Source organism: Sturnus vulgaris, chromosome 3 (genome assembly GCF_052056855.1).
Source record: "Sturnus vulgaris isolate bStuVul1 chromosome 3, bStuVul1.hap1, whole genome shotgun sequence".
Lineage (NCBI taxonomy): Eukaryota > Metazoa > Chordata > Aves > Passeriformes > Sturnidae > Sturnus > Sturnus vulgaris.
Genome location: NC_142245.1, coordinates 84,441,621 through 84,585,799, shown reverse-complemented (window position 1 = coordinate 84,585,799; position 144,179 = coordinate 84,441,621). Strand labels below are relative to the sequence as shown.

Genomic DNA, 144,179 nt, shown 5'->3' with positions numbered 1-144,179 from the left:
TCCACGTTACATTGCAGGACCTCAGTACATATGTCAAGGCACTGCGCTATGATTTGGGGGTACATACCTCTGATGAAGCAGTCTTTGAGTTCAGTAGAGCAAGAGAACATTTTCATATGGATCTCCTCATGGCTGTGAATACTGAGTGGCACCGGAGAAACCCTCATTCCCTCTGCCCTCCTCCCCAGTCAGGTGTGATGGCACAGTGTTGTTTTTACTGCTAGCTGGTACAGGAACAGTGTCTGGGATCAGCTGCTGAAATATTAGGATAAACTTCTGTTCCATAATCCTGAATGTAGCTGGTACTCAGGTCCGAAAAACCCCCATCTGCAGAAGTTTGAAGTAAAAGTTCTACTGGTAGCACTTGAAACACAGAGACCACAGCATGTCGGGAGGCAGACAAAAGCAATGTAGAAGAAGGAGAGGAGAACAATTTTGTACTAGAGAAAAGCTGTTTAGCTGTAGGACCTGTCAAGTCAGACCTAGTTGCTCAAAGTAAAGGAGGATCATGATTCATAAGAAAATGCATGAACTGAACAGGAAAGGTATTTTATAACACAAACAGTGCTGGTTTGGGACCTAAGAATACCTTACAGTGATGAATAAGACTCAGAGAGATTTATGTCTTATCTAGATCAGTTACTGAAGGACAACCAGACTTTCCTTGCTCTCCTGCAATTTTGACCTATAGAATTTGCATAGTCTACTTGTTATGTCTCTCAGAAGAAACCAGTGAGATGAGGCTTCCATCTGGCTGGGACTCAGGATGTGTGTGTGCCTGAGCTACAAAAAGTATGTCAGGACTGTAGGAGTTTCATCATCCATCAAAGAAGCCTAGGAAAGTTTGACACATGGCAGATGTCCCTAGGAGAACTTAGCCTAGGTCAAAGCCTAGTTAATGGGTTTTAGAGATTATCTTGGTGCCAGACTGCCAAGCAGTGAGTAGAGCTGCAGTATCTGGGACTATCTTTCCTATTTACTCCCTGGCCACTTTTCATACAGTGAGCAATGGACACTTCTCTGGGCTGAAATCACCTGTACCCCACTGGGTCCATATTGCCCAGAGCAAGGACTGTGACTCAGGCTCTTGGCAACCTGGAAACCAGCCATCAGTTGCTCTTTCCGTATCTGAAAAGTAATCTAAGAGTTCAAATGGAAAAGCAGTGACCAGGGACTACCACTTGGAGTCAACTGTTGGGAAATAACAGAATTTTTGCTGAGGATTGGTCTCTGGTAAATTTTGAAATCTAAATAAATTCACATGCTGTGCTAAATTTTCATTAATAAGGATGTTTACTGCAATCTTCCCATAACGTTTTAGAGTGAACCAAAATATACTGCAGCAGGGGTTCATTTGTTGAAATGATTTATTTTGAATTTAGTTCAAGTGAAACACCCACATTTTAGAGCCAACTTTTCATGTGCCTGCAGTAAAGGTTGTGCTTGTCTGTAATGGATTTAATAAAATAATAGGATTTTTTCATTAGTCTTGAAAAACATTTTGTTAGTCTTAAAATTCTGCCGAGCTTTCTAGTTCCCAGCTTAAATAAACGTGTCTGATGTACTTCATGCCAGCCCATAAAGTGCTCCTGAGTCCAGGCCCACAATAAATGCCAATAAAAGGAGATGCTAACCCTCTACAAAGGCCCCATGCACACATCTCATTCACAGAGTTACTCCTAGCTCCCTGAATTAAGATAGCTGTACAGGAGTATATGCACTTTTATAGAAATTTCATGCATGAAATCAGTCTCTGTTTTTTTCCCAGAATTTCAAAGTTATCCAGAGAGTGAACCAGTTTGAGATGTTAACATTTCTGCTTTCATTCCTGTTGCTGCAGAATGCTTTTACAAGTGATAAGAAATTGAATCACATTCTAGAAATATCTTACAAGTTATTTAATCCTAAATAATAACTTATTCGTTTTGATCAGAGTCCCAAGTAGAAATGTCTCATCCTGAAACATCTTAGGGCTGCATCTCAGTCTTCATCTGGAGACCAAGGGACACACACTGATCTAGCTGCTCATACATAGGTCAGTTCTCAGGCTTTATTTAAAGTCAATTTTCTCCAAGTTAAACACACCAAACCCCTCAGCCTCTCCTCATTCCTTGTATGTAGCAGCTCCCCAGACGTCTTGGTAGCTCTGCACTGGGTATTCCTTGCTGGGTACCATCCCTTGCTAATCAGTCTCTGGGGATGTAATACTGGGGAGGTGAAAGCTGGACACTGCACATATGGACTCATTAGGGCTGAGTGGAGAGGACTAATTATGGTTCTGGACCAAATAGCTACTATAGTCAAGGACGTGATGAGCCATTTTCTCTACAGCAGCATCCTCTGGACTCCTGTTCAGCTTCCTGTGTACCAGGACCACCAGACCTTCTACAGATTTTCTCCCTACCAGCCACTTCCCAGCCTGAGTTCATTCCCTCCAAGATGCCTCCAAGACCTTTGCATTTCTCTTTGCTAAATTTCGTGGGATACTTGTCAGCCTGCATATGAAGGTCCCTGAAGGCAGTCCTACCCTTTTGTGAGTCAACAACTCCAGATTAGAATTCACTGATATTATTGTATGAAATCTACCTTAATAATTACCACTCATTCCTAAAAATAACTCACAGAATTATTTTTATTCTGTAAAATAAGTTCAGTATTCTGTGATTTGTATGTCTCCAGGATTAAAGATATTCCTAATTATTTTTGTTCCCCTATTGTTCAAATAAATTAATAAAAATCGAGAACTTTCTTCTGCTCTGGTCTGTTAGCTGGGAATGACAGTAGGCTCAAGTGAAGTCTGCCCACTTGTTACGTTTCCATTGTCAGATATTTCCCAAGAGTTCAGCCACAGTTTCTTGGCTTGTGTTTATAGGACTGGAAACTCCCAGGTAGTCTCTCTATCCAATTACCCACCAGGCTGGTATTAGCTTCTGTGACCAGTTGGAGTCTGGCACAGCCAAAGGCAAAATGTGCTAATTTGAAGTATTCTATTTCAACAGTTTGTTAAGCAATATGTGTTTCCCAACTTCCTTTTATGGACTGCCAAATAAATTTTAGAATAGGAAATTTATTAAAACTTCAGTTTAGCTTGGTGAAAATCCTCAGAGTTTTATCTCCATCAGACACTTTATTGGTGATCTTCATAGAAACATTCTACTTATACTTTCAAAAAAAGTCCATAAAACAGCAGAAAAAGAGTAAAAATTAGGATCAATTTCCACCATGATGCTACTTCCATAGTTAAAATTCTCTGTATAAATCTCTCCTCATGTGCATATGAGCCACAAGAGAGACAAGAGATGTTGTCACCATGCCTGCTAATACTTACCATCTGCACAATGGTAGGACCCAAATCAGAAAATTGGGAAGCTCTGACCTAGACAAAAACAACACCAGACACCATGTTTAAGCCACAGTGTGGTCATAATAATTGACATAAAGGCTGATCAGAGAGCAGGAACTGAAGTAAATAAAGTACACAACATTACCATTAAATGAGATCCACTCTTCAGACCAGAACCTCTTACTTCTCAGGAAACCTTAGCAAATTGAATAATAAACCCTAAACCAGGGCTATTTTATACTAAGCAAATTCAAAGACATAGTGTTCTTTCACAAAAGACTGTGACAAACTGCTTGCATTGTGTAGATTTTTCCCAGTTTTCTAAGAAATTAGCATTATTATAATTCCTAATTTTAATTAATTTTGCCAGCAGAATTTCAGGAACCTGTAGGGATCTGTAATAAGGAGACTCCACGCTGAAATCATGCTGAAGCACTTACAGCTTCAGCAATTAAATCTGTTAGGATGAACTCTTCCAAAGCTGCTGTTGGGTCACAACAACAAATCACTGCATGTCCAAGATTCTTCTGTGTGCTGGTGTTACAAACCCTGTGAGCAAGGAATTGGGACAGCGACCTGCTTTCTATTAATTATTTTTCTTAAGAAAAATTCAACAAGGGATTATTACTTCTACTTATCACTCTCATAGAGGAAGATTAGCTTCATCTTGTTTCCTAGATTTGGCTGCTAGATGACACAAAAAGATCACAGTCTATTAATTTTAATCACATTTGAACTGAGATTTTTTTTTAAAGGCTAAGGCATGAAGACTTAACAGAAATCTAGGAGACGGGGCTTTATAATAAGCAGGAACCTGGTATATTTAATCATGTGACAATAAGAAGGATAAAGTTCTGCTGCAGAAATAGATTTGTTTCTTTTTCAGCTTCAAAATAATCTTCAAATTAATGTAAAACACTTCCCAAAATCTCTAGTGACCATACTCTGTCTATCTAAAAATCAACTTCTCACTGGTTGAGAGAACATTATCAACTTGCAAAACAGAACAAAAGAGAACTTTCATTACTGCACTAGTACTGCTTACCCCATAAAGTGACCAAGAGTTTACCTTCTGGGCACCACCAATTAGAAGGTTGTGCAGATCTTGGGCTAAAAATTGCAACCAGAGCCTCAGTGTATTTATCACACTTCCTTAAATGACATAGAGGTCAGACTATGCTCTGCACCATTTGTCTTTATTAGAATTTCTGCAGAAGTCAGGTCATAAGACATTTCTGGATTGTTTTCTGCATACCTTGGATGTTGTAGACAGCCAATTATATCTATCCAGGTAGTTATGCTATAAAAGAACCATTATGGCTCTGTTCCCAGTTTGAACTCTCTCAGCATCTTCTGCCTTTCTTAGCCTTTAGGTAAGGGAATTCTTTTCCAAGAGACTTATAAGAGCCTGTATTTGACTTCACCCCAATCCTTGAAACAGGACTACTTTCTGAACTTGATTTCCTTGAAAAACATCTGATGACAGGGCTCTAACATAATACAGGGGAAAGAAAGCAAATACACTGCTGAGGCCTTGATCTCCCACTTACATGTATAATTAATTTCACATGCAAAATATTTCCATTGATTTAGAACTCTTTATAAGCAGAGTATGCAGTTCATATATATTTGTAGAACCGGGGGTCATACACTGTGCACAACTGAACATTTGGTATTGTTATTGGGGAAATATTGAAGTAAGGGCCTGGAGATTTGAGTATTAAAAGAAAAAGTTTTATGCTTTATAGTGTGGAAGACTTTTCTAGGCTCAAGAAGAATCACAATGCAATGATTTTCTGGCTATTGACACACAGGCTTTATGCTTTGCCAGGTCACCTCTTCAACAATATTGGCTAATCCAAAACATTTTGAAATTTCCCATTCTCTAAATTACTCCAATCTAAACAGATCAGTGATTAACTTTATATATGCATTCCAAATGGCATAGTCCTCCAACTCTTTAGTTAAGCCTACTCTTTGCAAAGGAATTCTTATTTGCTTTTATCACAATGTTACATTATTTTTGGTCTAGATGTGAATGCTGTTTAAGCATTTAAAATTAACCTGCTGTTTGGAACAAGAGGAATAAAAGTTTTGGAAACCCTCAGTCCCTTTGTCTGACTCCAATAAACATAATAGACCATAATATTTAAAAAAATTCCAACTACTTGATCAGCTTGAAACAGCTATTGGTATGCTAATGGCAAAAAACTTCACTTAAACATGTGCACTTAATAAAACCTTCATAATGAGAACAATTAAAATTCTGTTATGCCAGAGTTCTGAGAAGGCAGCCATGCCTTATTTTTACCTCTGTAGGAAAAGCACAATTCATAACTTCAATGCCCACTTCTCACTGCAGAGAGAGCATTACTGTGTAATGCTGCCAACAGCACCAGGTTCCCCTCCGGCATCTGCATTATTGGCCAACACATATAAACAAAGCAGCTCAGGTCATGCTTCCTGCTCATTCAAAATAAGGAATACCAGGCACGAGTTTTTTTTGTCCTACTTGTACTGAGCTTCATAACCTAAAACAAAAAATAATCCCTTTTTTTCCAAACATTTATTGCAATTTTTATGCTAGGAGAATGCTTTCATATATAAATGTGACACATCAAGTAATATTTGAGGTGAAAAAGGATGAATGTACTAAACATAGGCTGACATTATAAAAACTAAGATGTAGGCTTCTTTCTTTAGTGAAACTTCCATCTGTACTAGCAGCTGTATGAGGAATAAAGTAATGATTTTTTTTTTCATTTTTTGAAATGTCTGCATTCTTTCACAAAGAGTTTTGTCTAAATCATCAGTGAGGTTCATTGGGAAATACAGTCACCACATCAATAGCCCTTACTACGAACTTCTTACTATTCACCAGAATTTCCAAGCAAATCGTCTTTCATTTTAGAACACTAATCTCTGTGAAAGAAGTAAAGAAATATTAACAAAAGGCTTCTCAGCCTTCTTTGAGAAGAATAGTCACTAATCCTCTATCATTTCTAGCTACTGTAAGGTAAATGCTTTAGTTTCTAGCTAAAGAGAACTACAAAGATTAAACAAGAAGCTCAAAATCCACATGTGAATTGTTACAGAAACGTTCAAATTTTAAAAGAAGAATTCCATTTTTCTTGTCACTTATGAGTGGAAGGCTGATGAACTGTGCCACCTTGAGTGTTGAAAAGTATCTGTGATTTTTGGTGAGCAGCACAGTCTATTCATAAGAGGTTTTCCTGTCTAACAGCATGTCCTGGGTTACAATGTAAAGATGTGCCCAAAAGTATGTATTCTATAACAATTTGTTGAAATTAAGAAGGACAGTGATCCTTATCTCTGTGGGAAATATCCTTTGTTAATGAGCCATCTGTTAAAAACTAAGTGAGGCAGTGTTCTTTATCTTTTCCACAACCCATCCTTCCTCCAGGAAAATATCTTCTGTTAATGAGCCATTGAACCCCACTGCATGACTGATAAAATTACATCATCCCACTGGGAGATGCTCCAGCCAGGAGCCAAGCCTTTCCTACCTAAATAAAAACTGAAATTTGGAACATCAAAGCAGCCTTTTTCCACTAGATCCCAGAGGAAAATTGGACCTTTCCACATCATCACTGGAACTTTGGAGGAAAACTGCACACTTCTACAAGAGCACTGCTTCAACTGAACCACATCTGTCACTGCAGGAGGACTGCAGCCACCATTTAATGGGGCTGCTACCAACACCCTGACTGATGGGGTGTCAGGTTGTATTCTGACTCTGTCAGTAGTTTTCTTTTGTACTATTGCACGTATTTTATTTTTTCTCTTTTTTCCTATTAAATTGTATTTCTGACTTAGAATCTCTCACTAGTTTTGCTTTCAAACCAGTACACAGCATCAGATGATAGAAAGAGAAATGTTTCTGAAACAAACCTCTGCAAGTCTCAAAATACCACTCAGAAAGAAGCAATTGCCAGTATTAGATTAGGCCTGGCATAGCTTTGTCTAGCCTAGGCTTGAAAACACCCAAGAATGGAAACTCCTCTGTCTGATCTAGGCCTATTTCTCCAACCTCTCAAACTAAACTCTCTGCTGTTGTCCCATATCATCTGCCACTACTGTGAAGACATAAGATTCACACCTTTACAACTTCCATTCAAGTATTTGTAGGCTGCTGCCAGACTATCTCAGCTCCCCTTTTCCACGCTGAATAAGCCAGCTATCCTAACCCCTTTGCAAAGGCCCTCTGTTCAAAATCACTGGCCACTGAAGAAGGCTTCCTTCAGACCCTTGCCATTCCTCAACATCCACTTGAAAGCAGTAATTAAAACAGGTCACTGCATTCCAGACGTTGTCTCACTAGAGCCATGCAGAGGGTTATAATAAATTCCTCCAAATGTTTGACCACACCTTTCTAATGTGTGCCATAGCCCATTATACACTTCTCCTTGTTCATAATGGCTATGCACTTTTGTCTCCTATTCCAGTAGTTTTTCAGAAAATCCTCTGCTGTCCCTGGGGAAAAGAAACTGATAATGAGTCAGTAGTGTGCACATGCAATGAAGAAAGCCAGCCAGCTTTTGGGCTGTATTTAAAGAGTTTAGCCAACAGTCAAGGGAAGTGACTATTCCCTTTTCCAGCTCTGTGAGGCCACATGTTCTGTATCCTGTTTTGGGTTCACTCCAGTACAAGAAAGATATGCGGCTTTGGGATCTCTCCAACAGGAGAGTCACCAAGGTAGTTGGTAGGCTGAAGCACAGGATATTCAAAGAGAAACTGAGGGAATTGGGTTTGGTCAGCATGGAGAAAGAGGCTGTGAGAGATATTGTTTCTACCTACAATATACTGGGAGAGTAGAGAAAATAGGTAAGCTCTTCTCTGAGGTGCAGGAAAGACGACACAGAAAATTCCAACTCAATATAAGGGACAATTCCTAACATGAGGGTATATAAACACTCTATCAAGTTGAGGTGTGGACATATTCAAAATACAGTAAGACAAGGCCCTAAGTAACCTGATCTTAAAATGGCAGAAGATTCAACAAGTCAGCCTCCAGCGACTTTTCCAACCTACATGAGTCAGTAACTATTTGTCCTTCACTGTATTCCCAAGGTCTCCTGTAGCAAGGCTGCTACTCTCAGCCATCCTGTCCCCAGTTTTCCACGTGCAGATGTTCTTGTTGAAATTCATGCTGGCTCAATCCTCGAGTTTCTCAAGGTCAGTCTTACTATAAACTGTGTCCTTTGCTGTACCAGCAGCTCTTTCTTATCTTAACGATGCCTGCAAATTTGCTCAACAGTGCTTTCTGCTTTATTATACAGGTTGAGGACAAAAATACTGAGGAACACCAGCTCCATTATCAACCTTGGGATACTTTGCTTTTTACTGACTACTACCTGAGTGCAGAGCCATTTCAACTCATCCAATGGTCTGATCATCCAGCCCATCCTTTCTCAGCTTCCAGATGAGAGGTCTGGGGTCAGAAACCTTATTAAAGGCACATCCATCCCTTTCCCCTCATTCTGATAACGAGTCTTTTCACTACAGAAAGCAACCAGGATGTCTGCTTCTGATTACCTCTTTGTCCTGTTTGAGTTTAGAAATGGGTTCCAAGAGAGGATCGTGCACCACAATCTTTGCAGGGACCGAGGTAAGCCAGCAGCTGATAGCGTTCCAGATGCTATTTTTTCCCATTCTTGAACATGACTGTATTGTTTGCTTTTTCCATTCATTGTGATTTTTCAGACAATACACAGCAGCCTTGGAATCACAGCAGCCAGGAAGGCAACTACAGCAGCCAACTTTTCCAGCACTTTCAGGTCAGTCCCAGGAATATGAATATGTCCAGATGAAGCAGTTTCTAGTTTGTTCACACAGCACTGGCTCCTTCCCAAACTGTTCTGATACTTACAGAGATCAGGGAGAAGGTTCTGCCTGTGATAAGAAAGGTGGAAAAAGGCCCTGAGTACTTCAGCTTTTCCCATGTAACCCACATTATGTTGTCTTTTATACACCAGTAGCCCCAAATCTCTCTTCTACAATTTGTCCTTCATGCTCAATATAATGAAGCTATTCTTAGCTTTAGGGTGTCAACTTTCCTGATTTTTTCCCTAAATACCTTAGTGATCCTTTTAGTCTTCCTTTGTTGCCTGTTTTTGTTTCTGTTTCAAACACCTTCACTGTTTGTATTTCAGTTCATCAAGAAGCACCCTTTCAGGTAAGCTGGTCTTGCTCTGAAACTTGTTTTTTCCCCACATCAAAGGATGTCTTGTTCATGATCCATCAGTGAGTTCATTTGAAGGAGTCATCCAGCTCTGTTGGATACCCTGCTGCTGCATGGCTGCTTCACAGAGGATTCTGTTTAGCAATTCCATGAATAGCCAGGTCTGTTCTCTGCAAGTCTAGAGCCCTAGCTCTGCAATTTTATTTCCAGACTTCTTCCCACTCCTGAGCCTTCATTGCCTTGTGCTCCCTGATGCCATCAGTGGCTGTTTATAGCCCTTCTCAGACTGTGGACAGTAAGCCCTACAGAGCAGCACCCTGGACAGCCTCTCTGACATTTGCATTGGAAATGTGTCACCCACACAGTCCAACCCTGGGCTGTCTGCATGGAGCCACAGTGACCTCATAGCAGTTGTCTGGGCAGCTGAGACCATCCATAAATACAGGTGTCTGTAGGTGGGAGGTTTCCACTGGTGGTTTGGAGAAGGCCTCTTCCTGTTTCCTATCAATTGGGTCTGTGGCAGACTTCCAAGGTGTCCTCAGTTTTACTTTCCGCTCTGAAGCTGATGCAGAAGCTCTTAATTTATCATGTCTCTACTTTTGCCCTATAGAGCCCTGTGAATATCAAAGATAATCTGCTCCTTATTTTCCTTGGATATCACTCCTCAATGACCTGTTTGCTCCATGGATTACCTTCCTAGCTTATTCCCTGTCTGATGTGAACAGACCCTGATTGAGACTGGCCCCACTTTTGTCTCTGCAAATCTTTATCTGCTTCATCAAGAGAGGTCACTAAAGGCACCAAGGGCAATAAAACATTCTAGATATTTGAATAAAGGCATATAAAAGTAGTTATCAGTGAATAGCTTATGCACAATTATTCTCAGGAGCAAATGGGTTTTTTAAATTGTACTAAAACACCTAATATTTTTATATAGCTGCATATTGACATAAATTGCAGCAGTAAATTAAAGGCATTCTGCTTGGAATCTTAAGCTCAAATTTGTGCTCTTCATCCTTGGATCTAGAATCTGATTCCAGTGTTCTTTGTACTGTTTTTAGATTAATGTAAGAAACAGCTGAAGTGTCATACCAAGATCTTAAACCTTTTTTCTACTAAATTCTACTAGCTTAGACTGGAGAAAGATCAACTTTATTTATCTTTACTTTATTTTAGCTGTTGTGGCTCTTTTAGCTGCCAGATTCTCTGCATTTCCATTGAACATTATTCACAATAATACTAAGCATTTGTTTGAGCACTCAAGTATGAATTATCTTACAATAAGTGAGTAGCTTTATTTGCAGCAACTAACATAATTTGACTTTCAGGGTTTTTTTAAATAGTTCTCTTTTCCTCTGGCAATTATATTGTGCACTACAACAAACTCTATAGTAAAAAATTGTAAGTCATATTAAAATGCTCTGGCTTCCTAAATGCAATGTAAAACATTTGGACTTCATTTTGTTCCAGACACATTAAGTTTTTATGACTTCTTTTAGAAAGATTGTGCTGTGCTCCATTATTCATATTTGTTTCTGCTCTGGCACATTGTCCATTTACCAATCAATTTATTATAAGATGGCTTTTGGAATTCTTGCATTTTGGGTTTTTTTAAAATTCTTTTCTGGGTTCATCTAGAAATTCGAATTAATACCTCAGACATATATAAGCAATTATCTGGAAGTCAATCCAAAGATAAATGCTCAAGTGTAAACAGAGTGCAGTATTTCACTCTTCTGTGGTGTTCAAAGAGAGTATATAATAGCCCAGTTGCATTGAAATGTCAATTTTTCTATTATTTCATTCCATGTTTGAAAAATAAAATTATTACTTCAATAAAAAATTTAATATTTTCTTCAGATATTCTTTTTAGTAATAAAAATTAGGCACCATCTAATCCTATAGAAAATATTTTTAGATTTACATTGTCACTATTTTAGGCACAAAAATACTTGTGGAAAACTAAATTATGGTTTCCATCACATGAAAAAAACCTACCTTTAAGTTTCTCATAAAGTCTAAGGTTTTTAAGAGGTGGCTGAAGGCAGCTTCTATTAGAAGCATTGGCACTTACCATCACTATGAACCTCATCACACATCTGTAGCACTCAGTTTGCTTTGAAACTCTTGACCACATGTGGTTTACAGTCAGCCTCCAGCTTCTGGAGTTAAGGTTGTTGTTAGAACAAATAGTGTTAGAAAGCTTTGTTCTTAAAGGCCAAAAATGGGTTTTGTGTGATCTGTTTCTAAACAGAATTCTGCATCTGCCATCAGTACTCCTTGCAATTGCATTTTGTGGAAAATAAATCTATTTTTCTGCCTGCTAGCAGTGCATCCTCTTTATGATAGCAATCATAATTTCTATGGTGTAAGAAAGCACCTGGTGCATAAAACAGAGCTCACTGATCCCCAGTCAGGCAGGAATTTTACAGAATAAATGCAACTCTTCTTTTTTTCAGACCCATGTTCAATACAAGGCCCAAATTGTAAAACTTCAGAAAATTGTATCAATGGATAAATTTAAGCCATATCAAATTAGATATTTTCCAGCTCCTGACCCTGAACCTTTTGTTAAAACTTGAACTCTGCAAACCAAATTATTTTTAGCTTCAAAACTCTTTGCTAATTTATTTTCATTTTGCATGTCTTTGTGCTTCCAGTTTCTGGCAACTTCTAGAAGTAAGAATGCCAAAGACTTCCATTCGAATTATATCTGCAGCCAAGTGAAAAGGGGAAAACACTCAAAATCATGCAAGACAGTCTTTTCTCATGAGTTTTCTGTTCTCATGAACTTTGTAGGCCAGTCTTGGATATACAAAAGTTCAGAATGTAAGAGACATCAGATAAGAAACCAAACTTCTGGGATTCACCCATTTGTTACTAATTCCTCTTCCTTCTGGAAAAAAAAAAAAAAAAAAAAAAGACTGCTGAAGGGAAGTAAAAATATAATGAAGAGAGAAAAGTCCATAAATTAAAAAAATAAAAGAAGATGATCTGTAACAGTTGGTAAAGAAAGTCCTGAAGAAATAAAATGGACAATAGGATGGGCAGAGCTGTATTCAGGAGGTGAACTCTGGAGAGGAAGAATGGGATAAGATGGGCATCAAACTGGATATAGATATGAGGGTTTTTTTTAGAAGTTAAAACAACTACCTTAACCTGAACACCTCAGTTCAGACAGCCAAAGCTAAGGTGAATATTACCTAAATACTTACTTTTTTATCACCTTCATTATTCTTTTGTGTACATCGGTAGCTCTTTTGTTCTACAATATTGGTAGTATTTTAGGATCCTCATTTTTATACACAGGTGTCCTGGTTTTGGATTGGATAACTTTCTCCACTTTTCTTCTGGCATGGGGCTCTGTGTTGGATTTGTGCTGAACACAGAGTTGATAATATAGAGTTTTTTGTTATTGCTGAGCAGGGCTTACACAGAGCCAAGGCCTTTTCTGCTTCTTTGTATGGCCCCGTTGGTGAGGAGGCTGGGAGGAGCTGGGACAGGTGATCCCAGCTGACCAAAGGGATATTCCAGACCATGTGACATCACACTCAGCATATGAAATGGGGCAAAAAAGGAAGAAGGAGAGACATTTATACTGATGGCATTTGTCTTCCCAAGTCACCATTACACACAGTGGTGCCCTGCTCTCCTGGGGATGGCTGAACATTTGCCTGCCCATGTGAAGCACTGATTTAATTCCTTGTTTTGCTTTGCTTGTGTGCATAGTTTTTGCTTTTCCCATTAAACTGTGTCTTCACCTTAAGCCATGAGTTTTCTCACTTTTATCCTTCCAATTTTCTCCCTGATCCCACTGCTGGGATAGAGCTGCTATGTGGGGATTGGCTGCTGACTGGGGTGAAACCAGGACAATCGGTAACTGATGGACTATTTATAACAGGCCTTTATAATTGGGATAGATGCATCAAAACTCTTGATCATAATAGAAGCCTCTATCTCAGCTTTGTGGATAAAACCTGTATATTTGAGTACTGTACTATAATATATGAGAACATAATGCAGGGACAAAAAAGCAATGTGTGGGGAAAAGGACAAAAATCTATTCACATTGTCTTACTTCACTTACATTTTGCATACCTATAGATCCATCTACCCAAGCCCTGCAGTGTTCTTTGAACTCAGACCATGCCAACTGCACTCCTCTAGCTATTTACAGTCTCTTGACATAAAGAGCTTTAAAAAAATGCCATTATCTAGGAACTTGGAATTATAGACATTTTACTTGTATGGTTCTTATATCATTCTGATCAAATGTTCCTAATCTGAATTTTTACAGCATTGCATGACCTTTAACCTCATGATTTTCATCACATTTGTCAGGAGGCTAAAACCTCTCATAACTTTGAAAATGTACATGTTTAAAAGGCTATTATTATTAGTATCCATGGATGTCTGCTGGGATCCCCTGCAGTGCTTTCATGGGCTTCAGCCTGATTTTGACTGTTGTGAATTATGTCCTTATTCACTAGACACAAACATTTCTTTGCTGAAGTCACAGGTCCACAAAATCTGTATTTTTTTCATTAAAAATAGCCCACTTTTTGTGACTAAAAGAACCCTCTTAATAGCAATCCAATGTATACACTAAATATGCAACTGTCAACGAGAAATATACAGATATTGAATATGTAGAGACATACTTGTAAATGCTGTATATGGAAATAAGTAAGTAAGCAGAGGTTAAAAAAAAAAGTTGCTTTTTTTTCTTGAAAAATTCTTTCTTCCAAAAGATAAGACAAGCTTCAGCCTGCTATTGCACAGTGGCCACCCTGTAGCTCTTAACATTACTTAGCAAGTTCTCCTATTAGTTAAAGCAAGTATTTTTCCAAGAGACTCTGTTATGGGGTTCTCTGATATCAGTCTATTTTCTTTCCTTTAGGCAGTATATGGGAAACTCAGCTTCCCAAAAGGGCTAGGAGGAACCCAGGAGTTCTGCCCTCACAGACCTCCATATTCAGCTCTTTTCTCATTTTCCTCAGCAAGAGCTTTCAAACAAAGGAAGAGGAGACACTACAGTTAGTTAATATCTGAAATGTTTCTCCTCAGTTGTAAACAGCCTTGAGCCTGCTGTAAAAGAGAACACTGCATTGTTCTCTGGCATTAATAGAAATGTCCTTTATTAGAGATACTTGATATATATTGCAGAAATACAGAATGGTGGATGAGAGCTGCTGTCCTGGGTCCAATATTCCTAACAGTGGGTTTATCTTGTTGCACCAATGTAATGCAATTTAGAATAAGAAAAACCTTGTCACCAACCACCTTCTTTTTCAGTCTGACACAACCTTGTATAGTTTCAGGAAGGCATTTTAATTTCTGCCCTCTTGGATATAAATTCCTGGTATCTGAGTGGGTGAATCTAAGGCTCACAAGGAGCTGGGGTGATCACCAGGTCTGCCCTTTGCTGGTCTTTCAGCCAGCCTCTCATGTGCCTGGTAATGCATTCCTAGGGGTGAAGTTTCCACTGAAATGTACATTTCCTCACTGAAATGCAGTTAGGATAGGTTACTCCTTCCCATAATTTTCCAGCTTTATGCCAAATGCTCAGTGGGATGTATCCAGGCCTTGCTGACTCTGAAAGGCTTAAGACACAGCCACAACTTTGAGGTGCATCTGTCTGCACTTACAGGAAGGGTGCCAAAAATAGCAAAGGTTTAGATCTCTGCAGCCAAGGTTTCTGAAAACACAGCCCAAAAAGCAGTAGTTTTGACATCAAAATGAGTCAAATCCATCAGATGAAAGATTACAGTATAAAGTCAGAAAACAAAGCTGCCCTTTAGCATGCAGATCATTTTCACCAGACTTTCCTCAGGCCAACAGCTTTCTCCTGATGCTCTAAGTTGCAACAAACACTGGGCAGCCTGCATGGGCTCTGCTGGGAAGGTCTTCTTCCCACCACCTTTGAGATGAGTGTTTGTTCCCTAAACCTCTTGGGAAACTTCCAACATCTAAACACTACAGGCTCCTGACAGCTGCCTGCCTCATGCTCCATACTGACCATTCCATCTTCTGCTCCAGATGCACATGCCTAGATAGTCCAAGAGAAATCTCCCAGGAGCCACAGCTGTCCCAGGGAGGAGCACCCAGGACAAATCAACCAGGGGCCTTCTCCTGCTGCCCAGACACTCTGTCTATCAGACAACACTATGCAGTTTATCAACAGGTAGTAGGCACATCAAATGAATGTGCCTGTGTCTCCTCCATCAGTTTCTCTTATTTTATCTTCAGAGATTACAACTCTATGGACTAAAAAAAACCAACCAAACCAACCAAACACCCCAACCAAACAAAAACCCAAAAAAATCCCCAAACTTTCTTCTCTCCAGACTTTAACTGGTGAATGTTTTCTCTTTACTTGCCCTTGTGGTGTATGTTCACAGACACTCCTCTGATTCTTCAAAACTTAGTTGAGAAGCTCCAAGTAGTTTTTAACAGTCATACATTCCTTCTATGACTTTTCACTTATATGTAAGAGTTTTGTTTCATGATATCCTGACATACATACATCCTGACATACATCAAAGTTTTAATCTTTGCTGTTTCTGATAACTGTGAACACACACATTTAGACAGCTAGGGAGCTATAGCTTGGAAATTCTTTTCAGGCCTGGATTTCTCCTGACTCTCAGGTCCATTCCCAGGCTGACAAGCTGACTACAGCTTCAGTTAGGGAGGAAATCTCCCAGGGTGATAACATGGTGAAAAACAGAGTAGAATTCATAATAAAGATTAACACCTGGTGTCTTTCCCGTGGGATACATCCTGAGGTGCTGTCCCAAGGACGTTTTTCCCAATTGTCCAATGAACTACTGTCCTGTCCTAGCTGCACGTAACACACTTTAAATACGGGTTGTCCATACAATAAAATTGGCCTTTTTTCCCCCAAAGAGGTCCGTGTGTGTTGCTGTCCTTTCTCTCTCTTTGTAGCACAGTAACCAAAGATAACCAACTCTTTTCCTTACAATTATCTCTTTCAATTTACTCTACATTCCCAATGCTGTCTCTGGTCATAAATCTAAACTCAGTGTGTGCTTATAAAATTGATCTGTTCATGTCTGGGGATTCAGAAGATTATTTCTTTAAAATTTCACAACCGGTTCAAAATGCTCCTAATAAATATGCATACAGAACTGGCCAGCCTTCACTTACAATGGTGCTCCCCTGCTGTCTATTTGCCACTAACTGCTTAGAAGGGTATTCTGGCAGATAGCACATAATCAAGTACACTTCCAGTGTCTCTGATGTACCTATCTCAGGTGGCATCTTTCCTCTTCTGTGTCTCAGCTCTAGGCACAGGAGCTGTGTAGGCCATGGTACTGTGCAGTAACAAGCTCCTGAGAGTTGTTTTATAATTCACTTTAAAGTCTGTGCTGGAGAACTGCTCATTACAACAAAGATGTATTTGGACTTGACTATTACACAGTCTGGTCTGAACCCCTTTAAGTCCCCAGGAATGATGATCATCCCTGCTATTAAAAGTTTTATGGCTAGTATGTCAGTGGAAGTTAAGGACCCTTCAATTCATACTGTGATAGTCTCATTCACCCTTAATGTCTCAGAGGGCATTTAGCTTTTGCATAGATGCTCATGTTACATCTCCATGAGACCTCAAGCACGTCCCTTGCTTTTTTGGCAAGGGATTTGCAAACTTAGGACCTGATTCATGTAAAATGTGTCTATAATTAAATGCACAGTCCACATTGCCCAGTCTGGCATCTCCTAAATCTAGAAACATCTAAAGTACTTCTGATGCCCTCCTAGTTGTCCTGAATGTTCTGTAAGCAGATAAAGTACATATTTGAGAAATGCTGGATTCAGCAGCAGCTCTTATGGAAGGAGCTGGAATTTTTGGTGGTTCCTAAACTGAAAGGATCATCTATGCTCCATTGTTGAAGAAAACAGAAAAATCCCATTCTGATGGAGAAATGGGGATCTGCAAAGTACATGAAGAAAAAAATATTTTTCATATGGTTCAGATGACAAGAATTTAGCTGAAGTATTTTGTCCAGGGTGCTGCAGTTTGATAAAACTGTGGATCAATTAGGAAGAGTCCAAATGAGAACAAAGAGGAAGGCTAGAAAAGGAAACCTGGGGGGGAATGAAAGATACTGGAAAAATTATTAAAGTGCAAAACAGAAATAAGGCCCTTTCCTCAGGATGATTTCTGTTCATCTGCTCTGTCTTCCCAATAATATCTTAAGGTCACCCGGTGCAGACAGCATATTTTAAAGTGTTTCCACAATTGACTGAGCTTCTAAATATTTTAGAACAAATTATAGAATGTAGGAATTTATCTACCTTCCTTACTTTATGCTATCCTTAGTAATGGATCTAGTAATCCCACTAACAGCTGACCTCAAAAAGGATACTACTTTTCAGATTCTGCTCTGGATTCAAGGAGGAAGAGCTCAACAATTAATCTTCAACTGCTGTTCTTTTCTTTGTAAATAAAATTCCAACAGCTGCTACATTTGCACTCCTTCAAAAGTGAAGATGTCACTCTTCAAATATTTTAGTGGTTATTGCTTGTTTTTTTTATGGCTTTGTCACTAGCCTGTTATTATGCGAGGTTTTTTCCAGATATGGTGTTTGCATCAAGCCAGTAAGAAGTAGCCATGGTGCCAGATGTTGAGCTTATGTAAATAGAAATAATGTAATTTTAACCCATGGACTCTTATTTATGGGGTGTTCTGGACTCTTCTCCAAGGTCAGTAGATCTGGGTCAATGAACATCACTGATATCCAGAGGGTAAAAAGAGTCATTTTTAAACATGCTGTTTTCCAAAAATGCTTTTGAGCTAGTAGATCATCCAAGACTTCCAGACTCTTACAAACAGGGAAGTTTTTAGTTTAGACTTTAAATACATTCCATCACCTTGACCCCACACAACATATGGGTAATAAATAGGGATATTTCAAATCAGGGGAACTAATGAAGTACATTACAACCTCTAATGTATTCTGCTCCAAAATTGTGCCTCTGTTGGCCCATCTCATGTTTATTCTCCCATTCCCTAAGTTTCAGTGCTACCTGTATAAGAGCATGAGCTGTGGATATGATCTGTATAAAGGGTTTCTGTTAGGGTCTGAATAGTTATGAAGAAAAATCTTTCCCTGAGATCACTGATTACTCAGAACATACAGCAAATTTTAGTATGAGCCTAAAAATCTGTTAAGGTCAATTATTCAGCTGAAATGTCAATGACCTTTTGGGGCCTATGAAAAGAAGGAAAAGTTTGATGCTATAAAATATCACAATCTGACCACAATTAAAAAGAAGAAAAATTACAATATATCTTTCTCCTAGCATATTTCATTTCTAATCTAAGCCAGTGACAATGTGTCTAAGGACAATATCAAAAACCAAACTTAATTCCTAGAATAAGTACAGTATCTCACATGTCCATAAGTCAAAAACTTCAGAGTAGCGTTTACCCTAACCAGTGTTAATGTAACTCTGTCTTTGTGGAAATTTTGTTTATCTGTAGGAAGTAATACTGCAGTGAATAGTAGTAATGCTGGCAGTGTAAATGGCCGTTAGGGAAATGATAAAAATTATTCCAAAAGCTAAACATATTTTAGAAGTGCTTCAGTTGCCCTGCTATTTTCATTACTTTCTTTCCTCCTGATGTTTTTATTCAGCTTTTTTAGTCTTTGGCAATCACACAGCAGTCTTTCTTGTTTTACACACAGACAAGGATACCCTAAAAATTTCATGCTAAGACCATGAAAAACACTTAAAAATACTTATCCTCTGCCCTTGTGTTCAGGCCCAGATGTACATGTAATGGGGCCGTGTCAAGAAAATACAGATGTATATTATCACTTTGATTAGCACTGAGTAGGCTGCTAGTGTCAGGAGCTTGATTCATCTTTCCACACAAACATCTGATGCCATTTCAGGAGTACTCTACACATCCTCCAGCTGCAGGTTTCAAAGGTCATGGTTCATAACAGTATCATATCTCCTGGCCCACTGATGATGTCTCAGATTCATAAACATAAATATCTAGGATAATTTTAGGCAGCCAAAAGCAGCTGAACTACTGCCAACAGAATGTTTACATTAGGGTGAAGTTGTTCTCTGGGCTCGAAGCAATGACAAGAGACTCAGTTAGCTTGGCATATCTGAGACATCCAAAAAAAGTCAAGAGAAAAATAAACAGCATAAGCAATAAAGAAAAGAGCTAAGCTGGTATATTGAGCAACAGGCTAAAAGCAAGGCCTGGAAGTATTTCTACTCCATTGATGGATATCCAGAAATTAGGACAGAAGAAGCACTGGGCAAAAAATGAGTCGTCAGCCTGATAGAGCACATCAGAGGCCTCTTGAAAGGACAACCCGAGCAATGCACTGTTTGTAGGTTACCAGCTTTAGAGGGGCAGGATGAATAGGGGAGGGAGTAGTGCTGCACCTGAAATGCTACAGTTCCAGTATCAAGAAAAAATAAACACCCTGAAGTTTCTAAGGGGAGAAATCCCTCATTCTAAAAAGAAAAGCATAGTACTAGAGCTGTTCTACTGAGCTCATTTTGGAATTAGAATAATGGTCAGGAAAAGTTGAACGAGAATAGAGAAGCTGCAAATATTGAAGATATAGTTATAACAAGAGATTTCAGCTTCACAGTAAAAAGTTGCTTCCTCAACAATCTAGTTGAGGGACCTATAAGATTTGACACTATTCCAGATTTGGCCTTGAGTCTTCCCAGGGCTTAGTTCAAAACATATCAATAGGAAGACTCTTCTGCAGTAATATTCACAATGCAATTGGTTACAATGCTGTAGTAATAGCAAGTGAAGTAAATCAATGCATCACAAGGAATTTCATGAAAGAGGACTCTCTTAAGTCAGAAAATTAGGGGACAAGGGGAAAAATAAACACCAACAAAATTAACAAATAAGCCACAAAGGACCAACATAAAGAAATCACACACCAAATTCACAAAAAAATGCAATCACAAAAGCAAATCCCTACAGGCAGACTAAAGACGCTTCAAAAAAACCAGCATACTAAGATAACCTCAGTGCTAAATTCTGCAATTCAGAAGGAGATTTTAAAGTACTGAAAAATAGACAGGGCTAGCTGCCACTCACTCAAGAGCTCTGAAGTAACTCTAACACAAAACTGCAGAGCTGCTGGCTGAGGTGTGCACCCTGTCATGTAAGTAGCCATGATGCCAGAGGACTAATGGTACAACAGAGGGACTCTGCAGGAAAACCTGGGCATCATAGATTAAAAAGACAGATTTTCAGCCCTGGTGAGATGATAGGGTCTATAATTATGATCTAGAGCACGTAGGTAAACCAAGTCCATCATAAGAGAATCTGTGTGACTTCTGCAAAGGGAAAATCCTGCCTCAACAACCTGGTGCCCACAAGTGTAATATATTCCAATTTATGAAAAAGCTTTATAAAGCTCCAAACTGAATTTATTATTGTCAGAAAGCAGCAGGAGAAGGGCAGTTCCATAAAAGAGCGAGCCAAGAGCTAAGTGTAAGCCCAGCCCAAGCAGTGCCCTCACTTTTGGTCTCTGAACCACGACACTCCAAGGCCAGGTGGGTGAATACAAGGGGTGACATTCATCACTCGGTGAGGACATGGCAGAGCAGTGCCAGGTGCTGAATCAGACCCAGGACATCCTGCCAGGAGGAACAGGAGACAAAGCAGATGACAGCTATTATAGGTCCAACCATGAGACAGGTCTAGAGACAAGCTAAACCAGCAGTACAATAAAATCTCACCCAGAAAACCAAGTCAGGAAGACAAAATATTAAGAAAAATATTTACCTGCAGCATGGCTCAGACTCAGAGCTAGATAGAACTGGATTGAAACCCCTGGGCCCCCAGTTATAGGTTTGGATGTGGCCCCAGGTGAAGATGGTCAGGGCAATTAAGGCTTACTGCTGCCCTCAGACCCTGACAATAACATAAATTAAGTCACCACAGAGCTGTATAAAATGTCTTATTGTGAATTAGAATTGGGTAGACAAGAGGAAGCAGTGTTTCAGTAGTCACATCCCTTGGGATGTGCTCTTTGGACTGGTTTAATTCACATCTTTATCAGTGATCTGATGAAAGGAACATGGTTATACAACACCACAATGAAATGTGCAAGTCTGGCAATGGTACTAAAACCTTTCACCTACTAAAGTGCCCTGGGTGGGCAAAACGGGGTGAGTGAGTTTTAGTAACAAAATTGATACATTTAAGTACAGGGTTAGAAATATGATTTGGAGACTGTATCACCTCAATTAAGAGGAAAGGCTGGGGGAGCTGGGCCTGTTTAGCCTAGAGAAGAAAAAATTGAAGGGGGTGTCAAGAGGATGGAGCCAGGTTCTGCTTGAGCAATAGGACAAGCGGCAACAGCAAAAAATGGAACACGGGAAGTTCCACCTGAATATGAGGAAGAACTTATTTACTATGCAGGTCAATGAGAACTGGAACAGCTTGCCCAGAGATGCTGTGGAGTCTCCTTCTCTGGAGACATTCAAAAGCCATTTGGATATAATTCTGTGCAAAATACTCCAGGGCACCCTACTTGAGAAGGGCTATTGGAAGTAGGTGGCTTCCAGCAGTCTTTCCCATTTGCAACTCTGTAATTCTTTGAAGTAGAAATTATGTGTGTCACATGTACAGATGCAGTTCTCAGGTCTAAATTCAGCAACTCAATGTGCAACTCAAACATTTGGAGTCAGTTCTCTGAAATTGGCTTAGTGTGCAGGAGCAGCTTAAAAAGAAGCACTGCAGTGCACTGTGTCACTAGAAAGGGCATGGAGAAATTCACGGGCATAATTTTGCCAATGCTGAAAACTTTGTCACACCTGCTTTTGATATAAGGTGTGTAGTCCTGGTCTTCACCTCTACAGGGAACAGGAGATGAATAAAGTGCAGAAGAAGGCTCTTAAAATGATGAAGTAGCTACCATGCAGTAGGAAACTAAAAACCCTGGGACATTTAAATTTGTAAAGTAGGAGATTGAGTGATATATTCATGAGATTTACAGAATGGTTAAAAAAGAACACAAAACTTTTTTTCAGCATAATCCACAAGACCATAACAGCAAGCACTGGCTGAATTAGCAGGAGGTTAGTATGAAACAGCTCTAAAATGAAGTACATTTTTTATATAAAGGGTAGTAAACTTCTGGAAATTTTTGTCACAAGAGTTTGTGAAAGCAGGAAATATCAGCAGGCTTAAAAGGGTATTAAACTTAAGGGCAGCAGATCTACAAACAGATACTTTGGGACTACAAATTGTTCTGAGTAGGAAGTGGTTCTTCCTTTACTGTTCAGCATGGCATTCTGATTGTTTATCCTTGAGGCATTGTTGTTGGACAGGCTTTTATAACTGGCAGTGTAGCAGTTATCTGCAGTTTATTTGCATTTACTCAAACTACTCTCTTCATTAATGCCAGCATGAGTAGGGAGCAGAAATCCCAACCAGCTTTACAAAGCAGTGGAGGGTAGAGGGTTTGGAAGCCAAGCAGGCAATCTAGAACAGCACAGAGAAGACCACCAAGCAGATTATTTAGGCTCCCACCTCTAACAATCTCTGAACTGCTGGATAATGTATGTACCTCACTCTGTTGCCCAACTTACTTCATAAAATACTTCAAATTAGTATGGTACAGTATGATATTTGTCTCAGGAAATTCCCTGAGCTGAAATAGCTGGAGATCAGAAAAGTATTTGGGAGAAATAGCTCCCATGGTTGCCCTCTAGAATTCTCCTTGCTCTTGTAAAGTGATATTGGTCTGAGTCAGCATGGCTGTTCCTACTCTGACCTGTGCTCATGCCATAAATTGACTACATGAACAGAACGTGCTAATATTAAATTTGAAATTAAATCTACTTATCCATTGAAGCCAGACAATATATGATTTAATTCCTTTGCACCAGTCAGCTCAACTAGTTGGAGGTCTTAAGAATCTAACATTTGAAAACAACATGTGGAAGAAAACGCTCGTGTACAAACCTCATTGATTGTCTGTCACCAAAAAAATTTGGTCACTTTTTGGAAGTGCTATGAGGTAGGTTAAAATTTCAATGGTTATTCTGTTCATTGCTATGACTTGCTTATGGATTGTTAATTTTAGTATATTTTAAATTGGCCCATTTGTCATCTGAATGTCATTGTACTTAGATAACATGCTGGGTATAGCATTTTGTATATTTTCCTATAAATCACGCAGTTAAATAACATGAAGACTATATAATTAACATACACTATAATTACATGAGTTCACTTTAGTCTTGCATAAAGCCCCACTGTTTCAGAAACCAGGTCTTGACAAAGTTTAAGAAAGTGCTAATTCAACAAACTGATGGAAAGCCAGAGCCTGGAGATACTACGTGACTTCCCTGGAGTTACTCAAGGAGCAGCAGAGGGGCTAAATTAGTGCTAGATCTCTTGGGTTCTGAATCACAACCACAACACTGACCTCCCTCTTCTCACTACTTCTACTCAAGCCTCAGCTTCCTATACTGATCTTCTGGACTGTGTTCCTGGGGAAACCCATGGGAATCTATCTTTTTGGACCTTCCTTGTGTCTGTAAGTGTGCTGGCAGATGGGAGGCCAAGTCACAGATGCCAAACATCTGACTGGGTGAGGCTAAGCAGTAGCCAGCAAGCAAGGCTGCCAAGCTGCTCCCTGCAGACAGGGATCAGAGCCTGCACGTAGCCAGCAAATGTCCAAATGAGGATGTTAACACAGAAACATCTCTCACGAGAGTCCTGTGTGCTGGCTCCTCCTCTGCCTTACTCCACCACGATGACCCATCATGGTAAACCAAACTTGGAACAAGACAAAAACTCTGAGTACATATGAAAATGAAGTTTATCCAAAAGAGCATTTTCCAGGCTTCCCCTGGGGTCAATGCAATGCTTGCTTACTCTGAGCAATATTGCTCCCAGCAATACAGACACTGTTTGAAAAATACAGACCTAGATTGAACAATTGCTCTTAACAATGCAAGCCCTTAAACTCATCAGCCAGAGAGGCTAGCAGAGTTAATGAAACTGGAAAACTCTGCCATCTTGGACCATTTGCTTAGAAGTGAAAGTACCAAGAGAAGCATTCCCAAGAGCTAAATTTCATCCAGTACCCCAGAACTGTTCTGTTCTGGAGAGAAGGGCCTGAAAGCAGTAGCCTGAAATACAACTTATAGGTTGCTGGAGAAGAGCTTTTCCTTTCTTTGCTTGTAAAGATGGCCATTTGGGAAAAGCAGCTTCCCATGTCTAACTCAGCTTTTGGACATGATCCCAGGATTTCTGGCTTTTGTGAAAGAATTGCACAAACTTCACAGGGACTCCTGAGACCTTGTGAGCCATCTCTGTCTGACACAGGGACTTGAACTTTTTTCCCACTCACCTGGTTCTCTCAAGTCCATTATCCTTCCATGTCAGGGCATATCCTGTGGGATACATTAGATATTAACTAACTAATATTAAAGTGTTCTTCTTTGAGTCCAATCTTTAGATCACAGGTGATTTCAAATCCAGATAATGTGTCATAAGGAACAAAACCAATACTCATAGCAAATGTTCTGCCAAGAAGCCTGGAAAATCTGAGCCAGGATAGAGAAAACCATTTAACCCTTCTTCTCTTGTGACTGTCTCCCTATTCTGCTTATGGATCTTCATTGGGTTATTCCCACAACCAGATCATATGTTTCCATGTGTGTACAGCTTTTACTTAAAGATTTAAATTGTGAGAAATTACATTTCCTTAGTTACAACATTTTGATAATTACCTTCACACTGTCACCTGGTTTACTTGGGTTTGATTTTCAACTGCTGGACCTTTGGTTTTCTATTTTAAGCTGCTTTATTTTTTAAGCAAATTAAATTAATATCCCCACGGAGAAGCATGGGAAACTATTTTAATAAATTATGGAACCTGAATATAATGTTAGTTACTGGGTAATGTGCTTTAACTTGTAGTAGATGACCAACAATAATACTGTGAGCTGCCTTCTAGGTTTTTACCTACATAATTATTCAAAACAGTAGTGCTACACAGTGATGACATGGTAGCTTGTGCAGTTTTGCATTGCTTTTGAGATGAACATTAGATCAGAAAATGAGGAAGACGAAATTTCTTTTTAAAAGTACAATGTGAAGTACCATGAAAATGGTGAACCATAACTCAGAATAATTAAACCTTATCCCTGACTGCTTTTTGAAAACCACATCCTACGATAAGTTTGTGTTTGAATTACATACAATATTTTTACAAACATTCATTAGCTCAGCAAATCAATTTTTTTGTTAATTGTCTGTTGTGAGTCATAAAATAGAAGGACATTTTAGTGAGTATGTATATGCTCATATAGATTTACATAAAAAATACAGTGTGTGTCTGTGTCACTTCCATCTCACATTTTCCAAAGAACTTGTGCTCTATCTGACACAGCCTAATTAAATACATGTTAATAACAGATGTTAGATTCCTCTCCCTTTCCTGCACACATGATTATTTTTCATTTTTCTGCTGAGCAGAGCCCAGGATGGGACCTCACAACCTGACACCTGGAGGAATGTCTTATGACTATTATTACTGCTAATTTTTACTGATTATTTGCTTCAGTGATACCTCTGCGTGTCAGCCACACTCAGAACCCTTGTGAACTACACAGAAAATTTGTATAAAGGAAGAGACAATAATTAGATCTACTTAGATGGGTAGTACTTAACCTGATAAGCAACTCTCTCAGCATGTCACCTATAGAAAAGGCAGTTGCTAAAACATCTCTGTGGATACTGTATTTATGAATACATATGAAGAGGTTTCTCTCTCATCAGAAGAGCAACTTGGGAAAATGCATGAATATGCTTCTCATAAATATGTGATAGGAGGATGGTACTGTATTGCTGGCACTGGCAATAAATAGATGATAAAACAGCTTCTCAGAGAGAAGTTGGAGAGGACACGGAAAGTAACACTTGCAGAAGCATTCCTAATTAGGAGCCAAAATATTTGGCATGCCATTTTTAGTTCAGGTGCTAAAATACTGTGCTAATATGAGGCCAAACTAAAATCACAAAAAAGGAAATCTAACATTTTTATTTATTCCATTAGATATCCTGAATAATGGTTCTCTATGTCTTAAATTTATGTTAAGAAAAAGGTTTAGTCAATAGAAATTTTATTGCAACTTACATGATTTCCCAGCTACATCTGCCCCTCCAGGAGCTGACACACTATTCTGGTGGACAGACTAGAGACAAGGGGTGTCTGTTGTGCCTTTCTACTCCAAAGGACATCTTTGCATTGCTCAGTTGTACCTGAGGCAGCAGTTTCTCAAAAATGTTTACTCCAGCTGGAGAGCTGAAGGACTTCTGCAGCAGACTGGACTGCCAAAGAATGCAGTGGAGGAAACAGAGAAGTGAGTGGAACTCAGGGTGAGGGCTGAGTCCTGGCTCATCTCCCGACAGAGACATAGCCTTGTTGCAAGCTAAGGAAGAACATCTGATGGAGTTCTACAAACCAGTGCAAGAAGATTCAAAGCAGCCTCATAGAAGTCTTGTCCTGCAGCTGTCAGCAGACTTAACCATCACTTGATAAAAACTAAGCAGAGCAGAATTTTGAATATACACAAAACTAAGATTCAGGGTCCTTGCCTATTTGTTGTGATTTATATCAAAAATTAGGAGTAAAAAACCCAGAACCCTTCACAATGCTTTGAGTCGTACAAGCTAAAAGTAGCCGTAGGTTTGTGTTGGGTATGACTCAGATTTACCAAGAATAGAAATCCTATTTAATTCTTTGGCTTTAGGTAGCAAAAAAATAAGGTGAGAGGAGCTATCATATAGTAAGCACCTGCTCTGCATGCATTAGTGTTCACATGTTCAAAAAAACTCCAAAACCTTGATGCAAGAACAGAGACATCCTAACCCTAGACTAGATGGGTTTGGTACACACATCCTAAGGCTCTTTATGACTGTGTGGTCCTGCTCATTCTTCTAGTTGCTGGCAGGAGGAAGGGGAGTGGAAATCCTTAAATTGCCTACAGGACAGATTAAACAGTCTGCTCTCACAGTAGCACTAAGGAACTTGCTTGCAGACAAGGCTGAGCAGGAAAGCAGGACTTTGCTTGCAGGAAAGCAGGACTTTGCTTGCATCATATCATCATTAATATCTACAGTGGTATAGACAAAAGCCAGACATCCAAAGGATTGCCTACATTTCCTTCAGGCAATCCACTCCAGATGCTGTCCAGTGACTTCTAGCTGTGGCCTGCTTGAAAAGAGGGATTATCTGGATGATCCCTACCAGGGCACTAACTCATTCCAACATAAAAGACATCAGAAGGACAATATATAATAATTATTTCTATCTTAAACTAAACAGTTTCAGAAATTGAAAAATATAGTTGGGAAAACCCCAGCAGTGATGATGTGATTTGATCAGAACACTAATATTTTATACATCAGGAAGGAATTATTGAAAATACTATCATACATACTGAGCTTTGCTCCTGCTGACTAACAACCTCTTTCTTGTTGGTATATCTTCAGAGAACTTCCAAAAATAAATTCCACTGGTTTTTAAACTGTACATTTTGGATTTTATTTCTGTAACTAAGAGATCGTGGAAGTGATATGCCTAGAATAGGAAATTCAAAATCTGACCATTAAAAATGAGAGATTTTGCAAGGAACTTGCAAGGAACAATAGTCCCGGTTGAGTTATATGTAGATTTAGAAGCTGAGTAACAAAACAAGAGTCTTTGTGATTTTGGCAGTTTGAATTGCAAAAAGATGTAAAATCGCATGCCAGGTCACAGTAAAAGAAAAACCTTCCCAAGGTTAGGGCATAGTCAAAGATAGCGCTCCAGATCTCCTTGCCTTCCTTCTGTACTGATTTTCCACAATTAGTGCCTCAAGGTCATGAATGTATCAAATAGAGGATAATGCTGCATATAAGAGGATTTTTTTTCCCCTGGAATGGACATCTATTTGTCTGCTGCCCCTGTTCATGAAGAAGTGGAAGTGCAGGTTATATATCAGGTAAATGTTGTTTTCAAATTTTAGTGAACCCAAAGAGAAGGAGATAACTACTGGAAGAGTTTAATCAGTGTATGTCGTTTTTCTGTCCCATAGCCAGTGTCCCATATTTTAGCTGCACTGTTCTGTTCTATTATGTCACCACATTCAATTCTGGCTACATCAAACTCTTCCTTCACAACAGCTAGACAATGGGAGGGATCAGATAAAGTAGAAATTTCCACATGTCCCTAAAGCCACAGACAAATTCAGATTGGATCTACAGAGAAAAAAAAGATATTTGCAGGGGGTTGGGCAGGCAGGAGAGGAGAAATAGCCCCAAGAATATCTGTGGTGAGGAACAGAATCAAGTCTATAGGCATAACCTGACCGTGTGTGACAGCATTTGTTCTGCAGTTGTTCTGCTTCCAACCTTCCAGGACTTACATTGTCCTAAACAGACTCTGAAAAGGGCACGAGCTCCTGTTTCCTGCTCTTTTTGCAAACTAGGAAGGACTCTAGAGTGCAGTCTAGTGCAGGTGGGCTTAGTTTGGACTATGGCTTTATGGCTCCTTTAAGGTTAATGTGCCTAGGGTTTATATGTGGGAAAAAAGCTTTTCCTCACCCCCACATTCACTCTCTGCTCACATGTGCTCCAAATCATCCATAAAAGGTCTGCAACACAATCATTAAACTGGTCAAATATGAAAGGCAGTCTTTCAAAATTTTACTTACTCACACTGCCTGTGTGAGTCACCTTTCATTTTAAGCAGTAAGTAAAGCATTTTTTGGCTCTTGTTGTCACCACTGATGAAAATAAGGATGAATAGATTTTCTGTAACTGTAAGGCAAATTCTTCTTCTGTACTACTTTTCTCATGGCATTTCTGCAAGTCTAAAGCCATAGTCTTTAATTCTGATCAATTTTTATAGTGTTTTCCCAAAATCTGTGTGCTTCCTAGACATGAAGATCACCCAGTACATATACAAAACCTCATACTTTAATTTATCTGCAATTTTACTTGTCAGGATCTAATCAAATTATCATGATAGCCAGCTAACTTATGGAGAATTTTCCAAGACTTCCCAGAACAGTGAATAATTGTCTACCTAGATATTGCCCTCTACCATGTGCTCTGCTGTTGATGTCTAGCACTTCTCTCAATGGACTGGTAATAATCTAGTTTTAAACATCTTCTGTCATATAAAAAGTTCCACAAAGCTAAAGAATTTTTCTGTATTCCTGAAACTGACTGATCGACCAAGTCATATTATAGGACTCCTTCTGAGGAAAGTAATTGTTAATCATTTTTGAAGCACTTGTAAGCAAGGAGCAGCAGCTTTCCAATCTTCTCACTCCTGTTCTTTATATACACTAGACCTCTTGGGAATATCTGAAGCATTGCCAGAAATAACTGTTATTTTCTTAGCTAACATGAGTAAAAGGTTACAGATGCTGAATGCAGTTTATGTTCTACTTAACTATGTCACTGATTATGCTCACCTGGAGATGCAAATGGGTCCTTCTCAGGAATACTTACTGGGAACTAGCTGCCAGTATAGCAAACAGCTGTTCTTTAGACCACCATTTCTCAAGAAAAGATGAACCAATTCTTAATTATTTTGGTTATTGTTTATGCAATTATTCTTACAGTGTTTTCCATCTATGTACGTAAGTTCCCTGAAAATGACTTACTAATATTTTAATTTATTCCAGTGAACAGAATTCTTCAGGTCATCGTTTTATGGCATTTTTTTTTTTAATGTGATGATGGGAAATTCAAGTTCAAAGGACTCACAATCTCCTCAATGTTGTACTTAAAATCAACATGAGAAAAAGCTTTTAAATTGACACCCATGACTATTCTCCAGTACAGTATGACTTTATTTACATCTGAAGAGATTATTTTAGTACCTTGATACAGTGTACACAGAAATTTCTCATGTGTTTCTGCAGCTCCCTTGGTACCTGCATGCCTTGCACTCTTCAGTGCATTTATCATAGCATAAATATATTGGGCCTAGTCCCCACAATGTCAGACATTCTACCATGTAATCCCTTCCTAAGACACTCTCTGTCAACTTTGCCAGAATCAGATTGTTCCCATAAGATTCCCCTCCTTAGACTTACCAATCCTCATTTCAAAACTCAGTGCATTTGTAGGTTTAGCTTATATCAGAGTTCTGGTTTCAAAAATCAGTGTGCTCCTACTTTCCAGGCCATTTTCAGAATTATGCTCAGACGTTCCTGAGATTTATTAGTTCCTGCCCAATATGCATCTAGCTAGGAAAGTTTTTGTTATTTTTTTAATAGCTGAGGACATGAGTCACAAGAAAACTCAGCACCCTGGAGGACTGGAACAGGTTGGATAAAGGCATCTTTCTTTTTCTAAATGTGACTTGGATTTGAAAATGCTGAATCTTTGAACTCTGGCCCACTGCCTGCATTTCCTGGTAACTATAACAGACATGGACCATTTGTGAACAGCTCAGATATTTGGACGCCACTTACATACACAAGACTTGATCCAAAACCCACTACAGTCAATGGAAAGACTTTTGGTTGACTTCCATTCTCTCTGGACCAGGAATACTTCATAGGGCTAGAACATACATGCTGTCTTTTGCTGCTTTTTCTCCACGTAGTAGCACATCCATATTGCCTTTTCAAATATTTTCCAAATAAGGGTCCAAAACAAAGACCCAAGTGCCTCAGCACAAAGTTCCCTTCTTCACAGAAAAATTCCAAAGGGCATAAACAGCAACTGTGAGTCACCACACCCAAAACAACAAAGCAGTAAGTAGCAAATGCTCAGTAAAGATAATACATCAGTGGAAGTCATTGATTGTTTTCATTGACAAAAATTCTTGTTGGATTGCCAAAATTGAAAAGTAATCATGAGATGTTTCATTAAATGTGACAATTGAACTGAACTCCTGAAAGAATGGGAAAACTTGGCACACTGAAAACTTTGGGCTCTTTGCACAGTCTGTGAGCAAAAGATTTTCTCTGCAAACTGTTATGAAAGGATCTTAATGTGTCTGAGAGAGCACAGGACCTTCTGTGCCTGGAGCTGCTGGACTTGGATTTTTTGGAGAGTGGAAGTCCAGGAGCTTCTGGGACAGTGATGGGCTAATTGCACGAGCACAGCTGGTGCTGTGAAAAGCAGCAGTGGTCCTGCTGAGTCTCCATCCCATGGAATCACAGCAGTCGTGCTGAGGTGGCACGAATGTCTCAGTGTGTACATCCAGAGCCACTGCAGCAGCACAAGGAAAATTTAGGGGTTTAATAGTAATAGAACAGCTTGCCCAGATTCAGTCTCCAAGGAGCACCTCAGGGCACCAGGATCAGAGCAAGTGAACATGAGCACTTGGAGCCAGGGATCCAGGCACTGGACATGCAGCCACCTGTCCCACCTTGCCCCATTGCTGCTCCCCACTGAGGAAGACCCAGGAAGCTCTAACTGCCACGAGACTCTCCGAATGGTCTAAGTCCTTCTTGAGCCCAAGGAACTGCCATGAAAACAGTCTATTTATTTTGTCCTTGCTCTTGTGAGGCTGCTGGTGGGTTTGAAGGTCGAGCAAAGTGTTTCAATTCATGAATTTCCAAATGTTCTGGAGTAGTGTTATGGTTTTAAATCACCCAAATTTGATTGTAAAGTTGAAGTAATTTAAATGTTCATCATAAATCTGAACACATCCAAACCAAAATTTCTCTTTGGGGGTGCAAAAATAACAGGATTGGAAAATATAGAAATCCACCTGGTTTTCCAGTTTCAGCTAAACACCAAGCAATCTAGGCCACTGACCAATCCAATCAATACTGGATTAGTACCATGAAGGACTAGGATAAGACATCAAAATAGTTAAGATGACAAATAAAAGATCAAAAGAGATGTATATAGATGCAAAAGATAGTGTTTGTTTTTCTTTCCAAAACGTGTCTTGAGAGCCCAGCATTCTGCAAGAACAGACTGTACTGCCATGAACAGACAAAAAGCAGTGGGAAAAACCAGTAAATCCCCCTTTCAACCACATAAACAAACTTGTCTCTAGGCATGACACCACAATCCATGAAAGCCTCCAGTGCTAGTGTTTCATTCTGCTTCAAGTGTCATAAGTATTAATTTTAGACTTGAGTTGTTGAATAATCCCAGAGGGGAAATGAAAACAAGCAGTCAAGACTTTCCTCTATTCATCAAGTTCTGAATGCAGTTTCCCACCAGCTGGCACAATGTATTTCAGCCTTTTTCTTGAAGAGCAGCATAGCTAGAAAGAGCTATGGGGCATGGATTGTCCTCCTAACAGGGAGGTGAAGTGCTGGTTTATGCTCTGAAAGATCAGATGCTTTTGTTTGCTCACAATGTATTGACTGTAACAGAACCAAGAGGGTCCACTTCGACATATATAAACATATAATTCATCCCTTCCTGAAAATGTTTGTGCTTGTGATAATGCCTGGCAATGAAACAAGCTTCCACTAAAAGGCCTGAATCTACTTCTCCAGAAAGAAAAATTTAGTGATAATGTCAAAATAATATATTATATCCAAACAACAATGTGCCACAAAATGAAAAATCACTGAGAGACAGATGTCAGTGATCTGAAAAATCAACAAACAACTCTTTCAATGGATAAAAAGGTTCCTCCTTGGGTAAGTCACTGGTGTTCCAGTTTCTGCCAGGGTCCATGCTCCAAAGTTTTCTCTGAGTGGCAGCTAATGGCTAATTTGAAAGCAGAGCCTTTGAGTAAAAAGATTGGTCTTTTTCTCTTTCATTGCTTGCAGACCCTTATGAGGAAAGAGAACCAAATCAGACAAAAAGAGCTGAATCTGTTATTACTTAACTTTTTTAGTCTAAAAATAAAAAAGGGTCTTGTAAAAATCTCACTTCCCATGCTGTCTACAATTATTTATTTTTCAAGGTGCTGGGGAAAGGTGAAAAGCAGGAATTTGATGAATGCAGTCAGAAATCAGCTATTTTATGACCTACAAACTCTATCACCCTTCATCAGCCCTAAGATGGCTCTTTCCCTAAAAGCTTTTCCATGGAATAAATCACCTCAATTTTGAATTCTACACAAAGCAGTTCAGAACTGCATTTTTTCAAACTGTAGTAGAAACTGGTGATTGAGACAAAGCACACAGTTCCTCTGTGTGTGGGATTAGAGCTATGACATGCTGGATAACCTGGGGTGGGAAATTATGCAGTCCCTGGAACGCTGCTAGGTTGTGGAGGACACAGCAGAAATGCTTAAAGCCACCTCTGCACACATCCTCTACCAAAACTACAGCCAGTATTTAGTATTTTGTCATCTGTTTACATAAAAATTTTGTCCTCTCTAAGAGTTCACTTCTGAAAATAAGCCTCTGTTTTAAATGCTTTGACAGTGACTGCATAAATTTACATGACGCATTTCACAATCCTTGGAAAATTGCTTTGCTTATGATGGATACTCAACATTTCTTTGAGATAAGTTTGCAGTGGGAGCTGCGGGGGAAGGCTACACTGGCAAGACATCAAAATCTGAGGAAATCATAGAACACTGCTAATAACATCTTTGTGCTTTGCCTCAACAATTATTTTTACAGCATGAGGAATTGTGCCAGAAATTCTAATTACATTCATTTTATTACATTTGCCCAGGTGTTTTGCATGCAGATATAATCCACTTTGCATCACAAGAATTGAGTAGGAGCCTATTCCTGAATCATAGAATTAGAGAACTGTTGAGCCTGGAAGGAGCCTCTGGAGGTCCAATCTACCTGGAGCCAGTGGCCCAAGATTATGTCCAGAGAGTTTTTGAATGCCTGTCCAAAGATGGAGACTCCACATTGTCTCTAGACAACCTGTGGCACTGCTTAGCCACTCAGTCAGTGAAAAAGGTTTTCCTGACTCTCAGATGGAGCCTCCTGTGTTTCATATTGTGCACATTGCCCCTGGTCCTGTCACTGGATACCACTGGAAAGAGCCTGGCTCTGTTCTTCTCTCTCTGTTTATACAATTGATGATCTCCACCCTGAGCCTTCTCTTCCCCAGAATGAACGGTCCAGCCAGGTTCCTCTGCTATTATGTTTTCTTGAGTGTAAATGGCCAGCTGCAAATCTGACCTGTTGCTTCTTTACCCTCTGCCCAGTGTCCTCTGAAATGTGTTTAGGTGATTACAACATGGGGCTTTACCACATCAACTTTTTCCCCAGTTAGGAATAGCAGCACTAAAATTGACCTCTTTTTTCAATACACATGAAGTCACAATTGGATACAATGCAGCCCCTGAAAATATTGTCAATGTTAAAGTGCAAGAGAAGGCAGAGAGATAAGTTGTTGGTTTTGGTGTTTTTTTAATTGCTCTTGTTCAACTACCTACATTTCACTTAAATGTATATGATGACAGAGAGACTTATAAGAAGTATAAAACTGATTTCATTTTTATTCATATTTTGCCAAAATAATTTGGATTTTATATGAGCTAGTTCATATGCTTCTGTTCAGTGGGAGATACTTTGAGCAGATGTGCTGTTTGTGTCTTGCCTCGTAGGAAAGATGGATGGATATTCTTAATATGAAAGACACAATTCTTTTATCTATTTTATTTCTCCTTTGAGCATTTTCTGGTTTCTACACTAATAATTGCCCACAGGAAAATTATTCTACATTTTACTTTTTTACAATGTACATAACATATTCAGCTAAGAGATCCAAATTCACTCACTAAATGATTTTATTTTCCCTTGGGCTTGATGTAGTTCAACAAGAACTGAGGTTTTGTATCCTAAAATATAAAGTAGGCATGGGATCCTCACCACAGAGCACTTGCTATGCAGTTGCCATCTAAATGGCCTGGTTGGCTAATCAGGGAAGAAAAGATTTTAGCAAAAGACTTCGTATTTCACTCTTGTCTCTCCACCTTTCTGCAAGAAGGCACCTAGTCCTTCCTCAAAGCACGGTCTCATGATCTAAAGGGAATGAGTTTACTGTAGCTATGGATGGCAAAGTAAACTAACAAGTCCTCTATATGCATGCTCATGGAAGCCTCACCATGAGTCCTTACGTGGAAGGAATTCCTGGAAACATGACCATTTCATTTAAATTAAGGCTGCACAGATGCCCATGTTAACCCGAGGTGCATCTGAAGATGGGGAGTTACAAGTCACCTCCCATTCTAAGTATTCAGAATACTGAGATGTATTAATGTGGTAGACCTCAGCAAAAACTGCTGTCTTACTCTGCTATCATAGGGCTCAGCACCATCACAGCACAGCCAGACAGGCTTCTTTAAAAATCTGGTTCATGTCTGAAACCAGAGTATAGCCAGTCCCAGTGCCAAACAGAAGCTGAACTTTCCGGGAAAAAAAAACAACAATAACTTAACTCAGGGTACTGCAACCTATTGAAAATCTGGCCATAATTAATGAAATTCCATGCTGATCCATTTCCAGAGAGCTTATTAAAGGCAAAACTCGATTGGTTTGGAAGGAATTTGTTCTTTCTCCAGTGGAATTTCCACCACACTGAGATGTGGCTTTTCCCACAGTACAATGCACAATGCTACTAATGTTACAGGATAACCATAGTCCAATGTGAGGTGCCAAAAGACTGCATACTAAGTGAGACATGTTGGTTGTAAAATTTGGCTGCCAAAGCTGAGCTGATTCATTCAGCTTTAGAAATATGTATCCTTTTGCAGCAATTTGTGTAGGTTTGCAACCTGGAGAAAGACTAGCGAGGATAAGATCCCATACAGCTTATAAAGGAAGGTGAATTTTAAACTGGAAAAAAATGCCATACAATACTGGTAGAAAAGTAAGATATTCCCAGCTGTTGTAGCTGGAGCCATTCATAAAACTGCAAAAGCAAAATCAGTTGTATATGAGAAACATGTATATAAGACATGGCAGTGAATATACAACTTATGAATCACACAGCACATTTTATTGTAATGATCATAATTTGTCATAATGATAATAATTTATAATTCTATTCACTCTGTTTACACAGAATGCAAAGCAAGGCGGGGGGGAAGCCATTTACATGTGAAATATAAGCTATTTGGATCTTCTGGGGTGCTAAAAGCACAGTTGACTACACTTTCTTAATTTTCCATGTAGTGGAGTGTCTAGGTAACATAGAAGCATCCTTCCAAAAGGAAGACTATTTTAATGAAATTTAGGGTAAGTTACCACAAAACCAATACATTATATTCTGACCTACATACATTTTTGAAGCTTTGCAATACATGCACAAAGTCCAACAAAGATATCTGACAGGTAACAAAAATAAGGGAGATCTGCTTTTTTTGGCCACTTCTAGGTAAGACCTATACCTTGATCTGAAATGAAACTTTTTTTGCACACATCCATCCAAAATATTTTTTACCCTCCAGAATTTCTAAGTGCAGTTTGAACACCACCGCACCTTATGAGACCACCTTAGAAGTACTTTTAAGAATGAATTAATAATATATTTTGGTTTTGAAACCTCAAGAATTCTTTATGTACTCCAATGTGCAAGATAGATCTATTAAAATACATTTTATTACTATGCAGAGAAGGAAAAACTCTTCTTGTGATACATAATCATATATATATATATATATATACACACATATATAGCTGTAATATTACCCATTCACCTCTGTGCAAGAGACATAGAATGATTCAGAACTAAGAAAATAATTCTTTTTCATGTAAAAGAGAAATTCAAAATTATAAGTTACAAGTCTGAGTAATGCAGTTCGACTGAGTCTGAGACATCAAAAATGGACTGAATCTGTCACACAGCTGAATGAGTAGGGTTGTTAAAGAAAATCTTTATTTCAGGAAATCATTAATATTGCTCCTGACACAGTGAGTGTTTGGTTGAAAGATTATAATTTATGTCTCATTTTAATGCCTTTCTAATTGGTACTAATTTCAATGAGACTTGTCTAAAATATCTATTTATAAAAACTGCCTGTGACTTTTATCCATTCTACATTTCTATTTCTATCCATTCTATTTCTGGTACTGGTACTGGCACATAAGGTAGGATATAGGTATCATTCACATTTCTAACACATTCCCTTTTGAAAAAAACATCACATTCTGCTTCCAATTTCTATAATTTTAGAATATGCAGAAATTGTGTCTGTGTATTGTCTGCCAGAAAGGGATGGTGAGTTTATCTTAAAGTGTAGGCCTTTTCCTTCTTTTTCTATATTTCTGTAGATCATCAGCTAAAATCTTCACCATTTTTCCCAGTAAATCTCAATTAATCACAGCACAAAGCATTGCCTTAAATGATGCATCTCATTCAGTGTCTATAGTTCAAGTATTATATGTGCAATATCTCAGTTCCTAATTTAGTCCACTTCTCTGTTTCCAGCAAAGGCCTCATTTTCATCATTATTTAGAGACAAAACTCATTCTCTTCCATCCCTCCAGCACACTCTGGTGCACTGAGTCACGTTCCAGTGTCAACAGCCACTGTCCCTCCTAGCACACCTTCAGCCTTAGTAGGAAGAGCCCACACAGACCTCCTTAGGGACAGGTTTGGTACAGTTTTAGACCCAGCTGGATGAAGGAATAGTCCTGGTGATGACCATTTCAGGATTTCACAAAGTAAATATTGTTAATGCACTGCATGAGCAGAAAATGGTATTTTCAGAGATAAATGCTGAGCCTGACTGTCCTTTCCAAACAAACGTGGGGGGCTCCCCACCCTCCTGTGCTCCAGGATGCCATTTCAGCCCAGCCTGGGGCCAGCAGCCCCTGCCCCAGCACTGTTATGAATTATCAAACACTTAAATTTTGTACCACTGTCTAAGGAAATCTTTTGATCTTTACTGTACATTTAAACATCTTTCTCTTCAAATTTCTGAAAGCTTCCTATTTCACTAGGAAATTTCTTGCCTCATTGTGGGGAAGCAAGTGCCATAAAAGGAAGACACGGTTTTCAGACATGTATTTGAGAAACTGGACATATACAGGAAATGTTTGATGCTGTTTTGACTTTTGGTGCTGTTTTGACTTTTGCTGCTACTGAAAACAGATCAGTTCAGGAGACTGAGAAATATAACTGCAGGATACTACCTTAGAGGATGCACTGCCTGGGGTTTTACAGTCTACAGGCATCTTCTGTCAAATATACTGTACACAAGGGCACTGCCAAATAACAACAGAGAGTATTCATGGTATTCTGAAGAACTGCCAAAGAAAACAAGCCTGCAGATTACACTTTATTTGATGTTATGCTGACATTTTTCACATGAACAGGGTTTCTGGAACTGAAAATTAAAGGATAAACATCTAAGAATAGATTCTAGGCCAGGATTCCTGCTTTCTATTCAAACCTTGGTTATGGTTTTATATCTTTGCTTATTTACTCATAATGCAAAATAATGTTAAGATTAAAAGCCATTGTAGTTATAAGAACATTATTTCCCACTGTTTTTCAGTGCACCAAAAAAAGTACTTTCGTTCCTTGGAATTGCATAGAAGTAATAGATTTTGGTTAAAATCATGTCTTGAACCATCTCGCTTCACAGCTCACAACTATCTAAAGCTATTTATAAGAAGAAAATAATATAATTTACCCAGGAGACTTCTCAATTGTTAGTCTATCATAACAGGAGTGTAAAAGCTGGAAGAGGTCTAACAGTTTAAAAAGATACAGGGAGACTTGGAAAGGCCAGTACTCATACAAGTGTCACCTATAAGGAACCCTAAAGCTGTCTGTCCAATCCCCTGCTTTGGAGTTCTGGATGCAAGATGGGTAATAGCAAAATGCAAGTCACATGGAGTACATGATTCAGGAATCCTAGAGACTTTCTTAATCTTTTGTTAATATACTGCCAGAAAAATAACAAGTAAACAAGAGCTTGGAATAGCAGGAGGGCAGAGGGAGTGGATGACAGCAGAGGGATTCCTTCCTGTCAGGCTAAACAAGCCCAACTCTGCACTCACCAGGTGCTCCAGCCCCGGGACCACTTTGGTGTTCCTCAGATGAACTAGCTGAAACATGTCCTTAACCTTCACATTTCCTGGAGCTAAACAGGCAGGAGTCCTTCGTCGTGGGGCACAGCACATAAGCTTCAGGAAGGAAAGAGGGCGTGGAAGAAGGGAAGGAACACCTTGCCAGGCATGACATATTGGCATAACATGAGAGACAAAAGCAGTCCTGCACAGTGTACAGTAATTTTAGTTACTTTGCTCTGTTCAGTGTCGTGAACAGAACCCAAAGCTGCAGACACTGAATAAAGTGTTGCAATTTTCCAGTAGAGCTTGCTACAAGGCATAAACATCACGGCACTAAAACTGATAAACGTCTCACTTTTTTTTTTTTTTTTTTTCAGTTTGGCAGCTGCAAAACCAGTATTACTCAAGGTATTTATCAGTTTTATATACTTCTGCTTATCCCAGACAGGAATACGTTTTTCTTTTCACAATGCTGGAGTTCTGGTTTTTGCTCAGATACCAATAATTCTGGTGAAGTTCATGACAGTAGGCCCTGGATATGTTCCCTCTCTAATGGAAAAAGAGACAGCTTTTGTTTTCTTCTTTCTGGTATTTCCTGTGCATCTGAAGGTTTTCTACTTTCATTACAGATGAAGGAAGAAAATACATCTCCTTCAGTATTTTTAACTTCTGAACTTTACCAGGATAACATGCTCTGAAAATGAGAAACAGAAAGTATTTTATTTCTTCTCTGTTCCATTTTCATTGATTTGTTCAATATTTAATATTATAAAAAATAATCTTTGTAGTGACTTGGAAGATATCTTAAGGCTGGTTAAAGAGGCCAAGTTATTAAGGCCATATTGCTTTCTGAAACTTGGAGACCAATGGATGTCTCAAAGTAAGCACCCAGAAATGTCATGCTCTTAAAACTTTAGGAATTCTTGAAAATCCAGTGAGTAGATTGCATCAGCCCAGGAAGTAATAAATATGAGCTGCACAAAGAAAACGTGCAGTGCAATTACAGTGGTAATGAATAAAAACCTCAAGACATCCTGGACTGCCTATAAAGGAATGACCAACAAGGGGAGTCAAACTGGGCACAAAACTGGTTTTTTTTACAAACAATTCAGAAACAAACAGGAGCATTCAAGGATGAAGAAATTCATAACCACAAATGTGACACAGAAATGAAACTGAGACCAGTGCTTGTGTGGCAGCTCGATATAATCGTGCTGCATTTCCTCATCAAAAAGCAAATCTCTGATTACTAAGGGCTTTCTAAATCTCCAAGCTTAGGGAACAGATTGGTTCACTCAAAGCAGGACTACAAATGCAACTTCATTAAATTTGATGGAAAAAAACATAGCTGATCATACAGGAGAATTTCTCAGTCACTCTCTGAGGTGTAACTGTCGTAATTAGCTCAAGGATTGCACAAAAGAACAAAAACAAGAAGGTGGAAACATATTAAGCATAAATCAATAAAAATGCAACTGAGCATTTTTTTTCAGATGCCAAGAATGCATTAGCACTAAAATCACTATTGTATTCTATTCTTCTTAGCTGAGTGTCATCTAAGAAATTTTCACATCTGGAGAAGCACTCAAGAGAATTTCTTTAAATCCTCAACTCCTTTTCCAGAATGTGAAAGTAAGCATTTTTTAACTAGTTGATCAAAGCAAAACTGTGAGGCCTTCTGCAGGATACTGAAGGAAATAACCCCTTTATTAGAAGCTGTGTTTTCTTGTTGGTATGATCTTTTTTACTTTGAAGACCAGAAATACAACTACCTTCATATAAAAGAAATTATACAAAAGGTGTTCATTCATATTTAAAAACTGACATGAAAACAATTTATATTTTCACAGTGCCACATCTTCCTAAAACGTTTTCCCATTCTTAGCTGTGGTCTGAGCTGCAGTCAAAAAATGCCAACACATTTCACTTCATTACAGCAAGGGACAACCTCAAGAATTATATACCTTCTTTAATGTGTTTTCCACAGAAAGATATTTTTTTGGAACTTGCTAATAAGAATTATTGCCTTTAAGCTCTATGGAGACTGATCAATTTATCACTAATATATATATATTTTACTTTTTTAATGCAAAGAGAGGGCTTCATGGGAACAAAGATCAACTGCATGTGTTGTTTTTGAAACCCTTTGTGTCTGGCCAAATCAGTTATTTTCCTTTTATCTTCTTCTTTTATAAGTCTCTCTGTGCAGTCAGCACTAGGGCATTCAACAGACTACTGCAAAACCACAGCAAAAGTAAAAATGAAGGACAGCACTCTCACATCCTTTCCTTTGCTCCATTGTTGCCCACTATTGCACGAAGATTTCAGCAGTGATGCATTACCACAATATTCAGCCTACATAAATCAGTAACATTGCCTGGGTATTTTTTCAGTTTTGCTATCTATGCTATCAGAAATGCAAAGAGCTTGCTCTGCGAGCAGGAGGCCTGTGGAACAAAGATTCTCTTCATTAAACTCCTCTCTGCAAATACAGAATCACAAAATCACAGAGTCACAGAATGGGTAAGTTTGAAAGAGATCACAGCAGGTCATCTGGTCCAACCTCCCTGCTCAAACAGGGTCATCCCAGAGCACAGGACACAGAATTGTATCCAGATGTTTCTTGAATACCTCCACACCCTCTCTGGGAAATCTGTTTCAGTGCTCAGTCATTCACAAGTAAAGCATTTCTTCCTTATATTCAGATGGAACTTCATGTGCATCAGTTTTTGCCCATTGCCTTTTGTCCTGTTGCTTGGCATCACTGCTCAGAGCCTGGAAACATCCTCTTGACACCCTCCTTTCAGGTACTGACAGAGTTTGATGAGGTCCCCTCTCAATCGTCTCTTCTCGAGGCTGAACAGGCTCAACTCCCTCAGCCTATCAAGTGCTTCATGCTGATTTCAAGCAAGCAGCAGCCCTTTCCCACCTGGTTGCTTGTATCCACAGCTTTTGCCAAAATGAAGGGAAATGTATATGCAATTAAAATTCAGCTTTCAAACAGTTTCTTTCTTTCAAACTGCCAGGCTATGTAAACTGCTCAGTTGTATATGAGATATTCAGGAACTGAAATTTGTTTGTATTTGCATTGAATCTGTATTTTACCAGGATTTATTTGGCTCACCTTTGCAACAGCTTTCCCAGAAGTGTCATCAGTAGCCCTACCACCTCCTCAGAGTCATTCCCCTGAGAATTCCTGGAAATAAGTTTTCTTCTTTGTTGGCCTCAAATAGTAAACACTCGTTTATAAGCTGCCCAAACATCTAAAGTATTTTCTTCATATTCTGGATGGGCCAGTGAAAGTTCTTTTTGCTTCAAAATGTAGTCAGAAATCTCATGTCAAACAGGTGAAAGAAGTGTTAACCAGCTTTGGAGACTGTGGGGACTTTTAAATTAAACATAAATGCTTATCAGAACTTATCTCAAGTACACAGATGGTCACAACTCATACTTTGCAATTCTGTGCCTGTAGGGAGCACACAACCTAGAGCTTACATCTACCCTGCAGATCTGTGAGCAGAATTTTGTCCCTAAAAAATTACTGATTACCAATAAGCTCAAGTTTCATTGAATGTTTAAATATTTCAGGCCACCAGATAATTAAATAGTGGCATCTCTATTAAGATTGATATCAATAAAGAACACAAAAAAGCCACAAGGCATCCTTGGCAAGTATTTGGTGTATTTTGTGAAGAAATAAAAAATTATTTAAAATATATGCTTTAAAAAAGGTACAAAATTCTGTTTAGAGGACAGAAAGGAGTCTTTTCAATGAAGATATGGGCATCTAACAAAATATGTCCTAGAGACAATGCCAGAAAAAGACAGATCAATGCAAGATATCATTATTTTTAAATACAATTCAGATAAACCTTTTACTCACTTCTCTAAATTTCTTTCAGTATCTTTTTCTGCCTGACTCATGCCTTTCTTTATTGTACATGAAACTGCAGGACACATTTTTAATACTCGACTCTGAACACTTAGAAAAAAGCATAAAGGATTATTAGCTTTGATTCTCCTTCCTCAGTTCAACCCAGAATTAGTCTCTCCCACTCCAAAAGACATGTGGATGTAATCAGGGTCACTCTTTGAAATGCCATTTGTTTGCATTTCATTCCACTGATAACCAGTCAGGCAGTCTATGGAGTTGTGGACGATTTCCATTTGAGGACACTAAAATTTGCCATGCAGCTTCCAGTGCAGAGTAAGATTCAGTGATCAGGAAGCCAGCCTGCACATCTAGCTTCACTTCTGTGACAGATGATCCTAAGAAACATAGCTCCAGCTTTCCCAGTTATGTCAAAAGGCTTTGCTCCAAGTCCTACAGCAAAAGCCATTTCTACTTATCAGCAAGACAGCTGAGACACCGTGGAATAGAAGGGTCACCACCAGTCCACTCTCTCCTCCTCAGGTAGCAAGTAACTCTTCTGGCCCACTGCGGTTCTTTCCCAAATCACTCTTATCACCCTCTGTAGCTAAAGCTCCACCAGCCACCACTGATCAGAGCTCGTGTGAGCACAGAAGATCTCCCAAGCAGGGAGGAGCCAGCTCTTGTACAGTGCCAGAAGGATGGAACTGGGCAGACGCCACATCCCGTTTCCTCAAGCAAGCTGTTGGTTAATGTCAGTGCTGCCACAATGTCACAGCACACCAGCAATTAGAGGCTGCATAGCTTTAGGCACTCTGCAGTTCAAGTAGTTCCTCAGGTGGAAAGTCTCTCTCTCTCTCTGCAGCAGCCATCCACCAGAAATCCCTCAAAAGACAGCAATTAATCCTCACAGTCCATCTCATTTTCCTCACCAAAAGCCTTGCAGGCCGAATTTCCTAAAAGTTATTCAAATCTCAGACAGAGGAGGCACCTCCTGCTTTCATCCCACACCTCTAGCCACCACAGCCCAAATATCTATTAGACTGTTCCAACTCTAATTAATTTTTGATACCTGGCATTTCCAGATTATTGAGAAAATAACACTAATACAATACAAATATATCAGTCCCACAATGCCTTTCAAGAAACGAATAGACACATACATTTTCAGTAGTTTTATTGAAAAATGCCTCTTTCATTTCAGAAATAAATAATATAAGGCAGTGAAATTCACAATTTGCAGTTAAAATATAAAAGCAGCAATTCTATATCCATAGTCTTGCAAACAATTTCCAACTGCTTTTGGTAACTAAGAAACATTGTATTCTGAAAAAAAAAATCCATACTAAATATACAACATAAACATGCAATTCCATCTCTGCAGGATTGACTGCACTTTGGCATAAATGTAACTGTGTTTACAAACAAGGAGATTTCAGGCATTATTAAACTGTATCCAGTTGATACAATGATTTCAGCTACTTAATGGTTGTGGTGTTTAGAGGAGATGTATAAGAGCAGTATATGCTCTGCAGATTGTAACTCAGAATAGAAGAAAATTAGAATGATACTGGAAGGAGAGGGAAATTTTTGGTTCTTTTTAACTAGATATTGCAGACCTGTGATCTGACTGAATTGAAAACATGCATTTGAAAAAGAAGAAAAATGTAGAGCTAAAGCAGACAGTCCTTAGGAAATTTGCAACAGCTCTGTGGTTATTTTTGCTTTGAAATTTGGTTTTCTTTTTTTTTTTTTTTTTTTAATGTATTTATTTTTACATTATTTTAATGAAAAGGCAGCACTGGGATAACTGAATGCGCACCTTAATCTGTATGCAACCACTATAAGCAACAGTATTTTACAAGCATTTCCAGAGCAACATGAAGTGTTTGGGTACACACATTGCTATCCCCACATAAGCAAGATACAAAACAGGGTGTGTCTGATATGAAAAGACCAGAGAGCCTTATTGCAAAAGAAACAATGCACTCTCCCTGTGTGTATCTGCAAATGGAAGCACAGCAAAAAAAAAAACCAAAAAAAAAAAAAAAAAAACACAAAACAAAACAAAACAAAAAACCAAACCACCAATCAAAAAAAGACCCCCAAACAAGACACAGATCTTTTACGGTTTTGTTTTTGCCTTTCTTGACAGTGATCTTTTCCAGCGCATGTGCTCAGGGTATTCTGGTGAATGCATTTCAACTCCATAGTCCTCATACTCGTCCTCTCTCCTTTCTGACTCCATAGGTACTATAAAGGGTTCACCTTCAGGCTGATAGGGTCCACTTTCAGGCACGTATGGTTCTGGTTGAAAATAGTTGTCCGATTGAACATAATAGTTATCGCATGTCTTTGAATCCACATATGCAATGAAAGTTAGTCTGTCTACGTAATGTTAGTTCAACCTTATTTTCACATAATAAATATATAAATAATTAGTTCACTGGGGGTATTTCTCAGTTATGCTCATGAATGCTTTTTGGCAGTAAAATAATAAAAGGTTTAAAATTCATCTTGAAAGGTTTTGTATTTATAATACACAAAACAGTGCAGAAAGAGTCATAAATTAGGCAAGGGACAAATCATGGTAAAACTATTAAAATAAAAACCAAACAAAACCAATAAAATAAAATAAAATTACTATTTTACAGCTACTTCAGTAAATCTAAATGTTGGTCTTTATTTTAAACTGCATAATTAATAGAAGACATGGAGCAGGTAAAATGAAGAGATGGGTTTGGCATATTCTAATTTTCTTTGAGAATGGGAAAGTAAGTGTAGACATAACTATCACCAGCGGCAATATACAGTACATGTCATTTTGTCGTGCTGTTCCTCGTAACAAACCGAGTTACAGCTGGTGCTTCAGGAACACCAAAAACTACAGCAAAACAGAAGAAAAATTATTATAAAACTTTGGTATTTATAACTGCAGTTACAGATCCAACAAGATTACAAATAAAAAGAGGTATATGCCCCAATTCAGACATGTTGGTAACAAGAAACAGACAGGTAGGTTTCACAAGTTGTCAAAGATGTTATTCTGGCATACAGCAAGCAGCAGCAGGCTTTTATGCAAAAGTATCACGTAGAGTTGTTAACAGATTTTAGTGGATACAGTCCCATACAAATCATCTACAAGCCACAATTAGTTTACTATTTACATAAGTTATTTCTCATTTTCCAGGTTAAATCTGTCTCTCTTCTAATGGCATTACCTTTGCTGGTTAGTAGTTTTACAAGCCTCCTTCGCCACTGAGGTTTTTGGTGGTCTAGGTCTTTTTAAAAAAAGAAAGACTGTCTATTTTATTATTGAAATGCAACAGGCTTAATGAATTGACGTCACTGTCCTTTATCTCACTCATGAGTTATGTTAGTAAAAGTATCTCCCCGTTCTATGAGGTCAACATGGTTCAAGAACCATATCCGTGGTGAAATATCCATACGGACTCATTCTCTAATAAGCACGTGCGCAAACATCTCAGAAACAGGATTTTCATGTATTCAAACTGTAAGCAGCACTGGCGACTTAGAAAATGTGTTAGCCGAAACCTGAAACAGGTCAAAGATGATGTTAGTCTTTTAAAAGTCCATCTGATGTGCAAAAACATACTTTCATCCAACTAAATACATAACAGTTAAGTCTTAGGCATATATTTATATATGTATACATAGCTGCTTGCTAGAAAGAACACTGCTGAATCACATGTACAATTTTCTTTATTTTTCATTTAAATAAGAATTTTTTGTGAGATCTGCACAACCACCTGGCTCTTTAACCAGTAGCACTGAATCTGCAAGTGTGTACATATATATATATATTCTTTTCTTTTTCTTTTCATGGATACATGCACAATTACACTAACAGCAAACCATATCCAATAGTAGTATCACATACACTAATTTTGAGATCTGGCAAGGCATACATATTAATTTGTTAACAATGCTGTGGTCCTGCAGGATACCCATGTTAAAATATATTAGAATCTTTCCAGTCAAAAAAATTGGTGGTCATTGAGACCCTTAATTTTAGTTCCAGAAGCAGCCTACTGCTTTGAGCTACATCACAAAGTGGAAGGCTTATATGACTCAGGGCTAATCAGAGACTCCATGGTGTTTAACTTGGTAGATATCATAGGACAGTGGTGCTTTTCAGTTGTCTGCACTGTTATCACCAAATGCATTTCCTTTGTGGAAAATTTTTATTTCAGGTATCAATTTTGTCTAAATAATCCTGATATGGCTCAAAAAGAGACACATGGAAACTGCCAACCACAGCATTCCTTTTATTTTTCAAGAGAAACATGGAGAATTCAACCTTGTTCTGAAGACGATTGGAAGGGGTGGTGATAGAGGGGGAAAAAAGAAGAGAAGAAATTGGTCACTTAAATCCTATTAGCAGCACTACCAGCTAGCTACCACCTACATTAAAAAAAAACAAAAACCAACAAAACAAAACAAAACAAAACAAAAACCAAGAAAAAACCCAAGACTACAATATACTACCCACTACTTCCTATTTAAAACAAACCATGCAAACATCAAATAATCCTACACCAAGTCTAAGTGGCTGCTCATATACCTGCACATTAGAGTGAGGCAGGCCTGCTCACTGCAACCATCTCCTCCTGACTCAGAATGTTCAGATTAGCAGGACTGTCTCATGTAAAGCAGCTCAATATGAACACCACAGCTGTGAAGGCTATTTAGGGCAAGTTAAGGTTAAGTCGTTCATGACATACCTGGGAATCCTTGGCCATTGTAAGGGATGCTAGCACACTGGGATGAATCACAATAGCCTGGTGGCCCTGGGGGACCCCGGATACCCGCATTCCCAGGACGGCCTGGTGGTCCTGGTGGTCCTCGTGATCCTGTGGAGCCTGGTGGGCCAGTTCTAGATTCTCCTTGTGGACCTAATTTTAGAATTGAGAGGGAGGTTGTTTTATTTAAGAGCCATCTTGATAAAACAGCTAGCAATACTTCTGTCTAGACTACACAGCCCAGGTTGTTTTTGGTGAGAGAGCACTCAGACTTTGTTGCTGTATGGGGGTCAACAGAAAGAAAAACAAAAGAAATCTAAAAATGTGACTCATCATGAGTTGTTTCCCTGTGTGTGGCTTATTTAAGTATTTATTCTTAGAAACTAATTTAGTAAGGTTTGAGCCAAGTAAGAAACATCAATGTGTTCTCTGGTTAATTTCCCCTTTGTCTAAGATATGATGATCTCAAGGGAAACTACCAGATTAGACAAGCACACTGGATTTCAATTAAAATATAGGAGTACATCAATTATACTGCCCAGTAGCCCCAGGGTAGAAACCAGTCTTATTATGGTTAGCAGAAAAGTAAAGCTTCAAGTAACTGGGGCTATAATTTGTTGCAAGCATATTATGGGGTAATGAAAAGCCATTTTAGCCTAGTAAACTACAAGCAGAAACAAGTGATGCAGCTGATTTATGCCAAGGCGTAAACAAAATTTCATAATGCAAAAACCAAAACTAAAAATCAAATCACCTGCATGTGGGAGTATTTTGTAGTCCACCAAGTAAAAAAAAACCCTAGGTACTACAAAAGAATTACCTGATAAGTCTTATGAAAAATATCTGTCAAATATTTGAGCAATGTATTTTCAAGAAACACATTTTCACATTAACAAGCAAGCCAGATGACTAAATAAAGAGATAAATACCTGTTAACCATATCCAAAAGTCTTTCTAAATTGCTATTTTTGTGGTGGTTTCCTACAAATGTATTAAACTCTAATACATGTCAAAAACATGAAGTGGGCAAAGAGTGTTCATTCACCATATCTAGTCTAGTTCTCTACGAAGAAATGCTTGCTTTTCTCCTACTTTTCTGTAATCTGATTAAACAAAAAATATTTACCAGGTGGTCCTGGCAAACCTCGTGGTCCTTGGGATCCAGTCCCTCTTTCACCTTTCTCTCCAGGGATTCCTACAGAATAATAAAAAGGCAATGAAAATCAAAGAAAGGAAACTACATCAACAGATATTTCTTCACACTCTCTCACTGACATTAATATTTACTTCCTATGATTTAATGCAGTAAGAGTGGTTAAAATTTATGTTCTACAGATGTCCAAATGTAAATTTGGGAAAATAATTTGGATATAAATATAGGAACCCAAGAATAAAATAGGATGTAGATGCAACTTAGCACGAATAAACTCTCTCAAACATAGAAAAGTTTTGAGACACTGAAACTTCAAAGAATCTTCTTATTTTAAACTATAATCACAAAGGTATGTTCAGTCTTGCATACTTCTACTATAAAGGATGGTTTACACTTTCCTAGGAATGGTTATAATAGAAAAAATTTTGAAATTCTTATGAATTCCTTGATTTTTTCCTAGCCTTTTCAAAGAGTCTATAAAATATATCCTTGAAAATATAGCGGTGAATCTGTGCTATAGTGGAGTAGTGGAAATAAGCCAAGGCCACAGAATAGTACACTACAAACACCCCATGTGACTGCAGGGATCCAAGATAGCCATAAAAGTAAGTTTACTCATACGTTCACATTGCTTCCCTCCCTCAGAATATTGTAAAGAGCTAGGGATGTTGATCTAATTCTTTAAAGTTCTACATTTTATACTTGCTAATGACTCATTTTCTCTCTTAATCAATGTTCTATTTTGCAAAGAGTTGTGTTACTCCAATCACTCTTTCAAGATGCAGCTGTTTAGTGCCAGAAGAGATCTGAGAACATTTGCTTTCCTGGGATATTATGTGGAAGTCTCAGATAGCAGCCAAAATGTTATACCAATTTGTATTTCATGAAACGTGAGCAAGAGAGAGACAGGAAAGCACTGATGTAGTCAGCCTTGTCCGTCAGTACACCAGTGTCCCTCAGGCAATCCAACTGGCCTAGCAGGGCTTCCTAGTGTGACAGGGCAAAGGGAGCAGACTGCTCCTCTGGCAGCCTCTGCACTGTGCCCGCAGTACAGCTGCCTTGGAATTTATTCACCTCTTTCACCAGGTGGTCCTTGAACCCCAGGAGGTCCTGGGAATCCAGGTCTTCCTCCAGGTCCAGGTTCTCCTCTTGTCCCAGCAGCTCCTGGTGGACCAGGTGGACCTGGTGGTCCTGGCTGGTTCCGGTTTGAATAATAATCATTGGGGATTTGATTCAGCATTTGATTGAACCGGCTCATTTGACCTTCAAAAGAAAAGAAAAATGTGAAATGAGTGAAAATCTTTTATCAGAGTGGGAAGGAATAAAATGTTATCTCTCTTAATTAAATCCTATTCTTGTTCCCATTCAATAAATTAGTACAGATTAATTAGAAAGACTTAAGATGATGTCTGATAAGAAGGCTGAACATAAACGGAGGATGGAGGGGGTCAGGGAGGAAAGGTATGGGAGCTTCTGGAAGTGACATTAGAAACATTATCATAGACCTATTAAAATCAAAAAAGAGGCAATTTTTTATGATTCCCTTAGAGTTCTATTTAGAAGTTGTTTTTACTCTGAAGAACAGAAAGAATTTGCTCCACTTTTAAAACTGTAGTATCACATTTCTACATACTTTCAGACCTCTGCAGCTACCACAGGCAATATAAATTAATAATTAAAATTATTAAATTATAAATTATATTAAAATTATTACAATAATTATAAATTAATACTATAAATTATTAATGTGAAGAGTTAGTAGCACAGTGGATGAAGTAATTTTCTTAAGCCTGTAGGATGCACAGGCTTGTACCTATATACCTTCTGCATTTGGGCAAATTTATTTCCCAAAAAAAAGGATGTGTGAACAAATGCAACATCATTTTGAAACTATGCAGGAAGGAAGCCTTAATGGAAAGATACATCTGATTAGTATGATGTGTCAGTCCTAGCATAACACTGAAGAGATCAGCTGAACACAAAAAAAATAAGGTGGGGATGCTCGAAGAAATGTTAAAAGATCTTGAACATGATATGCTTATTCATAAGCCTAACACATTCAAAAATGTACTTTACTTCGTCTGTGATGGCTAATTAATAGACATGTTTTTATTAGCTGCCATCACAGACATTTTAAAGGACATACTGTCCTCCTCCTTGTACACATGCACTCTTAGTGATCCAAAAGGCATATCTGTTTTCCTCAGTCAGCACTTACTCTTGTAATAGATACAATATTATAAACCAATTTGCCTCTGTCTTTCTTGGCAGGTCTAATGATAGCAAAAGCACTGCTTCAGAGTCAGAGAGAAAGTCTCTGTAGAGAGCAATTTCATGGGCTGCAGAGCTGCTCTATGTGGCAGTAGAGGACTGAAATTCAATTCAAAGTCCTTTTCCAAATAAGTATTGTTTCTACTTGCATAGCACCACTGATTCTGTGCACAGTATTTACCCAGCACTCATCTGTCTTTCCCTGCTGGCAAAGTACCTGCAGTAAACATCCTATTTCTCACTGATTCCCTTCTCTTGAAGATAATACGTGTTTAATGAGAAAATATATACTGATTTTATTGCAAAGATGAAGTAATTTTGGACCAAAATGACAAAGGGAATCTCATCAGAATGTTAAAATTGCATGTGTATTTCCAAAGGTCACAGATGAGTTCCATCTCAGCTTATTGTGTTACTCGGTGATTATCAAGCTAGCCTCTGGATCTGGCAAAAATTTGCTCCTACATTTTTTCCACCAAATCATTTGCAATGGACAGCTATGAGATTGGTCAAGTGCTTGACCTGTGCTCTGTGGCCAATATCTGTCACTGCAAATTTAAACCATTGTTTTCTCTTTTTAAGAAAGTAGTTAATTACTTGTATGGGATACAAAGCAGGCAACATTTTACCGTTTATCAGTTGTTCACAAACTTGTCTTGCAACTGCTCGCATCATGTTTTGAGAAGCAATATCACCCTAAATAATCAAATGCAAAAGAAGTGTTTCATTAGCAAGTGTCTGTACTTTTAAATATGTAGTGTTCAATTTTAAAATTATGAGAATTGACTTTTAAGCAGACTTACTCTGTCACCTTTTTCTCCCTTCATTCCAGGTGCACCCTAAAATAAATAAATAAAAATTAAGCAACTGAAGGATTATGTTATTTCATCCCAACTATAAGTTTGAGATGTGTTATTCCAGAAAAAGTTTTGAGTCGTTCAAGAAGAAAGATACAGTTCTCCTTGAACTTTTCATTTCAGAGATGCTAAAACAGGTGCCAGAAAAGAGTGGAGAAACAATGATCTTTTGTTTGTCATCAAACACACTAAAAATGCAGAAGAAAAAGATTTGAAGGAAAAATTCAACCTAGGACCAAAAAATGGATGTATCCTGACACTTTGGATCACACTGTCAATTTCAAAGTTGAATTTCTAGCACCATATTTCTGTAAATGGTCAATGGTCTTGTATGAGTAATATAAGACTATTTAATTTTAAGACAACTTATTACAGAAGGTATGTTAGGATGAATAACACATGTCAAGGAAGGGTAGCTGTCTTCTTGAATCCATATGAAAAGGATTCTATACTAAGTGGAGTTATCCAGAGATGACACAACAAGGAGAGAGTGCTTATTCTATTTATAACAACAGCTTCCCTCTTAATTTTCAACCATTTCTAGTCTTAAAAATGCCTCATAGAAGTCTTAGTTTGAGCTCCTTTATAATTACTAACATTTGCCAACTTTTCTCTAACACCACTTTCCATTTGCCTTTGAATAGTTTAGTGGTTGTGAGGTTTTCAGTTTTCAAGAGTACTATGTAAGAAGCAAACCAGAAGGACTGATTCTAATTTTTATACCTGTATGTGTATATGAAAAAGACCAGGAATAATAATGGGGCTTACATGGATTCATGAGTTCATATGGATTTTAATTTCTAGGCTAAATTACTACTTGAACATAAGGCATATTACAAAGGTGAAAGATCAGTTTGGTCATCTGCTGCTGTGCATGCCTCTCCACATAGTAACACACACATCCTGAGTGTTGCTGCTTTTTACACTGTAGTATTTCTTTAAGGGATCTATTTATCACCATTAACAAAGCAAAGGCCAAGTGTGGGCTGCAGCTGTTTCTCATAACATTCCTACAGTACCCGCAATTAATTTCAACAACAAGAAACACCAAATCATTCCACTGAGGTCACAGCAGACACCTCTCGAATGTGGTGACACTGTTTCATAGACCTCTATCCAGGGTTTGGGCAGACAAATGCCCTTGGGGTATGTCAGGGTGTGAACTTAGTGTGGTCTCTGAGCTTCTCTGCTGCAGAGTTGCACACACCTACCCTATGACATGCCACAGAAAATATGAGACAGTTCATCCATCACCGAGCTAAGTAGTTTTCGTATGGTACATTTACATCATGAATACCAGATCGTTCTTGCAAAATTAATTGTACAGACTAAAATGAAAGATTTAGAATGGTGACACCATAAATGTGCCATTGGAATAAATTATGCCACCAGTGAGGCAGCTGTTAATACGTACAAAATATATCCATGAAGCTGATGAATATCCTTTCCCTTCTGTCCTTTGCTTTTAATCTATATTTTTCTTACTCTGAGAAGTCCATGGGAAAATGTCTGTCTTTTAGTTTTAGCTTATTACAGCCACATGCTGAAACAGACTATGGACTTGTAAATGCCATACCATAAATAAATGGTAACAACTAAAACCATCAGGAAAATATGACATTTCTGTCTGTCATTCTCCAATAATTAATATTGTGGTAAATGATGATGTATTGAAGCTCTAAAAAACCTTAATTTGATTCCGAAATAAACAGACATTAACATCTCATTCATAAACTATTTCATGTACCTGAAACATCCATTGAACAGAACTGTAGTTTTTTTAATTGCACTAGTCTATTACATGAAAATCTGGGGGGGGGGGGGGGGGGGGCCGGAAATGGTAAAAAACTATTCATGCTTCTCTTTCTGTTTGAAACTTGCCAATGTTTCTATTTTGTGCAAGCACATTACTTTGAATTTATCAGTTGTATATATTTGTAATACCTGCTTGTTTTATTTTTATTCTTTCTAAGGCTTTCACAGTATGACCTTCTACCAGAAGCAAATAATACAGTACATCTTTTATTTATTCACTAGGTAAGCGCATGCATTATAAATCAGATTTCTCATCTACTGTCCTGAAAGTTACTTAAAATAACATATTCCAATTTGCTTGTCAGAACATTCACACACCAGAACTATAGAGAGGAGAGGAGAGGAGAGGAGAGGAGAGGAGAGGAGAGGAGAGGAGAGGAGAGGAGAGGAGAGGAGAGGAGAGGAGAGGAGAGGAGAGGAGAGGAGAGGAGAGGAGAGGAGAGGAGAGGAGAGGAGAGGAGAGGAGAGGAGAGGAGAGGAGAGGAGAGGAGAGGAGAGGAGAGGAGAGGAGAAGAGAAGAGAAGAGAAGAGAAGAGAAGAGAAGAGAAGAGAAGAGAAGAGAAGAGAAGAGAAGAGAAGAGAAGAGAAGAGAAGAGAAGAGAAGAGAAGAGAAGAGAAGAGAAGAGAAGAGAAGAGAAGAGAAGAGAAGAGAAGAGAAGAGAAGAGAAGAGAAGAGAAGAGAGAATTGTCTGGCTATTTTCAACTAGCCATGTTGGTAAGATAGGGAGTTGCTCTGGTAATGAAAGCACAACATTGTTCCAAAGTATTGACAACAAGGTCCCCCAGTGAGGAAAATTCTAATGCCATTCCTTCATTATAAGCAGTGCATGGTCAATTTTAAAATTCATTGAAATAAAATTAGCCTCATTTTTCAATTTGTGACCTTGCAAACATACACTGATTCAGTCTTGTGGCTGGAAGTCTATAGCTTATTTGAAACTAACTTTAAAATTTGAAGATTAGAGGCTAAATGGCCATGTTAACAATAAAGTGCATTTTCCACATGGATATTTTAGAAACAAATTTTCAAAAAAATAATTACAACTGCAATTACTGAGTTACTATTTGCACCTTCCTCCCACTTGGTTATATAGCTCTTAAATTTCAGCTTATTTTCTTTGAATAGACAAAAAAGTGCAGTTTAGCCAACTGCTTGACAGCATTTTGAGAAACAGCAGCCGCTGCTGGCATTCTGTTTTGTTGATATCCTGCAATGAGGGAGTCACTTGGGGTCAGTGCAAGGAAAAGCTGGTTTATGCTGCATGTGGGATTTTTCTGAGCTGTGGGATGAAGGCTGGGGCTGCAGCATAGTTCTACTACTGAAGGAGGACAAAACAAAGGAAGTTTTGCTATTTTTACTTTTAAAGATAATGTGCTCAATTGTTATTCCCAAAAGAATGTTTCCTTCCCTCAAGAACCACCAGGCCATTGCTCCTAAAGCAGCGACTTTTTGAGACTTCATCTAGGACATCTGCATAGACAGATGCAAGAGCAGTGAACACATGGCAGCAGAGAATGCAAAATTCTCAAAACCTTCATGTAACTAACAACAGACATGAACTACCCTCAAAAGGTTTTTACAGTTTATTTGGTCCTGGAGGCATCAGTTTAATAGCACCTTACTTATTAAATTTAAATGCCTTGCATTTTTTTCCAGGAACCATCTAAATCAACAAAGTCAGATCCTGTTGTTGGAGTCTGTTTTATAAACAGGACAGCTCTACCTTAACACAACTTAGTCAGCCTACCCATCATTACTGTTACCCAATGTTTTCAGGCTCACACCTATAAAACAACAAGTACTGGAACTTTCCCTCTCTAATAGTCCAACATCTTCTATTTCCTGTTATATTTATTCATAGAAAACATATCCGTTTCTCCTTGAACCAATATCCTCTTCTAATTTAATGAGTCTTTCTCACTGTTGATGGTTGTTACCTTATGTGATATGCATATGAACCACTGTGGAATTCTCATTCTCTGACCAGACAGATGACAGATATTTTAGTCTCCTCTAGGATAGCCTGCACACAGTTCTCAATTAATCACCAACTCATTTGTGTTCTTACAGTTCCTTTTTCAGTCATTTTGTTGCTACACTGGAAAAAACACCTAAGTTTCTCTTGGAGGTACTTGTAAGCAGACCAAAAAGCCAAATTTCCTATTTCCATGAAAATTCAGTTAACACCTCTAGGATATACTTGTTCTAGTATAAGTACACAGTGAGGTAGAGAAATGTTTACAGTGTGGTCTGCCTCAGCTTAGCACATTAGTGGTACAGAATACATTAGGAAGGAGCTCCAGCTGACCACATTCACTGGAAGTAACTTCATAACACCAAGGCTGCTCATAATTTGCAGGTAACTATATCCTTTACCTGGAATGCAATATCCTTTTCCTGACTTTCATTTAATAGTACTGGCAATACAGATTGCTCAGGTAGAAGAAAAACCAGCAGGATCTGGTCAAAAATTATTTATTCTTTGTATTTACTAGAGGCAATGTGAAGCCTCATTATCTTTCTCTTCAGGCAGAATTATGATTCATGACAGTGCAAGTTGCATTTGGCTGTCAGGCTGCACCTTTGGCAACTGTAATACTGCAAACAAAGGAAGGCCCTGAAATTCTGTCCACCAGGAATCTGACAAAACATCTGTGCAAGGTACAAGCCAGAATTCCTGCTGGGATCTGTTCTAGAAACATTAGAAATGGTAAATATGATGTGCAGTGTCCCATTACAAGAAAGTGCAATAACTGTGGGGGAAAAAATGTATTCCTAATTGAAAGAAATTCTTAAGAATTAGAGTGCAGGAGAATTTAGACATGGTGCTTGGACAGGAGTTGATTACCTTGCTTTGCAAAAGCCTTTAAACTGGGCTTGTAGCCAGATTTACTTCTAAACACATTATTTACCTGCAGAAGATATTTGCTTCTGAACTGGGTCAGCTATCCGTTATCTCAGGTGAAGGAAAAATCAGATACACCTGACAATTTAAAGCTCCCTCGTGAACAAAGCACAGCACTTTGTGCTCCAGCCCTGTCTATTCAACATGTAACTAAGCACAAATATCCCATTAGCGATGTATATCTAAAGGAAGGAAAGCTTCAAGACTTTCCTAAGACACCTAAGTAGTCGTCTACTACAAGGAGAAATGGAATTTATAGCCTGGCAAACACAGACTGAATTCAATGTGCGTATGAGAAAATGACCCAGCTTCCCGGTGCTCCTGGGAGCTTCCACTTCAAGGCCATTGAGTTCCTCAACCTACAATATATTCTTTCAAATTATCCAGCTTTTCTATATACGGCTACACTGAGGCAGGATGGAAAATTCTAGATGACTGCCATACATTATTCACAAGTAATGAATGATTTCTCATTTCACTTGCTGTCTCCACTCCTGACTCAAGCATAATTTCTCAGAGATCCTATAAATGAATCAAACTAAATTTCTCCTGAAACTGTTGGTGGGAGGTAGCACCTTCCGCTCTTTCTCCCTGTTCAGGAAGCACTTTAAAAGTTTGAATAGAACCCACAGAAACCACTCCTAAATAATTTTAAAATAGCATTGTAAAAAGAATGAAACATTTGCAAAACATAACTGATTATGTAATATTACCAAAGATTGTCCACCTTCAGGAGTTTATCACTTTTTTACTACACACATGCACCAATGTAAAGACTTTACAATCATTTTGCTGACCTAGTTTTTCATGCTTATGCTGTGTAGGAATGAATATATGTCTTGGCATATAATAGCCTACGATCTTTTTAGTGGAAACCAGAGACCACAATTTCCAGCCCCAACTATTAAACTCAGCAAAATGGCATACTGTAAAAATAAAATTATTTTTTAAAAAAGACTTGTTGTGGGTTTAGGTCAGCTCCACTGTATTAACCACCATCATAAGTGCAAGAAGATATTTAAAGCAGCAGAAGTCTCATGTTCAACAGACTGTAATTTTAAATTTGATACTCTAAATGTATCATTATCTTACTGGTGTCCCACGATCTCCTGGTTTCCCTGGTTTTCCACTTGGGCCAGCAACTCCTGGAACTCCGGGAGCACCCTGCAACAGAAGACATGTAAAATGAATTGTGGAAATACACAACTTAAGCACTAATAAGAAATGTGTTACTATATTGAGTACAAAGCATTGTTGAAACTGGTTCCTATCAGGTTGCTTTCTGTTAGATACATATAAGACTTGAAAATTTTTTATGGAATAAACACTTTGTTTCTTCTTGGAAATGTGTTCTTCTACATAACACCACAGTTTAACAGGCGTTTCAGCACTGAAAGCTGCAGAGAGTGTGTATGTGGTTTTGGTATTGTTCTTAATGGCTGATTCCTAAAGCAGTACAAAAGCCTTCTAAGTTCACCTAGCAGATCTCTGAAGCATGTAAAAATCCACAAGAAGAAGACCATAAGCCATTCTAGTGATACTAGATAAATACAAAAAATTAAAAGACCAGTATCAGATTATACAACAAAAGCTCATCTACACATTCACAAAGGAACATGAGAAAGGCAATTGTGGGGGAGTGGGGCCAGCCCAAATAATACCCTGCCTTGGAGATTGCTGTCTATATTATGTAATGCAAACATTGCTCTGTGTACATCTGCCTTCTGGAAATGCACCTTCCAAATTGCTATAGGTGGGACCTGGTGACATGGAGCTGCAGCAAGTTCTCTATCTCAGGCTCTCTGACCCAACATAGGCTTTTTCTCTAACAGCCAGTCTCTTTTCTAGCATGGTCCCACAAAATCACAATGAAGCAGCTCTTTAAGCAAAAACTAATCCTCAAATACTCTTGTCAAGAAAAATTTGTATTAACCATGGTTGTTCTCACCAGTGTAAAAGTAATGAGCTAATTGGTCTCAGAAGACCTAGCTATGCATTAAAAAATCATGGCTAAAGAAGCAGATAAACAGGTTTTTCCCTTATTTACCCTGGCACAAATCAGTTTCAAAACCACTGTTATGAATGCTTTGACCAGCTGTCTGCTCACCTTCTACCAAGAGTTTTTCAGACCCATTTAGGAGATTGAGCAAAGGATCCATTTCATATTTGACAGAAATTGAAAATGTCAATGTGACTCTCTCTTGGCTCAGATCTCTTAATTCAGAGTATATCAAAGACAAAATTATATTTACCGCTGGTCCTGGTGGGCCTCTGGGACCTGTGGGACCATCTTTTCCTGTGAAACCCTATTCAAAAATAAAAGCAAGATTAGAGAAAAATGACCTTTACAATTATGTAATTGCAATACTCCTGATTACTACTAGCATTTCTTTTAAAAGCTATCCACAATATAAGTTATAAAACAGCTATCACAAATCATGCTGGACAAGGCTATGGAACAATGAGCTTCAGATACTTTAGATGTTCAGCTGCTGTTGATTAACTGAAAATGCAATTAATATTTCTTAATATTTTTAAGAAAAGTAATCATTATTCTATCCCAGAGGAGCAAAATCTCTCTTTTCACTGTTCTCTCATTCATAGTTTAACTGGACAATCAGAGGTTTATACTTAACTGGACAGCCACCTCCCGCTCAGATATTTCCCCTGCAAGAATGAATGCTGAGAAATCCCATTCCAGTAATCCAACATAGCACTCACAAGTCAGTGTTGATGGTCCATGACCCACCAATCCAACAGTATCCTCTTTGGCAACTGGCTATCACAGTCATCTATTTTCATTTCCAGCTATCAATTCCCACTAAAGGACAGCTGTAAATGCATATATTGGCTAATAGTTTTGACTGTAAAGGCAAATAATTGCTTCAGTCATCTTAAAGGTGATATTCCACTGAGATGACAAAAGAGATTTACTTGACTCCAATTAGAAGAAAGGAATTGCAACAACTCCACAATGAAATACCTGTGTACATGCCCTTCATTAGTAAGAGATTTCAGAGTTCTCCATCCAAAGAAGCTCTTGATAGCCAAAGGTTAGGGACAAGCCTGACCTCAACAGTATGTTTGGCACAGATTCCTTACCTATATGACATCTCCCAGATGTTGAGATAAGCAGAGTTTCAAAGGAATCCCCTGCAGCAGCAACAATGTGAGGAAGACAGCAGGGCTGAGTCCTTGGCAGAGCCCTGCCCAGGGGACACACTGCTCTATGAGTGAAGGCAGCTGAGAACCTAGTCAGGGGAGGGAGCAGGGCAATTATAGAACCTATCCTGGCTACCAATAGCTGTCTAGGGAGGTTTCCACCCCTGAGGTGTTTCCAACCCTTCTGCTTTTGTCTCTCCAGAAAGGATGCTGATAAAAGGACTCCTCTTGAAAAAACAGTTGAAAATTGAAAGATATATAAAGAAGGGGAAAAATTCAACAAAACACAAAAATTACATTACTTGGACTTTTCAGAACATAAACTGAGGAAACCTTACCCTTTCTCCTGGAGGTCCCACTGGTCCAGGAGGACCAGGTAATCCTGGTGTTCCCTGGAGGGAGAGAGTGAGAAATTGTATCCATGACAGAACAAACATCACTGCTATGTCATTCCATATATCTCAAGTATATATGTTCTTCCCTCCTTTCTGTCTAATCTCATTGTACACTAACATGTAACATTGCTTCCTACAAGACATTACTACTCCATAAAAGTATATTACTCAGGGTTATAAGGACTAATGAAACAGGTAAAGAATACAAGGCCCTTGGCTCACGACTGACCTTGTCTGATATATGAAATTAAGTCCACAACAACATTTAAGCATTCCTCATATAGTCTTTTTATCATCAGTAAAATTAAGGACAACCAAGGAATATTCATTATCTCATGACATGTGCATATCAATGACCTTAGATTATCTGTAAATTTGGCCAATTAAAAAAGACCCTAATTTTTTCTCCTCCTTGTATAGTTTACAGTACAGAAATCTGCACGTAACTGAACTTGAACATTGTTTTCTTCTTTCAGAAAGCATACAATTAATGTCCCAAGGCCATTTGAATTCCAAAAGTAGAAAGTAATTAGGCAACATTGTTAAAGAAAGATTCAGCAAAAGTTCAGCAAATCTTTATTTTAGGAAGATATTTAACTGCAAGTGGTCAGAAGATGAGAGACCTTCCTGGGGAATTATCAGAGTACTCTTCCTAATCCAATGGTCAGTTATTTCACATTCACAACTGTCCAGATGGGCATTTGGCTTGACCAAGCACAGCTGGGTTTTTTTGCTCTTTTGAATGCTTTACGACTACTTACATCTCAGATTTGTAAATGTAAGATAACAGTGTTTCCAAAACTCTGGCCCAGGGAGGTATGAGAAGAGCCTATGACTCCTAGTGATGTCAAAGACAGCTGTCCAGCAGCCAGGTTGCATCAGACACAGTGCAAAAATGACATTATTTTGTCTAAGCCTTGACTTACCGATCGCCCTGGGAGTCCAGGCTGGCCAGCATCCCCTTTCATTCCTTGACGGCCCTATAATTTTCACAAATTATTACAGAATACATCACATTTCCAGAAGTTGAACATATAAGTCTGTGAGAAAGTCTTCAAATAATACTGCATGCTTAATTTTCCTGTACCACAGTCTGATAATTTTGAGTCCTTAAACTGGAATGCCTGGCAACTCTACAGAAAAGCCATTAAGATTGAAAACAGAGTAACACAACTTAAACTTACATTACAGCACTCAGACTTCATCCCTTCATTAGAATCCCATAAGCACATGTAACATTCAGGACAGAAAATGCTATTGTATTAAGAGACTTGTCTCAGAAAGAGATGTGTTTCACAATAGTTCTGCATTGCAGGGACAAATGAATGCTCTGGCAAAGCTGCCACCCTCTTCCCAAGACCTCCATCCCCATGGACAGCTCTGGCATCACACACATTGCCTGCTGATGGCATTCAAAAGGGCCACTCACCGGTTCTCCTGGGATTGACAGCCCATTGGGACCCTGTGGACCTGGGGGACCTTGAGGGCCCGGAGGACCTGTCTCACCACGAGGACCAGGAGGCCCCTTAAAGCAGAAAATGAAAACAAAATTGTAAATGACAATCCCGTCTGAAATCCATAACTGCAGAATCCTTTGGGTTAGACACTTAAGGTAAGTCAGAAGCCTGGAGACACATTTAATACTTCAGAACAATGGTGGAAATAGTTGTTCAAGAGGCATACCCTTTCATAAGCTATTCTCTAATTCATGTTGGCAATCTCAGGCCAATACATGCCCTCTGGCAGTGCCAATTAGAAGTATTGCCATGTCCTCTGTACAGAAGAGAGAACAATAATGTTGCTGAGTGTGTATTAACACTCTGATGCACATAATCCCAGTATCCTGACGTGTGGTGAAGGCCTTTGAGGCAACACAGGCTGTGATATATAGTATCATATATATCATATATATAAGTAACATAAAGGCATATTTTCAACTAAATTTTTAAGCCACATTCTTAGACTAAAACTAAGCATAAAAAATTTCATATGGCTAAGCATGTAGTAATATCATTATAAATGCATTTGGGGAAATATACTTACAGATGATCCAGTCAAACCCCTTTCACCTCTGGGACCTTTAGCTCCTGGGCCACCCTAAATTGAGTGTATGGAAAGAAAATGTAGTTCATACACAGAAAGCAAATGTGCATAATACTGGTGTGGGTTATGCATTCTCCTTAACAAACTCTTAAGTGAAGCTTCGAAGTTTTGAGTGTATAGATCACACTGTTTAAAAGAGTAGGAGAATGAAATATGCATCAGTAACTCAGGAAAACCACATCAGCTTCAACCTTGCAAATTCAGCCCACGAAAAATTATTATTTTGATTTTTGTCTCTGCAGACACAAACTTCAATTTATGTTCATCAAAATCTCTGAATACTTCTCTAGTAGACTACCAGACAACTTAACTGGTCTTTACATTCCTCATGCAGACTTTTGATAGCTTCAAAGTATGACTATTGGCCTGAGTATAACTCCCTAGTATTCAAAGCAATTGATAGGAGTATGTCCATTCCATAAATTACTATCTCTCCCCATAAAAAATAAAGTAATTTTTTTCCCCTGACAGAGTAAAGGATCTTTCCCTGGAATGAAATCTTGACTCTGAATTTAGGAAAAATATTTTCACAGTCCATTAAAAATATCTTGTACATGATGTGCAAGAGACTGGGCCAGAGTCTTTCAGCCTATCAGACAAGAAGGAGCTAATCTCAGTGATCACACTAGAAATACAGAAAAAGATGATACAACCAAGTAGGTGTGGTAGGAGCTGAACAAAAGGGAATGGATTACCTTGTTGTTAAGGATATATTGATAAGAAACTATATCTCTGACTGACATTTGTTTCACAAAACCACAGACCAACACAAAACTACTTCCAAAAATTTAAAAATCAGAAAATTTGTCTACTGTGAATAGTTACAGCTGGTAACTTACAGCTGGTCCAGGAGGTCCTGGAGGTCCCACACTGTCTTGAGTACAGGTACAAGCATTTGGAAGAGCTGGGCATTTTGCTTCATCTCTCTGAAAATTCAATCACAACGTATTACTGTCCTTTTAAAGAAATGTACTTAGGGGGAGCATGCTTTTCTGAAACAATAGCAGGAAGATTCTCTATTGTCCTGTGTCCAAGTAAAACTCACTGCTACACTGTGGTTTCCAAATGTTTCTACAGGATCTTTTATATTTTTAGCAAATTTTCTCTGTGAGCTATACAAGGCATTCAAAATAGAGGCACAAGCAAAATGTCGTTCTAGTATTTATATGCATTTGACAATCAGCTCGTGCTGACAAAGAATAGTTACTTTTTGAATGCTACTCTAAGAACAGATTAAATAAATATATATATATTCCCCATTTATAATACCTAGAATTTGAAACATTTCTGGAAGACAAATATAAGAGACATTTTTTGGACCATCTCTAATGGGCTCAGTTCTAGCATTACAACCTTACTGTCTCAGACACAAAACCTTGAAATAAGGCTGCTCTGACAATTGTGATTTAGATGTGTTTTCAGTACAAGGTTTAATAACAGCCTAATAGTTATATTATTAAATTTACTGTTAATAACATTTTTCTGGATAGCCTCTGATTCATTTATACTTACCATAGAAGGAAGATCACAGCATCTGTCTCTGCTAGTCCAAACTGGACTGCATACAATGTCAAAATTCTGGATTTCTAACTGTAAAAGAAAGTAATACTCTTGAAAGATCATTAAGTTAGGTATGTTGTTAAGTATTAAATCTGTGGACATTAAAAATTACTCCTCCATTTATTTCTAATAATAGACAATCCACAGTATATACACTCAGTTACTATCTGCTCTCCCTATTAAAAGAAAAAAATTCCTGCTCTTGTTTGAATTTACCTGAGTGCAACTTCCAGCTATTACATTTTTGTTCTTGCAGTTCTGCTAGAACAAGAAGCTATAAAAACCAAACTTCTCAGTTAAGTACATTGGGTTTGACAGTACAGACGCTTGAAAGTTTTGGATGCAACACTGGCTTCCCAACAATCCCTAATCTTTTTCCTCAGAAAATTTCAAGGTCTTGCAATAATGAACGGATTCACATTTATTGCTTACTGTTGCTGATCTTCGGTCGCCTTTTACAAGTTTCCCAAGTATTTCATAGCCATCAGTTGTGATATTGCCAGCCTCCTTAATTGGTTTTTCCAGTATTTCACTGCAGTCAATGTAAATCTTAACATTTGACGAAGTTACAACAATATGGACCTGAAAAAAAGTTTAACTAAATATTTAGACATGGCACATGGACGCAGTTACTTTAACACTTTAATAGTATTTCACTGATTTGGTATTACTGTTTTAAATTTTATTCCTAGTAATCCTGCTTTACTTCCAACTGGTGGAAAAATTCAAACTCAGGGAAAGTCTATGACATTTATAACCTCTTTAGAATGTGTTGAAGGTCAGTAAGATGAACACACAAGCACAGCTAAGAAATACTCTTTAATGTAATAGCTGAACTATTATTAACTATTTTAAAAGCTTGCCTAAATGTTTTTTAAGATGGCATAAAAGTAAAAAAATGAAAGAACTTTTGAGAGGAAGTGAATATAAGCATTTCTTGTTCTCTTCTGATGGCTGGGACCACACAAGATGTTTATAAGCCTAGGCCTGCCCACTGGCTGATAGACTGTAGTTCAGAGAGTAGATTGTTTCAGACCCAAAGATACAGAGTTCAGTCTCCACAGATGACTCAAGAGGCATTAACTACATTGAGATACAGGAAGTGACCAAAGAAGCCCGCCCAGAACAAGACAGAATAATGGAAGATGCAAGAGAAGATTTCCACGAGAGAAATCTGGTTACCAAAACATATGACAAAACAAGAAGAAACAGGGAAGAGGGAAGAAAAAGGGAAGAGGAAGAGATAAATTATTGGAAATAGAAGACACTTAGGGAGGGAGAAAGGAATGATTGTAATAAAAAGAGAATACGTTTACCAGGAGCTGAGAATGAAGTGCTTGGGGGAAACAAAGTAAACCTTAAACAGGAACATACAAAACCTAAGAGAAGATTATCTTTCCAAATATTTATATGGCAAATGTTACGAAAGTGAATTTTCTACATTTCTCTGAAAGCACAGAAAATATTTAGGAGTCTCTGAGAAATAAACAAGGGTCACTTTAGCACTTCTAATATGCAGTGGATGAAAGAGCATCTTCAGGCAACAGAAAGTTTTCAGGGCCTTTATAAACCTTACCTACAGCACATATTTCATATACATCATTATAACATCTATGCAATTGTTAAAGTACCAACACATTAAGATCAGGAGAAAAGAATCCCTGATGTATTTATGTTTTAAATCTTCTCCTATCACAGTACATAACCATACAGAAACATATTGCTATTTGATGACTGCTTTAAAAATTGGCATAAAGTTGAGAGATTCCCCAAAACGTCTTGAGTCAACAAGTGCCTGAACAATCTCCTGGGATTTTTTACTTTTTTTTTCCCCTTTTAAATATTTTCCCATGCAGACTTGTCTCCAAGGCATCGGCACAGCTTATCCAAAACTCTTTTTAAATTATGTCCTTACACTTTATATCTCAGTGTTGTGTATCCAAGTGGGGTTTTTAATTAAAATTCCCAACAGTATTAATTTGGCAAATAATTTAAAAAAATTGCAAGATAAATGTGTGTGTCCAAAGTGTAATTTGGTATTACATGCCAAACTTTCTATAAAACAAAATAAGTGCCATGCCAAAACTTTAAATTCATTATAATTTGTACATTATATACTCAGTCATTTGATTATATGACCAAATTTTACAGATTAATTACTGCATCATCTAGTTGAAACACATCACAGATGTAATTTACTAATTCTGAAAGGTACATAATATGCAAGTCTTTCTACTGCAATGTTAAGCATTTGTCACAATTTAAATAAAATAAAACACATTGCATAACAAATATAGATTATATTTTCATTACCACAAAAAATTTAGGAGAGGTAAATCTACATCAGAATGTTGATCAGCTTGAAAAGGTTCAAACAGGAATAACTGCTGAGCATCACCTATCCATCCAAGGAAGAAGCAATCCCAACAATCAAAAATAAGGAGAGCTCTCCCAAGTCATTGACTCACTCACTTAAACACTGGTTTACTGCCAGATCTGAATTCCAGCCTGAATCTCGTGGCCTATGCAATAAATCTAATTAAAGGAGGCATCTGGTATTTACAGTAAATAACACATCTCTGTATTCAACCCCAATACATCTGGTTTTCAACAGTTTCTAACTCACCAACATAAAGAATCTGTTCTGATCAGTTCTGATTATTTATATCATTTACGACATTTTAGGAAAGAAAATACACTTTAATTTTTCTCTCCAGCTACCTTATAAGATAAAGTTTGATGGTGTTCTGATCTGCTGCCATGTGAATCATCAATAAGCCAAGCAAACTAATTTCCCATATGTATATCAGCAGAAAGATATACACTCATTATCAAATTTCCTCTTGCTAACTACTGTAAAATGGCAAGCTGAAAGGAAATCTAGTGTGGTAAGAATAAGAAAATAGAAGTTGTCTGTCTCTCCAAAACATCAGTTATAAATTTAATGACTGTCCCAGGCAGTCAGATTTTTTCCTATGAAACTTGCCAGATTCAACATCTTTCACCATGGCTATGCTACACAGAGTGTTCAAGTATGCCAAAATAAATTTCCCCACAGTTAGGTGTAGTTCACTGTATTTCACTAAATGAGCCAGTAAGTCATCAAATGAAAGCCACAGAAATGTTTAATATTTTGGAAAACATCTCCTTGCATTGTAAAGATTTGTCATTTCTTTGAAACTGGATGGTAGGAGAAATTGCAAAAGTACCTTCGGAAATGTGTTAATCTTACTTTCCTTCCTTCATCCATCTGAAACTACTGCTATCCATTATTAGGAGCTAATCAGCAAAGCTGATGCATAAGGCTTTCCCAGCAGGTGGGCTGGGGAAGCCCATGATGCCATCATTAACCTGACTGAGATAGCAATCTCAGTAATCATCTGGAGAGAAGCCAGAAAAGCCAGCCTAGTTTCATGGTGGAAAATCCCAAATATAGCTCTAAACCAAGACTCTTCCAACTACTTTAACTGTTATCAAAATCTGAACTTTTGATTCCTTTCTGGGAAAAAAATACAGGGAATTACACATTGCATTAAGTAACAGAGAAATTTTTTCTTAAGAAATAGTCTATCAAACAAGAATTCATAGTTGTAAAGCTTTAAGATAATATGCAAATCACTGCTATTCCTGTTCAGTTTTTGAAACTTAGGATCATTTTCTCTCCATATCTGTTACTGTATTTAACTATTAAAATTATACAAAATTTTTGATTTTTATTTGCCCTGTAATTTTTTTCCACTAGCAAGTATAATAAAAAATTTTACGTAACTGCTAACTTCTAGCAGCTAGCAGGGGTCACAGGTTTTTTTCCTACTTGCTCTGATAAATGAGCAGAACATCACTGTAAGTGCTGTCAGATAAATTTGCTCAGCTCTATCATATTTAGAGAAACTATAAGGAAAAACGTGATTCTAAACATCAAGTAAATTAGCGACAGATATTTAAAACAGACAGTAGAGCATGTGGAGAGCTCCACACCACTGGCATGAAGAGGTGTCAGCTCTCACAATGATATCTAAAATGAAGCATCCTACATACTGCTTTGTGTCTAAACACTACTTCTAGGGGATGACTCAGCCTTCATATGAAAACAAGGTACATCCTAGCCTTTACTGACAGTTTTTCTTACTCCACTAGATTCATGCAGTTCCTTAAAATTGCATTGTCCTACTAAGCTATTTAAAAAAAAAAAGGCAAATGTCAAAGACAAAACAAAGGCTGCTTAATGTAGGTATGATCCAAAGCTACTCATAACTATCAGCTACAAAATCCATGACATAAACATTTCTTCATATATACAAAAATTATCAGGCTTCAATTCTAAAATAACCAGCCATAAATTCTAAAACAAAAATAATTGGATACAATATAAGACCATTTTGGGAAGTTACTCCAAATTCTGAGGAAAGCAATAGCTTTTATAGTACTGTGTGATTTTCGTAATCACCTGTGTTTTAAACAGATGAAATCTCAAAACATTATAATGCTGGCACCAGTTATTTTTCCTGGCTTTCAGTCTAGCAAAGCTCAGTTGATGATTTGGCCTCCAGTGTCTGAAGTTGACAGATGCAACCCCTTATCAGTATCCTCAAAGGAATGCTGATAGTGACAAGTCATGCAGAAGATGGTATCATAAAAGACAACAAATGTTATACTCAAGCCATATTTAGTCATCAGATGAAAACTAAATTAAATAGAAGGGAGATAAATGGAAACATGAGAATGTACATTTCAACTAACCAAAAATGTTGCAATTTCAGCTCACATTCTTCCCCTAAACATAAATATTTAACATAGCAAGAAAATATTTTAAAAATATTTTTAGGTATACATGTAGCCTGAGTCAAGCACTTCCTGATGACTAGAGGTAAGAAAGCTTGGCAATATCAAATTTTCATAACTTGGTGCACAAAATTAGAAAAACAAGCACAAATCTAGAACAAGTGAAGGTAGATACAGCAACATGTAAATATTTCACTAGCCATTTTGTCAATTCAAAAACTCTAAGTTTCATTCTAAATCATAAAGTGACCTTTCATGAGCTCACGCTGCTTCTTGTTGCCTCCTCAGTTAACATGACATTGGAATACTTTAGGCCCAGCATTTTAAGCAAAAAAAAAATAAAAAATCAAAACCACTATTGACCTCCCAACATCGGTTCCCTGCCAATTCATTTTCTCTGGCTCTATCTTCCTCTGCTCTGAATTATTTCAAATCATTATAGTCCCATGCAATCTTTTCTCACCACAACTTCCTTTCCTTTCTTTCTTCCACTTTAACTTTTATTCTTCCTCTTTCTTGTGGCAGAAACCAGGCAACAATTTCTTCTTCAGAGATATCCCTCCACTCACACAGTCAACAAATTCATGACAAATCTCTTACATTGGTTCAAAGAAGACCTATAACTTCAGAGATCTTGTTTTACATGTTCTGTAGGTCCTTATGTCAACTTAAAGTACTATCCAAAAACCAGATACAGTCACCTGACAATGACTTCTGCTTGATTGTCTTCTATTTAAAATAACAGTACTTCAGAAAGAAACATCATAATTTCAATTCTTTACCTTATGGAAGCTTCCATAAAATATTTTCTTTACATCATCATTATCAAAAGTTACAGTTTGAACCTCTCCTCTTGTATCCTTGTTAAAGAATGACAGCACTTTGCTGGCAGCTGCAATAAATAAAAATAACACATATCATTTCATATGGACTACTGAAACCACCATCCTAATACACACTTACAGATAAAAACTAGTTTACCCCTTATTTGGGTAAACACAAATCATAGATTATCTTCATGACCTGTAAGTATATAGATTAACTTTCCTTTGATTTTAGAGTTAATAGCAAAGTTGAAATGTAGTTTAGATGAATTATTCTTAGATTAACTGTAGATGTACAAAGTTTAAAAGAAATCTCTCAAAACTAAAAATGTATAATCCTTTTATCATGTAGAAATGCTTTGGGTTCGGAAATATTTGGTAAGAACACATGCAAAGTAACACAATATGTAACTTCTCTATGCAATAAGTATAATCATGCTTACGATCAAGCACAACTCCAACTTGTGGTTTGTAATCTCTGTCTGTAATCTGCCAAATTGCAAAAGGCTCATTGGGGGATTCAGGCAGAAGACGGAATAACAGAATGATAGTGTACGCCTGTGGCAATCCCTCTGGATGAATCTCCCTGTTAAGACAATATAAAGACTTTTATTTTTTCATGGAAACACAGGACGAAGATCATCACCATTTGTTCTTTTACAAAGAAAAGACACAAGAGTAACAGGAAAGCCACAGTGTTTAGTGGAACAGAGCATTTTAACTACTCTCTCAAATAGAAAACACCATTGTGATACAAAAACACTGTGATTTGCTAAGATGAATTCACAGCCTGTTTTCAGTTGGTCCCAGAATCACAGTTAGAGAGGATGCCAAGAACTGACCAAGAACTCTTGGGTATGTATTCTTGTGGCAAAATTCTGTGCAGACTACACATGTTTTAAATTCCTTGATGATAAATACAGAAAAAAAAGACCGCAGCTTTATTCATTTTTTTCATCTGGCCTACTTCAGTCAGGCAACAGCATTTAACTATTGCTGCCCTTCAGGCATAGATAAAGTGATGTAATATTTAATGTCTTCTTTGCAATTGGTGATGCACTTGGGCTTCTGCTCATTTTTTAGTGGCTCAGGTTTAAATTTGTGATATTTGGACTGTTATACGTTAAAAAATCAGAGAGCCAAAAGTAAATAAAAACATACATGAAACGGCCTCTGGGAAAGGAAGGAATGCTGGAAGAGAACTGTAAAAAAGGAGGTGATCACTGCTTCTCCTTAACCATCATAATGGAGCTCAGTAGGAGATTTAGTCACATGAACATAAACATAAAAACCTTAAAATGAAGAGAGGACCTGCTTTGTATATTAGAAAAAGCTTATGAACCCATACAATTAGAAACACTGCAATAAAAACCATATCACTAAGTCAACATCATCACACAGCAAGGTGCAAGAATTCAAATAATAAAGTAGATATATCAGCACACTTTATAACTGGGATAACAAGTTATTTCAAATATGGAAATAACTATGCCACTAGGATCAGTATGCGTTTATTGCTTTACTGACTCAGTCTAGAGTTTTATTTTCTGGATTCTCATGAAAAATAAGTTCCCAGAATACTCTGGCAAGTCTATCCCACGTCTTTAGTAGATATTAGATTCATGTATCACTATATTTCTAAAAAATTGAAATAAATGTGAAGCCTATCTTTTTATTGTCTTTTCATTAGTTTATCCTAAATGCAATATCTATCAATGCAAGAGAGTTGCAAAACTGGGATTATCTGTATTTCCCTAGACTGCAAAAATCCATGCTGTCAGAGACCTATCATCCCTACAGGTATTAATATCATGCCAATGAACTTAAAAATCCTCAACTCCTCCACTTTTAAAGCTGCGATCTCAGAAAGCTAGTAAAAATAAATTATTTCTTCATAAACCTCAGCTTCTGTGCTTGTGATCTGATCTTTACACAATCTGGAAGGATTGCAGATTATTTCAAAGGCTTCTGTGAAAAGAAAACTAAATTTTCCCAAATTTAATAGGAACAATGGACTATTTTTAGGCATCTCCTCTGAACTAGAATAACCTTTTTTTGAAACTTATGAAAATAGGAGAGAAACAAATGTTTAAAAAAAAAAAAAGGGGGGGAGAAAGGTACCACTTTTATTAAAACTAACTGCTAACTAACTCCTTTTCCTTTGTGAAAAAATGTTGGCAAGAATAACCATCGTACTACCCATCCACAACCAAGCTCTAAGACCACAGGCTCTTGAAAATCCTGCTCCATTTGCCAAATAAGGCAAGTCGAGGAGAAACTACCCTAAATCAATGGCATCAATGTGCTGCCTACTGCAGTAAGAATGATGCTTCTGGAAAAAGTGATGCTAATCCCTCCATATTGAAACCATTTCTGTCCAGCAATGTGGAATTCATTGTGCTAGGGAGGTTGTTGTTCAACTGCCTAGGTATAAACTGTGGATTATATGCAATTTGAATGGTTAAAAAGCATAATCTCAAGAAAAATAAGCAACTAGATTAATAGTGAACTATGATTGCAGTGGAAGAAATAGATTAGCATTTAATGAAAACAATGATAGGTGTTCTTCAGAGTGTATTTCTTGCAGTTCAGTAAAAAGAACATTAAATTAATGCATTTTTCATAACACACAAATGCTATCTATAAACTCTCTTAATCCTTCATCACGTCGTCACCCTAAATATAAGTTTTTAGGTTTACTTACCGTATTGGCTGGCTGACAAAGGCGTTTTTGTGGAGTCTATATGCTACATAGCTTGGGAAAGAGCCCGATTCCAGTGAAACTCCTTGCACAGAAGCAAAATGCTTCTCTGTTAGATTGTATGATTCCAGCATCTTGAAACCTTTAAGTCCAGGAAAAAAAAATTAAAAATAAGAAACACTGAAGAGTTGTAAAAGACACAAATGAACATATGAAGAAATATTAGATAATTACTTACCAGGTGAAGTGTATCCTTCCAAGTAAATAAGAGGACAAGCTGAAAGACATAAAACAATATATAATTCAAAACTACTAATTTGAATGAACAGGATATGAACATATGTATACTTCAGAAAGTTTTATTACCAAGAAGTCCTTGCTATTATTAATTATGAGACAGTTTTTGTTACATTTGTCATGGTGTTTCATGAGCTGTGGTAGACATAATGTCAAAATCTTTACTCATCACTTTTAGTAGGGTATTTATAAGCTGACAAATTGTATGGAATGATAAATGAACCCCAAATATTTTGAGAGTATAATTCATAAGAAGAAAGAGGGACAATGACACAGTCTTTCCATGAATATTTAAGGCATGAGTCAAGCTGCATAATAGTTGTCAGATTCTCAAGAAATAACTGCAAATTTATGTGGCTCCTCAGGAGCCAGCAGATGAGGTAGCTAGGGAACACGCAGTTGCACATGACAGGCCTGAGAATTTCTTATTTTTGCCATAGAAGGATTTCACTTGAGTAAACAATTGAGCTTTACTTAGATAATTTTAAAACAGCATCACACACTATCGTTATGCATCTTTAGCACTATTTACCTATGCCAGTGGTAAAGAAGAGACCTGTTATGCCTGCAGTTTACATTAGGCATCATTCTACTTCTTAACGTTGTCAGTGACTGTTACTCTTTTCTTCTACTAGTATTTTTGAAATGTAAGATTAGATTACATAAAATAGTGCTCACTTCAAAATTTTAAAAGGTAACTTGCTCCCTTGAACTATATCCAGTTATTCTGAAATCTAACTTTTTAATATGAACATATCTTCTGATGTACTTTAAGTAAGATGGGAAATTGTATTCAGTTTGTGTGGCAAGGCTTTGGTAATGGGGGAGCTACAAGGGTGATTTCTGTGGGAAGCTGCAAGGTGCTTCCCCTGTGTCCAACAGAGTCAGTTCCATCTGGTTCCAAGACGGACCTGCCACTGGCCAAGGCTGAGCCCAGCAGCAATGGTGCTGGTGACTGGGGGCTAACACATTCAACAAGGGGTGGTAGCTGGGGTTGGGGGTTGTGTCTGTTGGAATGGCACAACTGCCTGCAGCTGGAGAGAGGGATGAGAACATGTGAGAGAAACAACTCTGTCAGGCACCAGAGGAGATTCCACTACATTCCTGGTCTTCCCTGTTGTGATGACTGTGGTGAGGCAGGCTCTCACTGCAGATCATTGAAGCCCACAGAAGGGCAGGTATCTGCCTGCAGTCCCTGGAGGACCCTATGGCAGAGCAGGTGAATGTCTGAAGGAGACTGTGACACTGTGGGAAGCCCATATTGGAGCAGATTCCTGGCAGGACACATGGCACGATGGAGAGAGAAGCCCATGCCAGAACAGGTTTGCTGGCATGACTTGTTGACCTCATGACAGACCCACAACGGAGCAGGCTGCTCCTGAAGGACTGCACCACGTGGAAGGGACTTAATGAGGTTCAACAAGGGAAAGTGTAGGGTCCTGCACATGGAGAGGAATTACCCCAAATTCAGGTTGGGGGTTGACCTACTAGACAGCAGTTCTGCTGAAAAGGATGTGGGATGTGGATAACAGGCTGACTATGAGCTGGCAGTGCCCTTGCAGCCAGAGAGGTCAATAGTATCCTAGAGTGCATCACGAAGAGTGGCCAGCAGGTGAAAGGAAGTGATCCTGCCCCACTGCTCAGCCCTAGTGAGGCGACATCTGGAGTGCTGTGTCCAGTTCTGGGCTCCCCAGTACTAGAAAGACTAAGAGCTCCTGGAAATGTTCCAGCAGTGGAGCATGATGATGAGGAGTCTGGAGCAGCTCTCTCATGAGGAGAGACTGAGGCAGGTGAGCCTGTTTAGTCTAGAGAACACTGAGAGGGGATCTCATTAATACATATAAATATCTCAAAGGTGGGTGTCACAAAGATGGTGCCAGACTCCTTTCAGGAGTGCCCAGCAATAGAAAAAGGAACAAAGACCACAGATAAAACACAAGAAGCTTTACCTCAATATGAGGAAGAACTTTTTTATGTTGAAGGTGGCAGAGCACTGAACAGGCTGCCTAGGGAGGTCATGGAGTCACCCTCTTTGGAGAAATTGAATACTCACCTGGCTGCATTCCCCTGTAACCTGCTCTAGGTGACCAGAGGCGTTGGACTGGATGAACTCCAGAGGTTCCTTCCAACTCTAACAAGGTGATTCTGTGATTCTGTGAACCACACTGGAGCAGTTCATTAAGAACTGCAGCCCATGGGAAGGACTCATATGGAGGAGTTAATAGAGGATTGTTTCCAATGGTAAGGACCCTCACTGGAGCAGGGGAAGAGTTTGAAGACTACTCCCTCCAGAGAGGAAGGACAGTAGAGACAGCATGGGAAGAACTGACCAAGCCCTCATTCTCTATATTCCTGTGGTGCCCAGGGTGAGGAGATAGAGAAAACTGGGAGTAAAGCTAACTCCAGGAAGAAGGGAGGGGCGGAGGGAATGTTGTTAATATCTGGTTTTATTTATCCTTATCTTACTCTGGTTTCATTCATAATAATTTATTTTTTCCCCACATTGAGTCTATTTTGCCCATGATGGTAACTGTTCAGTGATTACTCTCTGCCCTTATCTCAATCCATGAGCCTTTCATTGTATTTTCTCTTTCTTGTTCAGCTGAGAAGGGGTGCAATAGAGCAGCTTTGGTGGGCACCCAGCATCTAGCAGAGGTCAGCCCACCACTCACTTGTAGCAGTATTTAAGTAAACACATTAATTTGGGAAAAGGGAAACCAATGTCTTCTACTCACTTGAGGTAGCTGTCTCACACACAAAGGTGACGAGGTTGTCTTGGATCTTTTCAAAGGCATCAAAGTCATCAACAATAAATACATGGCGCTCACTCGGCTTGCTGGCAATCTTGGCCAGTTCATTGTAATCTACATCAGCCACACCAACCACAAAGACACTGAAGCCTGTAAAAAGAACACTTGTTACTTGAAATGCTGTAAACATGCATTAACATTTTTCATGCCAATATTGCACATACCATTGACTTGTGAGGAGCTACCTATGAGCACACATTCCAGTTCTCTTTTCACCCTGTCAAAGCTCAGAAGGTTTTTGCATCTTTCTTTCAAAACTTTCTCCTCTTTCATTGTTTTTTTGGGCATTATCCAGTTTCATGCAGCCTTGGCTACATAGTCCCCTCACTCTTTGATACAAAATTCTCAGTTCTACAGTACTTTAAATCTGTCCTGGGTCCAAAAACTGTACAGACCATTAGTTATCCAGTTATCTATCTGTTTCCATCTCTTGCATTTCATGCCTCTCGGATTCTCTTTTTTAGAGTGGCATTCACCTCACCAACTTCTACTTTCCCAGTTAAGTTGTCTAGTTTTTCTTGATAATCACCAGATAGACATGGGCAGATTCAGAAAACAACTCATCTTAGCTCCCTAACATGCTGACTTCAGGATGGGAAAAGTAATTGTCTATAGATTCCTATCTATTGCTCTCTTCACCAGTCATAAAAGAACTCTAGACAATGACCTTAGACTAGACATTTAGTTATGAGATGTCTTAAGTTAAATGAGAAGAACCAGACCATAGAAGTCATTCATATCACCAGGCGTAAATTTAATTGAAGAGAAACTACATAGACATTGGAAAAGCCAGTTGGAGGCTGAAAGCAGAATTCACATTTATTCCAAATGATAAAAGTTTTTTGGGGTTGTTTTTTTTTTAAGAAGGCAATTATTCCCCTGGTGAAACTTTGGCTCAAATACTCTGTCCAGCTTTGAGCATGCGCTGATATGTGTAGAAAACAACGCAAGTAGAGAGGAAACTAAAAATGATAAGGGGTTTCAAAAACATGATTAACATGAGATTGAAGGAACTAGGTTTGTTTGGTCTAGAAAAGAGAAGACAGAAAGAGGAGGTGACAACAAGTTTCAGATATGAAGGCCCATTACAGTGGACAGTGATCAACTTCTTTCCTGATTAACTAGGTAAATGAAGACAACAATCTCAGTAGCATGAAGAAAGACTTAAGTGCAATGCAAGACAAAGGTGGGTACCAGTAGGGTAGTAAAGCACTGAAGCATATTGTCCAGGGAGCCTGAGAAACCATCTAGACAGAGCTAATTTTTCCAGATTAAAGAGACAGAGAAGATGACTACTTGTGCTTTACACGCATGTGATTCCCATAAGGATGTACAACATCTCCCTGCTCAGAGATCAGGACTAGGTGGTTCATGCACTGAAACACAAAATGCCAGGTGCTGGGATAGGCACAGATTACTACACTCACATAAGCCACAATCATCAAATCTGACAAGGGATCTTCTTAGCTCAAAAGGCAACCATTCAGAGGATCCATTCAAACCCAGCTCCTTCCTGAACTTTACCTGGAGATCCACTGGTTTATACCAGATAAAATATAAACCTCAGCAAACCAGGCCCATTAAAACATAAGCACTACTATGGAGTACACTTCCCAAAGATTTCTGGGGTTCACGTGCCAAAAAGAGGAAGAAGTAACCAAATGCCACATCTTTGAAATTATATGCATGAGGAATTACTTGAAATCTTTGGGAAGCCACATCCTTTCCCAGAGAGAAGGCTTAAGAAAGAAAATATAAGTCTAGGTCCAGAGAGCACAAATTCTTTGAATAGTTTTGAAGTTTCCCCAAATACTCAGAATGCATTTCCAAGTCCTTAAAGGATGAGTGAATGATTCCCAGATAATTGAAGCAATATGCTGTGAATGGCTTACCAGAGTGCTGTATGACCGTTGCTGCTTTCCTCACCTCATCCTGAGACCGACCATCTGTGACAACAACCAGTACCTTGGGAACGCCTCGCCTCATGCCACTCTCCCAAGTCAAAACCTTTTCTTTGATAAATGTTAGGGCTTTGCCTGCAAAGTGTACAATAAACAAGGAATCATCCTTATTATCCATAAGAGAAGAATTCTTTTACTTTGTAAGGGCAACAGCCACAGAGCTAAAACACAACAGAAAAACCTACTTCTTCAGCCATGCAATACTAGGATAATGATGCAGTTTCTGAAAATATTTTATCTTAATTAAGTATAATTACAGCCCAGAATTACCTGTCCTTGTGTTTCCTCCTCTGTACTGAATATTTTGAAGAGCTCCCAGAGCCTGGGCTTTGTCATCAAATGTATTCAGTTTAAATTCCGATTTTGCCTCATCACTGTACTGCACAAATGAAACCTGAAATGGAATACAACACAGTGTTCAGTCTCAGACCTCCACAGAGAGTTTGGAGAGGCAAACTCTCTCCATTGAAATATGTAAATTTGTATGTTAATAAGCCTTAAATAATCAGAAATTCTTTTTCAAATATGTCTGATCATGCACACATGTATTTTTATATATAGACATCAGAGCAATGTGCACATAACTATCTTTTCTTTCTCTCCTTTCTTTCTTTTCTTTCTTTCTCTTCTGTGTATAAAATGTAATATGGCCTTAGATGCATATGATGAAATTCTTGCTATTATTATGGTGAGGTATATATGCCTATTCTCTACTTCTGAGTAGATGTACAGTATCTACTAAGCAGACCTTTAACAATGCAAATATCCTGTCAGCCTTCTAAGCAAAGAAAATGCATTGCACCTGCAGCTCTCTGCAACACTCCAGAATACCATGTAAGAAACTTTTTCAGACTTCGTGTCATTAATTTCATGAAAGAGAAAGTGAAAGAGCAGTGCTTATGGGAACCTAGACATTGATTTCATCCAGCTTCCTACAAGTAGAAGAAAACTGATAATGGTGCAGTGCTTATTGTAAGAAACCTGGCAGGAAGTTACTTTGACATAACTATGAGCAGTTCAGAACTCCTGAAAGTCTATCCCTCATTAGCTATTACTGTTTATTCTCTCAAAATGCACCAATAAATCATGAGGACCTTCTCATATTTAACTATGCCCACTGTGGAGCAGACCCATATTATCACAGCATGAAAAGGCTTCTGCAAGTATCTTTTTCAAAGCCATTCTGCTATTCAGTGCAGTGGGATTCTATGGAGCTCAGCAATGGCAAGCCAGTCGGACGCTGCATGCACAAGACTTATTTTTTACACTGAGAATTTAAAATGCAGCCCTCAGTCAAAAGTCAGAATGTCCCTAAAACAGATTTCTGCTATGACAGAGATAAAATTCAGGATATAAGAACTAAGCAGTGTGCCAGCTGTTGACACCATATACAAATAAAGAAAATATAAAACTGACCATACATCATCCCATTTCTCTACCTGGAGGATTCCCACAAACTAATTTTTGTATTTCAGAATATTAATATCTCTAAATAGACTGGATTTCCCTTGTATTTATAAAATGGCAAATATATTTAATAAATAATAGGCATGCACACCCATAAACATGTGTTTTACAACAATCTAATACACAAAATGACAGCATTCTGAAAGAAAATAACAATTCAGTTCATCGTGAATTTTCCTCTAAAATGTACCTAATGGGAATAACAAACTTACCTGGATTCCAGCAGGATTGATTAAATCAAAGGCTCCTACTGTACTAAAAACAAATTTCACTACTTTGTTGAAATTATCATCACCAATACTCCAGGAAGCATCAGTCAAGAATACTATGTCTGCTTTGGCACCTCTGCATACTGAAAATCCAAGAAAAGGAACCCTTAAAATACATTAACCATATCACCATGAAATAAATATTGCTTCAAAATTTGAAAATTCAGTAATGACAAATACTCAGCAAATGTCTACTACCACACATTCAACCTGGCAGATGACTAATGCTCTACACAAAAACATTTATTAAAACAGATCAAAGAAAACTTCAAGAAATGTGAAAGAGTTCAAGAATCAAATGTAACAGTTGTAAATTACTTTTTTTTTTCTGATCAGCTACCATAAAACATGAATTGTCTGCTAAGAGCAGATGATCTCATAGACTTTCTGCAGAGGTATAGAATATCAATAATTCTTCCCCCTAAGGTTTTCATCTTGCTGTTCTAAACCAGGAAATGCTGAAGTCTAGTAAAGCCCTAGAACAAAGGAATGGCACTGGGAAAGTCTGGTAAAGCTCTAGAACAAAGGGATGGCATTAGGAAAGGTCTCAATCTTCATTTCTCTAAAATGCTGTGCTAGTTTTAAATCCACTTAAAGATATGAAAAATGGAGGTAAACTATGAAGTAGTAGAGCAACTACACAAAAATATTGAATAATTCTAGAAACAAACATACCATCCCGAGCTGGAGGAATTGTGGGAGGTGGAGGAGGTGTAGGTGGTGGAGTTGGTGCCTCAGTAGGTTTGAGGACTGAAAAGAAATAATAATTTTATTCTACAGCTATAATTCTATATATTATATATATAAATTCTATAGCTGAATTCTATAGCTAAAACTAAAAGTTCACAGTATCTGTTACCTACCTGTATGCTCCCTCATAGAGACTGGAGGTCCCTCAAGGTTAGGGGTCTGAACAAAGACAGTAGCATTGTATTCTGTGTCTGGTGAGAGGCCAGTAAAGCAGTGGCTCGTTTCTGACCCACGTATTGTGATTTCCTGTCCTCTGGAACCTGCCAAAAAAGCCCAATGGAAAGAAAGTTAGAACCTATTACTTCCCTTCTAATGTATGTAGACATAAGTGCACAAATGAAGAAGCTTCTTGTCCCATAACAGCCTTTCTAAACCAAATTGTGTGGTGGTTATGAACCCAAGAGCACCCTGGAAAGTGCAATCGCAGTGTAGATGTGACACCAGGCAACTGGTAGATGTAGGTCCACTTGACAATTATCAGTACTCCCTCTTTGCAGCTTTTTCACCACTCAAGAAACACAGGTGATATTCAGAGCTTTACAACTCAACCAGATGTATCATTATGGTCGGTGCCTGCCACCAATCCAAATAAGTGGTGCTGTCACTGGCATAAGACAATTATGTTTCCAGAAAATGCAAAAAATAGAACATACCATCAGTTGGGTTTAGCTTCAGTCTGTAGGAAGTTGCTGACCGATGAGGAGACCACCGGATACAGAGAGTATCCCAACCCACTTTGTAACTTTTTAGGTCAGTGACATTCAAATATACTGTGAAAAGAGAGAGAAATTGTTCTCTGGAAATTAGTATGTAATAGGTAAAGCACACCAAAACGAAAAATGTATTAGCAGTGCTGGTTTGGAACCTAATTTTTAAAAATACTTGCAGAAAGAAAGAGCAGTTCTAGTCAAATCTCTTTTATTTTACACCCTACAGATCCCCCACCTAGCTATTTACAACAGCCCCAAATCCCATATTGGGTAACAGCACATTTCATGAGTTTTCACACGAAGTTGATTTCTTTACAAAATAAGAAAACTCCAAAAATAAAAACCTGACTCATAATATAGCAGTATGAAAAGAATGTACTGAGTCAGGATGTTTGATTCATCATAACCGAAGAAATTTTTAGAAGTTTCTTAGCTGAGGCCATCATCAAAATCACTGGACATTCCTATGAGGTAAGAGCAGAGTATCAAAAAGCCTAGACCTGCTTAGTAACATGGTTAAACTCTGTAGTACCCTGAAGACAGGCAAAGATTAACTCCAAGTACAGCTTAACAAAATTTTAGGAAATAGACTAGAAAATTTTATTTCATCAAGTCATTACTTTAAAATATATTTTTATTACTCTTTCCAAGATTAGTGTTTTTAAGGTCTACATCATGGATAGATGACGAGTATTCTCTACAAGAGGATGCTCAGGCTTCCTAGCAACCAGCCATCAAAATCTCTTAATCAATGTTATCTCATATGTATCTAGCATGACTATGACAAAATTATTCTGACTTACATGTAGTGCCTTGATCTGTCAAAGGTATGCTCATTCCAGAATCATACTGGGCATAAACGTTCACATCATAAGTAGTACTGGGAGACAGATTATGCAAAGTGTAGGAAGTCACTTCTCCCACAAAAAACTCCCTGGGCTCATTTGAACCTTGAATCAAGAAAGCATTAAGAACAGAGAAAGAAAGAATCATGATTACATGAGCTACAAAATGATTCAGTCTCTTCCACATCAGTAAATGTTAACCTCATTTTTTCTAAAACAAAGCACATCGATTTCTTAAATTTTAGCATATTATGATATTGCAAACAGAACATACACATAGTTTTATAAACTATTGTGCAATATTTGTGTTCAGCTTCTAAAAAGATATTTATATTGTTTGAAGGCCACATAAAACAAAAGTTCTGCAGGCCATTAGTACCCAAATACCTGTCCAATATACACCAGTTAGGAGGACACCTTAGAAGGACAAGAGGCATTAAAGAGGTTAAAAACAAATCAGGTCACTGTATAAAGTTTTAACTATACAATTCAATCCCTGTAATTGGATGTACGAAACTGCAATTGATAGTTTGTGTTTATTATAGAATACTGATCATAAGACTAAAATTTTCATGAAAATTGGTAAACAAAGGAAATAAAGAGATCCTTTAACACAAAATGATACATATGGCTTTTACTCTGGTCTGCCATTAGCTACTCACTGTTCTGAAACTGGCATACTCAGAATGAGCAAGTTTTCTTACCCACAGGTTTGTATACAATTTTATAGCCAAGAACAGGGGATGGTGAAGGATCCCAGGAAACTCTGAAACGTGTATACCATTCATCAGTTATATACATATTTTGAGGAGGAAGCAGGCCAACTAAAAAAAAGAAAAAAAACATTCTAATTAGTTTTCAATCTTTAGAAATACAGATTGTTACTCTGCAAGTATATCACATCAAGGAGTTAATTAACTTAATGAAACCTTTAAAATGTTGAAGTGCTCAAGGAATATGTCTTAAATTTTAAAAAGAATAAACATTATGAAAACTATAATTACCAGTTCTGCCATTTCCAGTCAGTTGTCCACCATCTCCATCTTCGTACACAGCAACAACAGTAATTTTATATGGAGTATCTGATTGTAGTGGTTGTAGTATTACATTATTCCTTATGCCAGGAACTGTTGTCTGGAACACAAAAGAAACAGAGGTAAACACACTCACAGTCTTGTAACTGATCAGTAGTGACAGTAGCTAGAAACAAAAATTTGTTCTGACATTTGGCACACTGTGTTTCATGTCCACCATAGAAAAAGTCATTCAGGCTTAAGGGTTATAGCATATAAACAATTATCATTATTTGTTATTTTGAATTACAAACCACTGTGGCTATCGCAAAAACATGAATCAAATTGACTCTTCAGTCCTAACCCTCACATCAGACTGAGATGCTGCAGTTATTAATCAAGATTTCAGTACTCTTCCCTCATAGAAATATAAAAGTCATAATGATGTGTTTGTTGCCTTGGCAGAAACAAGTTATTCTGAGACAGAAGCTCTAAATATATTGACATATAAAAATGCATCCCTTAATCTCAGCTTCCTTATGCAGCCATGCAGATTGCTCCCTTCTAACGAAAATGTAGGTATAATCCCAAAAGTGATCCTGCTCCATAAAGAAGACATAACGCACTGAAACTAAGGGAAGTAACTTGAAGTATCTTTCTCAAAAGCACATGCTAATCAGCACTTGCTATGAATATTTGATTAAAATTTTCAGTTGTTTAAGACTTGCTGTTTTTATGGATTGTCCAACCTTTTCTGCAAAGAAAATACCCATGTTGACAATATGTGTGTCCTGATTAACGAGTCCAGTAGGGAATTTTCAAACAGTGAATTTTCAGCACGCGATATACAGCAATATAAAAGCAATAATAATTTGTCATTTTGGCCGGTGACAGTTGGCAGGAATTCTGCCATTGTCCTCTGTAGGATCTGAGCTTAGCTTTGCTATAAATACTCTTTGAATTTTAAAAGCTTCAGAATAACTTGTGCTATCATTAAGGTGTGGGAAACGAAACACACAATTCATACTGAAATTTAGAACAGCAAGTCAGATGCTGAATCAAAATTACCATTGTTGTCTTATTAGACTGTCAACTCTCTTCAATTTATAAAATGCAGACTTATGTTTATTCTGTATCCTAGCATGCTCACTTTATAATGAACACAGTATGAATGGCTATTCATGGCTATAGATGGCTATTTAGTGCTTCACATTTTAACAAAATGTCAGGAAGCATATTCTGTTCAGAATCTTCTGATTAATGTGTGACTCACATATTAAACATTATTTCACACACATATTTGTCCATGAAAACATATATTTTCTGTTGCTTCATCAGAACAAAACTATTTTATACAAACCATGGCTTCCTAACACTGACAACGACCAGAAAATCCACAGAGCCTGCACAGTGTACTACAAGTAGAACATGTGTCTTGTTTTTTCTGTAGCCTAAAGAACTGACTGAGAACCCTTCAGTGCTTACTAAGGAATTACAGAACTTACGTATTCATCGATAGGGTCTCCCACAGTGGGTGAATAAATGATTCTGTACTGCTGGACTGGCCCATCAGCATGGTCCCATTGTACAGAAAGGCTGTTTGTAGTCTCATCAAATACTCTCACATTCCTTGGACCACTGCGAGGCACTGAAAAATGAAAATACAGAAGGTTATATGGGGCTTGATGCCTCTAGATCAGTGTCACCCTCATCAATTCAAATGTTGCCCTGAGCCAGTCAAGGGCCCTTCCTGAAACCCTGAATAAGTAAATATACATGGGGAGATTAAGTCAATGATCATGCAGCAGTGCCTGAAGGTCTTAAATAGAAAGAGGTCCCAACTGGAGGACCTGCAGCAGTATGGAAGGGAGAGAACATCCAGATGTACGAAGTGAGCATCTACACACATTCTGCTTCCCAAACTCCTGCAGATAACTACAGCCCGTCACAGGTTCAAGTTTTAGATGAATATGGGGATTTTACAGGGAAAACATAGAAGAAGCAAAATTATTGCTGTTGACAGGTTCTGTATTTGTTATTTCTAGTATGAATTTTAAAGAATCTAAGCATAAGCCAAGCAAGATCCTATGAGATGAGCCGTAACAAGGAGATTTTGGTGTTTAGGTGTCTGCATCAAAAAAACAAATAGTTGGGGAGGTCAACACATACAATTACCATGTCAGACACCGAATATGAAGCCCTTTTTTTCCTTGACAACTAAGTCTACCCATCTTAATAGGCTTTTTTTTTTTACAAAAGATAAATTGTTATTCGCCTCTAATTGGATTTTGAGAACAGCCTTTAAACTCCTGCACATTCAAATTAAGCTTATTTCCCAACTGAAAATTACATTGCTAATTATTCAAGTACCACAACTGACAGGCAGCATAGCAAAAGTTCCCTGCCACAGAGCCCTATAATTGTTGCAGGCATAATTCAAATACATTAATTCAGAGTTGCACTAAATAGCTTACATTATTTGTAATTGTAACCAATTTTATAAGTTCTTCACACACCAATTTTGATGTATATTTCACAACACAAGTACAGACTGTCTCTTACATGTTCTTCCCTGTGCTTGGCTTGGATTTCCCTCTCCATCTGCATACAGAGCTATAACATTTATTGAGTAAGCAGTGTCAGGAGTCAAGCGCTCCAGAATCACATCACGAGTGTTGCCTGGCACCACAATCTAAAACAGAAACAAAAAGGACCTATATAAATAAATTTTTAGCTTATACCATCTCTTTTCAGAAAACAATTTGAATGAAATACAGAAAAATTGGAAACATGATCATGCTGCACACTGTCCAAGAAAAATAACACAAGTTTAAAATAAACATGCAATATTGATAAAAATTCAATTGTGGGTGAAAAAAAGAGCAAACAGTATAAAGAGCTCTCATTCTGCAAATACAATTGTTATTTTTTACATTTTACATTAAAATAGTTCATAAAAAATAGGAGAAACAATCATAAATAGAAACCAAAAAAGTAAATTCTGTCGCAGTTTACTACATATAAAAAACATAAAAGTCCTTCCAATTCTTTACATAAAAACATGTACATCTACGTGTACAATATGGGTGTAGATTTTGCATGAGTATATTCATTGTTGAAGCTTTAAAACTGCACTTATTTCTATAGAAATCCAAGAGTTCTTACTTCACACCTGGAGGGCATTTTTTCATCCATATCCAGACTTTGCTGCTTACCAACCCCCACTAAACAATAATGATGTGGGGTAAGCAGATGGCTTCATGGCAAAATCACATAAACCTGGCATCTAATTTCATAATTACACAATTCCTAATAAATATTTGTTGTCTCTGACTCTCTTAAAAAAATATAATTTAACTCATCTTTACCTGCAATATGATAAAGGATACTCAATCCTCAATGCAGAGTTTTAAATGGGAGAATCTTAATTTTTATTTCTTTAATTTTACCAAACTAAGCCTTTATTAACAATGGACTAGACTCCTACAAACACTGCTCTCAGCAGAGACTCTCATGGGCAGACAGTTGGCCTGAATTAACTAATATTTTTTACACTTATTGAAGGAAGCAATATTCGCTACACACATTTGACTAATAGTATAAAAGCAAAATTACTTACAGATTCTGATGGCCTTGGGCCAGACAGTGGAGCATAATTAATTCTATATTGCTGTACTGGACCTGGAGCAGGTTCCCAACGGACGTTCATGCTGTTTGGTGTGGGGTTGTAAACATGAATGTTTCTTGGTGTTCCTCTCTCCACTAGATCAAGGATAATTTAAAATAAGTTTTATGAAGTTGCTAGTGTAAGTTCTATTTCTACATGAATTTGCAACAGGGCTCAAAAGAAGCTGAAAAGCACTTCAGCCCCAGATAAACAAATTACTTATGTTAGCCCAAAATTTACAAAGCTAAGAATCTTCATGTTCAGTCTTTCCAAACTTCCATACCAGGCAGCAAAGTACGTGTTTGTACTGCAAATTGAAACTATGATCATAACACTTTGTTATCCTATTGTTGATCAGATATGTATGAAAAGTTACCACAAACTACATATTTTAGGTCAAGTTGACATTCATAGCTCAAACTTCCTGGAAAATTTTAAGTACATAGTATGGACATTGGCATGGATTAACACCAATATTCACTGTTCACGAGTATTTCTACTAGCACTACAATTAAAATTTGACTATTCTGTAAAGTAAACATGAAGTGTGCTGTACAACTTTGGAGCTGAGCTTGCCTGAGTTAAGCAGATTGAAGCCTCCACACAAATAAGCAAACAGAGTAAGTTACAAAGCTGAAAAAATTACCAAGCAAGTAAACAAAATAAAATCAATTTCTAATGATCTGAGGCCATTGATAAAAAAATCATAACATTTTCTTGCAAAGGACTATTTTCCTTACAAGTGCGTCCAGTGTCAGAGGTACGTCCACCATCCCCCTCTGGGAAAACAGGAACCACAGTTACAGTGTAAGGTGTGTTGGGTTCAAGAGTTCTCAGGATGACATAGTTTGTATTTCCTGGTACTGTGGTCTACAAATTTAAAAAGAAAGGAAGAGTCAAGAAACTTACAAAAACATTAAAAACAAAAACAAAAACAAACAAACAAAAAAAGTTTAAGCTTTTTTATTTCTCACTTACTCCCTACCATATCTCATTTCCAGACTGGATGTGATAAAAACTTTAGAAAAGGTGAAGCTTAAAAAATCATGGTTTGAGGTATCTTCTGGAACTGCCTTTCAAGAAGGTTCTGTCTCAGACATAATACAAATGAATCCTATGTTCTCCTATATAATCCCTTATAGCTCTCTCCACTTTTGAGTCCAGATCCTGCTGTAGTGAAATGAAGTGTAACGAAAATAGCAGAATCTGCAGTGACCTCTTTAATGACTACTATTTAGCAGCTCAGAGGCATTAAAACATCACTTTCTAAGTCAAGGAAAAAAAAAACATTACATAACTCTACAATATGCTAATGACAAGAAGTAATGAGCAGCTCATGTTAGGAAATAAAACTCCACAGCATTTAAGAATATTTATCATCAGAAACACTTTGCTTGCTATTGAAACAATGGCATTCATGTATGATTCATTTCATGCACACATTAAATTGCACTGATGTAGAAAAAGAAGCACAACTACGAAATAATATTTCCCAGCCTGCAGCAAGGGTTTCCTATTTTCAGGATTTTTTTGGCTCTTTAGTAATTAAGTAATTTCAGGAGATTAGAAAGTGGATTTTTCTGCATTCCCAAATACCATTGAAGCCTATAGTCACATGACTTCTTAGCAGTAAAAATGGGTAGAAATTAAGTCTGCTAATTTGTTAACCTTTTGTACACCTGAAGTCAGCTTTACATTCACATACAGTGCCCTAGGGATAAAGAAAAAAGTTGTGCGTGATATTAAATCTCACGCAAGAACTAAGCACTGATGGTCTACTATATGAAATCAAGCATCTGTAATACATATGTATGGGAGGAACTTTCTTGGAGGTGCTGTGCATTATCTCCAGGGTGGCTATGAACAGAAAAAAAGCCAGTTCATAGACAAACAAGACCTACTTCATTCAGCAGCATTTCTCTCACCAGCACCATAAGCTGTAATTTATCTGAGATGGTTAGTGAGATCCACATGAAGAATTTACCATTTCTTCTGCACCTCCAGCTGTAGGTCTATAGAACACTTTGTACTGGCGAGGACTTCCTTCTGCATGATCCCATCGAACATTCAGAGTACTGGTGGTTGGGTCATAAACTAGCAAGTTCTTCACAGTGGTGAGAGGTTCTGAAACAGATCGATAAGATGTCAGAAATATGGAACCCTATTCTCTCCTTTTTGCTGTCAGATCACACCTCTACAATGTACCCTCAGAAAATTTTAAAAATAGGTTTAAAAGCTCATGTTAAATCTTATTTATCGTCATCAATTAGAACATATCAGACCTATCCAACACCACAAACAATGCTAGTTAGAAAAATTTATTTATGGACACTATTTTGGAATTACGCAATGAGTTCATTAGGATTTTTTTCTTTATTTCTCACCAAACCCATTTCTGTATCTGACTTTCCATTGCAAGCTCATAATTAAAGTAAATGCAACTGAATTAATAATTTTATAGTTATAGAATTAATTATATTGACATGGGTTTTATACCTGGAGTGTCTCTGATAGCAAATCTCTCAGTGATTTCTACAGCAGAATCAAAATAATGCATCAATAAAAAATTATGGAGTCCTAAAGAGCACAGTATGAAGGTCAGCCTCTCAACTGAAGGTGCTTAAAAGCATGCATATTTGAGAGTAACATGCCTTCAGATGCTTTAAGGTGCTTGCTACATTATGGCATAAAACAATTAAACAAATTAAAATGAGGAAGAAGTTCCATAGTAAGGTCAGGGTTTCTCTCAGCTTAGCCATCCAGCCAAAGGCAGTGGTGCAGGGTTTCTCTACAGTCAGTAGACTGACAGGTGCTCTTACTTCAGAGACTTGAAAGCCACCACAGGACAAATGACAAATATAGATGGGGTTAATTTCACCATAAGGAAGCTTTCTCAGCTCTTCTGAAAAGCAATACATCGATATTGTTTTGTACCTAATAAGAAGACCTGAAGAAATTACTTACTGGTTCTGCCTCGCCCTGTCATTCGTCCCCCCTCACCGTCTGCATACATGGATGACACAGTAATAGCATATGGTGTGTCAGGCTGCAGCTTCTGTATCACCACACTGTTCTGTCGCCCTCCAACAGTAGTCTGCAGCAAAACAAAATGAAAATATTAAAATTCCTTTTATACTGTCTCTTTTGTGCTTACTGCTACAGTAAAGAACAAAAGCATTTGATGCTTTTGAAAGCATTTGATGCTTTTGAAAGCATTTGATGGAAAACACTGTGATGTATCAAATGCTGTAATTTTCTTGTGACTGACACTGACAGTAGACATTGAACAGTAGTAATATTTAGAACATATTGGTTTTAGCAAGTTCAGACACAAAGCCACTATTCTTTAAAATCTCCAAACTTGCATATGACCACAATTGTATATAAACTCCCAGTTCTGTGCCAGCACAAATTATATAGCAACTCCTATCATTCTTTGTACTTTTAAGACTATCTGCACATTTTCAAAGCCTATTCAGCTAATGTGTTCAGCATAACACTTCAAATCGTCTGCTGATGAAGAACTGACAATGAGCAAGCATTTGCACATCTTCACATTTCATAGCAGTAGATTATTTTAATTTACAAGCCAACTATTTTAACTTACAATCAAAGGGGGTTTTTGTACTCAAGTGTACAAAGCTTCTTTCAAAACACAAATGCTTTTATCATCCCATCATGGATGCCTTCACATTTTAGTATCTGATTGCCTTTCAAAACCTGATCCTAAATGATCGTGATAGTCTCTGCAGTTCTCTGTGCAGTTTTTGCAGAACTTTTTTACTGTCTTCAAATAACCTGTGATTCCTCTTGGTACTGAGGCCATTAAAAGTCAGGCAGGGCAATAAAAACCCTCCAGAAATTGTATTTTAAATACTTTGATGGGGACTGTTCTACTGCCTACCCAGCATCTACAGTTTAATAAAATATCAGAGAGTAACAAGGAATTATGATCATGGGACTGCAAGTCATTTGCAAATAGACATTAAATGCTGTGAACAGAGTATGAGAGTTCTGTGTGCTCTCCTTAAACAGAGGTGTTTGCTCCGTCACTGCTTGACTCTATCCAGTTGCAAGCAACTAAGTCTATTAACCATATTCTTTGCAGATTTCAAGAGAATAATCAGAATTCCCTTTTTACTCCACTGCCAGCAATGAATTACAGATATTAATTAAATTAATTATTGCCGTTCCTTATTCCTCTAGTGATTTCTCACTAAGTTTGGGTTCAACTGGTCAATAGATATTTCAATTACCTCAACCCAAATGCATGTTGTTCAGAAGAGAATTAAAATGAGTGTGTAAATATCCAACTGATTCTAAAGTAAATATTCCTAGATATACTTCTGAACATGTGTGATCTCTGATTACAGGAGCAAGCTAAATGAATGTGGCTCTCATCTGAGATTGCTCCTCTGACTCATTTGACTGTAACCACAACAGCCTCCCACTACAGAACAGGGCATTTTTAAGTAGCACACACTTCTGATAAACAGCCTGACTGAATTACCATTCCCAGGCTGCATTGCATAAGGCGCCAGTAGCCAAAAGAGTTCGTGCTGACTACAAAAGAAAAGCTTGCTGATCGTAATGTCTCTCCATAGCATTACAGCTTCTCATCATAGTAAAAGAGTCTAAAATACCCTAAAGAGTTCATTAGCACATGTTTTGTATGGATTTCTCTTTGCAACTGCTACTCTGTGTGGTTATTCTTACCCTAGGGTGGTGGAAGACAGTCTCAACTGTTCCCAGCATGTTCCATGGCAAAGTCTTCTGATAGCATGGGAACCACACTATTGAAAACTATGGAGAACTCTGGACTATGAAAGTAGTCATGGTAGTTCATATTATTGATTGTTCTGACACCTGTGATCTCTGTGATTTGTAGCCTTAGATGCTGACTGACTTATTCTTCAACATACTTTATTTTAGTTTTATCCATGGATAAACAGTTGGAGCTTATGAACTCAAAGATCTTTTCCACCTAAATGAGTCTATGATTATGTGATTTTTGAAAAAACAGGATGCATCCAAAGTTATTGCTGCTCAATTAAGAGTATTCTAACTTGGATTTGAAAGGGGAGAAAAAAAGGTGGTAGTATATACTTATTCACTACAAATATAAATCTTCACTTGAAAGGTGATTAATATATACAGTGTTGTGCTTTGAAAAGAAATTACTCTTATGGACTACTTTGCAGAAGGTTGCATTTAAGGTTGAATAACTTTAGCACTTCAAAACGCATTACCGTCTGTTCAGGGCCATCCCCACTGATAGGCTGGTAAATGATCCTGTATCTCTGCACCCGACCACTGGCAGGATCCCATTTGACAGTCAAACTGTGTGAAGTAGCATTGTACACCTGAAGGTTTCGTGGGCCACTCTTTGGGGCTGAGAAGCATAATAAAGAAAATAATAAATATATAGTTCATCAAAGAGCGGAGACAAACACTTCATTCTTACTTTTAGGGCTGCATGAATGCCTGATCAAGAGCAGAATGTATTAAGTACAGGGGACCATAAACTGTAATGTTTGTAAAATAATAAACATGTGGTAATCTAGTGTTTAGTATTCTTCCAAATACACAATAATATTTATTAAATGATCTCAGCTTTTTAATGTCAACATTTGTCACAGTTTAGAAAAAGAGAGCTATGAGTTTCCGTCAATAAAATGGTACCTGGAAATTCAGATTCTTACCTTGTGTAGTGATAGGTACCAAGGGTACTAGGAAAAAAGTAGAAAGAATTTTCAGAATTCTTGTATGTGTATGCCTTCTGTTTCAATAACTATGAATAACAACATGCAGAATCCCTTTATTTACTTACATGTTCGTTCACTGCCAATGAGCTCTTCACTTTCTGATTCATCAGGATAGATGGCAGTAACTGAGACATCATATAATGTATCTGGATTCAAATTTTCAAAGACCAAACTATTCTCATCCCCATTTAAGATAGTCTTGTGAAGAAATTTACAAAAAAAAAAAAAAAAAGAAAAAAGAAAAAAAAAAAGGAAAACATAAATAAACAAAACCAAAAGATACAAATTAAACAGGCAAATAGAGAGTGGGATATAACTAACTTTTTACTCAGTATCACTGAACATGGCTGTAAGTATGTGTCCTACACCTTCTCACTGAGTTTCCAACTTATAGGGCATTTATCAATTACATTTCTGAGTTTCAAAATACACCCTCTGAGAGGCTGCCTGCAAAAGCATAAGGTGGCTGTCTACTCTTACCTCTTGTTTTTCCCCTCTTCCATAGGGGCCCCATGTTATTCTATATAGAGAGACATCTGGAGCTCCATGATCCCAAGTACCTCTGAAACTATTTGTGGTTATATCTGTGATTCTGAGATTGACGGGTGCTGGCACAGACTCTATAATGAGAAAAGGAAAAATATTCCACAAAATGTAACTACAAAATAAATACAGTTAAACAAAGGAATTACTCGGACAAATAATTTAGAAGATTATGTAGAAGAGTCATCTCTCAGTTATCATGCTTCTAATGACTACAATCAAATGCTGTAGTATATAACCCAGTCCATTTACACTAAGCAAATCATCCTTCATAAAGTCACATCATTAGGTCATTATCTGATAAAACAGACCTCAGCAGAGGTCACAACTCACATGCCTACCCAAAACAACTCAAGCTCTGCCTGTTACATTTAGGAGTTATATGGAGTGAATATGAACTCCCAAAGACACAGGTCAAGCTCCCAAAGACACAGGTCAAGCTCCTGCATGAGTTTCTTACAAATCTTAAAATTCTTTATATAAGCCAAATAAGTCACCACTTATTTAGAAAGAATTCACTGAGGTTAACTGTAGGTTAAGGAGGGAAAATATTATAGCCACTGGGAAGAAATATGTAAATAGGTAGAACCAGAGAATTAAACTAGAAATAATTTCTTTGGCAGACCTTTCTTCTTCTTTTCTTACACACACATTCACACAAAACCACAAGTACAGAGCAAAGACTAGCACAACAGCAAGCAGAAAATCTCACAAACATTTTTAAATACATCACATTACTAAATGAAAAATTAAAAAAAAAAAAAGAGAGAGGATATTAATGGGTCTTTTCTTCTTTTTCACACCAGATGAAGGGGCAGTGAAAAGATAAAATTATTCTTTTCTATTGTAGCTTTTCTGCTTAACTATATTCTTAAATCCTAAACCTTGATCAGAATGAGAACTTCCTTGATAGCTGCTTTCTTCTTTCAGTCTGTCACATTGCTTATATGGAGATCAGCTCTTACAGCTTGCACAGCTCCATTTCCTTGCCTCTAGCTGCTGAGGTTATTCAAATGTGCCTTTATGATTCTCTAAAAGTAAAGGCTGCTTTAGCATTCCATGATGCAAAAACTGTCTTGGATCAGAGACAGGATTGCGTCACTCTAATCTTCTAGTATATGGCCCAGCTTCTTATTCACTTGCCTAGATTCCTGGGAAGATTTGCTAAACCTTTCCTCTGTCCTCATACTTTCTTACCAATTCTACACCTACACTTCTCCTTCAGTCTTTAAATAGAAATTGTTTTGCTTCAGTGGCTCTTCACCTCTCTGCAGACCTCAATATCAGTGTTCACTGCAGTAAGACACAACTCATCTAAGACTTCTGTGGTTTATTATATTGCAAATAATGCTACAAATCCAAATTAAGTATTTCTCAGATTAAATTAGAGCTCCGCCTAAGCTTGATAATATATTGCAGCATACCCCACTTAAATCAAACATAAGGCAAAAAAACCTCACAAGAATGATTATTAGGAAAACTTACGAGTGACAGCTTCTGCATTTGTTGGTATGGATTCTCCTTCATCATATACGGCAACAACTTTTACATTGTACAGTGTTCGGGAGGAAAGGTCAGAGAGAGTAATGCTGGTTTTGAGTCTGTCAAGTTCCACCTAAGAATAAAAATAGTGACTTAAAGGATTGTAAATTGCTCTATTTCTTATGCTGCATTTGATCTAATGGCAGAAATTCCTGCACTGAAAAACAAAGAAGCATTCTGCACTAAGTTTTGCCATTTGCCCTTAAACTTACACCTGAATATTGAGTGTACTCTACTAACTCCTCTGTAAAATATATTATATCAGATACACGTAGTACTTGTGGATTGTTCACTGCTTCATTCCTTTGGAAACAAGGATGCAGACTGAACCTTTGAAAAATTATAGTTCCTTTAAAAGACAAATTTATTTCTCCAAGAGGTTTATGCCTAGCAGCACATTCAATGAAAGTTTGTACTTAACTAAAAGAAGACATCTCTACATCTCTAACAATACCCACACATGTTTTGTCAGTAGTCAAAGGGGCTAATATACCTTTATTCCACTATCCTGTCCTGTTAATTGTGAGCTGTTCTTAGAGCTTGGCAATATGATATTTAAGCAGAGCATAGAAATGTCTATTTAGCAAAACACATGAAAACTCTCCAGTCAGTTTAAGGATTTTTCCTCTCTGTAGGAGGAGGAAGAAGGGAGCTCCCAAGAAATCTATCTTGTGCTCAATCAGTTTCCAAGAAATCAATACCCTTTCCTGACTGCAATCACTATGAACTGATGTTCTTTACTCTCCCTGGTGGGTTATAATACTACATTTACTATTATTTTAGTAATCAAACTTCTCAAAATAAAATTTTCCTAGTACTTTAAAAATTTTACCTCCTTTACATCAGCCTCATCAGCTATTTTATATCTTAGGATGTATTTTCGAACTTTTCCTGGGGCAGGATCCCAAACGACATTCATGGTGCTGTGAGTAACATCCTGAATTTTTAAACCTCTGGGTCCAGGCAAAGGTACTGTAAAAATAGTGATAGTAGTAAGTGAATGCTATTCATAGCAGAGATACAGGCCTCTCACAGATGGAAGTGAATTCTCTTCATGTCTTTCAGCGAAAGTCTTTTCAGTGAATGAAGGCAATGACTTTCTGACAAGTTCATTGTCCAGGGCATTAGATGAGACAGTTCAGAAGATTAATTTCCCAGCAATGAGCAAAATAGCTATAAACTGTGGCAGTTTCACCTTTTAACTTATGAGCACAATATTTCCACAAGTTTCAGGGATTAAGACCATAACTTTTGGTGACAATAGCCACTTTTCATCTATGGTTAATGGTTTAAAATTTTTAAGGACATAAAAGTAGTTAAGCTGCATGCATCTAGACCAGAAGCCTGCCTCTGCCAATAGGAAATGTTTAAGGAAAGGTATAAAAAAGGAAGCCTTTTTAGATCTATTTTCTTCTTGATATAGCATGTTTTTTTAGTATTTTCTATGCTTAAGAGGATGTCTGAATTCGAGAACAAGGTTTCTAAATTAATACAAGCAAAATCAAAACCTTTTAAAAACACTGAGATCTCAAGATTTCCTTCATTATTCAAGATAAAAATTATATTGTTCCCCTTTTAGTAGCTGGACTCTTGTCATTGAAATTGCCTTTGAGGTCTTTGGGAACTGTATGAGTGTTAGAAAATGCATAAAATATGATTAAGATGGTCTTCTAAATGAAACAGATGATAGAAAATATGTTGAATGAAATATAATTAAAATTAGGTGTTCCTGAAGCAATAACAAAGCAAAAATCAAGATGTCCATACATGTCACTTCCTGTGTGGTGAGTGGGTCACTCTTCATATCACCAAACAATACGTAAGCTGTTAAAGTGTACTCGGTGTTGGGGATGAGATCTACCAGCTGCACCTCATTCACTGATGGTCCCACACGCATCTGCACATGAAAAATAACACACCATGTTTAAAAACTGAAGAAAGCAATGACAGAAAAGCAAGCAATGATTTAACTTCAAGGGAATTTTGTTTGTGAGATTCACAGTATATTTACAGCTTCCTGACTGATGTCATTGTGTATAATATCCCAGTAAGTTCACTGCACTTCAAGAAGAACATGCCAGTCTTTTGACCATTATGATAGTCTAACAGTTTTTCTTAATTTATTTTTGGTAGAGCACAAGTAGCAAAGACAAATTCTCTTACCTCTTTCTCTGTGGCTGGGACTGTAGCATTCACAGGTTCATATGTTAACAAATAACCAGTAGCTCCATTGAGAGGTTCCCATCTCACTCGCATATAAGTTGATCCAATGTCATAAACATTCAAGTTTCTAACTGAAGAGATTGGCACTGTCAAACAAAAAATACATATTAATTTCTTTCTTTCAGCTTCTTAATATTTTATATCACAGGTCATACCACTGAGAATATTGCACATGGGTATTGGGGCAGGTTATGGGTAGTAGAGAGGTGATCTGCAAACAGTGGTATTTAAATTCTTAGTTTACGAATGAGGTAATGGTCCTACCATTTTGAATGTGGCTACAGATTTTCTACATACAGAGCTAAAACTCTTATAAATCTGCACTGGAACATTTTAATCTTGTAAAAACAACATTAACTCACTTGAAAATTCTAATATTAAACAATATGACTGACTTGGGATCTGTAGAGGAGGAGGATCTTTTGATTTCTTTTTGTTTTCTATATTTCTATTATTAAATAAATGAAGAGTTTCCATGAAACATATCAAAAAGTAACACAGACTTAATAAAAATTATACACACATTTTTGACAAGCCTAATACAAAATGAAGAAGTGAAATAAACAGCAAACATTCAATATTATTAAAGAGGCAGGTCACCCTATGCTGCATACAGCATAAATATACCTGAAATCAATCATGCAGACAGCTCATAGGAGAAATATACCTGAGTTATAACTCACAGAAGTGACATAATTATGTTGAATTAGCTTCTGCTAATTAGAAATAATTCTGTCTGGTAATAGCAGGAATTAATCACCTAGCATAAAAATGAAGGAGTATACACTTGTTTATGATCAAATTTCAGGAATTTATAAACTCTGTCTTGTAATTTGTGTCTGTTGTTCTAGTTTCATACAGACATTCTTTATGAGCCTAGAAAAAAGCTGGGACAAATATTTTCTACCACATTGCAGTTACACTTTGCTGACATCTTCCAGACAACAAGGTCTGAACAACCAGAGTAACACAATATAGTTTGGTAATTCAAATTAAATATTTTACTTTTACTAAGCAGAAAATCCATAGTGCTAAAAGTTCTACTGGACAGTTCCCCAGGTGCCAAACTGGCTGTTGACATTTTATTCGAGACCCATTTCTAACTTACAAGTTGTTTCTCTGCCGATCAGAGGTTCACTGCTTTCGTCTTCCACCACAGAAAACACATTAACCACATATTCTGTTTCAGGTTGCAGATCTTTCAGAACTGTTGTTCTTTCCATCCTACTTACATAAAACTGCAAGAGAAGCAATGTTAATCACTATAAGATAAATATGTTTGTAATCTTATCTCTAAGAAAAGCAATCATTCATTGTGAAACTGCAGAAATCAATGACAAGGAGATAAGTTAGGTCCTAATTTTGTATGCATTTTGTCTGACATTATAGCATTATTTTTGCAAAACAAGCTGTAAAGAAATCTCAGACAGACATTTGTTTCAAATTGAGCTGGATCTGCTTAGCATCACTTTCAGTGCATTCTGATTTCATGCATGGTTTACACTTCTATATCACTAAAGAACATAAAGAAAGGACCAGGGAAAAAAGGGCCACTTTAGGAAAAATTTCAAAATCCAGGGTAATCGAGATGGTTACAGCACAAGGCATTAGCAACACCTTGCAGAACAGAAATGCCAGGAAGTAGTCAAATTGTAAAGTCAGTGTGCACTGGAACGACAGCTCAAACTTTAATAAAAGGCCAAATCTTGAACTCTCCATGAGCCAAATATGAGTTAAGATTTAAAAGCTACAATCAGAGATGGGAAATTCAGACCTAGGTATACAGAGGCACCTAACTACATTCTTCTAAACACTTCATTTTCCTAAATACTATTATTTTTGGTTAAAGAGAGTAATGTCCAATTCAGATTTCCTAGCACCAAAAGTTGCCAGCCACTGGCTCTCTGTGTAGAGAAGTAATAACCACGAGATAAGTTTGATCCTATGCAATAAACAGTTCAGAGTCATATAGCGTTACAACCTCTATACCCCACTGTCTTGTTTTCTACAAAGAAGAAAATGCTTTAAAATGACAGGGGGCCTACCCATTAGTATGGTCAGAAAATTTCTGGAACAGACTAATATAACTAATTCAACTAATATATGACAGTGGAATATGAAAATAAAGGAGCTACTAGAAATGGAAGACAACTCCTTATAAGAAATATATTTCAGTTCTGGATTCATGATATTAAAACAACCAAAGTAATATACATGCTCCTATTTTTGTGTATCATTTACCAAAGTATGATACTCTTGACCTTAGAAGCATTTTTAAGTTACTGTTATATCCTACTTAGCACAAATTCAGAATGATATTACCATGATGTAGAAGTGCAAGGTTATACTGGACAATGTCAAAGATGAACATACAATACTAACCTGTTTAGGGCTACCTCCAGAGGTAGGATAATATTCAACTCTGTATCTATCAACACTCTCAGGAGGTGGGCTCCATCTCAGTCTGAAAGAACGAGGTGTCACTTCTGAAATAACTAAATTTGAAGGAGGTGGCAAATCACCTGCAAGAGGGAAGCAAATTTAAAAGATATTAATTTATCTTACCAGAAGGGGCGAAAAAAACACTTCATGTAGTTGCTTATATTTATTTTTCCTCAGGAGTTCTTAAAACAACTGCATTAAGAGATGGCTCACTTTAACACACTCAAGACTAAACAAGTCCCCTGTAATTCCTATTCCACCTTCAACACCAGTGTTTCACTGAAGAACCATCAGCTAACATTACTGTTTTTCCATGCTCAGCTTTACTTTTGGGCTGTCAGACATTACTACTTGAAAAGAGCAGGGCTGCTAAAATTCTCCTTATTGGATGAGTATCATCAAAAAACATGCTGCAATGAATAAAAAGCTGATACACTAAGGAAGACACTTCACGATTCTGGGGACAAAAAGAAGGCACATGGAGCAACGTCATGCTGTGTTAGTTACAACACAATCACTGCTGGAAGGAAAGGAAGAACCCCTGCAGGGTAGTCCAGGTGGTCTGCACAACTTCCTCACATCAGCAGCTGAAAAAACAGCCCACGGCTAACACAGTGTTCCCAGTAAGCAATAAAAAGGAATTAGCAGTGCAAGCATGTACATGGAAAAAGAACGAAATAGACTGAAAATGTGATGTACCTGGACCTTTCACACTGTTACACAGATTTGTGGTTACATTATCAACAATGGTTGCCAGCAAGGAGAAATCTCCAACATTGTAAGCATGGATGTCATCTGGATCCGTTGCAATCTGCTTCAATTCATTTTCATCTGCGTTTTTAATACCTTACAAGAGAAGAAGAAAGTAAAACCTGTTAGAAATTCTGGCCATGAAGCACAATAACATGCAATTAAGTCCCTAAACACATTGTTTGAATAACCTTTTACGTACTTATGTATGTGGCCACTTCTCTGCGCATTTAGCAGACAAACAGGAGGGGGTTGCTGCAGGCCATCCCTTCATAGACTACTTACCAATTGCATAGAGCTCCACTCCCTCATCTCTGAGTTTTCTTGAAGGGGTGACTACATCATCTTGTGATTTGCCATCAGTGATGAGAACACCAATTTTGCGAGCTCTGGGCCTTAAGCCGGCAGCCGGTTTGAAGTTGTTTCTTAAGATGAAATCCAAAGCCATTCCTAGCACGACACAAAGAAAGTAACCATCACTGTAAACTATTTTTATATAGTAGTCACAGTAAAAGAAATTAGTGCATCCTAGTGACTTCACTCTGACAACATAGTTCCACAGTTTCTTTCCTTCTAGAAGGATTTTGAATCTAGTTGCAGCCCATCATCTAGACTTCTCAGCAACCAATACTATTCAGTGCTCTCTTACTTGTTGGCATCACCCTCCTGACTTCCACTACCCTTCCTTCTGGCTCCTGACTGTCTTCATTCCAACCCTGACATGGAACTGACCTTTCTTCTTCTCATAGGCTTAACAGCAACACAAGCTCTTCACCCAAAATCTCTTCCAACACATTTCTCCTGAGTTTATAAGCCTATGCTGGGCCTGGTCTTTTCCAACCATACCGAGCTGAGCTGTTAAGTCCCTTTCATCAAGGACACATTTGAGTTCACTGAACAATATCAGGGTCAGCTACTAGAATCCTTTTCACTGGAGCTTAAGTAAAATCCTGGCACTGTGACATACCTGTTAGAGTATTGCCTCCTTTGTATGGTAAATTTGCTACAGCCTCTAACAAAGACTGTTTGGTTCGGTAAGCATTGAGATTCCATTCTGTCCTGGGATCACCACTATACTGTGCAAGACCTGGGAAAAAAGTATTCATTTACTCAGTTATTATGTGTCTTTGTGGCAGGTATGCTCCATTTTCCCTCCAGCATATGAGAACTTACCAATCTGTACTTTGTCAGGACCAATATCAAAAACTTCAACAATACGGGCAATGAAGTTCCTGATGGTTTTAAAATTTGGCCGCCCGATACTCCAAGAGCCATCCACCAGCAGCACAATATCAGCTTCTGCTCTGGTTCTACATTCTAAACCTGCCGTGTCAACCAGAAAAATATAGCCTTAGCATGATGGCTTTCTTTCCCCATCCTTTTAGATGACATATGTCATGAGTTAGCTTCCAAAATAACTCTAGTTTTATTCACTGGCACTCCGTCAAGTATGACCTATTTGAGAGCATTATTCACACTAGTCAGTGGTTCCATGGCAAAAGCTGTCTAAATTCCTTCATGTATGTTTCCTTTTAAAAATAAGCCTTTGCAAATGTCAAGGCCAGTGTTCCCTATTGTCATGTCATTGTCTGTTTTGGTCTTTAAAGATGGCTGATAACTTGATTTCAGAAGTTTTGTACAAGACTACTAAACGAACCACTGATATGGCAGTAAGCACTATTAGATTATACAATTTTATGGTATTTTAGTCTGTCACATATAGCTAAACTACTGATTAATTTTCAACCATGTAATAGTGGGATTAATAGCATATATTATAATCACTTTCAAATAAATAGCTTTCCTCAATTTTCAGGGGAAAAAGACATAATAATACATATGGTATAAAAGTTTGCATGTATAGAAAAGAAAGAGCACAATCCAGAGAAGACACACAAGCATAAACGCAGGTCAAGAAATACAGAGGGAACAAGAATAAACATTCATATAAAGCTGCAATGTTCTAAAAAGGTAGGCAGTTATTTCAGATATCTTCAGTTTACAAATTACAAAATAAAATATGCATCATACTGTTTTCATCACAAGGAAAATCACAAAATATTTATACAAAACAGAAAGACACAATAATTTTATCCACAGCCATTTGAAAAAATAAAAATTAAAAAAAAAAAAAAAGCCCAAATCCTTTCTCTCTGTTTTCCTGTAGATTTTGTTACCAGCTGCAAATTTTCTGGCTTCCTGCCATCAGAGCTTCTGGTCTTTATATGGAAGAAATCCCATTGAGAAAAATCATCCACACTCATCACAGTTGAAAGAAATTGTGATTTCATATATGTTCCACAGAATTGATCCAACACTGTAGACTCATGAATATAACTATTCCATGTACCTGGGGGTTAAAAGCATGATCCTCTTCTGCACAGAAAATATAGATCTAGTCTTTAGTCAGGACAATAGAATCAGTTGAGAGTACGGTTTAAGTCAAACCATGTTAGTTAAAAAAACTGCATGCATAACTTTAATATGGAAGTTAAAGTTAACTTTATGTACAATATAAAAATTAATCTATTTTGACTTTTATGTTTCTTCCAACATATTATAGTCCCTCACATGGAAAATTCTAGTAAATGTGCCAGATCTAGGGTGATTTTTTCCCCCCATTAATAAATAATTTACTATTACATTTACAGTCCAAGATATAAATTCTTTTTTCACATTAACCATGACTCAAATTCATGCATTAATAAAACTAATCAGCTTAAAGAGTATAACACTGAAGACAGAAATGAGAGCTGCTATAATGAAAAATAACACACCACTCTTGGTGCAATTTTTTGTTGCCAGGCTTATTAAAGCTTTAGTCTAATGTCACTGATGGCCTGTTTTAGGGGGGTTTTTTCCAGTTTTACCCTCTAGTATTAGACAGAGGAAACACCAATGAATTAAACAGTTTCTAAAAATGTTTCAATAAATTTATATACAAGATGAGATTTTAAACAGCCCAGTGTGGGCTAAGCCTTTGAGAAAAAAGTCTCTTCCTACTACAGGAGAAAAAAAAAAAGACTAAACAATGACTATGTTGAATATAAACTTAAATAATATAGATCAACACTAGAACACTCCCAGCTATCAGATCTTTGTCCATTATATCATCTTAGTCTTAAAAGTAAGAGTCACCATATAAGGACAAGGAAAGGGCCAGCAATCTGCTTAAAATTCCTTGTTCTACTCCTGTGAAGACCCCTGTAGATGAGCCATGATCTCTGTTCAAGAATTTGACCTTATGTGATTTAACACAGATGTGGACAGCTTAAAAATGCAATGCAGATGGCTTTGAATAATCAGCAAAACACAGGTTGCCTGTGTTATCATCTTTGTAAGATCATCTGAAGGGTGCAGAGGACTAGAACTGTGAATTGGGGCATACTCTGTGGTCATTTCAGACCAGGGTTTATGTCATCAGGGAAGGAAATATGATGAATCCTGTAAAAAAGTATGTATGTGCTTTAGAAAAACAAAAAGGAGATGTAGTAAACTTTTGATCTTTTTTTTTTTAATCAAAATACAAGACTGCCTTTTCTTCAATTCATTCATGTTTACCTCTAGATAAAAATGGCTCCGTAGTAGTATCTGAAAGGGTGGTCATCTCTTGTCCAACCAGAGGGTTGCTCTCTCCTCCTTCAAACATCCCAAAAACATTTACCTTATAGGTAGTTCCTGCCCTGAAATAGTCAAAGAAATGCATTTTAACTAAAGTCATTTGGCTAGTTAAATGCTAAACACGTCACTTATTAAATTCTCACAGGAAAAAAATACTTCATGGAAAAGAAGGTGCTAAAACATGAAGCCCAAATACTGGCTCTTTCACAAGATATTGATGTTTCAACAATTTAAAAGCTGATTTTACACTCTATACTTAAATTTATAGCCTTCCTCATTCAAGTTATTTAATTTTGTGAAGAGAAATTGTCCAGGCAGCCAGAGATCAGGTTAGGAAAGCTGATAGAACTAAATGAGGCCAAGGACATCAAGGGCAACAAGAAAAGCTTCTATGGTACATCACTGATAAAAGAAAACTACAGAAAAAATGGGCTGCCTCCAGAAGAAAATAGGAGACCTGGTTACCCAGGATATGGAGAAAATTCACTGGAAAGTGCTCCAGCTATACAGCTGGAAGATCACAGAGGGCAAATGCAGGGACTGGGAGTGAAGTCTGGGCTGCATCACAAGAAGTGACCAGCAGGTCAAGGGAGGTGATTCTCACCCTCTATTCTGCTCATTTGAGACTCCACCTGAAGTACAGCATCCAGCTCTACAGCCACAAATATAAGAAGGGGTTGGACCTTTTGTAATGAGTCCAGAGGAAGATCAAAATGATGATCAGAGGGATGGAATACTAATCCTGTGAAGACAGGCTGAGGGGTGGGATTGTTCAGCCTAGAGAAGAGAAGGGTCAGGGGAAACCTTATGGTGGGCTTCCAGCACAGAAAGGGAGCCAAAAGAAAGCTGGAGAGGCACTTCTAACAGGGACATGTAGTGATAGGACAGACAGTAATGGCCTTAATCTGAGAGTAGGTTTAGATCAGATATTAGGAAAAAGCTCTTTGCTGTGAGGGTGGTGTGATACTTGAACAGGGTGCTCAGAGAAGTTGTGGGTGTCCCATCCCAGGTCATCAAGGCCAGGTTAGATGGGGCTTTGAGCAACCTGATCTACTGGAAGGTGTCCATGGCAACAAAGTTGGAACTAGATGATCTTTAAGGTCCCTTTCAACCCAAACCATTCCATGACTGCATTATTCTTTGACTTAATGATCCTATTTTAATTATATTTAGTATACTTGCCTAACAGATTTTGACTTGGTGTGAAGCCTGCTTTAAAAATCCAAGCCTCTGAGAAAAGGAATCAAGAGCTAAACTTTTAATCTTTTGAGAAACATGAGACAAGAAATTTTTGAGAAGAAACTTTAGAAATCCCAAATATCCTTCAGTGTTCCATTATCTTTCTCATATGTGAAATACATAATACAGCTCCAGCCTATATCTTTCCTTCTTCAGTTCCTGTGAGAACACCACAAATGATGTAAATGGATAATCTTAGAAACCTTCCAGGTACATTTCATAGATGGCATAACAAGATTTTCATTGCTAATTGACAAAATTACTTGCTTAACTTACAGAACATTTTGCCAGGCATTTCAATACCAGATCACGATTAAACAAAAGCCTAGGCTAAAGTTATTTAAAGGAAACAAAACAAAACAAAACATGAGGGAATAACCATACCTAAGCTCCTCCAATACCACTGTGCTGTCGTATGGCCCCACTATTAATTCTCCAAGACTGCCATCATCTTCAGTAGGGTGGAAAGTTACTTTGTACCCCTTCACTCTCCCTGGGGCTGGCTCCCAGGTTACTCGGAAACTTGACATAGTTGAATCAGAAGTTCTCAGATTTCGAGGTGGCTTAAAGGGAGAGGCTGAAAGGGTGGGAACAAAAGAGTTTAGATCAGCTGCACACATGGAAAAAATCAACAAGTATGCTTTTAATATGCAAATCCAGTATTAGTGACAGTCCTAAACTCTTTGTTCCTTTCTTTAGACACAGAGATAAGTATTAAGAGATGAAAGATGAGATTCCTGTAACTTAATTTTAGCTATCTAACCAATAGGTACATAGTCTAAGTCTATTGTTGAGGCTCCCTCTGCAGACCATGGACTGAGGGATAAATTGCCTGGCAGCTAAAGCAACTTCACCAACCACAGGTGTGGCAGTGTGTCAAAAAACAATTCTTCTGAGGAGTGCCAGCCAAACAGCTTGAGGTTTTTAGGTCAAGAGCAACTTCCTCAGAAGACTAACAGCTTCCCACTGCAGGGCAGTACTCACAGACAGAACAAGCTGCTGCTAGCTTCTGCGTTTTGTGCAACTTTTGTTTGTGCACCATTCTAAAGTGCAGTCATGGAAAATAACCTCAAAGTTCAAAAAAATGGAATTAGAGTAAAGAAAAAGTTACCACTATAGCTTTGGCATGACAGACAGGAAAAAAAGAAAGTTTGCCTGTCCCCATGCCTATGCAATTGTCTAGCTATAGCTGAAAGATGATAAATGCCCTCAAGTAGATACACTCCCATTCACAAGGAAAGCTACAGATTTTCTGTCTCATATCTCATCTTACTCCCTGAATTATCATGACAGCTTCAACTAAAAAGATGACTCAGGCCTCACTTGCTTCCACAGAATGTTTACCACCATAATTATTTAGACTGAAAGCAGAGGCGTATCTGTATCAAGATGAAAGAGTTCAAAAATCAAAAGCAGCTGGATGATCTAAAATTTATCTCATTATAATTTTCAGCATTAAAAGACTTAAAAAGTTAAAAATTGGTTAAGAGCTGATCAAGTTTTTGTGACTCCTTTACATCAACTACATTTTAGGTTAAGAAGAAACCTTTCTTCAGTAACTGAGGTGCTAATATCTCCACTGTTAGGATACCTTTTTCTTACTTCATTATAACATATACAGAACTTCATTCAATGTAACATATATTCGGAAACCAGAGAATGGCATGAACTATTTACAGAGTACCTCAGTAAATGGCACTAGTGCCACACAGGCTGAAACATCCTGAAAAATATTCTCTTTTGGTAATAGCTTTCCATCTATGGAAGCAGAAAACTGACACTAAATCTGATTGATCTGAACATCTAGGGAACATTTCCTTACAAAATCATTCATACTAAAGGTATGAATGTAGAGTAGAAAATGAGTTTTGCTTTTACCACAAAAATGCCTTCACTGAGACTTAAATGTTTTAGGGTTTCAATTTCTGAGGGAGAAGACAGCCTGTCCAAAAGACTATGAATTCAGACTTCCACAGATGAATCTTCAAAATCATCTACTCTCCCTTTTTAGTACCTTGGGTTTTCCACAGAAAATATGGTGACCAGAGAAGACAAACCTAAGTAATAGGATGCTGGGTAGCTATTTAATCAATACCCACAAGCAAAAGGCAAATTATCCAACAGCTGACAACATTCGATTAAGTAGTCTGTCTTTCTCACAAAACACCTTGTTTGAACTTCTGATGACAGCCTTTCAAAACAATTCTAGTATTTTCAAACAGATTTTATACCATATTTACACCTTTTAATATCAACAGCAAAAACCTGTGCTCAGGCTATGCCACAGTGAAATTTCAAACAAATCAAACTCTCTTCTCAACTTCTAACATTTTCTTCAATTTGCCTGTCAATTCATGATCTTGGCAGACTCCACCATGCTTTCCGTGTTCCCTGATTATTAATTCTAAGCACAAAACTTGCATTATGAAATCCTGTACAACCTTGTGTGGTACATACCTGTTGTTCCTTCTCCTTTTCTTGATTTCCCGTGTCCAAAATCATAAATTGGAACAACAGTTATGTCATACGTAGTTCGGGGTTTCAGTCGCTTTAGCACTATGCTGGTAGCAGGACCATTTACTCTTCCAGACATTTGCCTCCCTCCACTGCGTGGTTTGTAGTTCACACGATAAGACAAGACTTTCCCAGGCGAAGGCTGCCATGTAACTCTCATTGTGTTTTCTGTCTCGTTGTCTACTGTCAGAGTCCTGGCATTTGGTGACACTTTTCAGTGTAAAAATATGGATAAATTTTTACTTTATCATATACAGATATATTCAAATGCATGACTAAAAAATTAGTTCTGCTGTATTAAAAAATAAAATTGCCCTTTTTAAAATTCCAGTCTTTGATTATGGGGAAGACACAGGGGAATCTCACAGGCCATTGTTAATTATTTTTTATTTTGAATGGGCTAAACAAACAGAAGTGTGGATTTAACTACTGAGACAAAAAAAGGGGGAAGTATAAATTACATGATGACACAGCATAATTGGGAGTTTCATTTAGTCATCTTTTTGGTAATCCATTAAATAATGGATTCAGCACTCTCAAATGAAAGTGATAAATTATAAAGTCGTTGACTTTCATGAACACAATGTCCTATAGAGTTCTGATTTTCTAAGTTTTGACTTTACAGGTCTGATAAGGTATTGGTGAATACCTAAACAGCTGGCTGTTGAACCCGATGCAAACTGTCCTTCAAATAGAAGTGAGTGACTTTCCAAATGCTTGGAAAATCACTCATCACAACATAGCATATGTGCTGAAATAAGCCCATGAACTAATAAAGCATTTTCTCGACAAATTGCAGCATTCAGCTTCTAAGAGATATTTTCCAGACTGTACAAATGGTATAAATAATCCCAAGTGAACAGACAGGTATGCAATGCTGGCTATCAGCCAAAATAAGCCATCCAGGTTTTGGCAAAGCTGAACCTTCTTGACATGGTGGAATCAGTCAGTATTTCATCACACAGTAAGGTAGGCTTTGTAGGAACTGACAATTTCTAATTGCGTGTATACCAGAAAGATATAATATTAATTTCAGGCTATTAGCCCCAGGTCTGGGGCTATTGATAGGCCTAATAGCAAGTTCTCTCAGTCAGCACACAGAGAGAGTCAGTACAAACGATATGGCTAGGCTGCATACCTGATCTGGAAAAGTTAGAACAGCCAGTGCTGCTGTGCTTGAATAAAAAAGGAAGCTGTGGGACAGCAGTCTGCTTTGACTCTGAGGAGTCAGCTCTTACTAACAGCAGCAGTCACTACTCTTGCAAAACCTTAAGAACAATTGCACTGGGTCAAGGACAAAGGTTAAAGTAGTTCAGCAGCCTGTCTCCAACAGTAGTCAAAACAGATGCTTAGGACAGAGCACAAGAACACATAAACACACACGATGCTTCCCCAGAGCCCTCCCTCAGGCTTTGCCTTCGCATGGCCGCTTTAGGCAAACAACAGAAATGTCAAGCCTCATCCAGGACATCCCTTCATTCATTCTGACCCCTTTAATTGCCAGTTCTTGCTATGAAGAAACAAGTCATCCCTGGTCTCTGTGTTTTTTCACTTTGCCTACACTGCAGGAGAGGCTTGAGCAAAACAACAACAACAACAACAACAAACAAACAAAACAAACAAAAACCCCCAAAAACCAAAAACAAACAAACAAACAAACAAACCCACCAGAATGTTACAAATGGTGATAATGTACTACACTTACCATCAGTAAACGCCTCTCCTTCTACTGGGTCTCCTTCTCCGCTGCTGTAGTCTGCATATACTGAAACCCTGTATTTAGTCTCTGGCTCCAAGCCTTCTATCACAGCATCCACTGTATTTCCAGGGACTCTCTTCTCTCCCATGGTATCTTCATAAAGTGATTTCCATACTATCCTGTAATAGTTAACTGTTCCTGGAGCTGGTGTCCATGATAACCCAACTGTAGTGTCAGTTATGTCTGTGGTAATCAAATTACGTGGTGAGCCACGTTCTGCAAGAAAGAAAACAGCATATTGTCTCTTATATGCAAATAGCAAAAGTTAGCAAAGCACAAATGTAAAAGTCAAATGATCTTAAGAGCTAAACCGAACTTCTCCCTTCAATATTGTTTTCTGTAACATACAATGGTAGTCCCAAGAGAAAATAGATGAAGGTTTCAACAAAGTGTTTAAAGCTAACTTTAGACTATGAATGATCCTATCCTTACCATGTAATATACTTAGCAGTCAGGCTATAGAATATGCAAAATGAAAATGGCAGTATTCAAAGACCTGGAATGAAGCCAGTGCTTAAATGTGATGCAGCTCACTTAGTTAAATTTTAACTCTCAAAATAATATTTTATTTCATTCACTCATTTTTATTGTTATGTATGTAACTTTTTTCCTAGGGTTAAATAATGGAGACTTTTCACAGAATCACAGTATCACAGAATCTGTTGAGTTGGAAGGGACTGAGAAGGATCACCAACTACCCACCCTGCACAGCACCATCCCCAGGAGTCACATCATGTTCCTGAGAGAATTGTCCACACACTTCTCAAACTCCATGAGGCTGGTGCTGTGACCACTGCCCTGAGGAGCCTGTTCCAGTGCCCAGCCACCCTCTGGGTGAAGAACCTTTTCCTAATATCCAACCTAAACCTCCCCTGACACAACTTGAGGCCATTCCCTTGGTCCTGTCACTGGTCACCACAGAAAAGGGATCAGTGTCTGCTCCTGTCTTCCCTCCCATAGTCGACATTTCATTAAACAGGACCCTCAGTGGGTCCCTTTTCCTGGCACTGCTTTCCAGCATCTCATTCCCTGTTCTGTCCACATATCCAGGATAGCCCCATTCCAGGTGCAGAATCCAGCACTTTCCTTTATTGGACTTCATAAGGTTGGTGATTACCCAGGCCTCTAATCAGTCAGAGTCCTTTCTAAGACCACCTTGTTATTTATTAGTACTAGTATCTTCCAGAGTCCCTGATTTACCTGTTCATCTATTTCATTTTACATTCACAACTAATTTGCAGTGTGTTTACATCATCCCACACTTACTGTAGAAAATATTCTCCATCTTTCCTCCCTGTACTTTGTTTCAGCCAGCTTGGAACAAAAGAAGCAGCTCATTAGTCTGTGAAATCCAGTTGTCAGACGGATATGTGAGTCTCACCTAACACATCAGAGTAATTCCTCTGCTTAAAAAAGAAGCTCATTGGTCTAAAGTGGTGCAGTGAAAGGAGTGCCTCTGTTTAATGTTTAATGTACATTTATAACATATGTTCAATTTTCCTGTTGCAATGGCTTGCTTTTGATGGCAGGAAAGGAGCATTGACTGGTAGATTTAGTGCAACAGCCTCACCGCAGCAAAATCTGCAAAAGGGCTCTGTGAAACCTAATCCACATAGACAAAGAAGTACTCAATTCTTTGGTGTGTATTCTCTGTGGGATTCTCTCTTCTGAGAGACTCTTGCTTAGCAAGAGGACTTAAACACTTGGGGTGGCCTTGTGGCATCACAGCTAAGTTTTACCTTCACTGATAAAAATATATCCTTATACTAATCCATAGCAGCCCCAGGACCAGAATCAAAATTCTTTGAACACAAAGGAATTCAATACTTATCCAATTTCCACTACTTAGTCTCATTGCAAGAACAGACCTCAGTACATTCAGAAGCCTGAAGCATTTTCAGGCTAAGCAATAAGTTGCTCAAAGTCATATACTGAGTTTTCACTTTTCATATTCTTCTTTTACTTCCATCACAATCTGCAACATTTCCAAACACAAGCCCACTGGAGCAGAAAAGATTGCCTGTAGAAGGTTTTGCTTTAGAAGCATCAATTAATCCCTTTTAGCTTAATGGTGAACAGAAATTAATGTCAACCTATCAAAGATTCACCAGCTACACAGAATACAGAATCAGAGAGTACCATAACAATCACAAAGATGACTCTCAAATACAGCTAACAGAACATGTGTTGTGGGGGGGGGTTCTGATTTTAATTCAGTCTTAGGGATATTCCATCATGTTTTTCTAGACACAGTTCTTTTTCCATTCTAACTCTGCATCAGTTCTTAAAATTGTACCCTTCAAACTGACTTTTAGCCTCACAATATAAATTACCACAATTTATGGCATCTTCTTTTCAAAAAAAGGTTAAGATACAGAGGGCTTGGTAAAGTTCACTTATAATTTCACAACAGTGATTGCATATACTTAAAAAGTTATAGTGAAAAGGCCCAATTCAGCTCATGCTTCATGAAGTCTCACCAAATTCAGTGACTGCATTAAATGAAAGCCAGGGCAGAATCTTAACTCCAAATAACAATTTTCCTGGAAGCCTGAAAAAAAGATTTGCCTTCAAAAGTAAATTACACCAATTTTTCTGTCTGCTCTTAAGCTCCTACTCTCAAATCTTGGCTTTTTCATACAATAAAAAAAATATTAAGGCAATCCAAATGGAAAAAATATGGAAAACCTAACTTGATAGAATGCACAGATGTCTCACAATAAAAACCTTTCTTTCCATATTTTAATGTAATATAAATATACAAGTTACTTTATTTTGGCTACTTTAAAACATGTCTCTGCCACAACATGATTTCAGTATTCAAGTATCTGCTACCACAGCACAATTTTTTGCAAGTCTACTCTTGGATACTACAGCTAATGATATATGTTGGAAATACAGCAAAAATAACTTCTTATTTAAAATCCGTATTGATTAAGTCATTATTGAGGTCATTAAATAACAGAGGAAAATAATTTGTTTGGAATGGATTATAATGAACAGCAGTTACTGTAATATGTTGGTTCTGAAAGAAATATTCTTTGGAACTAAATGTCTTTTTTATAAGGCAAGGTAAAAGAGGGAAAAGGAACTGGGATTTCTACCAAACCACTAGAACTAAATGGAAAATTTCTACTTCAAATAGTTGGAAACTGCTGACAAGACAACTTACCTACTAAAGGGAAATTAGACTTTTTATATGTTACACTGCAACTGAGAACATTTCTTTAACAGAACACGCTAACTTGATTTGCACCTCACGTGTGAGGTGGAAGTTCACTCATAGCTTTTTTCTGCTCCACTTGATCTGCCACAGTGTTGTTTTTTTTTAATTTATTATTAGGAGAACAGCTATGTTTAAGATGCAGTCCAACTCTAAGTCTTAAACTGTTAGGATTCCATGAAATATTATCCAAGCTGCTACACTCAGAATCAAGAAACACATTTATGCTCCACGATAACACTGGTATAATGTGATCACTAACATACAACGAGACCTATGAAATATTCTTCCCTTGGATTAAAATAAAATACCTGGGTAACTTGGTTATATTTCATGTACACACAAAAATCTAAAAAACTGTAACACCTGAGCACTCTCTTTTTTTCTTTGGCCAATGTGCTCAGAAATGCTTGTTAAACATCTACTTCTTGTCTGCTTGTTTAAACAGGATGGTTAAGGAGCATGGAGAGACAATGCACATCATAAGAAAGAAAAGTGATGGCTGGCTAGCAAAAGATTCCTGCTTTTCCTTGACTGGAAATGGAAGCTAGTGTATGTTCATCACTTCATACAGCCCCCAAGACAGCAAACAAGGATGGAGTTGGTTTTTTTAAATTATTCCCTAACAGGCATGATGTGATGCTCTGGAGGATCAAACCAGCTAGTGTAAGCACAGCTGTAAACCATGGTGAGTACGTACACAGGAAAACAAAGTGCATGCATGGACAGGTCAAATCCTTGCCTGGGAGAGCAAGACAGGCAGCAGCTTCAGACTGTCAGATTCACTTTAGCAATTTTTAGCTCAGAGCACTTTTCACTGCCTACAGTACCCTGTACATCTCTATCACTGCTTAGAGCAGACACACTATCAAAAAATCTCCTGGTAACTTTCAGTCAGGTGCTTTTATACCCTGTTCTGGACTTCTGAAATGTCCAGTTTCCATATTAAGTTTTTCCACTGTAGTGTGCCAGAGACACAATGTGATATTAAAGCAGTTTCCCTCTGTCCACTTGGCTCACTTCCTGTAGCTCTCCAGCAATGACTGTTGTTATTGAACACAAGACTGAATCAGCTAAAATTAAAATGTTGACATTCATAAAAATCAAATGTCCTTATTCAAATGGCCTTTCCCCTTAGAGAAGTTTACACAACTCCAGCTGATCGCAGTGGGAGATGCAATTTGGGCCCAAATTTTACATGCAATTTGGGCCCAAATTTTAAACAGCTTTCTGTACATGTTTTTTAAAAAACAGGTTTCCAAATCAATCTGCAGTGGTAAATTTTGTGCAGGGCCACGTTTCATTTAAGTTAAACATAGGACTTCTGTAAGCCAGCCTCCTGAAATGTCAGAATCAACTAAATAAGCCTTCAATTGCAGAGGCATAGACCAAAATGTTCTGGCCTGAGTCCTGCCTTGTTTACAATGGGCAAAAGTCAGGAGTATCCGATTATGTCATCAGGCTAGATTGCCACAGCCAAGGATCCAAGTGCATGCATCAGATGAGTGGATAGAAGGATCACTTCAGTGTTACTCTAATGGTCAAACTCTTCTCAGCACTGGAGGAAACAGTCACTTAGGTGGGCTGATATCCCTCCCTCCAAGACATAAAGTAGTTAGCAACCAGCCCTCAGGCAAGTGGAGAGGGGATGTGGCCATGGTGCAGGGGAAAGCCAAAGACTTGCTGCACAGAGGCATCCTCACATGACCCCATTAGAGCAGATTTCTTCTCTTTTGCAGACAGGCAAGAAGATGCCAACCAGGAGAGTTCTAATCCAAAACAGAGGAAGTTTAACCAGAGCACTCCTGAATCCCTGATCTAGGATAATGCCAACAGGTGCTCACATTCAGTGCCTTTAATATTCTGTCTTTTTCAAAAGTTATTCAGTTAACACTGTGTAGAAATATCTTCTTATTATTCACTCAACCTTCCCCCATTGTTTTTTTTTCTGATACATATTTCATTTCCTTGATAAAACGAAGATAATTTCCCTCAGATTATCAAGTCAATTTCAAAGGTCACACTCAAAAATCTTGGAATGCATAATTTTAAAAATGCATGATACAGCATTAAACCTCCTGAGACACTGAGTCCTTGTTTCTGCCAGGATGGAAGCAGCGCTCCGGCATCTGACCATTACGTAAAGTCCCTGCAATATGCTAAAAACCTCATTGTAAGGAAATGTCACTTGAATTTGTACTATTCTGCCTGTAGGAGGTCATTCATTTCTAAAGCATTCTTATGTTACTACAGAAACAGCAAAAAAAGGAATCATTTATTTACCAAAGTAATGCTATCCATTTTCTGACCAATAAAGACCCGCTTCCAAAATTCCCAAACCTAAACTATAAGAACCATATACAACAGAAAATCATTTTACACTGAAAATCACACAGTTGTGACAACTATTTTTCATGTATTGCTTTAGTGCAGCCTAATTCTCACAACACAAATAGCTACTCCTCAAACAGGATGGAAGGTTTGGGCCCTATAGCACTGAAACAAAAATTCTCTTTCTAAAGCAGAAGACATAATGACATAATTATCTCTCAAATTCATTTATACTTTCCCGAATATAATACAATGTGTCTCTTTTCACTTATTCTAAAAAGCACAAAGATAAGAAACAAAATGGGCTGACACCTCTGCTAATGGAGACCAGCAACCTCATGTATGCCTATGCCTTGTCCTTTTTTACCAACAGTGTGTCTAGCCTAGGATCTTCACTAAGTGGAAATACTTGAAAATTTCTCAGTGCAAGCAAGATGGAAATCTGATCACTGAATATTTTTCTGGAAAAAAAATTGAACCAGTCTTTTTTCCAAATTTCTCTGAAATTTGTATTTAAAAGTGTAATGACTTCCCTGATTACAGTCAGTTACTCAAATATTCTTAAACTTTTCTGAAAACCATACAGCTGCCAGCAAAAGGACGCATAAACCAGATCTTCAGTTTTCAAGCTTTTCAGACATTTGTCAGGATTAAGCATTTCTGTATTGATTGCTTAATCTAGCAATGAATTTGTTACTCTTTAAAACAACTGCAAATTATGAAAGTTAATCTGTTTAACAGCTAATGTACAGTATGTTCTTTTCATCTGACAGTATGCATTTGGGCAGAAAATCAAATTCTTGCCAGACTCAAAACCACTTCTCTTATTAAAAAATAGATTAGAAAAACAGTAGCTCTCACAAACTGCTTGCTGTCTGCTGCATTTAGACTCACTGCCTTCACCATGTTTCTCATTGTATTTTATTTCTGCTGTATAAAGACAAGTAAAGATCATATGATCCCAAGAAATACTGAAAGCCAAATGGGTTGTTTGGAGTGTTTGGAGATAAGAGAAAGACTTTTCCCTAAGACATTCCATGGGTGTTTCTTGCTTGTTCTTCAATCTGTATTACATAACGTCAAATATAACCGTCAGTGCAAATTTGTTTAGTTCCTCCAGCTGTCACAAGTCCTGTTCCACCCCAAGGCAAATGGCAGCCTTCACTGATTTAATTTACTTTAGCAGTTTCAACAACTTTGTGTGAGCTGAGGGGAATCATAGCCAAAAAAGTATGTCTGAGGAAAATTTTTCCATGGCACCTTTATAGAAGTGCTCCAACCAAAGCTGCCCAGTGATGGATTGCCATGCACTTTTGAAAGTGAGAGAAAAGAAGTGGAGAGTTTTCTACAGTGCATATTTTGCACATGCAGTTATGTTTAAAGCAGTATGAAATATAAAGCTCCAGAATTTTCACCTCTGGATGGTACTTCATAACTGCAGACAAAATCAACCAATGACTAAAAGAGGTCATATAAAAGATGAGAATACTGTAAATTTCCTAAAATCTGGATTACTGAAGAAGGAAAGCATACTCCTTCAACAAAGGGGCAAATACGTTGTTTCCCTTTTCCTGCTCCAAAAACACCGAAAAAGAAAAAAAAAGAAGGAATAAATCCATTCTCTCTGAATAACAATTACCAGGTAATGGAACAGCACTCTCAGAAATGAGTCATTTTCTGATTACTCATTTGCTAAACTCTCTACACTGTGTTGTCTGCGAACAGTTCATAAAATGCTGATCCTCTGGCATGTGTTTATCTTTGGGCTGGACCAGAGAGCTATGCAAACAGTTTATAAAAGAGATTATCTACAGTTACTTGAGGGAATATTTGCCCTCTCTATTTTATGCAGAGAAACAATAAGGGCAAGCATACGCTTAGCAAAAAGAAAAACACAAGGAGAAACTGAGATTACCCAGATGGTAAATGAAATCAAGTACACAGAATGGTTTCTGTTTTTCTGTGAATTGATTTTCCTGTGAATCCTGAAACAAACCACTTCAAAACACTGCAAAACTACCATGCAGAGCAAAACAGAGGAACAGGGGGCAAATTGTGACTGCTCCAAAATATTTTGGAGATAACAAACATAACTGAAGGGCCTTCAATGAATGACTGGGTAGAGAAGTCCATGCAGATCAGGTTAGAGCAGCCTAAAACTTTCTCAGTTTTTTTCTCCTCTGCTGAAGGATACTCTTGTCTGAGAGTAACTGCCCATGTGAGTTCTACTACTACATGCAGAACAAAATAAATCATTACTAAAAGCAGGAAGAATGTTTGTCTATATCCTTAATCACAAGAGACCATTTAGTAATTCAGTAAAATTTCATAAACATCTGATAGTTTGATTTTTCATTTCCTGCCACTTGACTATAAGATAGTTGGCAAAGGTACTGTATCCAGCTCCTCTTTTCTCACTTTCCTATTAGTGCTGAAATGTTCTCTACACCCAAACTGATTCCTCTTAGGCTACATATCAATCCCATGAACTAGCAACCATCCCAGTTTGAAAGGCAATCTCCAGCCTAGCTCCTGATATGACAAGCAACTATGGCACCACTGACTGAATAGATTTGGTGAGAATTCATATGGTGAAGACATCAAGTAAGCCTCATAGGGATTCCTGATACAGAAAAATACTTAAGTGCTCGGTCTTTCTGGGTTGTTGGCAATGAAAAACACACACCACACTATTTTGTTTCTCAGACACTATGGCTCATGGAAAAACTAACTGAAATACTAAACACTTTTTTATGCTTCCTTTCACAGCTTTTTTGTCAGTACTGTTGATAAGTTTATTTCTCCAGAAGTTAAGACCTGTCCTATTTCCAGCCTCATTCAGACAAGTTATTTCAGCTACTCATTAGTCAAGTATTCACTTCACTGACCTGTTTAACTTTTCATCCCGGTCCAACTATATTTATTTTAGCTTCACAGCTAGCATAACATCTCTTTTCATGTAAATTTGTATACTGAGCCTTGAAATTTGAATGTTACCTTTCAGTTCCTAAATTGCAACCCTTTTATTCATAATTGTCCGGGTTTCTTTAAAGGTTTTGTTATTTTATCCTTCACTGTGGTAAGATAGGGCCATACACTGAAATACTGTCTTATATGCTGCAACAAATATTCTGAAAACCTTTCATACTGTTAGTCAGAAAGTCTTTTAAAATACCTACAACTATGTTCAAAGAGTCCTGGCCTAATTCAAGTACTTTTATTGCCCCATGAAACTGAAGATATGCTGATTACTGAAATACACAGTAGATATTTCATGAGGAAATATCATGAATTAGGTCTTTGCTGTCATGCAAAAAGAAATTTGTATTCTGTTCTTTCCCTTTGATCACCCAGTAAGGACTGATATCTCTACAGTGCTCTTAATAACATTTTATCTTACCAAGAAAATTTAAGAGACAGTTTTAATATGAAGAGTAATGTTTTCTGAACAGCATTTTGATAGGATTTTCAAATCTAGCTGAATCTTCAAAGAATTTACACTTGAGTCATAAAGCTATACATGTCAAAATAGTAAGTAATTTTTAATTTTGTTTCCTCCCAGCTGAAGAACTGAATAAAAAGTCGTTCAGTTGAGTGATAGAATTCTCCTTTGTTCATATTTATCCCAAGACAAAATCTGTCACTGATTTTTGTATATAATGTTATAATCCAGTTGCTTAGGGAAAAATGTCTTATAGAAATGTTTCTGTGACATTTTAAGTCCAACACCCGTTTTAAACTTCATCTGGTTGCATATAAGCCCATTCCTAAGATAGAGGCAAATAATCTTTTAAATTATTTGGATCTTTAATGTTGAGAATGTTTTTCTTCTTATTAACAATTTAGCAATGCAGAAAAGTCCAAATAAGAATCAGACTCCTGGAGGAGGACACAGGACAGGGAGCACTGAAAAGATAAGAGAGTCTGTATCTGAGACTGAATTCTGTTTTTCTGATGATTTTGTCTTTTGGATTCTACTGTATTCCATTCACTGCTCTCTCTAGGATGTGTTTTAACTGGAGCTCTAGGTAGTACCCTAAAAGATTTTTCTTTTGCTCAAGTTTTATGATAGGATGAAAAGCTAAGCTTACTTTATGAATTTGAAACACATATGATGTATCCACAGCTCCATGTTAATAAAGGAGCTCTCCTAAGTTTACTGCAAGTTAACTCAATGAAAATGTTCCCACCAAATGTAAACAGCTAACTTGGTCAAATCTTTACTAAAATGTGAGCTATGTCCCTAAGGAAGTGAACCATTCAGTCTGCTTGACAGTGAGACAGAGACCTCTCAAGATTTGCAAAGGAAGACTGAGGCATTCCTCTGTGCACGGATAGCACAGAGGAGAATGCAGGGCTGTCAGTTTCCTATGTCTACTTGGGATCCAGTCTGGTTTTGTTCTGAAGGTGAAATTTGTCTTCCTGGATGGTCGATGGCTCATGTCCTGGATGTCAGTGGAAAGAATAAAGGTGACTCTTGCCCAATATATTCTGCAGTATTGTGAACCTGCTGAGGTGTGTGAATTCAAAATCTCCCACACAGCACAAAATCTACATTTTCGCCCTCCCCTCCAAAAAATGTTAGACTTAGAAAGTGGCAGCACCACCCCCAAGAGGGAAGTTCATTACATCCCTATTATCTCTGGCATTTCTGGAGGGTATGAATAGAATATTGATACTCGATCTCCTTTACTTGAATCTCAGCAATGTTCTGGGCAGGAGACAACTCCTTTCTCCTACAAAAGGAGCCTTTTGGACCTTGCATGGGTAGTGAAAGCAAGGGAGCTAGGAAACTCAGCATGAATTGCAAGGTGCCTGGTTCTCTGACAGCTGCATCCATCAGAGAAATCAGGTCTCAGGCAGTGGGACAGACAGGCAGCTGGTGTCTAGAGCTCTCACTTACTCCTTGTATAGTCAGTGGACAGAGAAATGCTCGTTTGAAGGAAAAATGAGATTTCCAATAGAGTATCTGCCTACTGGAAGTATTTGCCTTTCTTCATCAATCACAGAGGAATCTTATAGAGTCCATGCTGCAAATGGCAGTGTTCAAGTGCCTAAATTTTTGCAGGAAGAATTCGGTTCAGGTGGATTGTTGAAACTGATTTTTAAATTATTTTATTTTATATTTTCCTATTTAAAATAGGTTTTCTGGATTGTTTCCTAGCCTATGTCATAAGCAAAAAGTTAAAGTGGTGGAGAAACTGAGAATCAAGTATATTCCTACTGTAACTTGATTAGCATCAATGGACAAGCCTGAATTCCACATAATTCATCCATAAGTTGTTTTCAAGTGTAGTGCCTACACAGCTGCAGTGCAGTGTCAGCAGTGCATCCCTGGCCAGCACAGAGCAGAGTCACACTTCCTTTCAAGGCCTACGAGGCAGCTTTCCCTATCCTCTGACAATCTACAGATCACAATGAGAATGCTCACAGAGAATTAGTCAGGGATATTATCTGCTCAATGTCAGAGAAAGAACAGCCTTTCCTCCTTATAAGAAAGCCTTTGGGTCTGATTTATGCATGCAGCATTCTGTTTATGCTCAGCTCCAGATTCTTTGCTAGAAGCAGGATTTGACTTCATATGCCTAAGACTACTTGTTTCTCTCATGCAAAAATATCTTGAACCTTGAATATCTTTTTATCTCAGTGCTGCAGAAATGCTGCAGATTTTCAAATGGATGAGATACTTTAACCCCATTAATTAATTCTGTCACATTAAGATCAATACGACACTGAAACTGCTTGGAAGATGATAGTTATAAAACAAAATATTTAATGGAGGCTGATGTGGAAATACAGTCAGTTGTGGCTCGTGCTTCTGGCAACAGCTTTTTCAAGAAACACAGTCTCCTCCACAACCAGTGATTTAACCCACTGTTTTTTCTTTGAGGACAAAGGTTTGGAAAGTCCATGTAAAGCAGGAGAGTGTCTTTATGCCCATTTTTTATTTAGATATTTACTTCTACAGAAAACATGGGAAGACACTTTAAGACACCATAAACATTGGTCGGATATTGAATAAATAAAAACAGAAACAAAAAATAATTACCTTCAAGTGTTTCTCCCTCTCCAGAAAGGGCATCTCCTGCTCCAGAGGCATATAAGGCAGACACAGTCAGTGCATACCTAGTGGCTTGGTCCAAGCCTTTCAGCACTTTAGAGGTAGTGTCACCTTTCACAGTCACTTCCTTAGTTTCACCTCCTGCAACTGGAGTGTACGTTATAAAGTACTGCTGCACTTTGCCAGGAGCAGCATCCCAAGACAGCTTCATTGTTGATGTTGTAGCATCAGAAACCCTCAGATTCCTTGGATTTCCACGGACTGCACATGTTAAAAGATGTTAAAAAAAAAGTTTAAGCAAGCTTATTCTCTGGGTTTATCTTTTAGGTTACCACTACACAGAATTTTATGCTAAAAAGTAATTCCTGAATAGGCTGTACCAACAGCTTACCTGTACTATAATCAGGACTGTACAATCCCATCCCCACCCTCCTAAGACAAAAATGCACAATAAAGTCTACTTTTTTTTTCTTTTCCTGTTAAAGCAGGCTCAATCCTGGAGCGCTTACACATACTAGCACCTCTAGATATGCTCAAATTCAACAAAGAGCCATGTTGAAGTCACTGTCTTCAGAATCATGTCAAAGATGACAAATGAAATGTGAAAATAATATGTTTTGGTTTCCTAAAGAGGTTTTTTTGATGATAACTTCCAGGGTCAGTGAAACTTCAACAACGATACTGTCTGTACTCTCTGGATTTTGTTTAATAAGGCATGATACATGTTAAAGGATCGTGCATTTTCACATACATTAAATCTATAGTGATAACTTGAGAAAATCAAATGTTTCATTAATTTCTTGCTAAACATTCAGCACAAAGTGGAAATAGAGTCTGAATTTACTCAAAAGGTATATAAGGTATATAATTTATATTATTGACAATATGAAGAAACATGGGGACAGTTAATTAAACATACAAGTAGATAATGCGCCCAAGTTACCTTGCCATATCAGGTTCAAGATACTGTATTTTAGAATTAAATATTGCAATTTTGATAAATTCTATAGTCTTAAGTTATTTCTCAGCTAGGCTTGGGCGATGTTATAACTCTCTGTTCGTCTAGGATAATACATATGGACTATATGGTTTATTCTCCTTTCAATATGCATCTGTCAACATGCAGCGACTTTTTCTCATGCTTACTATGTGCACAGCATTGATCATGTACCTTCATCAGTTTTTGCATATCCAGTCAATGAATTCCCAGGCCCAGACTGATACTCAGGAACAACAGACACTTCATATCTTGTATCTTGGATCAAATTCTGCAAAGTAGTTGACCTATCATTTGCTGAGACAGTCACTTGTCTCCTTTCTCCTCCAGTAAGTGGTCTATAAACAAGCCTGTACCGTAGGACATTTCCTGGAGCTGGAGTCCAGCCAACAACAAAGCTATCAGTAGTTTCATCTGTTATCCTTAAGTTTCGAGGAGCACCTTTAACTACAAAAAATATACACATATAAGTTGTAAATATTTGCCTTTAGTGAAGAAGTATCTGAAGCAAAACCATGCCAACCATTCTGTTAGCTCATCCAGTTTACCAAAACTGCTTATATTGCCCTCCCATTGCTTTAGAGTACACACATCTTTAGTAATTTCTGAAGATTTAGAGTCATAGTTACATTCAGCAGTGGAACAAAGTTGTCCCCAAAAGTACATTCATCCCAGTTTATACAACTGCTTCTGAAACTTAAGACAGTCTGACTGTGTTTAGTGGTAACAGTAGGACTGAACTGTGTTAAGGGACATTTGGGCATAGTGAGGAAATTTCTTAACACAACAAATGGTCTAAGTTTCCTTGGCCTGGCCATTTGCTTCTGCACCCCTTCCATTTACAGGTGGAAAATGTCAGTTGTCAGATACACCTGGCTACACACAGGCAGCTATCTTGTTTACAAGAATAAACAAGGAACAAACAGCAAAAAACCCCCACCAAACCAATTCCACTTCTTTGAATTTTTCAAACAAAAAGTATAATCACTGCAATATGAATAGCATCTAATGTTTAAAAAGGTTTCTGAATTTAGTCTTTAACTCAAATAAATAGTTTATCATCCTAGAAACTAAAGAAAATCTGTGGTGAATTCTTTAACCTAGTCTGCTCCTTGACAAAAGATACAGCATTTCAGATGAACTCAGTGGACACACCAAACAAGACTAGGGTCTTCCAACAGACATAAAGATCTACTGTACTGCACGCTGCCTAGCAGTACATAGCATTATCACGTAGGGGAAAGAAGTTCTGACTTTTTGTTGTTTGCTATCTATATTCCATAAGTATTGTTCTTCAGAGTTGAGCAGAATAATTAATAATCCCAGTTTAAAAATGGAAACTTGTTTTTTATTAATCAGAAACACAATACTCAACTTCAAATCCTTTAAAAGCCTGAGACCAAAGTTAATTGCCAAGAAAGCCATCTGGCTCAAACTGTTAGCTAGATCTGCATGGAGAGATGCTGATGTTTATGTGGCTGCAGAAGAACTCTATCTTCTGAGACGTGCTGGGATATCATCAGATCACAATGTTAATAATTATTTAAGGTAGTATCAGTTACAAATGGGAAGACAGATTATTTTTGCTAAAGCTTTTCCTTCTCCTGTCTCTTAGGCACACAAACCACGTGTTCTATCAGCCAAGAATTTGTCTGTTTTCCTAAGGGAAAATTATGTGTGGCCAAAATATTCTGACTGGTACAGTAATGGAAATGTGCACACTGACAGTGAAACCTGTATCTTCCAAACTTAACATCCAAACTAAGCTATTTTATAAGTGTTTATTTCTATCAGTCTTAAGAGGAAAGAGCAATTAACAAATCTTCATGCTGTTTCTTTTGCTCCCTTGGAACCATTTATGTCACCAAAGGTCACAAATGACAGCATGGAATAAAGAAAAAGAGTAGATCAATATTTTTTAAAGCATAATTTAGAGGAGACTGGGTGTTCTTCTACTGGAATAGAAAATCAAATCCACTGTCATGCTGCTCTTTTCAATCAGGAGAAAAGCATCATGGCAACTCTACCAAGAAAATATAAAGCTACGATGCTTAAATTTACAGCCATTTATCACATAAAACACATACTGACATCAATGGAAATTTGAAATCACTTATTGGATCAGACCAATGAATTTCTGATAAAAAAACAGCTAACCAAAACTCAAGCCCTTTAAAGCCTGGTGTATATAAAACAAGATTTCTACTAGTGTTATATTAGATGACATAGCAAATTGCATAGGCACACATTTGTCTTTAAATGTATTGAAGTCAACATGCATTCCTGCATCAGAGTCATAATCATTAAACAGCTTATAAGAGAACCAAATAGTTCAGTTGGAAAGGATCTACAATTTTCATCTAGTCCTACTTGAGTCTATATTGACAATAATTCATGCCACAGAATTTAATATACTACTTCATCCGAATGTAGACCACTGCAGAGGAACACAGCATCCACCCAACCTTTAGGAAAATTAAAGTCCAATCTTAGCAACTTAATATTATTGGAATTTTAACTCTTTACTGAATGCATTGAGATACAATAATATTTATTCTCATCCTGCATGGCAGTACAGCTTCCCAGCCTTAGTTGGCTGTTCCTCATTTTCCCGTTTGCCAGCTAAGCAAATTCTTATTTGAACATATGACTCCCTTGTGTCCGAGAATAATGAGAATCCTACCTTCTAAGGTGGTTTCCTCTCCATCCAAGGGAGGGCCATCACCATCTTCATATTCAGAAATCACACTGACTGCATAAGTAGTTTCAGGTAGTAAGTTGGTGAGAACTGAGCTAGTACTTGAAGCTGGTACTGAAACAATGAATTCTTCTCCACCGACTGCTACTTTATATTTAATGAGATAGGACAAAACTTCAGATCCAGCTGGAGACCAGCTCACTTTGAAACTCTCCGATGTTATGTCAGAAAAGACCATGTTCTTTGCAGGTACATAAGCTGTATGGAAATAAAAATGTGCATATGAGGCATACTTACCAGAATATGTTAAACACAAAATTTCTAATATAAATAAAAAATGTTCCTCAATAATTTGATTTATTCTAATTCAACAGATATTTGGTTGCATTGGCACAATATGTGTTTCTATACTTGCTTATATCTATCAAATTTCAAGAAGACCATATCTAGGCTGCCTAAAATCATTCCATAGTAAGTAAAAGCACCAACTCAGTGATTTCTAGATCAAATGAAAACAGTCCATCTAAAAAAATATATTTATGAAAACTAAATTTAGAATCTGTTTATCAAATTGGGTTCCCTATTTCATATGTCCAACGAACAGCAGTAACATTATGTCCTCAATGGAAACTAAAAATTGTTGGGGTGTTTTTCAGATCTAGATTAGAAATAAGACAAAATAAAAAGTATTTTTTCAGGAATGAAGTCAAAGGGGAAACAAGGAATTTGACACAAGGCACAAACACAAATCTGACATCCTGGGCTTGTTTTGCTTGGCCTAGTCAGCCTAACAGTGGGATCTTAAAACTGTTCAAGCCCTCTAAAACAAAGGCTGCTTTGCTGGTTTGTTCCTCAAAGCTATTCTGAAACAAAAGGCTTATTTTTAAAGAGAGTGGGGCTTTCAACACTGGGGACTCTTCAATGATAGTGTCCTACTAAGCATAGGAAGGGACACTGTGGGTGCACAATTAACCATAAGTAACTTTATCTGATCAAAAGTGGGCCATTTAAAAATCTTTTGAATGTTAAATATTATCCATGTTGGCCTAATTTTGAAGCATGTGAAGACTTTCATGTGCTAGTTCATTTCAGTCTTTACAGTGAGATTGCAATCACTATCACCCAGCATCTGCAGTCTCAAGTTTTCTTGTCTAAGCCAATTTCAGAGAGCCACTAATTTTACCCTAAAAATTAATCAGATTGCCCTCTAGAATTGTTGGCATTTCTTCGTTGCCTTTGAACATCTAAAAAAAAGTTTAGACTTGCCACCTCATTTTGTAGAGCTAAAAAAAGAAAGCTCTGGTAACTGTTTTACTCAAGACATTGAGTGCAAAAGCAGAGTGTAGCCACTAAGGTCATTCCAATAGGCAAACATTTTATTAGCTCTTTAGATATCTACCAGGGGTGGGGGAAAAATATTTCTCCAATATTTTTTTCATTTCCATTTATCCATTAATTTCACTTGTTGCTTTTAATGTTTGAAAATGAGAAACAAATCCCCAGTTATTAAAATTATCATTAAATTCTTTAGGTAATTATAAGCACAAAACATTGGTTCAGATCCTTTTTTCATTGCATTTTCTACATTCCTCAAAGCAATAGTAGCTACTTACATTTTCTCCTTATAGCAGCCAGCTCCTGCTCAATTCTTAGGCAGACAGACTGTGTAAGTTCAAATGATATTCTTTGAAAAGCATCAAAATCTTCCACTGTGTAAACATGGGTGTCTGCAGGAGGTGATGCTATTGCTTCCAACTCTGTACGCACTGCATCCTTCACACCAACTGCAAAAATTTCTACATCTGCATCCCTCAGCTTAATTGCAGGTTCTTTAAAAGCATCTGAAGATTTTCCATCAGTGATAAGAATCATGACTCTTGGCACATTTGGTCTTGATCCTTTGCTGGTAACAAATACCTTCTCTCTCACATATGTCATTGCTTTGCCTGTGTTGGTAGATCCACCTCTGTAGGGGAAGGTGTTAATAGCCTGAATTATGTCTTCCACTCTGTTGTATCTGTTCAAAGAAAACTCCATATGGGGATCTCTGCTGTACTGGACAAGACTTATCTGTACTTTTCGAGGTGATATCTCAAAGCTTTTAACTAACACTTCCAAAAAGGCTCTTACTTTTACAAAATTGGCGATACCAATGCTGTAGGAACCATCCACTAAAAATACAACATCAGCTTTTACATCCACACCACGTGAACATTCTGTGAAGAAAAAAAATAACCACTCTAAACAGCTTTTCAATAGCCACATAGCATTACAATCATATCTGTAGTTCATGTATCACACACAATTGCTTATAAAGAAAATAACTATGCTAAGCAAAGCTGTTTCTCAGAAATAGTAAAGGTATAATATTAAAACAAGCATCAGAGGTTTCATCAATGAAGAGCTAAAATTGGAAAATAAGGTGGGTCCAAACTCACCCACTTGAACTTTTACTGGTTGTGTTTTTTCCATTATTGTTATTGGCTCACTGGGGGTCAGTCCTTTCATTGCATAAACATTAATTTGATACTCTGTGTCAGGAGAGAGATCTTTAACATTCAGAGCAGTAGTCTGAGGACCCACACTCAGTACATGTTGTTTTCCCCCAGCTATCATTGGAATGAACTGCAGACGATAGCCGGTTATTTGGCTTGTGGATGGATCCCAAGTGATTCTAACAGACTTTGAGGAGACCTGGGTGGCCACCAGATTTGAAGGAGGCTCCACCACTGAAAGAAATCAAAAGCAAATTCAAAATATTAGTTACAACTATAAACGTATTTTCCTAGTAGTTTCCATTTTGAGAATAAGTTCAGCTATCTTTGCTGATCTTTATTAAAAATAATTTTGGAGATTTTTTTCTGTTAGCATAAATAGACAGAAATTAATTACAGGACAGTCCAAATGAGACATCAGTGAGGGGGGAAAATATGAACAATGCATTTATGGTCCCCCAAGTATAGCATAAGTTCCAGAAGTGCTGCCCAGCTCTAAAACTGTTTCAACCAAAAGTGAAAGCTACACTCACAGGAACACAGTGGAAAGCATGAACAAATGTAGACTTGAGCAGAGTACTACAACAGCAGTCATCTCTACTGCCATTTTTGTCAAAGAATAACTAAGTTACTTAAAACCTTACAGGGCAAGAAAGCCGCAGTGATACAGCTTCATGTCTGTTTTCTCAGTTTTCTACAGTTTTCATGCTTTCATTCTTAATCTGTAACATCTTCTGACCCTTCACCAAGCAGTTTTCTTCCCTTTAATACATTTTTCCACGGAAGTGATGCCTCTGTCCAAACTGACTCTGATAACTGCACATCACTGTGTTGCCTTTGAAACTACAGAATAATAGAGCTAATTCCAAATCTGCTACATCACATGTTTTGTTATCATGCATTTAAAGACACAAAACTGAGACCAGCTTTCCACACTTGCTAAGCGAGGCAACAGATGAAACTCTAGAAATAAAGCAAAGTAGGGATAGCCTCTTCAATAGACATTTTCATTAACTGAAGCTATAAATATTTTTTTATAAAGTGTCTCACCTTCTTCTCCACTAACCAGTTCACCTAGTTGTTCATCAACACCGGAGCACACTTGCAAGATAATTTCATTCTGTATATCCACAATTCCATCAAAATTAGCCACATTGAACACATGCTTCAGTGATGGCTGAGATGCAATTAGCTTGAGTTCCTTTGCATCTGCTGCTTTGATACCTAGAAGTTGTGATAGACAAGGCTGTACTAAGTAGCCATAAAATACAGACACCTGTGAATGTATTAATGAAGTATCAAAACATCTTTGAGTGAAGCTGAGTTTAAATTATTTCCGTCTTCCATCATGATCAATAATCAAACTACAAAATAATAATTAACGAAATGAGGTGACAGACTCAATTCTCAGCCAGGGAAAATAATGTGGTGTAAGTCAAGAATGAGGCCAAGATTGAAACTATGCTTTTCAGTCATATTAATCTCCATGCAGGAGCTACATAATTACCTCAAATTAACATAACTGGTGTATTCCACTCTGGAGGGCACAAATTACCTATTTCAAGGCATACCCATGAAGAGAGGGGCATAACGAAATTATTCAACCACACAGTCTGCAAAACTTATAAATCAACTTTTTATGAAAGTTAATCTCCCAATCACTAAAAACCTCAACGTACCCAAGGAAAAAACTTCAACTCCTATGTCACGAAGCTGTCTTGCAGGAATTTCTACATCATCTTGAGCTTTTCCGTCAGTAATGACAATTGCTACTTTGGGAAAGCCTTTTCTTGCTCCAGCAGACTCAGTGAAGGTGTTTTGAACAAGGTAATCAATAGCTTCACCTAAAACCAACATCACAAGTTGTGTCTTTTTAGACTTGTATGAACTAGGACTTAAAGCAAATTTGAACTATGAAACAAAATGCTGAATAAACATGTATGTGGGAAATATGTACCTGTCATTGTGTTGCCACCTTTGTAAGGTATCCTTTTAATTGCATCAATAAGGTCACTTCTTCTAAAATACTGATTTAAATTGAATTCTGTTCTTGTATCTGAACTGTACTGAACAACTCCAACTCTCGTCTTTTCTTCCCCAATATCAAAAGCTGATACAAGGGCAACCATGAAGTCCAGAATATATCCAAAGTTATTTCTTCCTACACTCCATGAACCATCTACCAGGAAAACTAAATCTGTCATTGCACTTATGGAGCATCCTGGAACACAACAGGGAAAAAAGGAAAAGCAACTTTATTAGCAAATGAGCAATTGCATTCTTGCAAATTAGTGAGAAATGTCTAATAGAAACTTAGTAGGTAAAAGCCAAAGCAAACAGTTGTTTAAAAGATTGATCTTATCTGGGATATCTTGCTTGGGGAAACATTACTCACATAAGTGAACATCCATATGAGTTTTCTAACAGTCATTATCAAAAAGGAACTGCTTCGAGACACCTCTCACACTAATCCATAAGATCTGTTATGCCACAACTAGTGAAAACACCCATACAAAACTTTTTGCAATGATTTGATGTTACAGAAAAAATTTATTTTGTTACCACTTGTGCCTTGCATCTTTATTTCCCCATTGTAGCTGCACAGGTTCTTCTGCAAAGCCTTTTGTACACAGCACACCACCTTTTGTTAATAGGACCAACACACTCATGGATTTGCTCAGGTTATATGCACAAAATCCCCAGTTTCAGTACCAACTTTGCACCTTAATCTTTCAATGCAGCTTATAAATTCCTTTTATCCCAGTACCTTCACAAGTTTTCTTAACTCTGCCCAAATTTACAAATTAACTTCTTTGGTAGGTAACACAGAAGCACAATTTAACTTTGTGAGCTAGACCACAGATAAGATAAATGTCAGGTAAGTTGAAAAGCAAAGCACCTTACTTTGTAATTGAGCCTCAATCATCTTCTCCTCTGGTATCCCTGGGCCGCCTGTCTGAACTACACAAAGCACAACGTAGACAGAATGAATGGGGGAAATAGCGTTAAATTTTTCAACATCAAAGAAAAGCACATAAGGAATTAGAAACGCATCTGACAAGCCTCAGAATACAAAAACATAAATGCAGGTTCTGGATATACCACCTATACTTACAGGTTTGACAACATAGTATTCAGGGTGACACAAAACATAGAAAATGTAAATATCTAAGAATCCTCTGTATTTGTACATCTTGTACAGTCATTTCCTGAAAATAAACTGCAACATGCGTTGAAGAAATACCAGTACTTCCCCTCTCTAACACCTAGTGGAATTGATAATTAGTAATTTTCCCATGGTTCTTTGTGAAGTCTGAGACATGATACAAAATGTGTCATAGAAAAGTCTGCTGTGCATTTTTATTTAGTTAAATTTATTTTATGCTTCTTAAATTATTAATATAAGTTGTTAAAGCTTAAATTCCATATTTTAGTGTGTAGTTAGGCATATTGTGTCACATTTTATTATTATTGGATGAATATAGTTTGCTTTCTCAAGCAGGATGCCAGTCCAGTTCATTTGTTACTAAGGTCAATGATTCCCTTCCCCTTGAATTCAGAAGATGCAATTTCTAGGAAGTAGGTATAGCTCAAAAAATGTAGTGGCCTCCTGCCAAGAACTCTGTAGAGGTTGACAGAGACTATATCCATGTTAGTATCCTTTGATTTCTTGCAAATTTCTCTGCTTCTACTAGGACTAATGGAAAAAGGCTGTTCAGACAGCTCCATCGAAGGAGAGGTTAGGTATGTGGCAATTTTGTTGGAGAACTGAATCAAAGCTAAGTTTTGTGAATGTCCACTCAGTTATCTTAATTGGCTTTCTAATTGCACTGCAGCTACTTACTTGTCAGCTGGCCAAAAACGGGTAGACTCTCCTCTCTGTCATCATATGAAGCTATTGATACAACATACTCTACATCAGGTATAAGATCTGATATGACAGTTTGGGTAGTGCTAGGTGAAAGAGTAAATTCTTTAGTAGGTCCATCTGCAATAAATATATAAAACACTCAATGCAGCCTTAAAATACAATGATATTGATAAACTGATTGTAAAACAAAATGCAACAGGCAATAATCTATCTCAAACCCAATGATAATTTTAGAATTATACACTTTCTGTTTTCATGAAGTATAAATATTGAAACATGAAACTTTAGGCTAATGTGCTTTTTATAATAGTGAATAAAATTGCTGAAGTGTTTAATAAATTCCAGGAAATTTTAAACTTGAAATGTGCATACAAAATATACTATCATCTAAAAAATCATGTCCTGTTCTGATTCAGTATCACTTTTACATTGATTATTTCTCAAAGTGAAATGAATAATGGCTGTCTTACACAGCATAAGACAATTCTTGAACTTTAAGGTGAAACTTTAAGTATAGAAAAGGAGCAGTGATTATTCTACCTTCTTTTTATGCCTTGCAAAGCAAAGGCATCCAAAACTTGTTACTTGCAGTCCCAAAATGGTAAAACACTATGGCAAGAATAGCTCTAACTTGGAAGAATCACTGTTTTTCCTGTATGTCCTTTGCTGCTACCCAGGCTTGATCACAAACTTACAAAAGATTTTAACGGCTACTCTCGTACCTAAGTTAGATATAGGTGAAAATAAACTCAACTTTTCAAAACATGTAATCCCGTTAAAAATTTTGACAGAACTCACCATTTGTTGGAACCACAGTTATTCTGTAACCCACTATTGCATCTGGTGGCCTTTTCCAGGACATTTGAACATTATGTTCATCTATAATTGTAAAATTCAAGTCTGATGGTGGGTTAACTGCAAAAGATTTATACCAGGTAGATGTTTAATAGCTTGAACAAATTTTGGCAAACGAATAAATAAAACAGTATTGAGCAAAGCTTACTAAAATTGTCTTTGCATAAATTTGTTTCCAACAAATATAAAAGTATATTGTTGGAAAAAGAGTAAAATAAAAGCTGACAAAATATGACAAAACATCAAAGAGTATATGCATTACAGAGGACAGCACAGAACATATGTTTCTTGAGTTGCCAAGACATTCAAGAATGGCCAGCAAAATCAAGCACAATAGAAAACACATTTGGATACATGTACAATGAGTTCACAGATAATCACCACATATGCAAACAGTTCACATAACAATTAAAGGAAATTTTTTTACATGCTGGGTGCAATCCGTACAAGCATGCCAAATCACAACCTGCTTACAATATCATGAGATCATTTAAGATGTGGAGAACACAGTACTCTTCTTAATTAGACATCAAAGAATTGATCAGCTTTTTTAATATAGTCTCTGCATATGATATTTCTTATCAATTTCACTGAATCTAGAAACTTGGCAGAGAAGAGAAACAATTTAAAGAATACAGGAAAAGATTGGGGGTATAATGTTCAGTAAAACAATTTCTGTTAGGGTCTAGATATGAATATACATGCAAATTGTATATCAGCAATAATGATACACTGATGTATCATTATATTACAAAATATGGAGAACTCCACTCTTTTGTTCCTAGAAGCCACTAAAGTGACATACTTTGCATATAGCAACAAAGGATTCAGGAACTAAGGGAATAATAGATAGCATTAGCAATTGTTGCAATTTGCCAAAATATTCGAGCTGATGTGAAGTTCTCAAAAATAAAATTCTACCTGTTTACACCAGATTTGTGTTCAATTTCAAAGGTGTAAACTATTGTTTTTATGTTCCCTTTGCAGCAGGTGTACCCATACTAATAGTGGCATTTTAACATAAAATGCCAGTATGGTTCCAAACAACACAATGGTTAATTATGAAAAGACAACATCAAAATATATTTAAGGACATTTATTTTACAGAATTTATAGAAAACAGCAAAGAGGGCACCAGTGAACTGAACAAATGACTGCAAATAAAACTTGTAGGAGCTGATGACAGAAGTAACTGAATAGTACAGAAAGAAATAGTTTACATACGCTAATTTGCAGCATCATGCATATGTAAATGAAATGTTGATTATTGGTTTTTTAGCTTCCCACAATGGACAAAGCCTCCATGTACAAGGTTCATTACACAAAGACGTTTCATAAATATTTTATAATGATATTCTCTTCGTAAAATTGTCATGCTTATTCATGCAGTATTTTACTGACTCACTGTCAGTGCATGGTAGGTGTATTAAATATTATTGTTTAAATAGGTCTACAAAGTAAGATTAGATCCAGCCATACTTTCCTTAACTACTAGTGAGAGAGTTTTGCAGGCATTTTTAAAAGACAGATCTTCTGTTTCATAGAAGATCTCCATTATATGTCAGATTTCATATCAGATTTGAATATAATTTTAAAAGCAGATAAAGTAGTAAATGCTAGAATGTTTAATTATGAAAAGACACTGTCCAATTACAAAAAGTAAAACTGAGCTAAAAAATATGGCATATTTTTTCCTTTTAATTTTCTGTAATTTCCAACCATAGGATAATATGGCTTTATAATATTGATACTATAGATAACACTAGTGCTGAAGTAAATGTTATTTTTCCTGTTGTCCATACACAGGCAGTGAGATTAGACAACTAACCTGCATGCACAGTTTATTCATCATTCAGTTTATGAGTATCACAATGCTAGAGATGGCAGGGTAGTTACTTAGTATCAAAATCATGCAACACGTGTTAATAGTAAAATACATTTAGATGATAAGAATATCATTATAAAATATTGTTTCAGTAGCAATGGCTCAGGACAAATTTAATGCAAAGGCAGAGGCAACTGACCTGAGCATGCTTTCAAAAAAAATTTAGTACATGGAAAAAGTAGCACCACCAACCTTGCAAGTAAAGTGGCATGTTGCAGCAGAGACTTTAGGCTTTAACTGCTGAAGGGCAGCAGCAGCCCAACTTGTTGATATCCAAATGACCGGATTCCAGATAAACTGAAAAAGCTGACTGTGAGGAGAAGTCTTGAGCATTTTAAAGGATTTTATTCCATTTTATGAAAATTCGGACGTGGATCTGACGTCTTCTGACGTGGCAGGTAACAAGATTAATGCATTGACACATGAGTAATGTATCCATTCATCCAGGTGATCATAGAACAATGGCATTGCAGGGGAACTTGAAAGTCCCCTTGTCCATCCCACGGTCAAGACAAGATTGGCCACCCTGTGTCACTCCTGACATGTTTTCTCAGATCATTCTTAAAGACCTCTGCTATTGTCAAGACTGACAGCTTCCCAAAGAAATTATTCCAAAACCTACTGCCTTTATTATCATAGTTATTTCTGAGACCTAATCCCCGTCTTCATTGGATTTACTTTAAATCCATTCATTCTCAGCCTATGGCCAGCTTATCAAACTCAAGCACTGAATACTTCTCCCATAGAAATCCAAAAAGGAATGTTGCTTGAGTGAAAGAAAAAGCTGTTTGGATCCAATGTCATCAAAATGCCTTCCAGATGGCCTGTGAGCTTTTGATACTCAAACAGATTCTCCAAAACATCCATGGACCTTCACAGGGGTCAGATTTCACCCAAGTGAAACCAGCTGTGGGGTGAAGACCAAACCATGGTCATATGACTGAGAGTAGTAAGCTGATCTGAAGTACAGAAAAATGTTTAGATGATAAAAACCTTATTGTGATAATAAAATAGGGCAACTGTTACTCCATCTCATCAAAATTCTTCTTCCAGAAGGGAATTCACCAGTGGAAAAAGAATGCATTTGCAATACTGAATCAAAGCAGAGTTCTAGGGAAAAAATGCCCCTTGTTGTAGTAGGAGTTTGCCCCTTTACAGGGACAAACCTTAAAACTTCATTCAACAAAATCTTATGTGTGAGTGCAGCTTAACTCCAACAAGCAGTCTTAATGTTAGGCTACTTGCAGCAGTGAAGTTGCACCTATTCTTAGTGTAGTGACACTGCTGATCCTGCATCCATCAAAATTCATGCCAAAACTCTCACTGACTTGTCAAGGTAGAGGATCACAGCCATAATGTGTCTTGGTGTTGTCGTAGTGCCTTCATATAGTGATCCAACTGTTGATGCACACAAATGCATGGTTGCCCTACAGGTTTCCAGAGTATAAAAAACATATCCTGCTGTACAACAATCATGTTTCCAAAGCATTAACTTTGACCACTCTTAGAACTGTGTTATGATAATTTCATTAACTGGATCTTCTATATTATGCACCACAAAAAAAATCAAAAGAAAAAATAAACATAATATACTTAAAGCATTGCCAGTTCTTGTGTTACATGCACATGTAATAAGAGTATTGTTTCTGAAACAAAACAAAACAAACAAGGAAAAAAGAGTAAAGCATCTTTCTCATGCTATGCAGGTCTTATATGTCTTATATTAGCTTGTATTACTTCACAGGTAATATAAAAATTTTACAGCTTTTTGCAGATAATACAATGTGACTGCTAGAGGAACCCAATTAACACCTTAACAAGACAGAGATAAAATATAACTGGAATATCAAGTAATTTATATCTAGAACCAGATTTAAAAGTGATCTAAGTTGGAAGTAGCTGCCATCCACAAACCCTAAGTGAAACATACTTTGTGATTCCATCACTGGAAAGGACACACTATAATTAGCACTATAATTAGGTCAAATAATGTGTTAACCCATGTTAAAATAACATACAGTCTTGCAAAAGCTGAAGAGGTAAGCTAAGCTGTACCATCCCAGCAATAAGGCCTGCTGAGGCTGGAAGGTGCCAAAACTCTTAATTTACTATTTTTTCAGAAATGGCATGAATTTTGTACAACTAAATCATGACTCCAGTTACTCTTCTCTGAAGTCTGCATTTTCAATGTGACTGGGAGAAAGAATGACCTACAGCCTAGAAATGTAGTAAAGAGAAGCTTCTCAAAAGAGCAGCTTCTCAGACTTGCTAAATATTCACTGCCAATCACAACACAGAAACATTGCCATCTGTATCTTTGCATTTTTAAGATTTTATATATGTATATGACATTTCTTCAAAATAGAAGATGCATAGCTCAAAATGTGCTTTGAAAAAATTAATTTAAATCTATATACAAATAAAGACATAGGTATCTCAACATAACACATATGCACACATTGTATGCATGAATATTTACCAAATTTTACATATTTGTGCATATATATGCACATGTATGTGTGTATATATAATTACATATGCATTGCATATTTTGCTTCTAACTAGCAGAAGAAAAAACAGGGATGTATAGTCATCCTCATGTATATACAAATTTCAATTTCACGTGTCAATCTATACGGCTCTCTATTTAGGAACTTTGAAATCAATAGCTCATTTCTCAAAAGATATTGCCATGAAAAGATAATAAAAAAATGGTCTATCAACCAGTTTCAAAACTTCAAAAGTTTCAGCTATCTCAGATCACCTCTAAATAATTCAGTCAATGAAAATTAATGTACTCAACACAGCTTTATTACAAGCCAAAAATTCTAATCCTCTGCAACTGCTGTGCTGCAATTATTTGCTACTTACTATACTGAGTGTCCTGGTAACAGATTTTTCACCAGACAAACCTTTTTATGCACAACACAAAGGTTTCACACTTGATCAGTGATGCCCTCCTTGCTTACCTCCAGCCTAGAAAACAGACTTTTCTACTTCTGAACCAATTCCTGAAAAATGGAAAAGTCAACACCTTCAGAAGCTCAGTTAGGTTACACAAAACCAATGATTTCCTCATTTCTTTCCTGTGCCTTTGAAAACCTGTCTGTATTAAGAAACATGGCATGCTACAGAAGCCATGACAACATCACAGCAGTAACTTGAAGTTATAATTAATAGATTCTTTGCATGCCAATATACTTGACTTAACTATGACTAAAATAAGAGCCCTTGGCTCTTTGTGATCACAGATCAAAAAAATACTGTAACAGAAAGAAATTCTGACATGTGGACAGACATGGAATGCACTGGAGTATTGCTGTGCTGGACTAAAAAGGCACAAAACAAAGTATAAAATATAGAATCACACACAAGGAGTTTAAGCTGGGAGGGAGATATCAGAAGGATTGCAAAATAACACAAGAAGAGTTACACTGTAAAAGAAAAGAGAAAAAATGCTGAGCATGAAAACAGATTTGCTTCCTTGACCACGGTAAACAAATAACTTCCCCAGTGAAATGGCATGAATATATTTAGACTCTATATGGGTTTTACCCCCTCTACTCCTACAGTGACTAAAAACTCCTGTTCTGTACCTCTGTAGAAAAGCTCTAACATCATTACTGTAGGTCACTGCCTTGTCAAGAGCAGCAGAGCACAGCCACAGCTCTCACGAAGGACTACAGAGCAGCTGTGATGCTGATGAAGAATCAGTTTCATACTGGAAAATTCAGGAATCTGTGGACAGCAGCATCAGATAAACAGACTACTCCCAGAGGAGACTGAAAATGAAAGCTGAAGGATGGCAGAAAATAAAACTAAGCTTTTTCTTTCGTCTGCTCTCACCCCATCTTTCCACCTCATAGCAAGAATCTTCATTATATTAAATAGCCCTCTCCCTTATTCTTCTCTCACTTTGTAATCCCATAAAGTGCCTAACCACACCATTGGGCTGAAAGAAAATACAAAATGCATGTCCTGTGAATGCCACACAAAGAGTCAAAAAGAACCAAGAAAAGAGACACAGGACTGACTGACTGACTGACTGACTGGTGGGTGAGGATAGCTTTGCCACAAAGAGAACTGAAATTAGGAAAAATAAGACCAAATGTTCACAGGAGAAAGTCAGTTCAGCAGAGAGGACTAAAGTTGCAATGACACCAGAATAAAGTAAATAAGTAAGTAAATAATTTGCTAAAGTAAATGAGATGCAATTTACAAAATTATGCAAACTTCCAGCACAAAATTTAAACAGTGCAAAAGAATGACCCATATAGTGCAAACAAAAACCCCACTGTAAAAATCTCTACAAAAGCAGTTCCCACCACAGCAAGTCCTAAGGTACTCCTAGTTTTGAACTTTCATTTTCAGCACCACTATTTCTCACTCCATTTTCAGCACCACAATTTTTCACCTCACACTTCCATGCCCTTACTTCAGAACTCTGGAGCTAGGAGAATTTTCTCATATAAATTGGGTTTTTTATTTATCAAACATTTCTGAATGCAAAGTAATATAAGCTCTGTCCATGAGCCCTCTACAACTCTCAAGATCAGGCTTTATTCACTCTTTTGCTTGGCAATAATGCATCCTCCAACATCTAATCAAAGTGATCCAGCTATGTGTCAAGATTTCCTGTTATAACTGTGCTGCTCCAAATACATTTTTGTAACTTTCTTTAACAGCAGTGAAGCTATGACTGGTTTCGTCTACACCATAGCTAAATAAAACACCATCACTTGCGTTCTGAAACAACATACTCCATACATGTAATTCACAGGGCAGGACAACAGCAATATTACTCCAGCTCCAAGTGAGCTCCCTTCTAAGATGGTGAAGAATGCACAAACACATCCACTCCCTTCCTCCATCAAAACTGTACACTTTGCTTTCTCTGGCACAGCAGTCCTGAGTTTCAAATGTAACTCTGAAATGACTTCAAATGACCTTTTTCGGTTCCTTTGCCAACAGCAACGCAGCACAAGAGGAAAGCAGATTCTCTCCTAGGGCGACCAGATGTTGCACTACTGGCAAAAATGCCATATTTTTCCAGAAAGCCAGTGTACTTTACATCTACATGCTCCAAGCAGGCACTACTGCTTGGGGGGCAGACTCTGTGGAAGCATCTCTAACACCCCATGCTTTTAGAAGAGATCAGCCAAGGTGACCAGGTCCAGACAAGGGAGCTTGTGGCAGGTCATGATCAGGGAATTTGTTTCAGTTCAAGACAGAAAGAGAAGGAAGGCAAAAAAAAATGAATTTTCAGTTGCTGGCTTCTGTTTTTTTCCAGTAAATCCAGGGGAGCTCACACCTACGATGGAGTCAGGTCCCGGAGGTCAGATCAAGTCATTTCAGTGCAGGATGTACAGCCTTTTTATTTCCCCCAGCAGCCACTGCTGCCAGAAATGCCATAACTGTGACCAAAAAGCCGAGCAGCTCACACTGAGGGCACAGGACACAGCTGCTGTTAATCCACTGGGGAGCAAATACCGGGCCAGGCCATTTTGAGCCAGTGAAGATGACATCTTCAGCTGGAGGCAGGATGCTGCCAGGGCTGACAGAGACCTCAGCCTCCAGAGAGACTGTGCCGAGGGCTGAGGAGGAGCAGGAGAAGGAAAGCCTTTTTGGAGGTGACAGTACCACATGCATGCCAGGGCCTCGGAGCCCTGGCTGCCACAGCAAGGCGGGCCCAGCCTTCCCTTCAGCGGTGCCCATGCCGCGTGTCACGGCACTGGCAGCATCTCCCCAGGCGTGTTCCCCAGGTCAGACCCGCCACAGAGGTTGGGGCGTCCATGAGGGAGGGTCCGGCCACCCCGAGGCTCAGCCGGGGGTCGCCCCGCCGAGCAGGGGAGGCCGATGCACCGGCAGGCCGGGGGGACAGAGGCGAGGGTCCGGCTGGACAAAACACACAGGCGCAGAGAGCCAGACTCTGTTGGAGCATTTTATTTCAAAGTTGCAGGTTGCTGAGTAGCAGGTTTTCCGTTTCCTCAACATTACCAAAAGAGGCCAGAGACCAGCCCTTCTTGGTCCACCCTGGGGGCAGAGCCATGGCCCCAGCGGCAATGGGCTCCTCGGGGCGCTGTGCCCGGTGGCCACAGCAGCTGACCCACGTCCTGTCTGTGGGGTGGTGTGGACAGCACACCAGAGGGACAGAGAGAGGGAGCTACGGTCCGGCTCACTAGCCGGGAGAAACAGAACACAGAAGGAGCTGGGCAAGGAAGGAGAGGCGTTTCTCTGAAGGAGAGAAAGAAAGAAGGTGAAGTATTCACACTCATAAACAGAGAGGGAGACAGTAGCTCAAGGCTGATTGGGAGATTTGCCGGACAGTAGGGCACCGGGGCAAGAGGGCAGGGAGGAGAAGGTTACCTTCAGCCTCGATGGAGGAGAGGAGGGTGGCTGCACACAGAGCAGCGACTGCCGAACACAGCGCTGTCTTCATTTCTGCCCTTTCAGATCACAACAACATGAATGAATCTGCAATGATGGGGAAGGGAGGAAGGGGGAGAAACGAGAAGGAAATGATACATGTGGATTAAAGGATTGCGTGGGTGTATTCATGAAACATAAAAAAGACAAACCACGGATTTCACTTTGTTCCCTTATCCCAGCCCCCACCCACGGGACCAGGTTGAAACCTCTAGACTTGAAAGCTGTCCAAGACGACGAAAAATCTGTATGACTAACTGGAGAGTCTCGTCTCACAATAATGTGCCTTTTGTTGCTGAACCCTTTCCAATCATAGTAAGCACATGAAGGTTTAACCTAGTTAGGGTTAATTTGATCAGGGAAGCGCAGTGAGGATCTGTGCCTCCGCAAAGGCAGGAGCCAGAAGGGAGCTCCATGACTTCATCGCTGAATGTGATGATAGCTAATTCAGAGGTCATTCCTGCCTTGGATCAACTAAATGTCTCTTTCAGCTGGGGATTTTAATCGGCTCCTTTTTCATAACTGTTGAACCACTTAGTTAGCTTTGTTTTACTGGTCTCAAGGCAATTTGGAAACTGTAATAAAACTTTTTTGAGGGGTTCTGCCTACAAATGTGCTATTCTTCATTTCTTGAAAGTCTGAAATAGGTTATACAGAAGTGTGTGTAACACACATCTGAAATTTGACACGTCTGTCTAGCCATGATGTTTCAACATCTGATAATTCATTTACATGTCCTGAGAGAAAATATATTTAAAACACACTATGTAAAGCTGATAGGCATAAGAGTTTCACAACCACTGCAGGTTGTCTAGCAAAATAAGTGGGATTAGGGCTAGTTAGTGGTTCTTAATTGCAAGCAGCCATACCTTCATAACTATATGCTCTAGATCATGTAAAATTACTGCCAATTACTCCAGCAAAACTTCCAAATTATTTTCTTGTCCAAGTAAAGTCCAATATGAACCTACACATGCATGTAAGTGTTTCTGTAGTTTCAGATTTTCTATCTCAAGAAGTAGGGGATAAAGTCATAGATGCATCATATATCATTATTAGGCTCGGGGAAAGTGAATTCCAAAAGCAATTAGGCAACAGATTTTATCAGGAAGGTGCCAAGAGCAAAACAAAAGAAAAATACATAAATCATTAGTCCGCAGAAACATCTGAAAGAGAAAACAATATTCTTCCACTATCTAAAGAACTACCCAGCAAGGCACATTTGGTGGGAAGATGCAATGGAGATCCAGGAATTTCCCAGTTACTGACACTGAGCTTAACAGGATTCATTTGAGCAGCTGTATATACTTGCCTTAGCCAAATGCCTTTACTGTACATGAAAATACCAAAAGCTCAGCGAAAATCTAAGCAAAGGTTTCAGTCTAATGGCAGTTCAGTGGCTAAACAGAAGAGTAATATTGACCATAATGACACTAACACAAGGAAGGCCAAGATTGGTATTAAAATGCTCTGAAAGCTCCAAAATCCTATCACTGCTCTGCGTGGGAAACGGCTGCCCCTGGGCAGATCTACAGCATCCTGCAGTGAGTTAAAGGATCGCCTAAATTCAACGCAAAAGGACATTTTGTCCTGATAATCTCGTGCGAGCTTTGACTGCCATCTTTTGATCGTTTTGAAAAGCAATGGAAATTAATCATCATCTCACAAAGGCATCTAGGAATTCTCCACTGCTGCTGGTCTACCGTTCCTGACACACGTTTTTGTTTCATGAAATACACCACTTCAGCCAAAGCATTCATTTGCTAACCTAGAAATACTCTTTCCTCCTCGAGAACTTAGGTGTGTGAAAGAAAGCCTGGAAGTAGCAGAGGACATCTCCTGGCTCAGCAGGGACACAACAGACTTCGTGTCAGGACTAAAGGTTTTCTCATTGATCTTTAGAGACCACTTTAAAAAAGTCAAACCCGAGCTTTCACAGTGCCAGTCCTATCTCCTGCTAATTCAACCTACAAAAGCTAAGCCAAAGCATTTCTAAACCACACAGTGCACATTTACCACTTTCAAGAAGAAAAAAATAACGTAAACGGAAAATGAAAAAAAAAAAAACTCAGGAAAAGCCCACTACCCATCAAAGATATAAAAAACTGGAAGCAGGAGAAAACATCACCGGCAGCTGCACACACAAGGGAGGGAAGCGAGAGCTCCTGCCAAAGCCGCAGCGGTAGCGTGCCTGCAGGCGCCCTGAGCGCTGACAGCGGGCTCCGCCTGGAGCCTCCGGCCGCCAGAGCCTCGTCTCCGGGACACCACCGCTCCTGCCCGCATTTCTGCCCAGGCACCCGTCCACCGGCAGCGCTCGGGGCCAGCATCCCGCCGGGCTGCCCCGTGCCTTCGCCCGGGCTGACTGCCAGCAGCCCCGGGGCGCTCTGCCCCGCACCTCTCCGCCCGCCCGGCCGCACGCCTGCAGCCGGCTCCGACATGCCCGACGCGCGCACACACGCTCCTGCCTTAATCCCGTGTCAGCTTCCAGCCCGGCGCTGCTACCCCAGCCTAAGTGCACTGCGAGGGGCTGCGTGCGTGGTGCGGACAGAGCGGGACACGGGGGTCGGCGCGGGGCGGGCAGGGGACCTCGCTCCTGCCGGGCACACACACACAGACCTTCCCGGGTGGCCGCAGGGTGCTGGGGTCGGTAACGGGACAGCTCCTCCGGCGATGACTTCGGCGGTGCCCGCAGCGGCGAGAGCCGCAGCCGTCGGACCTGGATAAAGGGAGGAGGATAAAGGATGAAGCTCCGGGGGCACCTTGTGGAGGGAGCAGCAAGTAGCAGCAGCGGCGAAGGAGGAGCAGCAGCAGCGGCAACAGTGAGCGCAGAGGAGGCGTCTCGATTACTGTAGCTCCCGATGCGAGGGGTCTGTCTGGGAAGACTTGCCTTCTCCAAGTGGGAAGAGCCTCTTCTCAATCTGCTACTTAATAGAGGGCTGTTCCCAACTCTCAATTTACCCTCGTAAGCGGTTACGAAACTTCAGGGAAGGTGGACTGCTGCCACCGGGTGATATATGCGCTGCTGTGCTCCAGCAAGGAAGGGGATCCACTTCTGGAAACTGGCGCATACCTCCGCGCATTCCTGCGGCATGAGACGGGAGCCGCGGCGGCAGCGCGCCCAGAGGCAGGGGCCCGGCCCGCCGCCCCCTCCCTCCCTCCCCTAGGCTTCCCAAACGGGGAGGACATGGGAGGGCAGTGGAAAAACTGAGTCTCCGGGCAGGCTTCGAGGGACGGCGGCGCAGAGGGTGTCCCCGAGCGGGAGTTTCCACCGCAGGCCCCGTCGCCCCCGCGGAGGACCCGAGGCTGGGCTGATCCTCAGCACAGTCTTGCAGAGAAGTGCGGGCACTCCCGATGGCTCGGCCGGGAGCCTTGAGGGCAAAGGTGATATAATCATTGTGTCACAGTTCAGGTGTGTCTGGCCTCAACGCTATGCAGCCATACATACATTAAACATAAATTAAACATACATTAAATACACAGTGCCCCCGACAGCCCTCTGCCACATGGGTGTTTTACTTGGAGCACAAAGCGCCGCGGGCGCCGGGAGCAGCCTGCGGCGAGGCGGGTCCGGCTGCCCGGGCCGAGGGACGGGGCGCACCGCCGCACCGACCCTCCCTAGGACCCCGCGGAAAATCCGCGCCCGTAAGCCATGTCTGAAATTCTGTGTCTTCCTAAGGAACTTCACCTTCCACAATGGGATAATCCACGAGGGTCTCCCATCACTCTCTCTCGGGAGCCTGTCCGTGTCGCCCGACGTGTCCCGGCCTCTGCAGCGCCCCGTGCCAGAGAGTGACACGGCGGAATGCCCAGGCCCTTCTCTGCCCGAGGGCTCAGACAGAGCATCCCAGGGGGCCCCACGCCCGCAGTGGGGATGCTCCCAAACCCGTAGGGAACGGCACCCCCGGTATCGCTCGCGGATGACACTCCTCCGGGACCCCTCCGGGCTAAAGCAGGGGTTGTCACCGTCCCCTCGGAGCGAGTGCGCAAACTCGGGACGCGGAACAGAGACGGGCGAGGAGCAGGGGTAAACAGGGAGGGGGGAAAGCTGCGGGTTTCTCCCGGCCGCAGCTCCGCTCGTCCCGGAGCCCCAGCGCCACCAGGGCCATCCGTGGTGCCGGAGCGCCCCCCGGTGGCGGCGCCGGGCAGGAGCAGGTCCGACAGCCCGACCGTCCGTCTGTCCGCCTGCCGACGCTGCCGCTGGGCCCCCGGGGACTCCGCGGTGGGGACGAGATGGCAACCAGGGCCGGGAAGGGAGGAGAGAGGGAGAGATGGGGCCATGCCTCAGCGCAGAGCGTGGGACCCCCGCTCGCAGCGGCCGGGGCCGCACTGGGTCCCTTTCGGCTCCGTGCACGACGTGACTGGCAGAGTCATCGGGGGGTTCAAGCAGGGTGGAAGTGACCGATAGCAGAGATTAATATTTTATCAGAGAACCGCTCCCAGGCACTTTTCCGCAGGACTCGGAGATCAAGGACCTGTCGGCAGG

General features: G+C 38.3%; 1 protein-coding gene across 6 annotated transcripts; it reads right to left on the bottom strand.

Moving 5' to 3' along the window:
• Window positions 1-44,535: 44,535 nt before the first annotated feature.
• On the bottom strand, window positions 44,536-142,731 carry COL12A1 (collagen type XII alpha 1 chain). Of its 6 annotated transcripts, XM_088162152.1 has the most exons (67): window positions 142,584-142,731; window positions 142,313-142,412; window positions 139,637-139,744; window positions 131,329-131,445; window positions 130,504-130,647; window positions 129,564-129,620; window positions 128,617-128,880; window positions 128,339-128,503; window positions 127,710-127,883; window positions 126,603-126,893; window positions 125,778-126,380; window positions 124,150-124,422; window positions 121,641-121,913; window positions 120,458-120,730; window positions 108,801-109,070; window positions 107,039-107,305; window positions 104,966-105,158; window positions 103,283-103,404; window positions 100,895-101,044; window positions 100,689-100,808; window positions 100,007-100,171; window positions 99,671-99,817; window positions 98,912-99,051; window positions 97,638-97,767; window positions 96,470-96,615; window positions 96,074-96,203; window positions 95,139-95,278; window positions 94,250-94,379; window positions 92,702-92,841; window positions 92,287-92,419; window positions 92,159-92,185; window positions 91,706-91,848; window positions 89,421-89,550; window positions 88,441-88,580; window positions 87,197-87,326; window positions 86,409-86,551; window positions 85,352-85,481; window positions 84,295-84,437; window positions 82,781-82,910; window positions 82,481-82,600; window positions 81,735-81,881; window positions 80,875-80,991; window positions 80,335-80,481; window positions 80,147-80,221; window positions 79,415-79,554; window positions 78,006-78,129; window positions 77,667-77,810; window positions 75,700-75,864; window positions 72,906-72,944; window positions 72,671-72,809; window positions 70,410-70,552; window positions 69,925-70,034; window positions 64,793-64,942; window positions 64,313-64,390; window positions 63,640-63,726; window positions 62,741-62,794; window positions 62,127-62,222; window positions 61,624-61,677; window positions 60,641-60,694; window positions 59,393-59,446; window positions 58,233-58,304; window positions 52,366-52,401; window positions 52,192-52,258; window positions 50,366-50,554; window positions 49,265-49,333; window positions 48,121-48,291; window positions 44,536-45,682 (listed from the first exon to the last, which is right to left on the bottom strand). In XM_088162152.1, exons 3-67 carry the CDS (start codon window positions 139,707-139,709, stop codon window positions 45,501-45,503), a joined length of 9,369 nt encoding a protein of 3,122 aa, XP_088018278.1. In that variant the 5' UTR covers window positions 139,710-139,744; window positions 142,313-142,412; window positions 142,584-142,731; the 3' UTR covers window positions 44,536-45,500. The 6 variants fall into 6 exon arrangements, with proteins under 6 accessions (XP_088018278.1, XP_088018279.1, XP_088018277.1 ...); XM_088162153.1 differs by lacking the exon at window positions 142,313-142,412 and having other exon boundaries at window positions 142,456-142,584; XM_088162151.1 differs by lacking the exon at window positions 142,584-142,731 and having other exon boundaries at window positions 142,313-142,572.
• Window positions 142,732-144,179: the final 1,448 nt, after the last annotated feature.

Coding starts and splice junctions, on each gene's coding strand:
- COL12A1 (XM_088162152.1), bottom strand. CDS start 139,709: ATGAAGACAGCGCTGTGTTCGGCAGTCGCTGCTCTGTGTGCAGCCACC. Junction 96,204..96,469: donor TCCCAGCCACAGAGAAAGAG/GTAAGAGAATTT, acceptor TTTCATGTGCAG/ATGCGTGTGGGACCATCAGT. Junction 94,380..95,138: donor ATGAGGCTGATGTAAAGGAG/GTAAAATTTTTA, acceptor TTTTATTCTTAG/GTGGAACTTGACAGACTCAA.